This window comes from Xiphophorus hellerii, chromosome 1, assembly GCF_003331165.1.
Source record: "Xiphophorus hellerii strain 12219 chromosome 1, Xiphophorus_hellerii-4.1, whole genome shotgun sequence".
NCBI classification, from domain to species: domain Eukaryota; kingdom Metazoa; phylum Chordata; class Actinopteri; order Cyprinodontiformes; family Poeciliidae; genus Xiphophorus; species Xiphophorus hellerii.
Genome location: NC_045672.1, coordinates 19,946,323 through 20,090,501, shown reverse-complemented (window position 1 = coordinate 20,090,501; position 144,179 = coordinate 19,946,323). Strand labels below are relative to the sequence as shown.

General features: G+C 38.3%; 6 protein-coding genes and 1 long non-coding RNA gene across 11 annotated transcripts; 3 read left to right on the top strand and 4 right to left on the bottom strand.

Annotated features, from left to right (window-relative positions):
• Positions 1 to 36,303: 36,303 nt before the first annotated feature.
• On the bottom strand, positions 36,304 to 53,834 carry LOC116717151 (uncharacterized). The gene is made up of 3 exons (XR_004338700.1): positions 53,672 to 53,834; positions 52,844 to 52,848; positions 36,304 to 36,314 (listed from the first exon to the last, which is right to left on the bottom strand). It is a non-coding gene; the product is annotated as an uncharacterized LOC116717151 (long non-coding RNA).
• On the top strand, positions 41,684 to 46,406 carry LOC116717145 (amphoterin-induced protein 3). Its single transcript, XM_032558289.1, has 2 exons — positions 41,684 to 41,962; positions 44,857 to 46,406. The coding sequence occupies exon 2, from the start codon at positions 44,910 to 44,912 to the stop codon at positions 46,272 to 46,274; it is 1,365 nt and encodes a 454-aa protein (XP_032414180.1). The 5' UTR covers positions 41,684 to 41,962; positions 44,857 to 44,909; the 3' UTR covers positions 46,275 to 46,406.
• Positions 53,835 to 55,149: 1,315 nt separating the features above from the next.
• On the bottom strand, positions 55,150 to 72,827 carry tasorb (transcription activation suppressor b). Of its 2 annotated transcripts, none has more exons than XM_032576542.1 (23): positions 72,402 to 72,827; positions 70,864 to 71,009; positions 70,654 to 70,746; positions 69,715 to 69,787; positions 69,433 to 69,524; positions 69,211 to 69,345; positions 69,008 to 69,132; positions 68,865 to 68,896; positions 68,496 to 68,601; positions 68,182 to 68,285; positions 67,949 to 68,058; positions 66,959 to 67,031; positions 66,764 to 66,838; positions 65,666 to 66,511; positions 63,591 to 63,901; positions 63,401 to 63,503; positions 61,975 to 62,804; positions 60,342 to 60,464; positions 59,974 to 60,133; positions 58,899 to 59,007; positions 58,178 to 58,356; positions 57,040 to 57,174; positions 55,150 to 56,917 (listed from the first exon to the last, which is right to left on the bottom strand). In XM_032576542.1, exons 1-23 carry the CDS (start codon positions 72,703 to 72,705, stop codon positions 55,674 to 55,676), a joined length of 5,508 nt encoding a protein of 1,835 aa, XP_032432433.1. In that variant the 5' UTR covers positions 72,706 to 72,827; the 3' UTR covers positions 55,150 to 55,673. The 2 variants fall into 2 exon arrangements, with proteins under 2 accessions (XP_032432433.1, XP_032432440.1); XM_032576549.1 differs by having other exon boundaries at positions 55,150 to 56,914.
• Positions 72,828 to 73,251: 424 nt separating this feature from the next.
• On the bottom strand, positions 73,252 to 78,834 carry asb14b (ankyrin repeat and SOCS box containing 14b). Of its 4 annotated transcripts, none has more exons than XM_032576498.1 (11): positions 77,933 to 77,970; positions 77,571 to 77,645; positions 77,295 to 77,456; positions 76,331 to 76,383; positions 76,118 to 76,249; positions 75,880 to 76,038; positions 75,547 to 75,792; positions 75,112 to 75,280; positions 74,489 to 75,023; positions 74,243 to 74,396; positions 73,252 to 74,126 (listed from the first exon to the last, which is right to left on the bottom strand). In XM_032576498.1, exons 3-11 carry the CDS (start codon positions 77,417 to 77,419, stop codon positions 73,951 to 73,953), a joined length of 1,749 nt encoding a protein of 582 aa, XP_032432389.1. In that variant the 5' UTR covers positions 77,420 to 77,456; positions 77,571 to 77,645; positions 77,933 to 77,970; the 3' UTR covers positions 73,252 to 73,950. The 4 variants fall into 4 exon arrangements, with proteins under 4 accessions (XP_032432389.1, XP_032432398.1, XP_032432380.1 ...); XM_032576507.1 differs by having other exon boundaries at positions 77,295 to 77,419; XM_032576489.1 differs by lacking the exon at positions 77,571 to 77,645 and having other exon boundaries at positions 77,933 to 78,834.
• Positions 77,710 to 108,882, bottom strand: dnah12 (dynein, axonemal, heavy chain 12). Its single transcript, XM_032576529.1, has 72 exons — positions 108,665 to 108,882; positions 108,456 to 108,546; positions 107,370 to 107,559; positions 106,948 to 107,017; positions 106,708 to 106,857; positions 106,431 to 106,626; positions 105,993 to 106,181; positions 105,754 to 105,907; positions 104,807 to 104,898; positions 104,528 to 104,706; positions 104,293 to 104,428; positions 104,076 to 104,201; positions 103,855 to 103,989; positions 101,660 to 101,853; positions 101,337 to 101,580; positions 101,058 to 101,243; positions 100,758 to 100,958; positions 100,434 to 100,628; positions 100,234 to 100,355; positions 100,003 to 100,138; positions 99,772 to 99,918; positions 99,200 to 99,319; positions 98,865 to 99,021; positions 98,611 to 98,783; positions 98,357 to 98,509; positions 98,035 to 98,274; positions 97,674 to 97,919; positions 97,436 to 97,555; positions 97,237 to 97,346; positions 96,977 to 97,160; positions 96,060 to 96,200; positions 95,892 to 95,975; positions 95,571 to 95,759; positions 95,337 to 95,456; positions 95,011 to 95,199; positions 94,785 to 94,936; positions 94,103 to 94,241; positions 93,783 to 93,949; positions 93,424 to 93,679; positions 92,642 to 92,938; positions 92,280 to 92,458; positions 91,901 to 92,093; positions 91,441 to 91,602; positions 91,150 to 91,344; positions 90,797 to 90,930; positions 90,548 to 90,710; positions 90,360 to 90,440; positions 89,315 to 89,491; positions 89,082 to 89,213; positions 88,909 to 88,998; positions 88,672 to 88,812; positions 88,336 to 88,577; positions 88,108 to 88,255; positions 87,861 to 88,006; positions 87,525 to 87,739; positions 87,239 to 87,431; positions 86,195 to 86,387; positions 85,930 to 86,102; positions 85,353 to 85,493; positions 85,068 to 85,226; positions 84,661 to 84,956; positions 84,327 to 84,580; positions 83,049 to 83,189; positions 82,831 to 82,968; positions 82,522 to 82,755; positions 82,252 to 82,440; positions 81,328 to 81,431; positions 81,045 to 81,249; positions 80,796 to 80,933; positions 80,621 to 80,712; positions 79,743 to 79,810; positions 77,710 to 79,060 (listed from the first exon to the last, which is right to left on the bottom strand). Exons 1-72 carry the CDS (start codon positions 108,874 to 108,876, stop codon positions 78,867 to 78,869), a joined length of 11,892 nt encoding a protein of 3,963 aa, XP_032432420.1. The 5' UTR covers positions 108,877 to 108,882; the 3' UTR covers positions 77,710 to 78,866.
• A 1,011-nt stretch (positions 108,883 to 109,893) lies between these two features.
• LOC116728391 (glucose-induced degradation protein 8-A homolog) lies at positions 109,894 to 112,672 on the top strand. The gene is made up of 5 exons (XM_032576476.1): positions 109,894 to 109,993; positions 110,322 to 110,451; positions 110,544 to 110,740; positions 110,863 to 111,060; positions 111,653 to 112,672. Exons 2-5 carry the CDS (start codon positions 110,334 to 110,336, stop codon positions 111,824 to 111,826), a joined length of 687 nt encoding a protein of 228 aa, XP_032432367.1. The 5' UTR covers positions 109,894 to 109,993; positions 110,322 to 110,333; the 3' UTR covers positions 111,827 to 112,672.
• A 928-nt stretch (positions 112,673 to 113,600) lies between these two features.
• slc17a9b (solute carrier family 17 member 9b) lies at positions 113,601 to 124,827 on the top strand. Its single transcript, XM_032576462.1, has 13 exons — positions 113,601 to 114,119; positions 115,320 to 115,517; positions 117,540 to 117,679; positions 118,537 to 118,636; positions 118,896 to 119,026; positions 119,146 to 119,242; positions 120,468 to 120,564; positions 120,773 to 120,860; positions 120,931 to 120,965; positions 121,495 to 121,610; positions 122,475 to 122,530; positions 122,630 to 122,659; positions 123,166 to 124,827. Exons 1-13 carry the CDS (start codon positions 113,986 to 113,988, stop codon positions 123,342 to 123,344), a joined length of 1,401 nt encoding a protein of 466 aa, XP_032432353.1. The 5' UTR covers positions 113,601 to 113,985; the 3' UTR covers positions 123,345 to 124,827.
• The last annotated feature ends 19,352 nt before the right edge of the window (positions 124,828 to 144,179 follow it).

Here is a 144,179-nt window from a genome sequence, read left to right as displayed (position 1 = left end):
CATAACGGCAGTGCACAGCAGGGTAATCGGGGAAATATTTTTCCTCTTACCTTTGAAAGTCATGAGTTAAAGGCCACGCGGCCTGCATAGATAATAGTTTATACAAATATGACACCTTACGAACATGCAGGGGCTTAAAATGGGAAATTCAAAGAAAAATGTTGGCTCCGAGACAGCCATAACTGCTTCTTTATCACAGATATCACAAGTGCCAGCTTCAGGCTGGGAGCCAGGGTGGCAGTAATAATGATCAGAGGTATGAGATGTGACAGCAAAGGAACCAAAGGTGCTGAACTCCCACCCACACAGTCTTGGAATGTTCCAGATACCCTTTCTAGGTGGCTGGCTGTTTGGACTGATGACTAACTTCATGCTTCACAGGACACACATAATAAGTAGGTGCAGCCGTGTTGGTTAGCCAGAAGGACTCTAACCACAAATTTAACTGTGAAAGCAAACACCTTTCCCCATGTGGCTGCTAATTAGGGGTGGTTTCTGCTGCTGGGATTTTTTTTTCTTGCATCTTTTGTATTTTCCCGATTCGGTGTGATAGAGACTTTATCCCAAGTCTTGGTGAATGACTCACTGCAGCCCCCCCTTAGGCTTGTTTCTGTGTAGGTGGGGATTATATGATGGTCCTGGGTGAAGGGAGAAAAGAAGAAGGTAATCTATAAAAAGCGTGCAGGCTTGAATAAATAAATATATTTCCATCGGAAATAGCCATTCTGTAATAAAATGAATGATTGCCACCAACACACCTTTTGGCAGGTGGAGTAGCACATTTTCAAGTCAGCTATGAATCTTTTAGTTCTTATAAAGGGTTCTGGTTCTGTGAAAATCTCTGCTGTACTGCTACCTTGCTTCTATTAGTTGGTCATTAGGTTACTTGCATTCACCATTGTTATGTCATGAAACAAATCATTTTATGTTCATCATTTCTCCAAATGGAGTTTTGTTTCTTCTAGAAGTAAATTTTAGTGTTCAATCAAGTTACTTACTGTCTTGTTAGTGAAATGTGAACAACATAAGCAGTAGAGCCATGTAGTGAAGATTAAAAACTCAATTTTATTGATCATCAAGATGTAAATTGATTTAACTTGTCAGTAAAATTTATTTGATTAATGAACGGATCTATTTTTATTGAATCAACTTGAAAAATCTAACAGTCTACTAAAATTTTAGAAGAAAAAAAATCCCATTAATCAACTGAAATCTACTTGTTACAGATAAGAAAAAATGACTGAATTTCTATTGCAACTTTCCAGTCATACCGATCATCAAAGTGCTTTTCCTCACATTCACCCTCACAAACACACATTGGTACACCAATACCCAGATTGGTTGGCATCTTGGGGTTAAGTGTCTTGCCCAGAGGCATATAGAAATGTGACAGGAAAGCTGGATAACCTTCCAATCTTTCAATAACCTTCCAATTGATTTTCACCTGACACTGCTTGGCAATTATTTTTTTTCTACAACATCCCTTAGTGGGGAAATTGAGACTTACTTGCCGCAAAGTGACAGACAAGTCAAAGCAAATAGATTAACACCAAGGTAAAAATATAAACACAAACACAGAAAGTAAGAAAGACTGTACATTAAGGATAAATTAAATGTGTGAGAAAATGCAGTGTAGTTACTAAAAAATAAAATACAGATTCAAGGAAATGTGCCACTGAGTCGTATAATTTTAAAAAATTACTACATATGCCTGTTTATTTCTACGTAAGAAAACTACTTATAAGTATTGAACAAAACTGTTCAAAGAGCAAATATATAATTGTGCTCAACAAGAACATCAAATGATCTTGTTGAGCACAATCATGGCTATAAAGTGCCGCAGCTCCTTACAGGAAGGATCTGCAATATCACTCCTATGTGCACTTAGGATGTAGCAGTCAGTCACTTAAGGAGCTCTAAAGGAATGCAGCAGTTTCATGTCCCACGACAGAGTTGACCTTCATCATGAGTTTATCTGTTTCCTCTCAGTTGTTGATAAGCTGCTGCTCTAAAAGAAAACACAAGAAATTGACTGATATCACCACACAGTTAAAGAAGGTCTGCAACAGCGCCCCCTGCACTCCAAGAGCATGCTATTTGCAGGTGTCAAAATCTGACTCCAGTAGATTTGCATTACGACATTCTGCAATGCTTTTTTTTAAAAATGCTCTACTTTCACATTTATCAAAATGACACATTATTTCAAAGGTCATGTGGGGATTTTGTTACGCTTTTCCTGCAACCCTCCAAGTCCAACTTGTTTGAAAAGCCCTACTCCCCTCAGGCAAAATGTTACTGAGAAGACATAAAGAAGACTTTGAACTTTGCCTTACATAGAAAGAGCACGTAAACACGGCTGAGAAGTGAAAGGTAAAAGAATCATGACATAAAGATGTTTATTGATGCCTAAATTTCTTTGAAAAGTTGTTATGGCTGTAAGGGAAGATTTCTGATCACATCAAAAGATGTGATCAGATCAGTTAAACCTAACTTTTCAACACTTCTTTAGAGTAAATATGGGTAAAAATGTCCAATATTCCAAATACACTTCTCGACTAAATAATGTCAAGGGCCATAACAGCTGGACATGTGGTGTTTGGAGCGTTGATCTGTGGAATAGGTGAAGCAGAAAAGCCTGATGCAGGAGTTACAATCCCTCCCCCAATTAGCACAGTTAAAGACTGATGCAAGTCTTTCAGGCTTTGGGTCTTGTTTTTTCCTACTCAGTGTTTTTGCAGTGGAGTGCTGAGCAAACATCTCTTAAAAAATTTTTTATGTGTCCTTTTTAATGATCCAAGACACTAAGACATTTGTTCTGAGACTATAGGTGCTCAGGCCCTCAGGCTAGGTTCTCTCATTCAGATGTCTTTGTCTTATAGTTAGGTTCTGCTTATAGGAGGTTTCACCTTTAGTAATTCTCTATAATGGGATTATTGCGTCTATTCTCACTTTTTCCTCCACAGCACTGCATACAGTACTAAGCTTTGAAGCATAGTTTAAAAGAGTTGTTGCCTAAAAATTGAAAAAGTTTGAGTGTCAGCTTTCCCCCCCTCACATATCACAAGCAATATTGGGCAATATAAGGAATGAAAAGTTGCATACAACTTCAGGTATGAATGAATAGGTGTAGATCAATAGTGATTTGAGTAGTTCATAAGAGTAGAAAGGTGTTATTTACTCTAATCCATGCAGTACATTCAGACCTCTGAGCATTTTAGCACCTGGCACAGTTCAGAGAAGAAAAAAAAAACAGAATTAATAATTCAGACTAATTATTGACCATCATTAACAAAGTGTAAAGACAGCGAGCTATAGGTATTTTGGGTTCAGGGCAATGTCTTTCTGTGTGAAGAAGCTTTCTAGAGACCTAATAAGGCAAGGTTGCCAGGCAACCATATCCTATAAAAACATCTTTACATTAGCTTATTACCAGAATAAGAGAATGGTGTTTCTGGGTAGGTGGCGATTCACTACAGAAAGACCCAATTTGATAGCGTACAAAGGTATATAAATAATAATGAGAATATTTTTTTTTTTGTCAAAACATTTTTTTTTATTATTTGTTGCAGCAAAATTAACAAGGAAACAGTTCCTCTGAGTGGTATAGTGAAACCTGAGGATTTTTATATTTCTAGTAATTATGTAAGCCACCTCAGCCAAGGAGTTAATAAACATGCAGCGACAAACCGGCTTCTGCCAGCTGAAGGACACATTTATTGGATTTTCCTGAAGGATAACTGCTTCGGTTGGGGCCATTTCTCTGCAAATACATGAACAAACCCCATTCCTGTGTGTTAATTACACAGTCTGAGATGTGTTAAACATTTTTTCAGACGGAATAATTTGGAATGTTTGATAAATCATCACAGGAGGAAAGGGTTAAAGCTAAACCGTCTAAGCCTGACATTGATTGGTGTCTGTATTCTCTGCTGAAGCTTTACTGGAGGGGATCAAATAAGAAAAGTGGAAGGTTCTGAGAAAAAGCTTTAATTTAGCTTTCAGTGTCAAGCATGAATATTTGACATTGATCTTCTCATCAAACTTTCAACAAGGAAGCCAATAACTGTGAGAGGATGACCCATTTGTTACTAAAACTCCATGAAACAACTTCTGAGTGACAGAAAACTAATAACTACTAATAAATCCTTGTGTTGTGGTCACATGTTTTTTCCTCAAATCGAGACAATCTTGTTTTTCGTTTCTGCTATTGAAATATGGCAGGGATCCTTCCATCCTTTATCCTCGGACGTCACAGTTGTTCCTTCCAAACAAATCAGAAACATAACAAAAGATAAAACCTTCACTTTCATAACAAATCAAGATGCTTTCTCAGGAAAAACGTGTCCAGCTCAACTGTTTTGATCTATGATTTCCATTTCTATTCAACAATGGGATTGTGGGAAGCTGTTCCCACAGTAAACATTGTCCAGTAATAAAAGGCTTTATTTATTTTTTTGAGTACACACTGTGACTTCAAATGAAATGTAACTTTTTCTTTGCGCTTAACCCCCCCCACCCCCACCACACACACACAAACCTTTCCTCTTCCCCTCTGTCAGTTCAGGCTTCCTTTATTTACAAACCATGACAAGTTTTAAATGTCAGCATGTCAGAATGAGCCAATTTCACTGGATTAAAACATTCTAGTTAATGAACACAATATTCTCTGCAGATAGACATAACCTCATAAATCCTTTCTCTGTGGTTGGCAAGCCTGCTAATTTGTTGCTCATTTTGATTTATGCTTTTGTTGCCTGGTCACTCCACAACCACTTTGTGTTCAACGCATTTGTTCTGCTCAAGCCCCTCATGAAATTATTCTACTTTTCTTAAAAGCCAGCCGTAAATATTGGACAATCAAGACCATTGTTCCATATTTCATGTGAGCTCTGAGCATTTGAAAAAGCGCTGCTGTTGTCGTCATTAAAACTGTATGAGTAGATTACGCCCTTGCTTGTCAAATAAGCTGGGGGAAAACATATTTTTTTCATCTTGCACAGCTCATTACCATATGGAGTTGCGGTGCGGTGGAGGACAGGGCTGCTTATTTCAGACAAGTGCCCCTGCAGTTTTCCTCCAGAGTTAAGAAATTGAGCACAAAGGTATACGCGCCTGCATTTTGAAAAAGAATGTGTTTAGTGCGAGCACTTGTCGCCTCGCAATTCATCAGGAACATGAATTAATTTCCCTCACTCATTAGGCGGAAATTAACGGCACAGCAATTACTGCACATGGATATCACAGAAGGTGGAACGATAAATCACTGCCTTTCTGGAAAAGCTATAAGCTTGATTAGAGACTGCCTCCTGAGCCTTATGTCACCTACTTTAGCTGGAGGCAGGACACAATTAAAAGCGGTTCAAGTTAAACTGTTCCCCCATTCTGACCGAAGCGAAGAGTGCAGTCTGACGGTAATCCCTCGGGTTTAAGTGCTCAGGAAGATACGTGCCATCAAGGATCCCTCCTGTCACTTTGCCCCAGCCTTTTCCCCCTTAACGTCCCAGTAGGCCAGAGGTCCCACAAGACCACTGTGGCTGGAGCTGTTAGTCACAAAAGCAGCTGTGTCCCCAGGCCTGCTCCCCCGTCAGTCCACTGGAAACCTTCTGCAACCATCCCAGCTGATCTCAGAACAGTGCGTTCCACATTCATCGGCATCTCTGGTAAAGATGGCTACTAGGATTTAAAAGAGTGGCTTCTTATTGACCCATGGTGACCCAAAGATGCCACTCTTTGTTGCAGTTCTATATCAAGAGGCTCTGGATATTGCTTTCACTGGATTTTCTCATTCTGCATGATGCCATGAACAACTTTGGTTTGTTAAGTAACAAAGTCATTATTAATTAAAGTACCTAGTCGTTGGGATAACTTGAAAAAGAAAGATTTTAAAGAAACTGTTAAGGGTGCCTCTTTTGTGGGGTTAATGATTATGTTGACTCATGTCAGAGCTAGGTTTTTCTTTTTAGTGAGAGTATAATGCAGTAAATGATGAATTTATTTCAAATATATGGATTAATATGTATATAAATATATGTGAGTGTGTGTGTGTGTTCACACACAGCTACCCACTGATGTACATTAGTCATGGCTCGTTTTAGATACAGCCTGAAGATGAGAAGAGTCACCGCCAAGTCAGGCTGCTCACACCGCAGTGTCATCTATGGCTGAGGAATCACATTTCCTGAAAGAAAGTAACAGCGAGCACACCGTGTTTACAGAGTTTGCGGGGAGGGGTGATTGTGTTTTGTAGCATTTAATGGGCGCCCAACAGTGTCAAGTGAAAGTGAGTGCTGTCAGCACAGGGCACACCACAATACAGACAAAGCAGAATGGGACTTCTTATGGCTGCTCTGGGATAGAATAGAGCCCAGTTCATTTGCCGCATATCACGTTTTGTTTCATGCTTTGCAACATTTCCTCATATTTCTTTCCAGGAGCCAGCAATGGGTTGTTTTATATCATTCCTATTTCCCCACCTCTCTGCTCACTTTAAGCTCCTCCATGTCACAATGGTGTTTTTTTTTTTTTCCTCTTCTTTTGGAATTTCTCCCCCCCTGCTTTCAAGCTGAAAATCAAATCTATAAATCAAAGGCAATGGAAGAAAGACGTGGAGACTGAAGGGCATTTAAATCCTATCAGGGTTCCCAAAGCTTCAGAGGGCGAAATAAACAGGAAATTAAAATGGAGCAGGGAATGGCAGCAATCCTTCTTTTTGGGGGGACTGAAAGCAGGTGCATTTCTCAATGCTTCCTGCTTTAGATTCTGATCTAATGGGAATGAATCATCCTCTCGCTTATTAATTTGTCTGAGAAAGAAATACCCTGTGCTAGAAAAGCTGAAAAATTTATCGCTTTGTTGTTGTGTTATGAGTCATGGCTGTTGTGCAAAAAACTATTCATTTTCCAATTTCAAGTGTTTTAAATTATTTCTTCTTGTAGTTATTTCAAACAGTCTACAGCCATCGCTGCTCACCTTGCTGGGAATTCAACAAAGATACTGGCAGGTTTTCAGAACTCTCTTCAGTGGCATAGAGCTACATAATTGTAGGAACATTAACAAAGACAAAAACTCCACCAACTCGCTAGGCTATTCATACTGAAACGCTAAAATTAAAATTGTGATATTCAGTTTTTCATGCAATGTTTTTCAGTGCTAAGCAGAGCGTCACAGAATTCAGCATGCATATGATCAGGAACCATAGGGACAAAGGTTTGATAGGATAAAGTTTTATAATATATGCATGCAACAATTTCATAATTTACACAATTGCATGACTAATAAATTGGAAGATCTCAATCAAATATAAATCTGTAAAGTGAAAAATACCTCACACTTTTTTGTTGCAAAGAAATAAGCAAAAAAAAAAATTAAAATCAAGGCAGGTAGATTTCATCAAAAGAGATGTGCTGCCCTGTGCACAGAACATTGCTGTACAAGGTTATACCTGGAGGCTGAGGTGAGGAAAATGTAACAGTGCTTGCTGCGGCAGGGGTAAAAAAAAATAAAAAATCTTACATTGTATGTGAATTGTAGGTTTATTTTTATATTCTGAAGATCATCTGTTAGGTGGTGTTGTTCATCCTGCTGAGCAGCTTGTTCAACACAGTTTTTTTTTTTATTGTCAGCACCAAAGCATCCCCCAGCAAACAATCTGACTTCTTCTATTATTTTGTCCAGCTTCTTTGAGTCACAGGTCGGATACTGTTGCCTGGTTGCAAAGCCTTTGTAAGTGGTCACAGCCTGTAAATATTCGATCTACAGACTTCATCTGAGCAATCTGCTGGTAAATTAAAACGCTTTTGTATCTTCATGCGACGCAATCCTGTCAAATTGTCTGGTGTTTCTGTTGTAGAAGGGTTTTTTTGTATTTTAAATTTACTGTGACATTTATTGTAGAATTCAACTGAAAAAAAAAAACATTGACGAGGAGGAAATGTACAAAAAGAGAATTTTACAATCACATGGTTGCATAACAGCGAACAATCATAGATGAAGACTTTGTTATCTACCTTTTGATTCAATTTCAACATTTAATCCCTGGAGTGCCTACCTAACATCAAGAAGAGTGAATCTGATTTGCTTAAAATAAAGTTGAGCTATGTTGCTAGTATTTCCAGAGATTTGAGAGGATCTGATTGTACAAGGCATATCAGCAGGAGAAGGGTGTAAATGGCCTTCCTACCTCGAAGATGCTAGTCCCCAGAAATACATTATGAAAACATCATCCCTGTTCTAATCAGGGTTGTAAAGAACAGTTTGGTTGCTGAAATGTGAAAAATGTATCAAAGAGAAACATAAATATATTTCAGCATGCAATGTTAAAAACAGTTTTTTTTTTCCCCAAAAAAATAAATAGAATTGTATGGGAATGATTTTAAATGTAAAACTACTAGGCCTTTGAATAATTTTGGTCTTAACCACTGTACAGTGTTTCAATGGGAGTTAGCTGCTACTCTGGAATCCCTGTAGATGATTCTTCATTAAATGAAGAACATTATGAACAACCGAGAGCATCCTCTATATCAGTGTTACACAACAGTCTTCAAGTCAAGTTTCTTAGTAAAGAACATTCAACAACAATTAAATTAAAAGTGCTATACATGAAAAAACATAACACAATTAAACAAAACTAAAAAGAAACATATTACAGTGGCAGAATAATAAGTACTGAAAAGTCGTAATCCAGACGATCTATTTTCCAGTTATTAATAAAAGGCAACTCTAAATTGGGTTGTCAGCCTTTATGTATTAAGTATTGAAGAAATCATCATTTCAGCAGTTTTGTAGTTTTCTGGAAGTCTGTTCCAGCTCAGAGGATTATAGCCAGACGCTTCTTCAGAACCACTTTAATACAGTCGGCTACAGGAACTCCTTCCTGCCATCACCATTTAAAACAACTGTTTGGAAAAGCTTGGATAATATGAGTTGCAACATGTTCTTTTTTCTTTGGAATTATTGAAGTACTTTTTTAAGAATTTGAATTGAATTTAAAGTAAACTAAAAAAATCTGAGGTGAAAGCATCCTAAATCAGGGATGGTACTGAGCTTTCTAAGTCTCAAGAGATGACGTTAACATCTAAAAAAAGTCCATTATTCTAGAGATAGTTGTTAGTGTTCTTGGGCCTCTAGCCACATAGTGACCTTTTGCTGCATATTTTAACTTTCTCCTTGACAATCCTTTATGGTGGATGAAAAAATAAGCTCAGCTGTTCGTCAGTCATCTGTCAATTTTGTCAAAGGTAAATCCTTTTCTTCAAAACTGTCAAAATGTCATTTAGATTATTGCAATGCTTTGCACTGTCAGTCATTCCTTCAAATGGTGCAAAATGCAGCAGCTCACCTGGTAGGAGACTATCACTCCAACACTGGCCTTTCTACACTGGCCATCTGTTGTTCAGGATTCAACTGAAGTTAAAAAACATTAAAAGAAGTTCAAAATACCCAAGTGATTTATTGAAACATTACGGCCTAATTAGACATCTCAACTGCTACTGGAAGTCTCTCCCTCTAAATAAAGATCTAGAGATGATGATCACCATCCCTTCTAATCAGAAGTGACCTCAGACATTTAACATTTTTAATTAAGACATACGTGTTAACCAGCTTTTAACTTATGAGTATGTATATATCTGTTTGATTATTTATTTACATTTCATTTTTCAATTTTAGCTATGCAACTTTCACTCATATTTGAGCTTTGCTTTCTTTCATATGTTTCTCTTTATCATACGGTACATCAACTTGCAATAGTAAGAAGTTGTTTGTAGACGAGATATATAATGTCAATAAATTTAAACACTGACATTTTTTTTCAATTAAATAAATTTTAGCAATTATTTTGTTGATAAATCTAAGAACTTTAACCAACTCCTCATCTTGCATTTACAAAGGCATTAAACGTTTGATGAATTGCCTCAATCTTTTGAGCTCATTACTTCTTCAAAACATCCAGTTTCTTCCATTCCAGAGGCACAAAAACAAACCCCGTAAACTGCTAAAATTTCCTACAGGTTTTATTGATTATGGTGGAGGACCAAAATGCAAGCCTAATGTAGGTAGAAATAACAGGAACAAAACTGTCAAAAAATACAGTAGCTGAGGATAGATCATGAAACGCAACACATAACTTTTCTGGACGCAATAAGTGGCTAAAAAATGAGCACAAAACGAAAAACTCAAGTGGAAAACTCAAAGCCCATGGTATTATAACATGCAGAGTAATCATTAAGCCTCAACATTCTCTGTAAAACATTTCCTCAGAAATACAGATGCTTGTATTCTGTTAAAATATTTTACACAAAGTAGTAGCCTTTCTTTCAGCAAAGGTGTCCTCCCCGGTTTACATCCACTGAGTCTTGTCGGGTTCAGAGTGCATCAAGTGGAACAGGTGGAAAACTACCACTCACATTGCTTCAGGTCAGCCTGACGGGCTTCATGTCTCTTTCATTGTGTGTGTGGGTGTGTGTGTGTGTGTGTTTTTCCCACAGTCCACACAAACTGCACTGACTTCTGTTATTGAATGGCATGTTCTGGAATAATCTCCGTTTAAATATGGCTTTGAAACTTTTTCATGATGTTGCAAACTGCTGAAACAAGATAATTATTGATTGTTTCGCAGCCTCTGAATTGCCATATGTTTTCTTAATATCATTTCAGATGCTCTGGGACACCTTTCTTTTCTTTGGAATTGCGTGTGAAAAATGTAAAGTCTTCTTTTGCAACACTAAAAGAGAAAATTTATTTATTTTAATTTAGGTTGAGTTAAGAGCAACGAAGTCTCATTTGCTTTTTTTGTTTAAGAATCTTAGAAATGCATAAGAAAAAAAAAGAGTAAATAAAACCTTTGGCACATTCTATGACTGCATTATGTTTTTGTGCTTTTGTGATGTAAATCACTTTGAAGTGACTTGTTGCTGAAATGTGCTATACAAGTAAACTTGAGTGATTGATTCTTATTCAGTGGCGTTCAAAGTTTCATCAGAATATTTAAAATATTCATCACACTGATAGCTCTTTTTATCTATGCAACATCTATCCAACAGACTAACACTGATGTTCTGTCAAAGACAAACTCCCACTGTTGCTAAAATAGTACAGCTGCCTTGAATTTTTATCTAAGCAGGCCTTTACAGTCAAATTAGAAAGAACTAATCACAGAGACATTAAAGGGAACATTGAGGCACTGTGTTGACTCATTTACAGGAAAAACATAACTCTCAATTCTATACGGTGCAGACGAAGGGCTATCACAGGCAAACATTATGAGTCATGTAATTCCTGACAGCCTCTTTGCTGAATTTTAATTAAAGCTAAGCCTAATGCCTGTGCATACATAACAGCCTGTGATCACCCAAAGCAATACTATTGATTAACATCATATAGATCTTTGCACACAACATCAAACAGGCTGCTAATATTATTCATCAATTTAAAGCGGTGTCTCCTTATCAAAAGAAGGCTGAGCATTTTGTACAAACACAAATAAATTATCAGCTCATTAAGCATACATCGGTGATTCTTATTCATTATCTTGAGCTGAGTTGTGAATGGGAAATCCAAAACTGGAACATAATTCAAATGATTGTTGCGTGAAAAACGACACTTCTGCCTTCTTTTCTTCATTGAACACTCCTGTTCGATAAATTGCGTACCGTGAGTCTAAAGTTATAAATCTTGGCACTCTAAGGCAGAGGCAGGACCGAGAGGCATGCTTTGCTTTTAAGTGGAAGCTTACAATTGAACCTCAGGCACTAGAGTCCATAAATTGCAGCATCAATTATTAACCCAAATCTGTTTTAATGTGCCAAAAGAAACCCCTGTGGGCATGCTAATGCAACTAACAGGAAACAAGAAGAACAGATAAAATGACCAGTGTTGGCCCTTTTTACCTTAGAGCTGACTGAAAGTGCAAGAAAGTGTCCAGCAGAAAAAAGAAAAAAATCCCATCAGACATTAGCGGCTATGAGGAGTTATATTAGCAGCTGAATAATACAGAGTCCCATTCATTGGAAAATGGAAATGTGCTGCTATAATTGAGTCGCATGGATGTAATTGATCATCTTAAGAGGCGTCCGTGACGGAGGAAAGAAGTAGCACGTCAACATTTTGACAGCCGGGTTACTTTGATGATACATGCATGAGTGTTGAAACTGAAAGTGCACTGAAAGCAAACAATTCACCAACTAAGAGAGAACCTGAGCCATCAGCACATAAATGTGCAGGTGGCATTGTTTCAATCCTTGGCTGAAAGTGAAAAGTAATTTTGCCATCTTCCAAGTATCAGTCCTCCTAATGTTTTGCAGTGTTACATGCACTTCGTTTGTTTTAAAAACCTGTATACAACTCCTAACAAATACTGCAAATCTATCAGGATATGGCTGTCCATATTAACTGGTAAGCCAAGCAAGGAGAGAATCAATGAGATAAGCAGCCAAGAAAGCCATAGAAACTCTAGAGGAGCTACAGCGATCCACAGCTCGGGTGGAAGAATCTGCTGACAGTTTAGCTACAAATTTGGTTTAGAGTGGTGAGAAGGAAGACATAATGGAAGTTGTTTTTAGAATTTCTTCAAGCCAAGTAAGCATCCATCCATTCACCTATTATCTCACTCGCTTATCCTTGCAGTGCAGGGACATGAGGGGAGCTGGTGCCTATCTCCAGCAGTCATCATACGAGAGACAGGGTACACCCTAGAAAGGTAGCTAGTCCACTGCAGGGCAACATAGAGGCAGGCAGGACAAGCAACTGTGCACATGCACACTACAAGTTTAGAGAAGCCAATTAACCCAACAGTCAGGTTTTTGAACTGCGGAAGGAAGGCGGTGTACCCAGAGAGAACTCACGCATGCACAGGGAGAACATTCAAACTCCATGCAGAAAGACCACAAGCCAGGATCTGAACTGGGCGCTACCAACTGTGCCACTGTGCAATCCTGCAGTAGGCAACAAAGTAAAACAAAATTACATATGTAATTTTTTTGGTGTGCAGATGAACACACCATCTGCACAGTTGATTCTACAAAGTATTTATTGAGGCAAGCTGATAAGGAATGTCTTAGTTCTTGGATTTGTTTTATTTGCAGAAGAAAATCACAAGTATAATTTAACTTCACAATTATGTTTTACTTTGTGTTAGTTTATTGCAAAAATCAAAAGAAATGGATCTTTCTGAGTCTCATTTTTCAGCAGGTTGTGTCAAATTTTATACATTTTGTTGCTTGGAGTATAAATAAATAAAATGAAGAGAATGAAGATCAAGCTTTAAAAATAAAAAACAACAACAAAACACTGCAGGAGAAATTTCTCTTTTCTCACATCTGAAAATTTGTTCAAATTGAGTCAAGACACAAATGACATTTTCTCTCCTTTGACTGTTTAATATTTAATAATTCACCATGTTTCTGGAAGGGGAAAGAAAAAGGCATCCTGATATGAGAGCAAGCCCCAATTTTGAAAATGAGTGCTCGCCAGTATAAAGCAGCAACCCAATTCCCTCTGCTGGGCATACATGATGCAAAACCTGTAAATGTTTTTGATTCTCACGCATTAAAATATTGCTCGGGGCACACTACAACACTGCTGCACATCTAGCCAGTCGGCGGGTGGAGGTTGTTTTTACTTATTTAAGCGATTGGCTTTAATTTCCACCCAGCGATCACTGCAGAGGCTCTTCAGGACAACCTCACATCTCTGCCTTCATCTGACAGAGGAGGAGCTCGGAGTGTGCGAGGCAAGCGCCAAGGATGTCTTATTAGTGCTTAACTCTCCCACTTAGGCTTCCGGATTGACAGAAAAAGTAAGAAAAAGTGCTCACGCAGGCTGTGCCATAAACAGTGGCAGTGATAAATATCTGCTGTCACTTCCAACATGACTCACTTGTCTGAGTTTTAGCTTTACTGCACACAAAGGAGGCTGGGCCAGAGCAGCCCTATATGCCGCTGTAAAATCTTTATCAGATAACACATAATAGATGCACTCCATGAAAAAGCTTATATTACCAGAGAGTGCATTGAAGTGGAACATAGCTCAGCTCCAAATAGAGAATAATGACAGCAGTTTTAGAAAGGCACAAACCGACACTCATCCAGGTAAAGAGGAATTCAAGTCCTCATTAATCTCACAAAGGAGGGCCCATTCATGGACTTTTGTGAGAAGTTCACTTCCATTTCTGCTGGACCAGACTTCAGAAAGGAAAACAACTATTCACCACATTTTGTTCTCATTTGTAGCCTGCTTTTAGGTGGTTAATTTCAGCAAGCGAATGGGTTGAATACAAAAGTCTCTGGAAAATGATATCGAGTGTGACAATATGCCATTCAGCTTATAGAAAGCGATTCAATAACTGCACTGCTAATGGAAATATAGAAAAATAAAGGTTCAGAGGTTTGCTAAAGTGAAGCTTATGTTAATGCAGAGAAATATTCTACATTCTCTAAATATTCTATATTCTATTGATCTACAATATGTGGTCAACTTTTGAAACATTTCTCATGCAGTTATGATGTGATGTTCCGATGTGAAACTTTGGTCTGTTCATTTCAATGAATGCTACTTTCCACAGCAACGTTGTTGCAGCTTAAGACCCTCCAATGACAATGACACCCAACAACAGGAGTCCACAATCAAAAAGAAAACCAGAAAATACTTTTGAAGAACATTTCAAAGAGCTTGTACGAACGCAACATATCACCAGTATTCAAACTCCACAGGCTGATGATTTAGATAACAAATCTTACATTTGACATTTTTCTTCTAACTGAAACTTTTATACAGTCTCTTCAATTTATTTTTATGTTATCATATTACAAGCACAGACTCAAAGTATTGCCTCATTGTGAAAAAGTTTTATTATCCTTAGATCTAACCAGAGCACCAACCTCCACAAGTTTGCTGTGTTTCCTACATAGCAAATTCTGACAAAACTGAAAATGATACTTTTTATGGCTTGCTTCTTGCAAGAAGACCAGATTTCTGGTTGAACAATCAGTAGTAGTCCTTTCAACAGATTCACCCATGTGAACTTTGAATCTCTGCAGCTCCATCAGTTATCATGGCTGGTCCATTTCTCAGTTACTGCCGTTAATGTTTTTGGTTTATTTTACATATTCATAACAGTATCTAAACACAAATTTTGAAGGAATACCTGCTTTTTCGCCTGCACCAAAGGATGCTATGCAGACGGACAAAAGAGAAAAAAAAAAAGCAAAGGTTGTTGTACATGCTTCATGTAGTTTATCCTTGTTATTTAGGGGAGTTCAAGTTATGTCACAAAGCACACCATATAATGTGCATCGTCATTCAGTCAGCCTCATTAGCAATAATACAAGTTGTTTGCAATCATCCACACATTATTGAAGGCTAAACTCATTCAGAAGAGCATACTGTTATATAGATTTTTTTACATTGGTTTGTTTGAATCAGTTTACAACATGTTTTATTATAATTTTGATTAATGACAGTTCATTTTGAAAATAATAAAAGTTGGATAAAAAACGTCATACTACAAAAATAAATTCTTCAATTTACATGAGAATTGGTAGCTCCATTAAAAAAAGTGAGTTCTTCTCCTGGTAAACTTTGAGCAAAAACATTGTCAAAGTGTTTTACAAATATCTAATGACCCAGTCTGACGTGAAAGCAGAACGTACTGGGCTCACGTCAGTCCTGAGCATGTTTTATTAAATTGTCCTCCTAGAGTCTAAACACATGCTAATCAGGTGATTTAATGACTCCAGTTCAGGTGTTACAGCGACTTATTACTTGAATCATTGAAGGCACGGTGACAAATCTGTCCCGGTTGTTTTTTGTCTGAGATGCTGAGAACTTTTCCTCAGGGTTCTGAATAATACTGGGAAATTAGAGAAAATGAATGAATTTTATGCACTTATTTTCACTCTGATGCAGCAGAGATATGCAGACTCAAAACTGAAATCAATCTGTGCTGCTGAAAGCTTCTTCCAAGTTAAAATGAGTCTAAACAGAGTAGTGACAATTTACAGAATGCATTATTTGTAATAATGCCATTTATAATATAATAACAAATAAATTAAAAATAACAAGTATTTGTACTTTATATGGTTGCAAATTACAATGCCGGGCAAAAATATTTATACCAACTTAATTTGGTATGAATCTGTTGTGTTGTGTGGTGTTGTCCAATTTCATATTGGCTTATTTTGGGACATCTGGCTAAATGGAGCAAATTACAAATGCACACCACACCTTTTGGAGTTTTATTTGTAATATGTATCATTCTGGTTCCATTTGCAATTACACACTACTTTATGTTAGTCTATCACTGTTGAAAAGATGAAGTGGTCTATGGGGTATGACTCTGGATGGCAATATACCATATTAAGCTATGAGGAATGACAGAAGCAGATAATTGAAGGTTAAAAGCAACTGTATAATCAGTAAATTAGTCTCAATTAAGGTTGCTGACCACTTGCCTCCCAGAAAGAAATCGTCCAAAATGTATTACCATTTGTGCCCTGCCTGCCACATGATGAGTTATGAAGTGAAACTCATGATAATATGAATTGGTAATAATTTGTTTTCCCTCAAAAGCCATCAAAGTCATCCTGCTGGTGTTCTGTTTGATGAAAATACATGTGGAGATTTACACACAGCTGCTGGAAGTGCAGTCATGTGTGTCTCTTTCTTGGAATATCGCCCATGTAGAGAATTAGCCAAATTAGGTTATAGAAATATAATCGATGTGACTTAATTAAATCTTGTTTCCTTAAAGCATAAACACAATTAATCTATATTTTTTTCCTGAGGAAAGGGGCCGTTTTTTTTGTTCCAGTTAAAGTTTACCTCTGAGGAATTTAGATTGACTACCTCTCCACTAAATGCCAGACACAGTGGGATTGAAGCAGGATTGGCAGCCCTTTACAACTCCTCCAGTTTTGTTTTGCAGAACACCGACAACATGCAGGGCACATATGCTACAAAACAGCTTTTGAAACAACAACACTCCAAAGACACTTCTAACCTGGATTGAAACATTTCGGCTGTTTGAATTGATTGAGCAACAGAGGAAAAGCCATTACTGAGATGGTACAGGTCTTAAAAAGCTCATGTGTGCATGCTCTCCCATGTGCAATGAGCTAGTTTGTTTGTTGAAAACCTTCCAAGTGGCAAAAAAAGCAGCTGCTATCTCAGCAGTCTCAGGGGGCTAGTTAAATTTAGAAAGATAATCTCCTGCAATATGCTGAGGGATTAGGACGTTAAAAAGCACCGGCATGGGAAGACGATAACGCCGTATAGTTGTGGACAACAAGAGGCCTCCAGTGCATTGTGGGGAACAGAGAAGTATGTTTAATATCAGGCTAATCAGTATGCAGATCAGGAAAAACAAACAGCAGTTGTGCAATGACACGTCTTTGTAATTTGCCACCGCGCCCTCTGTCTTTGAGCTACAAATGACGATGATGACAACGACAGTTCATCTTTGGGCTATTAGCATTGTCTCCCAAGGCTTCATTGCGGTACTTTAAGAGAACATTACCTGCAGGAATGCTACACTAAAGCAGGGGATGTGCTATCTGTGGCTTAATCAATGCCATTTGCATATGCAGGATAAAACTAATCCTCATCAAGGGGAAGGTTCCACACCTGAGGCCATTTCTTGTCCTTCCCAAACCATCCCAGTCCTAATAAACGATCTCTTGGCACCATTCACCTTGCCAGGAAGAGAACAAAACACACTGTGTGCAGAGGGAGGGGGGCACTACAGGGATGTTAGGGCTATGAATGAAAGTGTGATGTGATGCAGAGAAGAAAGACTTCTGTCAGGCCTGGCTGAGTGTTTTGGGGGGTGATGAGCAGACCGGGGATAATGCTGTTCTCTCTGGAAGTCGACCCAACAGCAAGCTCCAGGTGAATAACAAAATGTGGATCTGCAGGAATCAGGTTCAAAGTGAAACAGACCACAGTGAGCTTGGCCACCAGCTTGCTTTCTGGGACAGGACCAAGGTTGTTGAAAACTTAGCCGGGGGTAACAGCTCTCCTGCTGATTCTTGGTTGTGCTACAGTGCTACACATATTTTAAAGGGTCAAAAAATGCAGGTACCATAACTGAAGGCAACCTGAGAAAGGAGGTGGTATTCCTCGGTCAGGGGGATTTGTGTCACATTAAAGGAATGCTGAGCAGAAAAAGACTAAATTTCTAAACATCCCTTAAGGCCCTGCATTGTGAAGGTAACCCTTTCCATCTTGAGCACTTCATTCTTTATATGATAAGCAAATTTACCCTGGCAGACAAACGTGACATTTTCCTTGAGCAGGAAAAGCTTAACAGCCAGCTTCATAGGTGGGCAAGGTTGATAAGACGACAGCTGGGGACTGAAGAGAGTGGAACAGCACCGTAAAAAGAAGATGACAGAAATCAGTAGGAGAGGGATTTTTTTCTTCCTTTTCATTTCCAGACATCTATTTTGTAAAGGGTGAGGTGAGAGCAGAAGTGACCTGCCTTCACTACCCAGGTGTTCCTCTTTATGCCTGCCTCTTTATGGTAATGCCTACCTAAGGGTTGCTTTTGGTCGGCTATTATAACCAAGGCTCATGTACTGTAGTTCTCAGCAAACTTAGTGTTGCTTATCACTTGTGTGAGGCAGAGCACCAAATTCTATGACAAATATGTACAATGCCTGGCAAAAAAATTTATAACGCTCAGATACTTCACTTTTATTTTTGTTCAGATTACATTACTACCACAAAAACTGAATTTTAAATCTGTATTTTATGTCATAGGTCAGCATCAATTCTGCTATTTTTCTTTATCACACAAGGTTTTTAATTAAAAATACCAAAATGGGGGCATCTATTTGTATTTACTGCAGTTTAACCTGCGACCCCTCAATAAATTAAAAGAGAATCAGTTGGCAGGCACACGGTACTTCTAAAAGAGTAGCAAAGAGTCCCAGCTATGTAATTTGTATTCAGGCTGACTATTTCCCATGTACTCAACACATCTGGTTATTTATGCAATATAACCAGATGTTATTTCACGTCATTTCCTAATTCACACACATATTTCAATATGCCACTTTCTAATACATAACAGAAAATAGTATGACAACAGGTTGTTTTGCATTTAAGCTGTAGGTTGCAACAAGACAACATTTTTTAAAATTCAAGGGGTGTGGACCTGAAATAAGTTTTTTTTTCTTTTTTGTATCTATTTGCCGCCCCTAAAAGTTGATAATCACAGCAAGAAATTATCTCCTATTTTATTGCCATGATATGTTCCCTAATAGATGAAAAGGAAAGTGTGTTTTTATTTTCTCTTATTTTTCTCTTCACTGCTCTGCCTGTGGAGTTGCACAAAACCTAGAACTCTGTCTCCTGCTGCGTGCTGCTGTGAGGCATGCTGGTGTGATGTAATGCAACGTGAAGTTCTCCAGGGCTCAGCAACGCCATACGTGAGATGCTTTAACATCACCAGCCATCATGAATTTACCTGCAATAGGTAGAAGAAACCTGTGTAGTTCAGCTTAGAAATGACAGCATTGGCCAAAGTCTCTCTAAATCAGATTGATGATCCATTTTCTCTGCCCCACGGCTGGAGTAATGTAAGGGCCCGGGATCCACCGAGGCTGCAAAGAGACAGATGGGACCTTGTCTGCCGTGACCTTGCTGAGCTAATATTTCTCCCAAGCCTTGTCTGTTGCTTCGTCATTAAAGGTACCACGACTATTAACATTGGGAGAATACTTCAAAGATGTTGTTTATGTGAACAAAACACAAGCGAATGCTTAATATGTTTCGGAGATTCATTTGGAAATGATATATTTCAATCCACATACAGCAAGGGCAATCTGTGTGTTCATAACCCAGCCCTGGGATATTTATTTACAGTGTAACACTTGGCTGAACAACAAAAATGTACGTTTTGATGATAGTGCTAGCACATGATTCACTCAAATAGATGGTAAAAACACCAACGAGGGGATATCATATGGTAATAATAATTTAAAAGTAATAAAGCAACAATATTTAGCTCATCTCTTGTCTTTAAAACAGATTAAGGTTGTGCTCCAACTTTACTTCTTCCTTTATTTCTATTTGTGCAGATGCTTTAGAGACAGGTTGATGAGGATCTTGTGAGACTTTAGTTCCTCTGTGGGTTTAATCTCATGGTTTCTTCTGTCTTTTCTGTGTTTTGATGTCGGGTAAACAATCTGTTGCAGAACGTCTTGCGCTTCTTGTCACTCGAGACACCTTCTTCTCAACTGCAGATGGTTTACAGTCAGAGCTGAGTGAATTTGGGTCAGATCAGATGGCTTCCTTGCAGTTTAAACAGGCGCTATGTCCAAATGCCTAAAAGTTTTGCAAAGTTAATATGATTTAAGAATATTTGAAACTTGTGAAACTTTTGTTTTAGACTTAGTTTTTTTTATATATAAAATATTCATTTATTTTTAAGTTACTTGAGCAAAAGATGTTTTATGCAAGAAGAAGAAATCCACAAATGATTAACTTTTGGCAAAAAATTATGCAGATTTAATTTAAACCCTAATTTCAGCTGCCTCTATTTGTTGTGATTAAAACGTTCAGGTTGTTCATACACTGTAAATATGTAGTTGGAACTAGAAGAAGCCAAGATATTTACATACAGTGTATAAAATCAGGGCAGCACAGTGGCACAATTGGTAGCCCTGTTGCCCTGCAGCAAGAAGGTCCTGGGTTTGAGTCCAGGAGTCATTCTGCATGAAGTTTGCATTTTCTCTCTGTGTATTCTCTCTCAACCCCAGCTTTCTCTCACAGTACAAATACATAACTGTCAGATTAATTGGTCTATCTAAATTCTTCTTAGATAAAGTATGTGCACGAATGGATGTTTATCCTGTATATCTTTGTGTTGCCCTGAGATGGACTGACGACATGTTGAAGGTGTATCCTGTCTCTCATGTAGTAATCACTGCAAATGGGCATCAGCCCCCTTGCTGCCCTGTAAGGATAGGTGTGCTAGACTAATATATATATATATATATATATATATATATATATTCCATTGTTTATCATTAAATCAGACTACACTTTACCTAGTAATGTCAAATCATTTCCACTTGCTTCTCATAATTGTTGGCTACACTTTTGCTCCATTCCTCTCAATAGAACTTATGTAACAGGGACCATTACAGCAAATGATAGCTACGTCTATGAGATTTATTTTAATTTAATTAATTATTATTTTTCTAATTTAATCTAAGAGCTACATTTTAAACATTTTCCTGGTGGATGCCATAGAAAATGCAATGGGGAGGGTATACCATTAATTGACATGTCCTGTTCAAAATTCAGGCAAGTTTTAACTTTTGAATCAAAGGATTGTGAGGCACATACATTGGACAGGATGAGGTGTGAACACTCCTATTTAAACATATACTATGTTTAAGTATTTGTCTTAAAATGTAGTGCTTGTAAATATCTGCTTTCAAGTGTACAACATACAACAAGATTTTGTCTTCAGATGGAGACTCTCAGTGAGATTACCTGCATATTTAAAGACAATGCCATAACTTGGTATGCAAAAGATCTTATATTCTTTAAGCCTGTAACTCCTTTGAAATTAACTTCAAGGCAATTACAAGAGAAATATGGAAGTTTAACTATTGCAAATACTTAAAAAGGACTAGAATAACTGCTGTTTGCTAATGAACAAAACTGCATAATTTCTGTTGGGCAAGCATCATTCATGGTGCACACAACATTAAGGTCTTCTCCAGTGTTAAACCAACACAGTTAGCTCACCTCACAAACAAATTCTATTTAATGATATAATATACAAATTAGAGTCTGTAACGCTCTGTAGAACAAGGGCCTTCAACTCCAGACCTCGAGGGTCAGTGTTCTGGAACATTTAGATGTGTCCCTGGTCCAACACACCTGAATCAAATGGCTGCATTACCTCCTCAGCATGCAGTCAAGTTCTCCAGAGTCCTGCTAATGACCTAAATAATTGATTCAGGTGTGTTGAAGCAGAGACACATCTAAAAGTTGCAGGACACCAACCCCCAAGGCCTGGAGTTGAAAAGCCCCTGTTATAGATTACAGGAAGAGAAAATACTGTCAGCTGTTTTCCTTATTTTTACGATGTCATTTAAAGTTCAGAGGCCTTTTTCTTTTAAGGCTTTTTTTAAGGTTAAAGGAAGCTATGCTGTAGTTCACCATTTTCTCAAAGCAGACATTTGTCTGCTAATCTTCATACAAATATTTTGGCTTCCCTACAATAACACACAGACTAAGCTACAGCGTTGGTCGTCCAAACGAGTGACAAGTAAAACAGACAAATCACTCCATTCTTATGACTGTAAACAACTGACATCATCTTCTAGACAGCGAGTGGTTATGGGAGGCAACACAAGTCTTAAATGCAACTTGTCTTAAATGCCTTTGCTTGTGTCTGTGTGGAGGCATCAAAAAAGTGCTTTTTAAAGCACATTCATTGAATATGGCTTTATTTTTGTGAGTCACAGATTTTATGAATTATGTATGTCTGTGCCAAATAACGTATTGCCAGCAGAATTTTGATTTTGCTCTCTAAGCCTCAACCACACTGTTACTTGTCTTGTCATGAATGTCGGTGCATATAAAAATGTGTCTTTTTACCCTTTTCCGGTAGCACCTACTTAGTGTGGCTCGACTTGGTTGTAAGGGTTTTTCTACTTACAATGATATTATGGTAGAAGCCCCTTATTAAGAATCTACTTCACTTACATATGAAGTGTGTGTAACCTTAAATTTGTATCCACACGTGCAACAATTTGTTTACCTTCACTTTCTTATATTTTTCAAAAGTTTTAAGGCTCTCCATTAATGCAGCAGCAGTGTTATTTTGATAACTAGAGGGAAAACAAGCGTACACCATGGACTTATGATATCACACTGCAACGGATCCCTTGCCACCAAAGTCGGATATGATTGTGTTTATAAAAAAAATACAGAATGAACATGAAGGTGTTTGGGCCAAATCCCCAACTAACACTGCAACAGTTTTTAAATTATGCTCTGGAATTGAGGGCCTTACAGAATAAAATCTTCTGACACAAATCTGTTTTCACTTATCTATTTTATATTGATACAGTACATAATAAAATGTAGAAGTCAGTCTTTTTCTGCTTTTTGTAAGACTTTAAGCCTCAGAATAAATCTTTCAATTAAGAAAGAATTGCAGAATTTTACTCAGACAGGAAATGTGGGTTAAGAAGCAGTACTGCAGGTCACTGTTACCATCAGCCAGGAACACAGAGATAAGAAAATAATCAAAAGGAATAGGCAGAGGGTAACTTCAGCTACACTGCACTGGCAGATGAGTATCCAATTTAATTATTTTGGTACGTATTCTCTCATACTTTATCTAAACCAACCAACACTCTGTGTTGGTGTGTTTTGGTTTGTGGAGACCTTTTAATCTTTTATAACCTTTCTGCTGCTGCAGTGCTAAACATGCAATAAAGTAAAAGAAGAGCATAAAAGCCCAAACTCTTTTTATCTGCAGTTTCTTATCTCTCATTAGCCATGGTCTGTGATGAGAGCCAGGGCTTTGCAAGGAGGGGATTATCTATTGAAATATGGCTTCATTTTGGAAAGACTTTATCAGCAAAGCTATTTAAATTTTGATAATGAAGAACACTGTAAATCCCCCAAGTGCATTTATACCACAGCGTACACACAGAACAACAGAGAGCAGTGGGTCGCAATCATTGTGTAATCATTCAGACAACAGCACACATACAAGTCCCTGAGCCTCCAGCAGCCCCACCGCCCCAAGGCAGCCCAGCCCCCAATATTTGCTGGGCTTATGATTTGTTCTGGGATCCAAGCAATAAGTAAAGGCTTCCTCATGGCCTTGTAGCCAGATTGAATTGCAAAAAAACACATTGCACCTGGTGCAGCAAGAATGGGAAGCAGAAGGCAGCAACACTGTCTGTACACACTACCTGATGGCTGAAACCTTATTGAAAATCTGATAATGATATTTGGAGAACCTAATGGTTTTCCTCTGCAGGCGACAATCAGTCTCACTCAATTCCATTTTCATCCCACTGTCCCCCCCATCTCCCGTTCTCTTTTTCATCTTCTGCCTCTCCCTTCACAGCATGCGGCCGACAGAAATGTATGATATACAGATGCATGGCACAGTTTTAGTACCAGCGGCACCATGTCGCGTTGCCTTTGCATTTTGTTTTCAAGCAGAATTAGTCTCGGCGTTACTGAATAATCAATGAGTGTCACTGCAGGTGAAAAACACAAGTTTGCTGGCTTGTTATGTTTATTCCATTACGTTAAAATTCATCAAATGGAAAACATTTGATGAGGGATTAGAATATAGATACTTTGTCATGCTTGAAAGGGGAATTATTATTTTAAAAACTATTTCACCTTATTAAACTCATTACTCTGTTGCATTAAATTTCAATACAAGCCATGTGTTCAGAGCCTCTGCTGAAAACAAAGGTGTAATGACCCATTTTTCCCATGGAGAACATTAGATTTTCCTCTAATGAGCTCTAATCGTGCCATATAGACTTTATCTTAGAGATGGGAATCCACATATAAAGCCTTGTCTATAAGCTGCTTCAACAGTAGACACAAACAACACATCACCTCATTGAATGAGCTCAAGGCTCTCAACTCACACTGACGTTTTCATTGTAACACATTCACAATAATTAACAGAGCTAAGTTTTTCATTGCGATTAATAATGGAGTAGACGATAGCGTTATTGAGCCTCACATTAAATTGCACTCATTAAATTGACTTTCCTCAACACACCAACTTGGAGTTCCATAAAGCAGGCCTGCTGAAAGGTCAGCGTGATCGTTATATAATTTAGCCGAAGAACAATTATGAAATGGTGTAATAGGAGTGTTTTCTAATGAGCGACATGAGAGTGACATCTCCCTCTCTGTGGAGCTAATCTATCTAATTGTTAAAAGATGAAGATCCACTTCAGAGATCTAGCTCAACCCAGATATGTAACTTAACCCACTTCTCAAAATTGCTGCAGCTACATAGTAATGCACTTTTCTTGTATTTGTCATTTTCATGCTGTTGTAGATTTGCATACCTCTCAAACCTACACTCTTTACTTTGATAGTTGTTTTGTGTGTTTTAAAGGGTGCCAATTAAGGTGCATCAATATAAAAATGGCAATTTAAGAAGCTGGTTGTTCCTGTTAGATAATTTTTTCTGAAAGTGACAATAATCTGACAAATAGTCAAAGCAAACCTACACGCACACCCAAGGTTTCAAGCAACCCAAACTTGGTATGAATCACAAACTTTATACAAATACATATCAGATTAAATTCAAAAGTTTGTTTGCAGAAACTAAATCTGTTCAAACCAGACTGTGTCCTTCTTCTCACCTCCTGAACATACAAATGAAGATTTGATTCTAAAATACCAACACTGAGCAAACAGTATCTGTCTGGGCTAGTAAAATTTGGCAACATTTAAAGGACAAATTATGTATGCATTAGAAGCAACTGCCCATTTATGTAATTTGCAGCCACAATAAACAGTGCTGCACTCTTAAAAACCAGAGCTTTTTGATTCAAGCAGCAAACATGACAAAACTGTTTATCTTTTTTCTCTTTTTCTAGACAAAAAAAAATTCCAATGTATTAGGTACATCTTTAAAGCATCACTGATGGAGTGAACTGTATTTAAAGGTGCAATGCAAATAGAATTTACTAGCATATTCAATGTAATCACATTTTTCATTTTTATTGTTTTTATTGGGACAAGATACTAGAAGTATATCTTGTACTTTTTTTTAATCTAGGAATGAATCGAATAAAGGAATCATCCAAGTATCCATTGCAATCAGAAGCTCTACAATAAAAACATCTGAATCACACATTGATTTTGAACCACAATTCTGAATGTTGGTCCTTCCTGCTGCAGTCAGAGGTTGTGCTTAAAATTTTAAGGACTTGATCTCGTCAGCACCTGGAGCTCCATGTGGGGAATATGTTTCTCTATCTCTTTGATCACTTCTACACCTGCTGTGTTTGTGACTGAAGGGAGAAAAACTGTGTTGTGATGCATAAGCAGGTGCAAACTGCTTGCATCTGCTGGACCTGATGAATTTGTGAGTCAGGCACAGAAATAAAGCATAAATAAATAATAAATGTAAAATGTGCAAAAACAGAAGTAATTTGCATCGCTTTGTGAATTTGCCGCAGAATTCTAAGCAAACTTATGTAAATCATGCATGCATAATTGAGCTATAAACTCAGCTTCTTCTTTTGCATTTTAGAATTGTAAAAGGTAATATTTACATTTAAGTTTTCTTAAATAATAATGTACAGAGGGTGGGTATGTTGCTTTTGAAATTGAGTGTGAAATATTTGCAAAATTAAGGATTATTTCAGTTGCCATTATACTAGACAAAGAAGTAAAAACTACTAATGAAGCTAAAATACTATACAAAATAATGGGGATATATGAGTATTTTTGCTGCAAACTGTTGTAGGATACATTAGTGCATTTTGAGTTATACTCTACTTGTGCATAATTATTCAATTAATTTGTCTTATGTATTCAGATATATCATTCAAAGAGTTTACTTACCAATCAAACAGAAACGTGTATGTATATATATATATATATATATATATATATATATATATATATATATATATATATATATATATATATATATATACACAGTATATATATATAGAGAGAGAGCGTGAATATAATGCATTTTATTCTATTCTCTCTAAGTGTGTTTCAATAAACAGCTGTTGTCTGAACACTTCATTTGAAAAACAAATCACCTCTGTCTGATTTTATCATTTAAGCCTTCTAATTAAAGTGGAGCCTTTTTTAAACTGTTGTGATCTAAAGAAAGTTGTTCATGTTTTTAACAACCAACTACTGAAATGCTTTCTATGTCGGTGCCGCCCCAGTCATTTCTGAGTCCCCTCCAACTCGTTAAGAATGCAGCAGCTCACCTTTTAACTCACACTCCCAGAGGGGGGAATACATTTCAAACTATTAATATTTGCTTTAAAACCTCTTAACAGCAGCTACTGATCCGCATTAAGCCCCCGAGGTCAGACAGTCAACATTTACTTTTAGTTATACAGACAAAGTACATATGTTAGGATATAGTTCTGTGGCAGCAGCTTGATTCTAGAATTAGCTTCCACAAGATTTTTGATCTAAAGCTGCACGTTTCAGAACTCAAGACTTGTTTTTATGCAGGCTCGCTTTTAATACTTAAAAATGTGGTGGCAATTCTGGTTTTATCTAGGTTATTCAATTTTTGTTTTATCAATCTTGCATTTTTTCTAGATTTCTTCACATACAGTACAGACCAAAAGTTTGGACACACCTTTTAATCCAATGAGTTTCCTTTATTTTCATGACTATTGACATTGTAGATTCACACTGAAGGCATCAAAACTATGAATAAAACATGGAAATATGCACTAAACAAAAGTGTAAAACAACTGAAAATACCCCTTATATTCTAGTTTCTTCAAAGTAGCAACCTTTTGCTGTGATTACTGCTTTGCACACACTCTGCATTTTCTTGATGAGCTTCGAGAGGTAGTCACCTGAAATGGTTTTCATTTCATAGGTGTGCCCTGTCAGGTTAATAAGTGGGATTTCATAGTTTTAAATAGTCATGAAAATAAAGAAAACCCATAGAATTAGAAGATGTGTCCAAACTTTTGTTCTGTACTGTATGTATTTTATTAAACACTTTAGTCATTAACATTGCGAATGTGTAAAAGAAAATATCACCACATAAATAAATGATGATCCATGGTGAAATCACATTATTGCAACAGTGACTGTAAAAAAGCTTACCTGGCTAGGAAACGTTTTGCTCTCCAAGGTTTCACCACTGCCCGTTTCCATTTCCTGTGGGTGAAAAAAATCCCCAGTAAAATAAAACTTTTTCTCCTTCTCCCTCTTTGTCAAAGCCTAAAGTCTCCAACCCAAGCAAGGACAGAGTCTCCTAAGAGGAAAATCCGTGAAACAACATCTCAGGTAAACATTTTCTTTATGTCTGAAGAAAACATGAAGAAAGATGGTTGTCTTGTCTACCATTCATTATCCTGTCTCTTGTGCAGAGTTTGACCAGAAGTTGCCCCCAAAAAACACCTCTGTTCTTGCTTGTGCATTTTCCTTATTATCATTGTGAATAAAGAGTGTTTTACCTTTTCATGGTTTCTGTTTTGGATCCAGAACGTAATAAGAACATTACACAAATTTCCATGAAAGCATCACTTGCTTTAAAATCTTAGGCTCTCACCCAGATACCAGGACTGTAGTCCAGTTCTGTCCCCGTCTCCTACTTTCCAATGAAGGAGTCTCAGCCTATTTCCTTGATAAACTGTCTCAGTTGCTCTAAGGAATTAAAGAAGGCAACAGGGGTTTCTCTCCAGCTGACTCGGATGAAACAATTCTTTCGAGTCTCAGCCAGGATCACATCACAATATAATAGCTGATGTATTAAAACGTTGAGTCAAGTCGAGGGACATTAACAAGTTGATCATAAGAAAATTGTCTTTTTGTAATGAAAAATCTTGTCTTTCTCAGAAAAACTTGCAGATAAAACGGTTTAAGAAGTAAATCAAGGAACAGGCTTTAGGAATAGTGTTGGTAGGTGATGTTAACAAGAAATCAAATTAGACTGCAGTGTGGAGCAGCCCATCTTGATGAAAGCAGAATTTCACATATCTCACCTGTTCTTATGGTTCTTGTTCCTCTTCTTATAGGACTTTGGGGGGTTTGGTGGGTTTCTTTTTTGACTTCTGTCTTCTCGAATTGTCTGCCAGGTTGCCCTAAAGAAAATAAGACATGAGCACACAATGACATACATATCACAAGGCAATTTGCATAATATGTTGACGCAGTGGTCAAACATTTGAGTCATAATCTTCAACTAATTTTAATTAAGCTTGGATATTTCCACACAAAATCCTAAACTACAATCTCAGCTCATCAAACTCATCAAAAATAATACTTTATACCTTACAAATGATAGAATAGAATAGAATTCAACTTTATTGTCATTGCACTGTCAGAAGTACAAGCAACGAGATGTAGTTTGCATCTATCCAGAAGTGCTCTACAAGATATAAATACTTATTTACAGATGTACAAGACTATGTATGTATGGACTATAAGGGGTTATAGCAAAGAGATATAGATATTGTGCATAAATATAAATATAAATATGGGAGCTATATGCACAGATTATACAGAATATACAAGAATGTTAGGGAATGGATTATATATGTATATAATATAATACAAGATAATGATTGTGTTACCATTGTGTTACCATTGTAACACAATCATTGTTAAAATGACTTTATACATTAATTTCATAATCATTGAAGGACAGTGTATTAGTTCAACTGCACAACAAAGTAATCAATGCTACAATAGCTCTAAAATAATATAAAATGCCCAGCTTTCTCTGTTTGCACATGTACTCTTTGTGAATTACTGCCAGCCACAATCAATCTCAAGGCCTTAGCTGTACGTCTCCTAATGAAAACAATAAACTCCCTGCAAGGTGCAATTAGAAAGAACATTGTGATTAACCTAAAGGAGGAATCGAAAGCTTCACAACTGAAGGCAGCCTAATGCTACACTGCCTGATTGATTGGATACATTTTGGTCCCAGACAACATCAGAAACCTAAAAGAAAACTTGTGCTGATTTATTTTCTAAATGCCAGACTGAATATGAAGTCGATTCCCCCCACCGTTTGATGGAACATTCAGTGGACATCCTTGTTTATTTCAGGGGAATTATGCAGAAGTAAATTTTCCAGAAACGATTTCAGACCGAGTAGGGTGAACGTTAGCAAATAAAATTGTTTTTGCACAGTGAGTCTCTGTTGGGAATCATTGGACAGTCCTTTTCTGAAAATAAATGAAAAGCTGATACAAAATTTCATCTTACACCGGCAGCAGCCTTTGCAGTCAAGCTGCTCTTTGCAAATGTAATGGGTACAGTTTAGAAATGCAAAAAACCTGAATTACGGTTTTAAAAAAAAAGCTGCTTGCAATTCTATGCTCTGGCTTTATACACTCACCAGCAAACTGTTGTCAGCTCATCTTCCTTAAGTCTTCTTCTTCAGAAACAACTTGAGTAATGTTGTTTGAGACCAATAAAATGTGACAATTTTATTCAATCAAGCATATGCGTCTCATAGGAATGGATCATGCTGATTGCAGATATTTCAGTGGTTCCTGGTAATGGCGTCTGTGGTTAAAGTAGGTCAGCTTGTAAACATTAATCTACCTACAGTATCATTCAGTACTGCACACACACAAAAAAAATGGGACTACAACTAGGTACAACACATATACAGATCCAGGTATATATATATATATATATATTTTTTTTTTCCCCCTTTCCTCGACAACCTCTCATAGTATAAAATACACGGTTTCTAAAAGTGGGACACAAAGAGAAACAGAAACATGATGAAAGTTCAAAGACATCTGAGCCCACATGAGCGGTTCTTTGAAGTATAGCACAAAGTTGGGAATAGTTCCAGATGACCAACTATCTCCTTTACAAGCTCCAGTACTCAATAGCTCCATGATTAAAGCCAGTCGAGTCTATTGATTGAAAAGGCAGGAGAAAACGTCCTGAACCTCTCTCCTCCCCAGTCTCCGCTCCTCCGTCTATGAAAGTGGCGGAAAACCCTGACCATGTCCAGGCAATTTGGGTGAAGTGGGCCTGTCCTGTTGCACTCACTGACTCTGGCCATGCTCTGTTACCTCATCTCATCAGGTCCGAAAGTATTTGTGCTCGTAGCTCCTGAGAAAGTGGCCACGAGTTAAATTGAGTTACCTGCTCGGAGATGGTTTCATTTTCCACGGATGGCCCCGGAGATCCTTGATGGAACCGCAAACTGCTCATCACCCAACATGTCCCCGAGTGTCTGTCTGAGCAGAGAGCAGTGACATAGTGGCAGCGGCGGCGTGGCTCAGGTGGCGCAGAAAGGTTCGCTGACGGATCCATCACAGTTTCCCAAAGTTGGAGTGCAGACATATAAGAAACACATTGATATTCCCATCTTTCATCTGTGTGAAACAAACGCTTTTTTCCCCTTTATGCCATGTTTAATTTTTTCTTCTTACAAACTTTGACTAAAGTCTTCTTTTCAGCTTAAATTGGAATTAAAATTAAACATTTTCAATTGCATGTTGGATGAGTCCAATTAAAAAATTCCCTAAATAATGAATAATTTTATACTTATAATTTACATATGACACTCATTTTATGTGTGTGATTTTTATTGACAGCACCGGTCACAAAGCTACGTGCACTTATCTTCAATGTCACTAAACTTAATATATACAGCTTTTTATATACAGTTTATTTTTATATTTTTATTTTTTACTCATATATATTTGCATTTGGTCTAACTGGACTCTGAGTACATAATTTAATTTCACCTCATGTACTACATGTGCTATGAATGACAAAAAAGTCTCCTTGAACCCTGAACCTTACATGCCCATAATATTTGGAATAATGTAATTTAGCAAGTTTTAAAAAAAAGAAACATACACTTCTTATAACCATCAACAGTCTTCTGGTTTAATTCTTGCATCAAGCTTCTTATCAGTACTAGTAGAGCTCATTTAAACTGGTTAGTTAGCATATGTTTACGGCAAGTTTCAGGTGATACTTGTTGAAGAAGCTCATTATTAGCACACACTTTACATTACAAAACAAATTACTGATGTGTATTAGAGATCACTGTATTTTTGGAACAAAGTTATAACCATCTAGCTGTTGATACGGGATGTAGTAAAACAAATGAAGGTTAAAGTCCTTTTTAATTATTATATGTATTTTGTGCAGTTCACCAGCACCAAAAACAGTCCTTTCATCACCACTAAGCTTAACTGTTGATAAGATGTTGTTTGGTATTATTATCTTTTTCCCTCCTCCAAACATGCTTCATGTCATTGTGACCCAAGGAGCTCATTCTACGTCTTGTCTGATCATAAAAGAAGATACTTGGCAGGTCCATGTTGGCAGCAGCAAATTTCAGTCGAGCTTGAAGGTGTTGCTTTTGGAACAGATGCGTCTTTCTTGGTCTGCAGGTGACAGTTTGCCCCGAAAAACTAAACATTTGATACAGCTGGGTGCTTCAGCGGGACAATGATCTCAAATAAAACAGTAAATCTGGCTTTGGAATGGATAAAGTCGAATAAGGTTCTATAGGGGCCCTGATCTATAAAAAAATGTTATATGAGCAATGCTTAAAAATTGGGGACAGGGCAAGAAGCCAGGCAGTTTAAACAAGCTCTACTATTTTCTATCAAATATCCGGCTGGAGTTATGCCAGATGTGCATTAATGGCAATAAAAAGTGTGTAGTTTCTTTACAATTTACTAAGGGGTAAAATTCCAAAAAAATTGTTGGGATTGTAAGTATATATTTGACCCTATGTCATTGTTATTCTATGTAAATTAGAGAAAATTCATTATAATCTAACGTGTGCATCCGATTGTTTTTTTTAGTTAAAAAAATGTATTGTTTTAAAACCATTTCAACTTGAAAATAGAACGATTCAAATGCTTCATTTAGCACCCCAAATTGATATGCCATTCATAGGCGAAGTATGTAAACTTTAGACTAGAACTACACGTTTTCTAACATATGTGAATACACTTTAAGTTTTATGAACAGGAAACAGAAACTTGGTTAATGTTTTGACTGTGACCACAAGGCAGAAGATTACAAGCAGGGAAGAGAGGTGTAAACAACCGACACGAGGAGATGAAGAATCTACAGGATAAATGTAAAAAGGAAAGCAAATGATTAGAGGAGAAGAAGACGGGCACAAAAGATGAAAACGGAGAAAAGATTTCGTAGATGAGCAGGGAGGAGGGAAAGGAGACTAGACTAGCCATGTGAATGGACAGAAGAGCAGGAGATAAAAAAAATAAGAGGAATGTAAGAATGAAGGAGATGAGAGGATAACAGATAAAAGAGCAGGGAAAGAGTTGACAGCCTTCCACCCCACAGTCACATCACGCAATTTACTATTTTCTGGTCCATAATGTTTTATGGGACGAGCACTGATAGCACAGTAGTCAGTAGCGATCTCATTTCACAAGCCATATCCTTCAGTAATGTGAACACAAAGAGAGAGGCAGGGCCATTAGCAGCGTCCAGCGCTCATCTACTGCCGCTAATGCATAATTGGCTTCCATGGAAGGAAGCAAGAAAGGATAAACAGCAAGCAATCATATTAACTCCTGTGAATCCTAATTGAAATCCGTTAACAATCAACAGAGATAATAGAGGCTAAAGAGATGTGGGGCAGCCCCTACCCCGAGCCCTCAGCTCTGCATGCCTCTATAGATGAGCTGATAAATGTGGAAACATGAGCTCGGATTCTAATCAAGAGTTATGCTTGTGGCTCGTGGGTCATGTAAAAGCCAGAAAGCAAACATTTGAACATCTATATCAGATTTGACTCATGTCTGAGATTTCAATCATTCTTTTATTATTTCTGGCTGGAGAGCAGAGACTGATAACTCGGATCTGCAAGCAAGATGAGTTTGTACATACTGAATACAGTAGCACTTCCAATAAAAATGTAATAATTGCTAAGATCATAGAACTAAGATTATTATCATGTAAAATGCCCGAGAGTAACAGCTAGTAATAACATTGTTATAATGGCGTACTTGTTTGATATCTAAAGCTATTTGGTAATGAAATATAACACTATAGAGCATAAGCTTTTACAAATTTATCATAAACATGTCATCTAAGTTACAGCACAGAGCAAACATGTTAAACCACCTCTAATTTCTTTATAAAGATTTTTATCTCCATTTCTATAGCTCTATCACTTCGACCTTGTATCTGGCAAGAAACAAGTAGTGGAATGTGGATGGAAAACAAAAGAAGCATGAGTGGGTCTAGAAAAGCAATCTGCAGCAGATGAACAGTGTATAATTATGTTATGAACATTATGTTCCAGCCGTCACCTTTGGTCTTTTTCAGAAAATTCACCCAAATTATTTTGTAATAAATCATCTTTGCAACATGCTTCCATCAACAACTTAATAACCGTCAATACTTTGGTAATAACACAGAACTACAGCAATAACTAATTGATTAATAGTTTGAGGGCTGAGGTAGTTTGATGGTAAAATCTGAAACTCTGCTAACATTTACCTGACAGAGAATTGTTGCATGATACATCAATACATTTCCCAATTGTGTCAATATATGGTTATAAATTGCTCTGAGTCACAAAGATGAAGAATGTTGGCTTCAAATTTGAAGAAAAGAAAAAAAAATATCAAGAACTGCATCTTTATCATTTGGTTCTTGCTACTTTCATGTTAAATTTTTCTAAAATGTACATTGTAATGTTTATTATAAAAAACATTAGCAACCGAATAGCTGCTGTAATATCAGTAAGCTTAGTCCCCCATTATCCATGTGTGACACAAATTTTACTTTTGGAACATTGATGTCATACATCCTGTTACTAAGTGTCGATTACACAAAAATAATTTGTGTTACTTACACAATATTAAGAAATTATCTAAACAAGTACCTACAACTACCTATAACAGCTGATCTGGTGACATTATAAGGATTTAAAATATATTTCTATTTGAAAATGTAATTAAGTTTTACATCTCAGACTGATTTTAATGCTAACATGGTAAGGTTATTTATGGCTAGAGTGCTCATTCATCTCGTGGCTCCTCTTGAACCTACAGAATCAGTGACTTGTGATGTATCTAAGGAGAATTGTAAGATGGCTTTGAGTCAAATCTCTCAGTGATAAAAAGCTCTCTCTGTACGAGGGGTCACATGTTGACCTAAAACTGATATCTGATTGACCTCACTTCAGATTTAAAGTGAAGCAGGTCCTTAAAAAGCACCAGTTCTGGAGTCGTGTAATTGGTATCTTTAAGTTATCTGATAGTGTTTGGTATAGTTTTATATTTTGTTAACTTCTGAGTGTATGTATTTTTTTCTTTATTGTTTGCTGTTAATGCCAGTTGCTATTTTGGTATTTAGATGTTACAAGATTTTCAGACTTTCTGCTAACAAGCTATAACTTCATTGTACTACCATATTTTTAAAAGCTGTTACTCAGTAGCTAACATAACATTACAACCCATTTCTGCCAGTTCATTACATTCCCAGTATTGTATTACTTAAAAAATATTAGTACATTGTTATCTTTCTATTACCAAGTTATTAATCAGTTGTTACTAAGCTGTTACAAACCTTTACTGTGAGGTAATTATTACTTCCACCATTTAAACCCACAGATTAATATTAAGTTTACTAGCCTCTGCAATACTAACTTTATGTGTGAATAAGTGCTTGGATGGCTTTGTCTTTGCTTTCTGTTGTGTGTATCACTTTAATTCCCTGTGATTGGCAACTTGTTCAGGATGTACTGTTCCTCTCAGTCATTAAGGGCTGCAGATAGTCGCTATTCATCCCTAAGTAACTCCCTAAGATTACCAAAGTGTGAGAAATGGATGGCAGAAAGAAAACTTGACTCCTTTGGAAACCAAGTACAAAGAATTAAGACATGATGTAAAATGTAAGAAGATGATCATGTAAGACTTTTACACAGTATTGTAGCTATTGCAGAGGGGAAAAAAGACTCCACTAGTCACAGGGCTATTTCATATTCATACTGCCATTGGGTCTAAACTTTGATTTTGAATCCATGTGTTTGATATTGTTTTGCAAGCTCTTTCAGTTATTAAATCTTGCTGCTATGTATTAATTTAGTGTGTCGGTTAGCTCTGCTCTTTACACCTAGTGTTTAATTGTTGCAATATTTGGAATAAAAGAGCTCACTAAATCATAATGATTCAAATGGAGCCTTAAACCACTAGATGGTGTGGTTGTCTCTTCTCATTTACTGTACTAAGCAGCACATTCATGAGCTGGGCTTGAGTAGAGAACCTGGAGATGGAATCATATTGTGTGTCAGTCTAGAGTGCATTGTGTGCCACAAATATTATGCAACATATACAGACCAAAATCCATCCAGGATTTGGGGGTTTGAGGGTTGGATTTTCTCAGATAGTGCAATGCAATCAACATGAATGCAGAGCATGTGGTGCTACTGAGCAGTGATTTGTGACAAGCAAACATTCACATTCTGCTTGAAACTCTCTTTTTTTTTTTTTTAGAACAAAAGCTCATCCAGACTGAAAATTGACTGAGGGAAGGAAGAGAAAAACAACTAAGCTGAGTGAATCTTTATCCAGACACTGACTCATTCATATTTTAAACTCTGGCTGCAAGCCCTGCTGACAAAACACTGTAGAAAGAGAAAAAGAATAAGAGCTTAACAAATGTGCACATGATCAGGTTCAAAGGTTCACAATGGGCAGAGAACGGTTGTGGTGATGTCACACCTCCAGGGGCTGCAAAGCTGCTGTGAAGTTACAAAAATTGTATCAGAAATGACCAAAGATGTTTATTTTCCACATATTTCTCAGCTAACATTTCTGAAGTTAGTTCCTAAAATAATATTGCTTTGATATATTTGCACATTTTTTTCCTCCTAAAGATATGTTTTCTCAGTTTTTTGTGTTTTATCTCATAGTGTTTGCCAATTTTTTTTTTCTGACACCTCCCCGTCATGTCATTTGCCAGTAAAAATAAAAGGTGAAAGGAAAAGCTTGTCTTCTAAATTGTAAACAGTACTTTCAAACAAATAAACATAACATAGTAAATCTCTGCATGATTTTGTTCTACAAAAGTACTCTGTGTGTCTAAGAGCGTAAAAGTTTATAGAATTGACTGTGTGCTTTGCCATTTCTCAAGGGCAAGATAAGAGCAAGCATTTCCCTGTGCTACAGACTATATTTTCTTTCCAACCTCTCTCCCTCTTCTGCAGCAGATGGTTAAAAGAAAATCGCTTTCTGCTGGAGGCGGGATGCAGCGAGGTCAGGATTTAAGCTTGGAAGTCCACTCTGAACCTGACTGACTAGGACTGTTCTGCATACACTGAGTCTAATCAAATATATGAGGAAGGCCGGATTTGCGAAGCTGCTTGATGCAAAGATACTGATTAGATTAGGGATTTTTCACAACAGCAGGCTGGAGTTACACCACAGAGCCCATCAACACACACATAGGCAGGAAGACGCAGAAGCAAACAGGGCCTTGCAAAAGATCTGCAGAACAATCCACGAATGAAAGAGGAGGAAGGATCTGTTGATGCTACAATCCAAGCAAACCTTATTCAGACAGAATACACAATGCCTTGCAAAATCCTTTAAGCTCTTTGAACTGTTCCATATTGTGTTCCTCTGCAACCACAGACTTCAATACATCTTATTAGGATTTGTTGTGATAAACCAAAACAAAGTAGTGGATAATTGTGAGGAGATAGGGAAATGAGCCATAATTTACATTTTTTTATATAATAACAGCCGATGAGGAAAAAATATTGACCATTTTAAGCGCAATAAAGCCAATTAAAGCTGCAAGCGGCGTCGTACGGCGCTCGCAGCTCAGCGCCGCTCCGGCCTCATGGCGACCACAAGGGTTCCAGCACCGCCGCCCGCCACTGCAGATGCTCTCACCCAGTTCCCGCACCTGTCCGCTAGGCGATACACACTGATGTGATCAGCAGTGCTCTTGATGATGCACCAAAACTCTGGTGCAGATCGGCTGTTGTGGTGAGGAGAGATAGGTGATGGAATAACCTACGGGGCGCAATGGAGTCAAATTACAATTCAATGATATTGGGATCTTTAGAGGTGAACAAAGGTCATACATATCCAGTTTGGTGCAAATCGGATGATGCCTGTGTGATTTAGAGATGACCATAGGCATGTGGCGAGGGATTGAAATTCGCCATTCTGCCACGCCCACATGGTTCAGGCAGCAGCCAGCATCGACAGAGTTCATCATCATGCCATGTCAGTTAGCACAGGATTAAACTCATATGAATCACAGAGTAAAAGTAAGACATCCAGTAGGAAAAAAACAGGTGACTTCCTGTTGGAGGGGGGCAGGCCTAAGGTGATGTCATCAATTGACCATGTAAATGTGATGAAGGCTGGTTTGTAATGAGACATAGAAAGTCTGATGCAGCTGTAACTGTATAAGGCAGTTATTGCACAATGATGTTTTATGGCGAACAGTCGGACTTTGACACTAATCCACGCTTACATGCTTTGATGTACGAAAAATCCTATGATAACTTTTGACCTTCAATGTCTCAAGAGTATGCTGAGTGATTCTGAAGTCTGTATCTCAAAAGCTGTAGGACGAGTTCAATCAGATGTGGCGTCTACAAAAAAGAGGAAATGGCAGCTTTGATCAAAAATGGCCGACTTCCTGTTGGGTTTGGACCATGGCTCCACGATACTTTTTTGTAAGTCCTGACAAGACACATATGTGTACCAAGTTTCATAATTGTGGGTTGAAGCATTGCTTGGGGCTGATCATTTAAAATATTCTCGGGGGCACTGTAGAGAAATTAGGCCACGCCCACCAACGATTGTTATGGATTCCTGTCCGTGAGTGGATAAGGGTCCATCCCAGTGAGTTTGGTGCAGCTCAGTTTGAAACTGTGGAATTTAGATCCAAACATATGGCAATGGCGTTACAGGTCACTTCGCCACGCCTACCTGCTCCATCGAAACTGGTCAGTGTTGGAATCTACATCACACTAACATGTCATCTGGCTCTGGACACAGAGACAGATGACCTAATCAAAAAGGTCTAAGACCTCTTTGATTAGGTCAAGGAGGTCAGATAGCGACAGTTCACAGTAAAACACGACACTTCCTGTTCTCAGGGGGCATGGCTTAAGTGATGTCATTATTTGACCATTGGGTATTGTAGGACACCCGATGATGATCAAGCACTAAAAGTTTGGTGCTTCTGAGTTTTTGTGTAGGAGATATAACAATTCTGTGTTTTATGGTGAGTAGGCGAACTTTGACCCCTGGTAATGCCCCTTCAGCATGCACAAAAACTCACCACTTGATAACTTTTAATCGGCCACCCTTTATGAACAATCTGACCAAGTTTGAAGCTGATCGATCAAAATCCCTAGGAGGAGTTCGATAAAATGCGAAGGCTGCAAACGGCCAAAATGGGGTCAAAATGGGAATTTCAATCCAAAATGGCCGACTTCCTGTTTGACTTGCACTATGACATTAATTGTACATCTTGGGGAGCTCTACAAGTGTACCAAATTTCATGCCTCTACGGTGAAGTAAAGTCATAGCAGAGGGTATTTTGAAAATTTCCAAGTGGTGCTGTTGAGCCGTTTCTTTTGCGACCTTAAAACACGTAAATTACATACAGGCTTGACACATCCGCAAAGTTTAGTGAGTTTTTGAATATGATAAACCCCCTAAAAAGCCAATTAATTTGTGCCGAGAAAAAAAAGAAAAAGAAACAGTACAATTACAATAGGCCTTTGCAGCTGTAAATAGAGCTATAGAAATTGGCACCTCCTCTATATAATGTTATCAGTGAACACAAAAGCCGGTTCAGCAACAAGTTGTTTTTCCCCACATCAGGACTAACAGACTTGAAAACTCATTTGTCTCCCATGCTGTCAAACGTTTCAACTCCTCATAAACAAGAGGAGGGGCAACAAACGCATTAGAGGGATAGAGGATACAGCAGAGAGCATTAGAGCAATATGCACTTAGTCTATTAAAACCAGAACATATCTGTGCCATAGCAGATTACTGTGCAATAAATTATTACTGTTTTTGTCTGTTTATTTGTTTTAATGTATTTGTACATGTGTATACAATACATACTATGTATGTCTGTATGTATGCATATTTATCATGGTACTTTATTTCAGCTACAATCTTAATATCTCAGCAGTAACCTCATCGAGAGATTATCCATCTGATTTTTACTTAAAGGGGCTGAATATGAACACACTGCACATGTTTTACCTTTGTTATTGGCAAAAAAGCTGAAAATCACAAATCATTATCTTTCCACCTCACAATTATGTGAACTTTTTTGTTGGACTATGACGTAAAATTCCAATCAAACACACTTTGCAAGATTACTACAGGCGATTAACAAAAATAAGAGCTACAACTGACTAAAGAACACACAAAAACATAAATACTTCTTCATAAAGTTGTGATTAGATTGATCTTTGAACACATTGAGTCACAATTAAATGCAAAAAGAACGTCCTTTCAGCCAATACCGAAAACAATAAGGTGGAGAAGCATTGTGTCAACATTAGCACTCCAAGCTGTGTGAGAACAGAAGATGTTTCCCTTTGAAAGCTGCATACAAATACAATTATTGATGTTTCCCTGGCATGATTATAGACCCGTTCTAAAAGCATAATATGCAGAAGCATGAATCATTACAAGCTTCTACAGATAAACATTCTGCTTTAAAGGGTTTATGTGACCCAGTTGCATACAGAGAAACACACTCACAGCTTACTGGAGCAATCTATTCAACAAACACCACAGTTACGTAATGGTTGCAAACAATAAATGAAACATAAATATTTTAAGAGATATCCAGAAAAAGGTTTGGTAAAAAGAAACAGAAACTAATTTGGAAAAAAGTCAAAACCACATTATACTCCCACGTAACCACAACACCCACCAGTAATGCCTGTTTTTAAAAAAAAAAAGCCTTTTTAACATGTCTCGAATGCACTTGTGTGGGTGAATATCTTACATGTTGTTGCAAAGCTGATGACTAGCCTGGGGACAAGATTGTGTGTAATGCCACAATGCCAAAACATGTGCATTGCTTTAAACACAAATGCATCCAAATGTTGCTTTTTTTTTTAAAAAACTGTTAATCCTTTCTCCAACACTAAACAGGGACTTTTTTTTTCTCTCCAAACAGAAATCTGACTGAAGGCTTAGATCTAGCATTTTCGTGGTTCCTGCATTTGCCTCCATAACCCGGGTCCACCTCCAGAGAAGTGAACCCCATCCAGGAGATCCCAATTCTCCTTCTGAATGAGTGAGTGGGAGTCAGTGGGAGTCAGTTGGAGCCGCGGGCACTCATGAAGAAGGGAGGTGGAGGGCTAGCGCTGGTGGTGAGGAGGTGGATGCTGGGAGGCAAAGCTAATTTGCTGTGACAGAAATCAGAGCTGTCAGGACCACCATGACCAAGCAGCACAGACAGCATAGATCCAGTGAAAATCCACAGCTATGGAAAAAGAGGAATGTTGGCGACCCAGAAAGGGGGGATAGAAACAGGGATGTGGTGCAGAAGATACTGGGGAGCATGTCTGGGTGTGCGTGGAAAGAGGGAAGGAAGGATTTACGCTTTCAGGACCACAAAAACAGGGAAAAATGCACTAGAGTTTACTCTGCAGTCATAGAGCTGTCCCGTAACTCAGACATTTAGGAGAAAACCAACAGAGTGAGAGTCACACACTAAATTTCTGCCCCCTAGAGAGCACTGGTGAAAGGTTACCAGGATAACTCATCTAAAATTCATGAGAAAAACTCCTGGGCTCTATTAAGCTACTGTAAGCAAAACACTGAAAAATCTAATGGAAAATAATATAATAGAAAGGAAAAAAAGAGCCTCAGAGAAGGGCAACCACTGGCATCATTACTTAATGATGAGAGGGGAAGACTCTAAATGACAGAGAGGAAAAGAGGAGGGATTGTGGGAGATTAAGTGAGCGTGGTGCTGTTTGTAAAACACTGCAAAGCACCACAGGATGTTTGTCGACTGGCACTCCTATTCAGGATGAAGAGAAAGTCGGGAGGGAGACCCTAAACTTGGTTGCAGAGAAAGCGAGAGGGAAGAACATTATCCCCTGAGCGGCGCGAAGTCTGAGCAGAGGATCCAAGAAGGAGATAGGGATTAAGCTGCAGTGTTGTGCGTCTTCATTAATGGGATACAAGTTTGAAAAAGGAGACTGAGAAGAAGAAAAAAGAAAAAAACTTGAAAGTTGGAGGTTAGTGCTGTTAGGCGATTTATTTTGGGATTTGGGATTCTGGTTTCCTTCTTTCATGTTTTGGAGAAAAGAATTGAATCAAACGAGTGAGTCAAAATACTCACTCATTTGGAACTTTTTACCCTTTGACCTCTGCATCCAAACATACTGTTTGCATAGGGAAAGTTGTCTGAGCTTCAATTTATTTGCTTGCAAATGAGAAGAAAGGACTGCAGAAGGTAACTGTTAGGTAAATTGTATTAGTAATTATCAAATATTTGTTGTATCATGTAGCCTTGTAGTTACATTTAGATAATGTTTCTGTGTGTTAAATAACTTTGATTCTATCCTGAGACTTCCCTGGGAAATAGGGGTGACAGCTACTCTCAGCAGCTGTTGCCCTGCAGGACTTCCTACAAGACAGAGGTGTTAATTGCTCCCAGCAGAGTTTTACATGCCTGACAATAAACTCTGCTCTGTGCTTCTTTGTGATACAAAGCCGTTCCTTTGAAGCTATGCAACGTGTCTTATTCGACGCCGTGCCTGGAGAAAGAAAGATTTAGAGTATAGATAACATGTGTCTAGATTAGTGAATGTCATTAGCGCTGCAACCATGCTTTGACCCCACCCCATAGAGTTGCAGCGCCCCGTGTGGCAGGGTTCCTAAAATCAATAAAATAGGGGAGCGGGAGATGTGTTTCCAGAGTAGTTGGAGATTTGTAACTGGAAGCATCTCTCTGTCTGCTCTCCTCGCGAGAAACAAAGAATCTAACTCTCTTGTCTTTCCTGTATTTGTTTAAATTGTCTCTAATAGGTATTTAGACCTGACAGTAACGCCAGTCAATATTCTTTTACATATGTTAACGTCAAACCTTCCTTTACAGTTACAGACAAATGTATTTGCCACCCTAGTAAAACCCTTTCATAGCTCTTACTCTTACACTATTGGAACAACCTAGCCTGTAATTTGAGTACATTTGGTCAGTGGGAAAAATCCCACAAAAACCCATTGCTAATAAAAAATCACTAAGTGTTCTCCTATAATGTTGCACAAGGTTTCAGAATACAGAGAGAGGAATTATTTACCGTATCAAATTTCAGTCTGCGATGGCTAATGTCCTGCAACATGTTTACATGTTTCAGAGCTCTAGCAAACTCAAATAAAATGGTTGAATTAACTCCTCAAGTTGTACTTATTATAACCTAATTATTTGCTTCATAAGTGCAGAAACAGAGAGACATCTAAAAGCTGCAGGACACAGCTGGAGTTTAACAGCAGGGGTCTAGACTCTCCAAAGTCTGGGGGCATCTCTGTTCTCTGTGTCTCATTTTATGGGAGAAGCTTGATTTAGTGTCTGGACATTGTCACATGTTTTGGATCATTCTTATCTTAAAGACCCAATTTTTAGTTTTCTGGTTGAGTTCATAATGCTATGTACCATGACAAAACACCAAAGTCCTTCAGAAAAGATCCAGTTCCAACAAATCAGAGATTCTCCAACTTACTTAATGCATAAGATCCTTTGAAACATATTCATCCTTTGTTTCACACAAGACAAATTATGAATGCTTGTTGCAGAAAAGTCTAATCGTAGCCTCATCTGAACAACAAACATTTACTTTCAGCTAAACACAAAGAGACTTTTTTTCTTGGGATGCTGCCTGAACAAATGGTCAGCATGTAGATTATGTCTAAAGGATGTTTGAGACCTGATGAACACAAGACGGAATTTGTTGGTTCAGTTCTCAAAAAGCAAACTTTTTTTTATCTCCCTTTCCATTCAAAGTGGCAACATAAATACTTTACTTAGTATGCATTGATACACAAAGTGGATAATGTCTTTGCACTACCAAAGAAGCTAATATGTACAGTCTTCCTTATTTCTGCCATAGGGAGTAGAGTCAATCACTATGGCAATCCATACATAGAGCACATGGATTGCCTGGTTTGCAAACAGCCAGAAACGTCATGTAGAATTGCACCTTGGTATTTCAGCTTGCCAAGCTGATTTTTCCCCAAAAAATATTTTAGATATGCTCTACTAAGACATCTGTGAATAGGTGAGTTTTCCATTAATAATTTTGAGTCACATTCCACAGATAAATCTGCGAATAAGTAAATCGGCAAACATTGAACCATGAAGAGGTGGGGATGCGATGTAAAAGGCTCCTTGTCCAACACTGCGGCCAGTGGCTGCAGAAATGAATACTACTGGACAGAAAAGAGTCATGACTTACTGGAAGACTAAATAGAGTCTAAACAATAGGTAATCAGGAATAGTTGAATATCAGACTAAAGGCTGGGTTTTCCTAAAGTATTCAGGGTGAGAATTATGCTACTGCAATATCATGTAGATTTTTTGTAAGGCTTTTTACAAAATTAACAAGGAGTTCCACAAATATGTATATTTCTGTAGTTTAATTTTATTGAGAAAAAAAATCATATGGATTTATTCAGTGAAAAGTAATGAATAAAGGGGTGGTTTGATGATTAATCATTTGAGTCACTTATCAAAGACAAAAAAGGGCAAATTTCTCCTCAAAGCTAGCCAGGTGTATTTTTAACTTCAAAGAAAATAATCCTACTGAAATTCCCTAAAGCTTTGGATAAAATGTGAGCTTCATTTTTATGACCAAGTATTGAAAACCTAAATAAAGTACTTATTAACAGATAAATTTATATATACTCGGAGTCTGTGATTGCTTAAAAAATGCCTTCATAAAAAAATAGCCTAAGGCGATCCTACTGTCATGCAAAGTACTTTTTTAGGGAGAAATTGTCTCTTTTCCTCACCTGTCATTTGAGTTAGTAGAAGAGGTAGTTTTCCCATATCTCTGCTAAAATGTCATAGCTTTCAAATGAAATAGCAAATGTCTAATATTCTTGCCTTTTTTTTCACCTGATTATCATCTAGCCAGACGGAGCCAGAGGGGATTCAAGAATTTAAAGGATCTGACTCCCTGAATCATGACCTCTGAACACTTTCAAGTCCTTCTCCTCCTGCTGTTCTGCGTCCTCCACAGCTCTGAGCAGACCTGTCCTTCTAAATGCCTCTGCATGTCTGACACAGTGAGATGTAGCTCTGTTGGTCTGCACAAACTCCCTCAATCCCTGCCCTCCTTTCCCGCCAACCTTGACTTCAGCCACAACCACATCACCTGGCTGGATCCGGACACCTTAACCAAGACGCCCAGACTAGAAAAGCTCTGGATGGCCCACAATGAAATCCGTACATTGAGTCATAACTTGTTTCGTAATGTGTCTGGCCTCAGACTGCTGGACTTGTCCTCCAACAGGCTTCAGATGGTGGAGCAACACTACTTCCATGGGCTATGGAGGCTGGAGGAGCTCCGTCTCTTTAACAATAGGATCACACTAGTGGAGGGCAGCTCACTGAGCGGTCTGAGCAGCTTGAAAAAGGTTTACTTCAGCTTCAACCAGATCACACACTTCCCCTTTTTCTCCATCCAGGATCACACTCACCCTTTTCTGGCTATGCTGGACCTGTCATCCAACCGGATGTCGAGTCTGCCGTGGGAGGATGTGAAAGCTTTGCCACAGTTGGTGCAGCAGGGGCTGTACACTCACAACAACTCGCTTATCTGTGACTGCTCCATGTATGCCATGTTTTGGCACTGGAACCTGAGTGAATATAACTCGATCAAAGACTTTACGGATGAGCACACCTGCAACGTTAATGGGGACCCTCGTAGATCCATCCGGTTCTTTCGTGACAAGCGTTTCTTCCGGAACTGCACTGTAGAAAAATCCATCATGCAGCCTGTGACGGTTCTCCTCTCCGACGTGGTGGTCTTCGAGGGCAACAGGGTGAGTCTGGACTGCCAAACATCCCTTAGCAGCACAAACCTCTCATTTACATGGCTTTCCCCAAATAAGGGCTTCATCACCCAAAGCAGCATGAATGACACACTTATTAGCATGCTTCCCGATGGCACCTTGGAGATACACGCAACCACGATCAATGACTCGGGTGTGTATCTTTGCACCGCTGTGGACATCAAACAGGCATTGAATGCAACACGTGAGGTGAATGTGACCGTGCTGTTGCCAACAGCAGAGCCGTTCAACACTGGTTACACAACCCTGCTAGGCTGCATGGTGACTTTGGCCCTCATCCTCACGTACCTCTTCCTGACTCCATGTCGCTGCAGCTTCTGCAAACAGCCTCCAGCGCACTCCAACCAAGGCACCTTGTCGTGCATTTTCTCATCTTTTACAAGAGAACAACCCAACACTGACACCTTGAAGCATGTGGCCTTCCTGGAGCATCCAATGGGCGAAGAAAGGATAGAATGGATACCTCAAAGCTGAGGAGAGGCCATGTTCTTTGGTTAGTTTGTCAGTAGAAACAGAGATTTGGTTGATCGTATTGTTTGGAAGAGTTGAGATGTCATCTGAGTGTAAATGCAGTAAGGAAAAACAAGCTCTAATGTCTCTTTTTCATCTTCATCTCTTTTTTGTCTCATGACCAGGTAGTTGAATAAAAGTTTCAGCAATGGTTTATTGCCCTCACTGTAGATCTTTTATCAGTCCTACAATTCAGCTAATAACTTATTTTTTTCACCCAGCCACAGCTGTATGAGGGGTATTTCTTGTAGGATCAGACTAAATCTGACTCACTTCTCACATAAAGTATTTAGTGTGAATTAAAACTCCCTCAATATGTTCTAGCTGAGTGATTGTGTGAACTGCATGAGTGTAGGTTTGGAAAGAAAAACAAAATGTTGATTTGTTGATCAGCTGCAGCTTTGATTGATTATTGTACAATGCCTGGGAAAAGTACTTACACTCTTGATTTTTGTTCACATTTTGTCACATTACAGCTACAAACTTCAATGTATTTTCCTGGAATTTTACATGCTAGACCAACACAAAGAGGTGAGGTGTAGTGGAAGGAAAAAGGTATTTGGCACTCAGCTGACTCCTGAGTGCCAAATACACTAACATTCTCTAATAAACGCTTAATGCCTTCAAAGAACCACTGCAATTACTCCTTTTTAATGTAGCTTTAAGTTTTATTTTCTAATTGGGGCCTTTCAAAGATAGCTGCTTGCAATGAATTGTATTTAGGAGTCTGAGAGTCAAGGGGGCTTATCTGACAAGACATTTTATAGATTACCTTCCACTTGACATCTGCGGACTGCTTAGTGTTGGTTTACCACATAAAATTAAAAAATAAAAACAAAGTTTATGGTTGCAATGCCAAAAAAAAAAAAAAACATAAAAGTTTGAGAAATGTAAATAGCTGCATGTAGGTCTATGAATCAGTCTGTCCTGAAAACTTTCCCATTTCCCTAATAAAGGATTTAGCACCTAATTAAGGTCTAAATATCATCTTCACTTCCATGGCTTATCTATTAGAAAACAGAGGTTCCCCCCGGAATAATCCATCATGCATATACATATCACATTCAAACCTGTTGCATTAATCTGCCAGAAAACAACCCTAAAAATCTCCATCTGCACTCTGCTTATCTGACAAATGGTGAAACAGAGAAATAAGGAGTCTCGACAAACAAAAACCAAGCAGCGTCTAGGCTGCTCTTCAAAGACGGCAAGTCTTTGATCATGCACAGCCGAGCACTTTGAGCTCAGAGGAACAAACATGAGCACTAAATTTGAACTGAAGTGACAAATTCTTCAAGTAGCTCTGACGCATAGCCAGCGGGAGGCATTACTTTGTATGGCTTTTTTTGTTATTTGTATGTATGGGGTCTTTTTGTATGTAATTGATCTCAACACGCTTGAAATGACAAAATTAGGCACTACAACGACAGAGATTAAAGCAGCAGAGGATGGGCTTGTATATACTTTCATGAAGGCACACGAGCATGTGGGATAAGGAAAAAATATTGTGTTATTCTTGTAAAAGACTGAAGAGAGTAAGGCTGATTGAGCATGAAAGACTATAGAAAACAACAACCCTTAAATAAAAGTAATCAATTTGTCCACACCCATGCTGCCATATTTCATTGAGTTTGTATTTTAATCTTGATGCAAACACAGAGTGGGCTGCAGAAGGTTGAAGGGAATTAGATGTAATCCTTCATGTAAAGTCTAAGAGGTGCTGTCTGTATCTGTGCATCTCACAAAGAAAAACATGCTCTTTGAGCAGGCACGTTGAACACAAACTCAAGCACAAAAATGGTAATCTATAATGAAACAGTGGATGAAACTGGAACAGAGTGGCTCTCACTGAGTCTCAGAAACTCTTAGGGATTAAGTCAAAATCTGTCAGATGAGGAGAGCACTGCATTGTACTTTCTTGTTTCCATTTTTTTTTTTTCAGAATGGGAAGCAACATTTAAATCCCTCAACAATGATTACACAACATACTGCTTTGTGCTAGCGTGATGCAACATCATGACCGCCTTTTTTGGTTTTCATAGCCAGTGCAATAGAGACACAAACTGATGTGATGACTCGGGGTTTGGCTTTAGCAGAATAACATGAGAACACACAATCAGAAGCTTTAATTCCTGTATTTTAAAAATCCCTCTAATCTGGTTCTGTTCTCTGACATGCACACAGCTGGAGGTTGGATTTATGGTTTCTGATGTGATTTGATGAAAAGCAAAAACACAGATGACTCGATGTGAACATTTCAAAGGTCAAAGGATTATCAGCGGACCACGTTTATGTAAGACAACGGGAATATAAGATTTCAGGAAGCAGATACAGAAAAGAATGTCATGCAAGTGCAAGAATGTTTGTGCAGCTTGTACTGTTACTACATGTGATCGCATTCCAACCACATACTTTAATGTACTTTTTTTGCATTTCATGTGATACATAAAATGTTGCATAATTGTATTATAAAATGAAAACTGGAACAATCCATGCTTTGCAAAATTAAAAACAAAAAAGTTGAAAGGAATCGCACGCTTTGGTTTTCTGCCTGCCCTTGGCGATATTTTGTAGAGCCAACTACGCAATTTCAGTTGCAGGTCATTTGCACATGTCCTTATCTGGGATTGCAATTTGTCTATTTTTCTTTGCAAAAAATATCAGTGTCAGTCATGGCAAGCATTGCTTTAAATCCACTTTCAAATGTTCAAATGGCTCTGAGTGACTTGAGATCTACACTTTGTCAGTTTTGGTGAGGTTGTGGTTGTTCTTTTTTTAAATGATGGGTCAATTATGTTTCTTTATAAACCCTATTTTAAACCTTCCTTATGCTCCTCGTTCACTTACGTTCTTTAGCAAACCTGAGACCTTCTCAGAACAGATGTACTACAAATTGTCATAGATTGACTCTATTTACTAATTACCTGAATTTTGTAAGCAACTGGTTTTCTTTGGGGTTTAAAGGCAAGTGCATGCCACAGTTTTAGATATTTTTTGCAATTCATTTATCGCTTCACTCCTACTCCAGAATTATATCCTGTTTTATGTGTGTCAATAACATTTAACATGACAAAATGTGAAACAGGTCATAGGGTATGAAAACCCTGCACACAACATGCATGTTAAGATAGATTTGATTTATTTCCATGGTATGATAAAACATAATGCCTTCATTTAGGAGCTGTGCATGTTCAAATTTAGTTCAGAGGAAGACGGACATATTTAGTTGGCTATAATTAAGACCGTTCCCTTAAGTCCTGTTTCATGCTAACAATTGCACAACATGCCTTCCCAATAATCACGCCATTAAACTGAGAACTAATTTCCAGCCTACACACAAAGCCTACATGGCTCAGTCTGCCTGCCTTCTGCAAATTATCCAGAGTCACTCTAACAAATTACCCAGATGTAAATGAAACAGCCCTTGATGTTTGAAAAGATGCCCTTCTCCTAAGCAAAACACTCCATCAGGCTTCAATTAAGGTATACACTTCCCTTCCCAGATTAATTGTTTTTTCCTAGTTCGGCTGGGTTCCCAGGGATTCAAAATCATCTTAGTCAAGAATCTAATTACTGTGAAAGGGGAGTTTTATCCTGAATAGCACAAGTTGAATTGCCTTCACTTGTGGAGGGATGCTTTGACTGTCAGCGTAGGCTATTACTGAGCTGTCAAAACAGTCATCAGGCAAGAGTGGAGGCACCCGGCTGTGTCAGATACATACGCGTCTCTCAGACTAAGTGACATCCTCATACACAAGCCAATGGGAGGCCTGGTGTCACAAAAAGCCCTTATTCTGTTCTAACTGAAAACACAGAATGGAGCATAAGCCTGAGCAATACGGCAGGCGTTCGTTTTGTTGAGCAGCCACAAGCCTGGGTAGTCTGCTCCCTGGATCTTTTTTAAGAGCTAGGTCAGTTGCTTCCAAAAAAAGATCAAAACAAATGCACACTGTTATAGCAGACAACAGGCTGTTTATCATACCTCTGAATCCACAGGCCATGTTCCGTGTTTACAAAGTGGCATTAAAGCTGCGAGACGTCACACGAGCCAAACAGGAATCTGGTCTCGGAGTGCTGTGGGGAATGAAACACGCATCAACGCCACAGGCCAATAGGTAAATCATATTTCACTTCAGACAAACAAATGAGTTACACACACACAGATCTAAGCCTGTCAGCACGTTAGGCGCAGTCTTCTGGGGCTGTTATATTTTTACAGTGCTGCGGTAAGTGGAATTTAGTTAGGCATTATAGGATTTGACAAGCACAATGGCTTCGAGTATTTTAAATTTTATATACTGGCTCTAGTGACATTTTTTACAGCATCTTTTCATCTTTTATTCTTCCTCTGTGCAGTTTCTGACATAAATCTGTACTGATGCATCTGGTTAGATAGATGGCTACATAAAAGTATAGATATGGGTAGTATATCCATTTCTTTTGTCTCTCTAAGTAACAGAAGTAGTGTGAATCAGGTTTTGAATAACAGAAAACCTAACAGTAATTACAAACATGTTATCACATAAAGGAAACAACAACAGATTTATTGTTTCATTGATGCTTTCTAATTCTCTAACACAGACAGTAGAAAGATGCAAAAAATCCATAGTGTGCATTTTAAAAAGCAACTAAACCTTGTGAGACTTCTGAAATACTTACCCTTCACCAAGATGAACAACAAGGTCCTTTCATAGGTTGATGCAAAAAAATATATATATATATACCAGTGTTGTCATGGTCTGCTCTTACCTCACGGACTCAAGTGATGACTCATGTGGACGACCTTCCATCTGACCTTACAACACAGCCAGGGAGAACGGACAGTCACGCAGGCGGTGGTGAGGGAACAAGAGCAGGCCGGGATGAAGGTAAAGGCTGTTATTGAGCCCCCAGGCTGCTGCCAACAGGGGCCAGAACCTCTCACCTTTAACCATGCCAGATAGATACGGTGGAGTGAAAAAGGTTTGCTCCCTAACAGATTTCTTCTCTTTCTGCTTTTTTGTGTTTGTAATTGTTTCAGACCATCAAACAAATGTTAACTTCATGGTGGCGGTAGTGTAATGGTCAGGGGCTGCGTTGTTGCTTTTACAATTGTTTTCTACCAGAGTATGTTGCCCCATCATCAGTTTGGGATCTTAATCTCCAAAAGCCTGATAAAACAGGACAATCATCCGTTCTACACCAGCTCTGAACAGTTCCAAAATAAAAATAAAAATCATAGCAATTCCAAAGTTTTTGGACTGGCCTGTTTAGAGTGAGCACTAAAATTTAGCTGGATGCTGTAGCTTTACCTAAAGCAGACCGTTCATGATAGAAACTATCAAATGTCACTGACTTAGGGGAATCCGACAAATATGGCATGGGGCCATCTATGTAAAAAACTCGATTTGGTTTCAGACAATTACATTTTCTCATCAGGTTAGTTTTCTAAATATATCCTGAGCTCATTCCAGCTTTTTGTATTTAGTCATCGTGTCTTCTTATCTTTTTTTTTTTACCTTAATATTAGTTTGATAACCTGAAACAGAACACAAAAATAGAAGAAATTATCCTTCACACTTTATACAGCACTTTATGTTTACATAGAGAGTCAATGACAACTAATGATGGATCAGCTTCATATAGGATTGTCACATTACTCTGTAGAATATTTTAATCATTGTATTAATCATATTGGATGCTTTATAGCGACATTGTTGTAGTTATATATGCTCTTTGTCACTATGGTTTTTCTGTTCACTATTTTTTCTCTCCCTCTCTCTAGGTGTAAAAGCAGATTCCAATTATGTTTTCTTGTATTCTCTCTGTCCTTCTTCCTCTCCTCTATTCTTATTTCCCAAGTTCTTTTTTAACTCTTAATAACACCTCTCTTCCTTTATGTTCCGTCTCAGTGTCCATTGCATTTAAAATAAACCTAAAGCTACATGCATACAATGGGATAATGGGAGAGGTATGGCTCTCCCAGAAAATGAGATTCAGTATTTGTGTTTATCACAAATGAAGCAGGAGCTATTCAAATGTAACTCCAACATATCTTATGTAAAAGAATAAAGGAGTTTCATTAAAGCACTTTAGATCTATACATACCAGAGAAAATGTACATCTGAACTTTCCAGCATTTCTGTTAATGATTAATTATAATGAAGTGTTAGCTCTACATAGTAAATTAGCATCTGAGTTTCTGCTTTTTCACTCCCACTGACTCATTTCTATATATATTAAAAAAAATACACAAGCTTCTCCGAAACTAAAATATCTACCTTGATTAGATCGTTAGCTTGACATTTCAACAAAGCTCTTTCAAATTTGATGCTTTCTCCAGGAAATCAAAGGAACTGAACAAGAACAAAATAATGATGTTATTAGACTTAAATATGTAAAAAAGTCACAAACTAAATCAGCATGAAAACACAAATCTGTGCCAATGGTATCCGAATTAATCATTTTAACAATATATTCTTAATTTGTTGTTTTGTAATCATGTTGTTTGTAACGATTTTTTACTTTTAGTCTTTAAATAACAGAATTTTCACATTAACTTTAGATTTTTCACTGTCAAATGTGTAATGGCCAGTTAATACTTGAGTAGGCTTACCAAATACTTCTTTACTCAAGTAACTTCTTTGATGGATACTTTTTAGTTTTACTTTAGCAAAAAATATTTTGAAGTAGTGCGACTCTTACTATTTCATGTAAACTTTTGGCTACCGTAGGCACCATAGTAAACAACAAACTAATTAATAGATCAACTAATATATCCTACCAATTAAAGAATTTGTTTAACTTGAGTTTAAATAATAAATATTAAAGGGAAAGGATTATGTAGCATCTTCCAGGCACATAGTGCAATTGTATAGCACAATCAACTTTGTGTTACCTTCAGTTGTTAAAAAAATGCTGTACATCGAACATGACTGAAAAGAAATTTGACTTCGCAATTTACCGCTTTGAAATTGATCCTCTGACTCTTAAGAAACTCCTACTCTTTCCGACACTGCCGTCAGAACGTCATCACATTTCTCTATTTAATAACGTTTTCACTATAATTTCACCGAGAAGTAGTTGATATGATGAGCACTCACCAGATGTTTGCATCTTTCTTCCTCTTTTCTATTTTATTGGCGGATGGCAACCCAACTTAAGGTGCATTTACAGCCACCTACCGGACTGGAGTGTGAACGCCACGTGTTTGCTAATTGATGCTGTCGCTTGTCTGCAGGAGCTGATTGGGGGAGTAGCGCGGGAAGCGTGCTCTGTGAGGCGGAAGCTCGGCTTGGAAACTGCAGCTGTGAGGAGGCGCTTCGTGAAAAAGGCAGCAACTAGTGAGATCATGTCATTCTGCAAATAGAATGACTGTCAACACTAGGAGTACTAGGTTTTCGATTTCTCCCCAGACTTACTGAAACAGTGCCAAAAGACCCTGAATCCAAACTGACGACTCTGATGGCTCAAATTAGCATTCTTCTTCAATTGTAAATGTGGCCGTTGACCGTCAGGCCAGAAGGTAGGAGTGTGAATAGTCCATGTTGGGGGTGGGTGCCAGAAGGTAGGAGTGTGAATAGTCCATGTTGGGGGTGGGTATCTATGATACCAACAGGAGATCAGATCTCCTGTAGGTAATGCTCTTCAGTCTAGTTTTGAAGCATACATGAAGTGTTTTTGGAGAGATGTGACCTTTTGCAGCTGATGTTGTGCTGCATTATCCAGTCTAAGTCGAAGTCTAAGGAACAATTGTGCAACTGTGAGATGCGTTGAGGCCATTACCAGGGTACTTAAGGGTACTTACAATCCTTCAGGTCATTTGGACTATCTCTAGACTGCATAGGAGTGGCGTCAACGTGGACTAACTCCAGCACTTCTAGTGTCAAGGGAGTCAATCTTTCATCAAACATGCATGAAAGAATCAAACCAACACTCCTGGTATGCATAATGAGGAAATAACATAATATAACGTAAATTATGTTATAAAAAACTTTTTTTAATACTTTTTTTTAAAGTAAAATAAAGTTGACTTTACATAATACTGCTATTTAAAAAGTGTGCACAATGCAAAAAAAACATACGCGTTTTTTTATTAGGTTGAACTGAAATTATTTTTCTTAAAAATATAGTGCAAGTGGTTAATTTAGTTTTTTAGTACATTTGTTTTTCTCCAAGAACAATCTGTGGTGAGTTCTTTTAGGGGACTAATGCATGGCATAGTCACCTAAATTGCATTACTTGTGGGTTTTCCAGGGCCAACAAAGCATTTCCAAAGTGTAGAGGGGGATGCAGCAAACATGGATATTTGTGTGTGTGTGTGTGTGTGTGTGTGTGATGGGTGGATTTACCAGCAGCTGCCTTAATGGTTTAAATAGAATTTTTCTGGTTATAGTTATTCTGGTACTGACAACACACTGCCAGAAATGGGCGGAGGTTTCTTACATTTAGGGGGAAATGGCTCCCTCTGGTGTTTATTTCTATAAAACACGAGATCGAGTGAGGCGATCAAAGGCCCGCCCCACTCCTCCCGTCCTTACTGGACAAACGTCAACCATCGTAATTACTCTTTCAGTGGTGATGGGGTTGAGCCAGGAGCACTCAGCATGGAGTCTCAAAGCGTTTAAGTGCTGCACTTCTAACAAACTGCTCAACACACAGCTCACACTGCAGGAGAATATGTATCTGGTAAGGTGCCTTTATATGTTAAGAAATGTTCACCTCACCATTCAAAGGTTTTTGTATCAGAAAAATCATTTTCTAAATCCCATTTAAGCCTAGTTTTTACAGTTTGCTTCAATTTTAAGTTAATTTCTAAATAAAACCCACATTTTTGAGTGAAATGACAATGAGACGGGAGGTGTTTTTCTTTTTTTTAATGGTTTGATTGACACCGTCAAACCCATCACACAAACAGGATTTGAAATGTTTTGTTTTTAATAGAATTTTGGACAAACAAATGTCAAATAAAAAAACAAACAAAACAAAAACCGCAAAAGTGAGATTCAATTCACTTCATTTTGTTTTTCTTTAAAAAAATACCAGCTGTTTCCCCCTTTGTTCAGAAACCGTTTCAAAAACCAGAATTAACAGAAATAGTGTGGTCAATTCTGAGAAGCTAGAAGGCCATAAACATTTGTTGGCAAATATAAATATAGTGGTTTGAACGGGGTCTCAAATAGATCACACGGAAAGAGTGTACAGACAGTTTTCACAACAGTAGGACACCTGGCACTGCCTGTATCAACTTTTATCAATGTAGAAAACCAGAATTAATATTTATTGATTTAAATCAATGCTTTTATGACAAGGAAATATATACATTCAGCCAGTTCTGTCTCTGGTTTATGCTGTTTGCATTGCCCCTTTCATCCAGATGATTGTCTATTCAGGGGCGTAGTTGTGAGTGTATGTGTAGTCTGTGTAGTAATTCTGTGGCCCACCCCTACCTGATGGGTAACCCCAAGGGCAGGGCCCAGTTCCACTCCCATCCCCTAGTTCCTGTCCTCGTCCTGCCCGAGGCCAGATTCCTACCGGAGGGACCCCTCTGCCTCTGAAGCCCCCTAAATGACCAGGAACCAAGGCCCCCCGCATAGGTCCGTGCTCCATATGTCCAGGAATGCCACCTATACTGCCATAACCCAAACCCCCCACTGGATGTTGAGGAAGCTTAGGTCTGGGTACAGAGCCCCCTCTGGTGGCCACTGGGAGAATGCCCACTGGAGTTCCAAGGCTTTCGGCGCCGTTCCCCTGAGTCCTACACCCCTGGGCGCCAGGTGTGCTTCCCACAGGGATCTCACCTGTTTTTGGGACACCGCTTGGGTCCGCTGACCTGGATGTTACAGCACCCTGGCTGCAAGCAGTCTCACAGGCACTCATCCCCGTCGAACCCCAAATGCTTTCCCCAGATCCACTGAGTATCCTGTCGTGCTGCGTGGGGGTCCCACTAGCATTTTTAGGAATGGCCCCCATGAACCCGGGCTGGGCCGTGTCACTGTGGTCTTTATAAGGTAGGGCGCTGACGAGCAGAGAGGCGCCGGCAGAGACCGCTCCGCAGGCATCTGACCCATATGGCTGCCCCTGCCTCATGAAGGGAGGAGGAGGCGGAGGTTTGACTTCTAAGGGCAGGGAAGCCAGGTTTGCGAGAGGTCCTGCCATGGCCATGACGGGCGGAGTCGGAAGTGCGGGAGCGGTGGTGGTTGGGGGGCGGTACTCTTGCTCCTGGGTGCCGCTACAGGGCGAGGCGGGATAAGCTGGAGATGCAACATAGCTGGAGGAACCGCTGTAGGATGACCAGGAAGCAGAGGGGCACAGGAAACTCTGGTGGGTGTTGACAGGAAAACCTCCTGGTGACAAGCTGCCGATGTCTGAGCAGGCCAAGCCGATCTGGTTGGTAGCTTTGAACTGGGAGATGGCCGTTTTGAGAGAGTTGGATTCGAGTGCCGACGTTCTGTCAGGGGTTGTCGGCAGGTCTGGGAGTGGAGGGCGAAAGTCTTCCTTCTCCAACTGAGGCAGCAGCTCAGGCTTATTAGCCTCAACCTGTTCTAGGGGATCAGACATGGTTGGTGGCTCGCCATCATCGGAGTCTAATGACATGTCCTCCGCCTCCACACACTCATCATTCACTACTGGGAGAACAGGGGAGGGCAGAGAGAGAGGGAGAAACATAAAGCCGTGAAGGAATGAAAATAAATTAGGAAAACTGGGATCTGTTTTTTTTGTGCTTAATGTTCCTGTTGATGATACTCACCAGTGGAAGGTGGTGTAGGAAGCTCATTCTGATTAATGGATCCAATCAGACTGTGGAAACCGCTCATAACATCGTCGATGCTCGCAATCACTATTCCGTTTCTAGAGTACTGCAGGAACATTTCGAATGGCCTCTCTGTTCAAACACGAAATTAAAAGAATCCACATTTGTTTTGAGTGAATCTTCTGACACTAGAAAAAAGATCAAAACTAGAGATGCACCAAACAGGCCCTTTCTGTCCTGTTTTCATGAAGGTCTGACCTTCTGACTCCAATTATTTTCCTAAGAACTAAAACACACAAAAGAAAAATTGCTACAGGTTTTAGGATAGAGGTAGAAATATTACATACCACAGAAATGGAGAAATATAATATACATATATGTCGCAAAGATAATCTGAATTTAAATAAACTAAAAATAAAGAGCACAAAATTACATACAGTTGGCTGACGTCTTGCAAACAATTTAACCTAACAACTATCAAACAGCTTTTTGCATGTTTGCTCTGGTATTTTGACGTTCATCTTTATTAATGAGACCTTGATGAGTCTGAGGTTGGAAGGCCTCCCCCACCCACTTCCTAATCTCTAGCTCCCTCTACTGGGACTCTTGCTGGATCACTCCACAAATGTTAGCATTACTTTAAATGAGAGGAAACATGTTGGTGATTTTAAAAGATTACATTAAACCTGACAAAGTATGATTAATTTTGTTGTTGTACAAAGAATGTAACTTTTGGACATACTTAACTAAAGCAGGAATCTTGTCATTATACTTCAAATACGTTTGAAGATTAGTATACTTAACCAAATACTTTATGAACTCGATAAAACTATTGTCAGTCAGATACATTGAACAGTACATTGTGCTGCATGTCTGAAAAGTACCTAAATCAAATAAATTATCTTCATGCTGTCAATAACTTATTTATTAAGTGCTGATGGATAAATGGGGGGGAAGGAACTTCATGTGACTCAGTCTTAGCTTTGATGAATTTAAGGAATAAAGGGAGAAATTAAAAAAATCTTTATTTGACTTTTGATCAGACCACTGATGACCATCGATCAGTTGGTTGATTTCCAAACTCTGGCTGGGGAGTTGGAAACAAAATGATGAGAGCAGAAAAAGGTTGTGATACCTGTGAGGAAGATCAGGTGCCGCTGTTGTGTGTGCTGAGCTTGGAGCTTGATGAGGCATTCCAGATCCGGAGCCTGACGGGACTGAGTGTCACACTCATGATACGGGAGGAACTCCACCAGGTGCTTCTTCTGGTAAGTTGTTAAAAGGTTCAAGAGGCCCATGGCATTGGTGTTTAGCCTTAAAGAGACAGAACAGTCCATAAGAAACCACAGGGATGGACAATCCTTTCAAAGATCAACAGTTAACAAGAGTCGGTACCAAAGCACAATATCCTGTTTTTCTATCAACTCGTTTATCAAGACATTACACTGAAACTTAAGAATTGGAACATTTTCATGAAGCTCAATTAATGTTCAAGGTTGAAAACATTATGGTTACAAAAGGTGTCTAAAAGTTGTTATGAATAAGTATGAACCGGAGGAAAAGTGTTTCTTTGTATCTCTGCAAAGATCCAAATTGCTACTGAAGAAAATTCTTAGTTCCTGAAACAGGTGGGTGTAAATTATAGAGCTTGATGTTTTGTTGTGAATATGAGAATTACTTTGCTAAATGGAGAAAATGCAAGCAAAAAAAATGGCAAGGATAATTGTTATCTTTGTTCTGTCACTCTGGGTTAGTATTGAGTCGTTTCCCTTCAGTGACAAATAGACCAAAGGGGGGAGGAATCGAAAAAGGCAGAGTTGTGTGATCTGATTGCCACTGCTGTGGTTCATACTGACCTGCCCAGCTCTTTAAGCTTCTTCTGGGACTTGCAGTGAACCTTCCACTGCCAGGGATGTTCAGGAGTGCTCTGTTCCTCCAAGAACTTGAGCAGCCCTTGCAAACGATCTACACAGAGCAAGTAAAGACATCAGCATTCATTAGTGTCATTGCTATAAACTTTTCTTTAGCTTTAATTTCCCATCTGAACAGCTTTTCACTGAACAGACAATCCCTGCAGACTGAAACACAACAAACCCAGCAGGTAGTACAGATCTAAAGCTACCCATGGCAACTATTGCCTTGGAAACTTATATAGCAGTAACAGCACATTTTCTGATGCATGGCATCCTGCATGTTTGTTCTGAATCATGAAAATGAATAATATTGACACTTGTCTAGACATAAATGAGTGGCAGCAGAGACGCGACATATTGCTAAGAAGAATTTAGTTTTAGCTACAGATGAGGTAAGAGATCGTTGACTCACTTTGAATAATGTCAGCAGTATTTTGTTAATAATAGGCAAAGGACATGAAATTTTAATTATGTCCAAAATATTTATTGAGAGTGTATCATTTGTGCATGGGTGTCGTGAAAATTTATTTATATTCCCATTGTGGCCGTGGAAGCTGTAATCGAATCATGAACTAAAAATTCTCAGCCCAAATGCAAACTGATCACTTCCAGCCTAATAAGAAGTTTGCTTTACAGAAAATATCTACACATAAAATCTTACATTTCAAACTTGATCAAAAGCAATTACTTTACTGTGTCATTTACAAAATGGGTGCCAATAAACAACATCTAAGGAGTCCCGGGATGTAATGCTTGGTTACAAACATTTGTGGCGCCCAAAACCAGCTGCCTTCATTTCTTCTAAATTGATTTCAAAAAGTCCATGCTGGCTGCAGCTGAAGCTCTGATGAAGTAATTACACACTGTTTTATTTGATACAGCCTTTCATACAAACATGGACAAATGAGAGTGGTGTACTTGGTCAAGTAAATGTCATAACAGAGTCCAAACATTAACAAATCCAGCCTCAATGTTCTGATTCTGCTTCTTTTTTCCTGTTATTAAAAGTCAGACCCACCCTGCGTGATGAGATCAGGGTTCAGGACGAACTCGTCAGACACCATGAAGCCCCCCGACACAAACAGTTCGTTGTACGTGTGGTTCTTCACGTCGTCCAGAGAGTCCACTCCAGCAAAGCTCACTGAGGGCAGCTTCTTTAGGGACACCAGAGCTGGAATCTGCAGTGGGATGAGTCATGTTCATTTTCAGAATAATGCGAAAATAAATATCACGCAGCTTTCACCGCTTTAGACTGTAATGTCATCGTCATGGATGTTTGCTCCAGGAGCTTTACTGTGTGTTTACGTTTAGGCGCAAGTATTGCAGTGAACACAGAGATAAAGACTGGAAGTGGAAGACAAGCAGCATGAGGAGAAGCTACTGAACCTTGTGCACATGTGCAGCGATGTCCTCGTTCCTGATGATGATGAGGAGCTTGTCCAAACTTCCACTGTTCTCTAGAAACGTCTGCGGGCTGCACTCGCTATTGCCGAGACTTTTCAAGTACTCCTTTGTGGCAGACAGGAGAGACGTCTTGTTAGAGGCAGAAAGACAAAATGACTGTTCTTCTCTGTTACACCTTCAACAAGGAGTGACAGATACACAAAGTACAGCACTGAGACAGGAAAACGGGAAGAATCCTGCCTGTGCTTCAGACATTTGCACATCATTTGTAAACATCTGCGTGTGCAGACTGCAGCAGAGGCTCAGGATTTAATTAAAATATGTATATTTATGCAAACATTGCAGCAATTAAATCAGGAATGCAACTAAAATCATCTGGAGATTTTTTTCTTAGGAAATAAAAAAAAGGTGTATAGTTAGAAATTGTAATTTAAAAACTCTTGAGATCAGCTTTTTTCTTTTTTTTTTTTAAGTCTAACCAGTGAAATGCAACAAATTATCACAGAATCTGAGTCTAATTAGAAAAATAACAGTTAAGTCTATCTGGAAAAAACTCCTAAAGAAAGTACAAAGCTGATTGATCCTGTAGAAAACTCATTAACTAGTCAACTGTATCTATGATGTCATTAAACGCAACGTTTTGCATTTTGATAGGAGCAACCGGAAGATGTCCCACTATTTCAGTCTACAAACACACCAATCAATGGTATACGTTACTAAAAATCTGATTAAAGTTAAGGACATATAGTGTGCTGCATAAATGGTGATAATCTTCATAAAATAAATACAGGGCTGAAATGATTAACCAAATTTATAGTGATGTATGAATTAAAATAATCTAATATAGTATTTGATTGTCAACTGGCAGACTCAATAAAACCAATTCACTGAAAGAACACCAAACTCAGAACAGTAATTAAAGCAAAAATCTAAAAAAAAAAAAAAAGTATAGAAAAACATTTTGCATTTAAGATAAAAAAAACCTTTTCTATGAACAAGTTCTACCCAGAACTCCACACGTTGTACAGTCAATCAGGGAGGGCTGTGCTCTTCACATGTTGCTCTTTAGAAATACATATTTTTAGCTCCAAATGAATACTTTGCTAAAAAGGCATATGTGGGTGTGCTGTGGTGGCGCAGGGGATAGCGCGACCCACGTTTGGAGGCTTTGAGTCCTCGACGCGGCCGTCGTGGGTTTGATTCCCGTACCCGGCGACATTTGCCGCATGTCTTCCCCCTTTCCTGTCAGCCTACTTTCATATAAGGGACACTAGAGCCCACAAAAGACCCCCTGGAGGGGAGGACAAAAAAAAAATGGGGGCATATGTGACTAAATGTAAAATCTGCAGCAGTTTCCATTTTTTAAATCTGATTATTCATCAGAATAAGAGATTGAATAATTGATAAAATAGTCATTAGTTGCAGCCCTAATCAATATACTTCTATATTTATGTTTTACCGGTAGAGGGAAAAATATAAATGATAACAATCAGCAGCTCAGCACTAACAGAAAATCTGTATCAGGCAAAGACAGCCTGATTGGTGCATCTCCAACTGTAATAATAATGTAAAATGCAGAATCCCCTCATCAGTGAAAAGTTCCTCCAGCTTGTACCTTAATCTCCTTGCAGATGGTGCCGTCCTCGCCTTCTTCCCCAGAGTAGATGTAAAATTTAACCGTGTTTTTCGTCACGTCCTTGAAGATCTCCACCAGGCTGGTGAAAACCTCGGGTTTGAGCTGCCCGATGAGGCTCCCGCTGAGCAGGGTTGACCCGCCGTCCAGAGCAGCGCTGGCGGACTGGGCATTTGATTCAGGAGAGTCTGCTGTGGCATGAGAGGGGGAGTAAAGCCCTCCGCCCAGGTCTGGAGAGGAGGCCTCCGTTTTGGCCTTGACGGATGTCGTCTCGTTGCTGACGCAGCTCGTCTTACCGCTGTCGGCCTTTGAAGCGGAGAGCTCCGCTTTCACTTTGGAAGCCTGGACAGCCGTAGGGGGCGGGGTTGTAAGACTAGAAGTCATCACAGGGGGGGCTGGAGCTGTGACCTTGGGGGAAGCAGGTGGAGCGGGGATCAACTTGTCCATCTTTTCGCAGAGCACTTCGACGTGTCCCTCGACAGACACGGGGAGAACGTGGGGGACAACATAGTCCGAGAAGCAGCTGCTGGGCTGCCAACAGTGGCGCAGACACAGGCGCGAGGGAAGCTGTGAGGCATAGCTGATGTGCCGAGTCTGCATGAGGTCTCTGATGTCGGAGGCCAGGCTGTGGATCTCCTGGTTCAGTATGGTGTCAAGGCTGATGGAGGGAAGGAAGGGGACTTCATCTCCAACCAACGCAGCTGCAGAATGTTTCACTTCCAGGGCAGCAGGCGTCTTGGGCTCCTGGCTGGTTTCTGCAGGCAGCGCGGCCTCGGGCTCCGGCTTGGACTCGGCGAGAGGCAGAGGTTTGTCTGCATGAGAGCAGAGAGGAGACTCGTCACGGTAATGCCAGTTTACTTTGACAGCTTCCTAAAGTTTTAATTGGTTACATTTTTCTAGCTTGAGTGATATATATAATTATTTTTCTGAAATTTAGCACCATAAAGGCTTGTTATCCTTAAAATAAAAAACGGGTATATTTTGCCAACAATTGGCTTCAGCATTGATTCTGGTTGCCTTTTTTTGTAAAAGAGTTTGTAAATAAATTGAAGCTGTTATCTGTGGTGTTTCACTATTAAAAAAAATATTCTAAGTGACTTGGGGGAAAAAAACTCAACAGCATTCAAATATGAACCACTGCCTCCTTTGAGATTAACCTATGGCTCTGTTCATTACACCACAAGTTCAACTGAAAGGTCCTGACAGAATAGAAGATTGCATTCAACCTGACAACATTAAGCCCCTGATTCACCTCAATTGGTGTTTAAAAACTTAATGGAAGCCACAGAAGTACACATTTAAGAGGAAACTAAACTGAAGAGCTACAATGGGAAATCTGAACATCTTTATGACTTCTACGATCTGAGAAGGTTAAACGTGAGACTTTTTAGGACCCTCTTTCAATTACCTTCACTGACAGGAATATCACCAGGTATGATGTCTGTGGGCGGAGCTGATTGTATCGGCGAGTCTGAGCTGAATGGAGTTCCAGGACTACAGTCCATGTCCTCCTGAACAGAAAACACAACATGTTCCAGATCCAAAACAAAAACCTTTTAACACTGAAATTCCACTTCAATCAGCTGACTGAAGCTCACCTCGGTGTAGTTTGTCTGTGGAACCGCCTCTATTTGCACCGCAGGGGCCGAGTCGGACAAAATGGACTCCATCATTCCTGAACTGCTGGACGATTCGCCGTGGTTCGCCAGGACAGTCATGGAGCTCTGAGCCATGGCTTTGTTGAGCGTTGCCAAGAGGATTTTGAGGAGGCGCTGCGTCTCATTGGCCGTTGCGGCGTCCGTGTTGCTGCGGTTCCTCAGGTCTGTGTCATAGATGCCCATGCTTTCCATCACCGCCGTCAGGTTGTCTCTCTGTCCGGCCTCATCTCCGATGTCGTCCATCTGGCCAGCTAAACGAAAAAAACAATCAGACTGAATCTGGTTCTGATATTGTGAGCTCAGTAATTATATCATTCAATGCAAACGTGAAGGACAGATGTATAATTATTTTCTTCTGTTGAGAATCTAAACTACACTGCTTGAAAAAGAAAAGAAGAAACACACTGACATCCAAACCCAGCAATAAATAAAATCTGCATACGTAACATAGTAGAATGCATTAAGAACAAAATAGCAAAAAGGATCAATGTATCCCACGGAGATCTGGATTTAGAACTGGACTCAAAATAAAAGTGGGAAATCAGGTCAGAGGCTGAACCAGCTTCAGCAGAAATTCATTAAGCCCAGTCAAAATGAGGCTCAGTAGTGTGTGTGGCCTCCATGTGCCTGTAGGACCTCACTAAAAACACCTGGATGAGCTCCTGATGCGGCGGCCAATGTTCTCCTGAGGGATGTCCTTCCAGACCTGGAGTATAGCATCGGAACGAGACACGATGTACCACATGTGTTCTATTGCACATGTGTAAAACTCATGGCCCCGGGACCAGGTCTGGCCCGCCGTAAGTATTTATCCGTCCCTTAAGACGACGACATAAATACAACTTTCAAGAAAGTGTGCTTAAATATTTGATCAAATCAAAGCCGTTTTATCTGTATGCTGTCAAATTACATTAATATGAAAACATATTCAGTATCTCATATCAAGAGCTACTCATCGAATGAAGAGATAGCTATTAATAAATATTTTAGCAGTTTGTTAAAGGGTAGTTTTATCAATACATGCCGCCATAACCGGCCCTTTGAGGACATTCGTGATTTCGACGTGTCCTCCTGAAATGAAAATGAGTTCGACACTCCTGCTCTGTCGGGATCAGGTGTGGGAAACGAATAAGCCAGTCCATAGCAGCAACGCCTTCATCGTGCAGGAAATGCTGACACACTTCAGCCGCATGAGGCCTGGGAACCCAGGGCCCACCGCACCAGCACATGGGCAGTCTGGCTACTTCTAGCTAGCACACTGGGGGCGGTGAGTCCCTCCAAAGAAATACCCTCTAACACTACCGGTGAAGCTGGAGGATGTTGCAGCCAGCAAAGTGTTCTCCACGCCGTCTCCAGACAGTACTTCTCGTGAACCTTGCACTCATCTGTTTTTGATGTGCCATCTAAGATGAGCTGAGCTACCTGAGCGACTCCGTCTCATGCTGCCTCTAGCTGTGAGCGCGCTGACAACACATAAACACGAGCGAGATGACAGCTGGAAAGGATGAGAAAAGGTCTGTGGTCACCATCTGACAACCACTCCTTGCTAATTGGCTCTTGTTTCCACCTGTGGCCTCTTCCATTTGCACAACAGCAGGTGAAATTAATTCACACAGAGTGTCACTTCCTAACTGGACAAGTTGGTTTCACAGATGTGTAATTGACTTAGAGCTACCTCCACTGAGAAAGCTGTGGAACATTTTGTTTCCTCTTATGTAATTCAGTCCTTTGAATGAAAAAAATAAATAAACTAAATGAACCCAAATCAGTCTCAGCCAGGAAACCCATCTAGGGAGTTCTGCATCTCTAGAAATCATGAATTTTTCAAAAGAATCTGCTAAAAATGCACATCAAGCTTTCAAATTGCTCAGAACTAATCAGGCTGTGCAAACATGCAAATAAAATCTTCAGACCTTCAGAAGATCTGACTTTGAAAGCAGTATGCATAACTACTTGTCAAACAAACTATTAACCCATTAAATTGAAATGAAGCACTTGATTGCCACTTGTCTCACCTCTGCTGGGTTCGCCGTTGCTAAGGTGACCCGTGCGTTGGTGTTTGTTCATCCCTCCACCAGCGTCGCCTTCGAACTTCCTTTTCAGGTTGTTGGCGTCCCAGCTCCCGTCCTTTTCCTGATCCTTGCCCGGTTCCTGCACCAGGTTCTTCTTGTGTAACTGGATCAGCTTCAGCAGCTGTTTCATCTTGTCCTGATCGTATTCGCTCTGAGACAGTCGCGCCTTCTGAGGCTCCATGTGGGGCTTGGGCTGCAGCTGGGCGCCGTTTGAATGCGTCACGTCTTGCCTCCGTTTGGCGCTTTCAGGAGGTACTTTCTCCTGAGGGAGCCTCTCGAGGGAGACCCTCTCTGCCCGGTCCGAGCCTCGGTCTGAGCCTCCCCAGTCTGAAACAGGGCTGTACTCCACTGGGACTGGAAGAGGAGCACAAACAGGAACCGGCACAGGAACAGGTGGGGGTACAGGTGGAGGAACGGAGGCAGGGTTCCTTATTCGTTCAATCGTGTCCCGTGCCTTGCCCAGAGGTAAAAAGTAGTTAGCCGAGTTGTGGACGTACGACCGTAGCACGCCGTCCATGTTGAATTTGGGTCTAGGCACCGAGAGAGGGCTCGCCCTTTCGTCAAAACTGTTTTTGTAGTCGGGCAGAATGAAAGGCCGCACCATTCCCGACTCGATGCGCGTCAGGTAATCTGTGGCTTGCCGTTCCACCCCGAGACTGAGCTCCTTGCCCGGGTTTGGACGCAGCTTAAACAAGGCATAATGTAGTGCAGGTATAAAAGGCTCCACAGTGGACAGGAAGGCCGGCTGGGGCTCCACCGTCAGCGGCTCTGGCTCCAACAGCCTCGAAGCTGCAACAGAGGAGCGGATGTCAGGGTCAGTGGCCGACTCAGCTTTACCAGCTGCACCTTAGAAAAGCTGAAAAGGTTAAGCCATTAAAGTCTCTACATCTTCTTCATAAACGGAAAGAAAAGTTTCCCAGAAAAATGTCACAATTACATAAAGAACATTAATACATAAATGTTATGCTATGAGCTACATAAAAGCTCATCGCACAACACCCTGGTTGTTCACAGGCCACGTTAACAGAGAATTTGACTTACAATACTTCACAACCATCCTGGACTCCTGAAAGATGAATAATGCTTGTAGCTTCTTCTCCATCCGCCCCCGCCGCTCTGGGAAGCAAACAGCAGCTTTTTAAAAGCCGATCCCTCACCGACGGCAACAAGTAGGTGGTTCGACTGACAGAGATTTATCAGAGAAAAGGAGGAAAGTACAGAAAATCTTTCCGGTACCTTTTGACTCAACCATCTGAGCAGAGGACAACAGGAAGAGGAAGCCCCTGTCAAGCAAGGACTTCACCAGCACCTGGACACAATGAGCAGATCATTATGTTAGACATGCCTGTTTTCATATAAAATAATGAACACAGTAATGCCATCATTTATTTTATTAATTCAAACCCAAGAGGAACAAATGCATTTTTCTATCTGAACATTGGTTATAATAAAGTCATGTTTAAAAATGCACCAATCAGATTTTTAAAAGCTAGTTCTGATTTTGACTTTTCTTGGAAAACTGACGAAACAATCCCGGATTGGTTGACTCCTTTCCAAGGACAACCCAGAAACCCACTCTGTTCTTAACAAATGCAAAAAACTAACATTCAGCATGAAGAAAAATAATATTCCCAGGTACCGCATGGATGTGCTACTTTTATATGAAGCAACAAAAAATTAAAAGGCTACAAGATTCTCCCCATTCATGCATGAAAGCAGAAATATCTTATATCAAAATATTTTTTCAACATTAATCTTCAGGAAAAAAAAAAACACTTTTGTAAAATAAAGTCTTAATTTTCTCAACAGAAAACCAGTCATCTCTTGTCAGTGAAAATCTACAGAGATATTTGTAAGTATTGAAAAGAATTACAACACATCCTTATATGACAGAAAACAAGCCCCTAATTTTTTTTAGCAAGCCTCAAAGAATTAAATGATTGGACTTTAGTGTTTCAGATTGGCATCACAAATGTTCTGTTTTGGTCACAACACCAAATTCTCAGTGTATCCATAGTGATTGGTTTGTTTTTAAATTAATGAGAATATGTTTCTTTATGCATTAACAGACTGGGAAAGGTGTATTTTCAGTTTTCATCCATTTTTTAATGAATATTTGAGCAAGTCTGCCTATATCACAGATGACTTGGTGCATTAATAGTTGGTTTATATATTCTGTTGATTGTGTCTCAAATAAAAAGCCTGGGTAACAGATAAACATCTCACCATCCGGTCCCTCTCCAGTTTGTTGATCAGTGCTGCCAGACTGCCGCTGGTTGTTTTACCTTTTCCTTCCACCACCTCAAACAGGCTGCAGGACATCCCACACTTCATCACTGCAGACAAAACGACACACAGCTCATCTATAGTTATTTTTAATTATACAAACCAGATACTGCATTTAAACTAAAGCTCATCTAGTTTTATAACAGATGTAAACGTGTGTGCGCGCTGCTGACCTTCCCGTGATATACTATAGGTGTCCCAGGAAAACAAAAAAGGAGGGATCTTCCTCTTCACCTGATCCAGCTGCATGCCTTGATTCATCTCTAACTTCTCACGCCTGCAGAGAACAGTAACCGCTCAGCGATGCATAACTGATTCCTCATGTTGCACAGACATCTGTGCAACATGTCTGTGCACAGATTTTTTAACTTTAAAAAATGTTAAAGTTTTTTAACATTTCTTTTTTTCCTCACATCTATTAATATGTGCAGTGTTAAAGTTCAGCTGAAAGAGGCTTTAATGATTAACAGAGAAAAGGAATACTTGCAGCTTGAAAGGAAGGTAGGGACGTGAAAAGGACCGTAAGCAAACTGGGAATAACTCCTGGCCCTTGTTCACCAGCGGGCCATTCCACACAGTGTAGCAGCTCTTCCCTGCAACACCAGCAGGTCAAACAGTCAGAAATGAAACAAAAACCACATGACCATAAAGCTGTGGGTAAGTATACCGCTAAAAACCACACTAATCATTTTTTTGTTTGTTTTTTTTTTTTTGCACTAGATGTTGAACCCAACTTCACAATCATTAAACATGTTTTTCTTTTAAGATTCATTGGGAGATTTAGATGTAAAACTGCTGTACAGCTGAACAGGAAAAATGGGAAATATGGAGTAAATAAAAAAAATTTAAAAAATACCTCTACTTGCTTCAGGAGAAATAGTGTTGAACCTGTTCAAAAGAGAATCTGGATGTTTATATATAGAAACAGATATTAAACAAGCCAAGCAAGCTTCCTAGACATGTTTGCGGGGCGTCACCATTTCCTGCAGGATAACGTACCTGTGTGCAGTCATAGGAGACGCTGCAACCTCCTTGCCTTTGTACTGAAAGGAAACCACGGCATAGGGGCACACGTGCCTGGGCCGTGGTTTGATCTCATCGAATGCAAACTCGAAAAAATATTGCTGCAAAACACGCAGTTTTAGAGAAGCTAAAATGATTACAGAAAATAAAAGCGTATAAAAACATGAGCTGGCATTTACCTGCGTGAGCTCAAAAGCTCTATATGACAGCAAAGACGTGACCCTGTTGGCACTTTTGGACAAGTGACAGTCGAACTTGGGTGAAAGTTCGATGGCGTTCTTAGGCATGTTCTCATGGATGTGCTTTATTCGTCCCTGAGAATTAAAACAGAACGACAGGCTAGAAGTTTCTCATGTTAAATGAAGAACGAGAAAAACAACACAAAATGACGACGGGCTTACCCTCATGACTTTAAAGATGATCATATCTCCAAACGAACCCACTTCCAAAGGATTTATTTGTAATAAATCAGAGTATTTAGAGAGATAAATGCCTATATTGGAAGTAAAAAACAAACAAACTACATTACCACAAAACATTGGAAAAATAACAGACGTCATGTATTTCTTTTTGTTTCTACTGACACAGATCTGTGATGTTGCATTTCGAAAACAGCTACTGAAACATTTCAAGTACTCAAGCACATTTTATCTTAAACGATAACGTAAAACAGAAGAGCTTACCCACGGATGAATTTCCTAATGTTGTAATCCTGCAGTGTCCTACTGACAATCCTTTCTCACAGATCCACTGAAGCTGGGTGGAAAAACAAGACAACACTTAGAAAGTTTTTATTTAACTGACGAATATCTGTTTAATTGGACCGATTTTATTTTAGATTTCTAGATAAAACGGATCTGTTCGTAAGTGGACATTTATTTTTAAATCTGACTACAAATTCACATGATTTTTTTGGGACCATCTCCAAATTTAAGACCTTTATAAATTATGCTTAAAAAACCCTGAATAGGTTAAATTAATAATGTCGTAACTCAATAACTTACACTGGCTTACACGCTCATTGTTTTTGGCTTTGGTATGCAACTATATTATTTCTGGCCTCATGTTACCAAACAGGACAATTTACACAGCAACCTACATTGTAACCATCATAACGGTTATCAACACATTTTTGCCAACACTGATATCTGTAAAATATGAACTGTTCAGAAGAAGATGGCAGTGGATAAGGCAACAAGAATGTTATGATTTTTCCATTTTCAATTCCCTAAAAAAACAACAAGCCAGTTTTATGTACAGATTATTTGCAGGTGTGTGGGACAGAGGCGTTTGGTAAACGACATCATGAGTCTTATAGTTTTTAATCACAGCAGAACGGTGGCATAATATCTTAGTCAGAAGTACACCTCTGAGAATGAATGATCCCTGTCTGCACACCTCAGGTTATCAGGTTATCACAGCAAATCAATCAATTGAAGAAGCAAAGGAAACACAAATTTAAGATGTAAATGAATGAAAATTAAGATTTAAGATGATAAATCTGGACATATGGGATGATTTTTAAGGCCCAAAACTGATATGTAAGACTTTGCATTTCCAGAAGAAATCAAACACCTCAAACTTTTCAAACCACTGGATTGTAGCTTTCAAAGCAAACTAACCTTGGATTTGTCTGGAAAAAGGAAGCAGTACGACTCAGCAAGCTCTTGATCGGTTCGCCCCTCCTGCTTCATTTCTCTCCGCTTCTCAATGAACTGACAGCAAAAATGAGGCAAAAAGTTCAATAACACCCAGCAAACTGAATCTCTTAAAAACGATGCACCTGCAAGCAGCGATTTCCAGTTTTTAGGCGAATGAGGACTTGGACCAACCTCCTTCTCCAGCAGCTCGTTGTGAATCAGCCTGGCCTTACAGTAGGAGAAGCTCCCGCGTGACGATGCGTCCAAGTAAAAGGAGGAGATGATCTTCACAAGGTCCTCGAACTCCCGACTGTCGGGCGGCAAAAACTGGTACAGACCTGCATACAGATGTTCACAAGTGAATCAGTGCAATAGTAAGCTGTACCGGCAAGCATGTTAGAATACACAAAACAAACAGAACATGAGCTGAAAATCGATACAAGCCGTGGACATTTAAAGTAGCAAAATTCTATTCAACTGGCCAAATTTGTTTTTGCAGTGTGACTGTATTACATTTTTGACATAAAATAACATCAACTATTAAATCCAAGGACTCCTTTATGGTTTTAATTCAAAATATTGTGCAGATCTGACAAACCGGGCAGCAAAACAAATAGTATAAATCTGTTCTTTATGGTAAATTGTAAAATCTATTATTCTGCATGGTTTACACCGCAAGTCAAATATTAATTTGTGTTCAGCAAACTAATCTCATCAAGAGGAGTAGAGTTAGAGATTAAAAAAAAATTAAAAATCTCCAACTCACCCTCCAACTGTTTCATACTAACATGCAACAGTTACTATGAAACAACTGCATTTATAACCTTACACCAGCCTGAATAGGCACACTATATCAATTCAAGTGCAAGCAAACACTTTTAGCCCCAATGCCTCTATCTGTGGGGTAACAGGTCATACAAAACCCTCATTACATGGAAAAAAAAGATGAAGACAAGCTCACACTGTACACCAGCTTTGCATTTAAGCTCTAGGATGTACATGGTTTTATTTTAAAGGGGGAGATATTACAAGAGCAGAATCTAAAGTGACTTAACGCTAACGAATTCTTCTAAACTTCTGTATTTATAAACATTTGTTGGCGTTTAAAGAAAGTTCACACTTTTCTGTGTGGACTTCCACATTTCAAAAGGATGAGGGCCATCACTGGAAGCTGCATGTACAGGCTAATGAACAGAGGGATGCTGTGATGAAGTGCTTAGAAAGAGGGATGCTCTGTTATCAGAGTTGGGGTGAATTAAGGGGAGTCTGGCTTTGAAATGGGTTTGGGTTGACTCGTGGGATGGATTAAGCCATGCCCTTCAGTGAGGTCAAAGAGACACCCTCATGTCGTCAGGTGATTGCTGCAACACATTCGCGCTGAAGCACACATTCAGGCGGACCATGGTCCCCGGAAAAGCTGCAGAACCCAAACAACGTTTGCTTTCAGATGGTCAGTCCTCAGATGCTCAGCTTCCAGGCGCAACACTGCTGCCCGCTGGTAATCTGAGCCTTACCCACCAATGCTAGCGTTATGTCTGCAAACAGTGCTACACCAACCACTGCTACCCGTGTGTAATCTAATGTGAACTGAGTAAATTGGACGAATCCTTTCAGTACAATTCAATAAACATGGGGAACCCGGCAGCTAGCTAGCAGGCTAACAGCATGCAGGAGTTAGAATTATGAAAGCAGGACAGGCTCCGTTCAAAACAGCAGCGATATGGCAACACCTTTCCGTTCTCTCGTCTTCCTCGGAATCTGGAAATTTTTCCGTGGCAGCTCTTCGCTCGATCTCTGAGCCGGCAAGGGAGACCTGCTGGAGCTCCGGGCGTCCGCCAGCACGCTCCTCCGCCGTTCTGGGGCTTCTTGTATAGGCATTACACCGTCTCTGCATCCAGGCTGATCGCCATTTTGGTTGGCTGTGGCCGAAGTGGCGGCTGAATTCTTGTCGGCTTCGCCGCCCTCCGGGAGTGGCTCGCCAGTCTCCGCGCATTCTGAGTCCGCCTTTCCCGCAGCCTTGGGGTTCAGGGCCATTTTGGGGCAGCGTGCGCTCGGTAAAGGCTTTGTAGCTCTGACGATTGCGACGCCGCTTTCCACACACTTGCCTCTTCACCCAGCCTCCGCCATTGTAAAAATGACGTTCACGTTCTTCTCCACCACTGCAAAACGTTGCCGTCACTGTTTACATGCCAGAAAATCCACACCCCCTACCGGCCAGAGGGGGCAGTGCAATAAATGATGTTTTGAGAAGCACGAGTAAACGGATGTGAAAGTGAAAATAGTTTTCACACTTTGCGAAACTCAGTGCTAACGTTGGATGCTACAAATGCTCCATAGTCAATATATTTATAAATTCCTGTTTCCAAGCAATTATTATACATTATAATAATGTTTTCCAGTTATCTGGGTCTTTAAGATCAATATTTCTCATGTTCCACACTTATGATGAGTCCCATACTATTTCCTTTCCGTCGGGCTTTAATTCAGTCAACGATTAAAATGGACATAACCACTTCTCATTATACATTCCCTGTAAGCAGTTGTCATTTTAAAATCATTGTTGAAGACCAAAAAATGATATGCTGGTTTTTACATGTAATTTAATTTTGCAAACTTGATAAGAACTAAAAACAAAACAAAATACACTGACATGCATCAAACTACACATTCCAATGGGTGTTCTTGAAATGTAATTAAAGTTAAATACGTTATTTGTGTTAACTTAAATGGAAAAAAAAACAATATCATGAACAGGGAGCACATCAAGCTAGTGATTGGCTTGGGTTGTTGTGCCATTAAAAATATGCCTGTTTTAAATGAGTAAACACAGCTATTGCCCTTTTTTCAGGGCAGTTCTAATTAGACCGCTGCATACTAAAATACAAACAAAAATAAAACAACAGAAGCACCTTATGACACAAAAAAGTTTTTTTTTTCATAAAAAATAGAGGGAATATGGGAAATGTGAATTACCCTTAAAGCGTACCTGTAAATGCCAACGTAGGAAGTGCACAAAACCTTTAAATTCATTCCACAAATGCAGTTCTTCCTTCCACCACAGAGTAGTGCTATAAAAGCAGATGTATTCAATGCATGCACATATTATTGTGCCTGCATTGATCTTTTTGTCCTTAGGAAACCCCAAAACAACGCTGATGAAAAGGAATGAATCACTCTACAAGATATTAGTCATAAGATCTAATTATGGTAAAATAGCAGAAATGTAACAAGAACTTATCAGACATCCTGATATCAGTAACATCTTAGACTTTGTCTTCTTCAGAGGTTAACCATGCTCCCCCTACTGTAAACATCAAACTCCTTAAAACGTAGATAGTCTTTCAGTCTGGGAGGAAGAGGAAGGAAGTTGACAAAAACTGGGGCTCTCAAGCGCAGACGGCTGAGGTGCTCCCTTATCCTCAACCGACACAGGTGCTTCAGGCTCCGTGTGTTTCCTGTCAGTCAAAAAGAAAATAAACAAAAGCAGTGAGTGCACTTTAGGGTACATCATTTCTGGCAAGTAAAAAACAAAGAAAGGTAATCCATCCATCACAGATAGAAAAGTTCTCACTTTGAATATGACATATTTCTGGCCACTGCTTCTGCTGCTGCAATGTCTCTTTCAGTTTTGGGCAGAATGAGACATGGTCAGTGTAGTCCAGCATGATGCGTACAACCTGACCAGATAAGGGCTTCAACCATGACACTGTTATAACCTCGCAGAACTGTGAAGGGTCAAAAAGGCATTGGATACTTAAATATAAATCTGAAAAAGAAGTCTCTTTTTTCCAATCTTACTTTCATGCAAATGTCTCACCACCATGTCTTTGATGACTGAGGTTGTCCAAGGAGCGTAGTCATGAGAACTGTCACCATATGGACAGTCAAAGCAGCGCATAACATCATAACCATGGTTCAGAATCATCCTCAGCATGACTTCATCCTTCAAGGCATATTGCAGGGCTGAGGGGAAGTGAGTGGTGTTGACCCGGGAGTAGTAGTTGACATTTGCTCCGTATTTTAGCAAGGTGTTGATAAGTTCATAGTTGCCCTGTCTGAGGGCCACCTGCAGGCACTTGACAGGATCCTGGTTCACCATTGCTCCGGCCTCTAGCAGTAAGCGGGCGCAATGAAGGTCGTTGTTGGACACTGCAAAAAAGAGGGCAGACCTGCGCTCATCGTCATAGCTGCGGCGCACCCTTGGGTGCAACATAAAGTTTGGGTCAAAGCCAGATTTGAGCAGAATTTCTAAACACTGGACATGTCCTCCAGCAGCAGCAGAATGAAGTGGACTCATTCCACTTTCTTTGATAGCCTGTAGGTTGGTGACTGGGATGAGGATTTCCAGTGCCCTGTTAAGAGTCAATATTTAGTGTTAAAATTGAATATTAGTTGGAAACTTGTCTGGAAAATGAGAAAGTGAATTTTGATGTTCCTTACAGTCTGTGTCCATGGTATGCCACACGATGAATTGGCAGGTGCCCACTGTAAAGAGGAAGGTTGGGATCTGCTCCGTGGTCCAGGAGCAAGGAGATGATATCAGGGTTTCCTGAAGCTGCTGCATCAAATAACACAGTACCAGACTCCGACTCTGACCTAACATGGGCTCCTGAAATATAATGTAGGCACCATAAAGACACATATTGAAAAGGTATTTTGTGGTTTTAGGGCTTTTATTATCTGCAGTCAAGAGAGGCAGAATGAGATTTTCTGGTATTTGCAGGATAAAGGTAATATAAGCATTTGTCACACATCTTGTCTGTGCAATTGAATGATATATAGTTTGACTTATGCATTTTTCGTTTGCATTATCCAACCATTACCTTTCACAAGCTACGCAGGAAGCCAAAAAGGAATATTCATCGCCTTATTTACCTTTTTCCAACAGAGTCTCCACCACATTCAGATGTCCGTTCTGTGCAGCCAACGCAAGTGGAGTTTTCATTTTAACATCAAGTGCATTCAGATTGGCACCCGACTCCAACAGCAAGTACACAAAGTTCTCCAAACCCAAAAATGCAGACTCATGTAGAGCGGTCCTGTTTAGTGGTCCTGTTTGGTCTACATTGGCATTGTACCGAAGCAAAAGGGTGGCTAAGTCATACTGGTCATTTAGAATAGCTGTGAGTCAAAGAGAAGGGGAGGAAAAACAATAGTCAGAATATTAGGCCAATGCTAAGCATGGCAAAATGAGCTGATGTTTGATACCTGCCACCAATGGAGAGTCCTGCTCATCATTTTGAACATCTGGGCTGCAACCATTCTGTAACAGGAATGTGGCGTTCTGTCTCAGCCCATGAACCACAGAAAGAAACAGCGGTGTCTCACCCTTCAGAGTGCGACACTGAGCTGCTCCTGGGGGTGATGCTGGAAGAAAAAACCCAGAAGTGAATCAACAAGTAAGACACACTGGAAAATGTGGGTTTCTACAATCAAATGTTCTCACCTGAAAATATAATCTCAAGTATTCTTTTGTTATCCTGCACTGCAGCCTCATGCAGTGGGATCCATCCCCTCTCATCAACTCTAGACAGAGTCTCAGGTTGCTCTGCTAGTCTATCCAGTGCAATCTCATCCCCTAAATATGAAAATTCAGAACTTCTGATGGTTCACATTTCTCTGAATAAGAGATTAAAAAGTTAAAAAAAGATTAGCTTACCCTCCTTGATAGCTTTGAAAATCTCATCAGGGTCTGCGCTGGGCTTCAGATCACTAGTGAATAAGTAATTGCAAACATACAAATGAGCATTTAAATTTAGCTTCAGCAAGTACAATAAATATTGTACATGTCAACAATTTCTCAGTAAATGTTTCAAATAAAATCCCCAATTAAAATCTGTGTTAAAAAGAGAATTGCTATGACAAGCAAGTCCTAGATAACGTTGCTAAATGTAATCAATAATAAGTAAAAAAAAAAAAACAACACATTTTGACAGCTTCATGATGTTTCCTGTACCATATTTTATTTGGTTGTAATTTTGATCCATTCTTCAACACAAGCTGCCCTCAAACCTTGAAAGTCCCAGGGGGCCTCTTCCCTACCTTATTTTCACAAGTTTTCAATTGGATTTATGTTGTATGACTGACAGAACTGTTTTGCCAACATTTGCTCTCTTTCTCTAAATACAGCCAACAATTTCCTCAGCTGTATTTTTTTATTATTGTGTCAATTATTTATGTATTATTTATTTAGGTAATTTGTACTTGAGTGTCTTTGTTACTCTTTTTATTAAAAATAGTAAAGAGAAGCACTCAGTGCTTCAGTGCTTTCTGAATTTTTCATTATTTTTCTGATTTTTTTTTCTTCTCTCTTCCAGATCCCCCATCAGGGCTTACCGTAACAAGGTCAAGAGGGTGTTGAGAGAGCTATTTTCTTTAATCCATCACATGTTTCCAGTGTTAATTAGAAACCTATTTGAGGGCCATTTATCAGGAATAAAGCCATCCATCCATTGTCTATACCCGCTCATGTTTGAAGGCTCACAGGGAGGAATAATTCAGCTATTTGGAGGTGAATTTCATGTCATTATATATTAAAAATATCTATTTACTGAGAAGAAAATTGGTATGTACAGTATTTATTTTTCTTAATGTAGCCTAATCAAAACTTAAGAGATTCTAACCTCGGATTCAACCCTTTGAGTTTTCTATATTGACTCAGACTCTGTTCAATTATGTATTGCGTCGCCTCATCCTCATCCAGGTCATCTTCTGACTGATAAAAGTCATCTCCTGTTTCAGAGCTCATCTGATTGTCAGGGAAAAACAGTGGAGATAAAGGTGCTCTGAAGGAAACATCCAATAAGCAAACAATAACTTATATATACATGTGACATTAACATTTGCAGTCCTGAGGAAACAATACATTTTAGTCAAGATAGAAATAGAAGTAGCCATACTTTTAGCTCCACCAAGTAGATTCAGGATATTTATAATCAATATTCCTTTGCAAGTTGTTGCACCAAACCCAATAACTGTTAAAGCAGATGTTCAGAGAACAAACATTATCTATGTTTCATAAAGCTCAGAGCAAAAGCATGAAGATTTACAACATATATTTGACTTGAGATAGCATTTGTTACATAGTAATCTCAATGTAACAGAAAAAGTGTTGAAAAGACACCAAAAGTGAAATCAAATTCCTACATCAGAGCACAGAAATGTAAAATGACAAAAGTACATCTCACAAGGTTAGAGACCCATAACATTGACAAATTAATTTAACCAGCTAAAATGTTCCTGTTCAGTGTTCAGTGTTTACCTCAAGCAAAATGGCTGTTCTCCCCTGGCAGTTTTCACACTAGTAGCCAGTGGGGTCCTGAGTGCACACATATACTGCAGCTATTTATAGCTCCCTCCCACCATAAATATCAGATCACAGGGTTTTTACAAACAGCACCCCACGCTGACCCACATAACACTGTAAACAGCTGACCAGTTTAAAGATATCTTCAAATGTTGCTTACTTGATATCTTCATCAGTAACAATAATGAAGTCCTTGATAACAGAAACAAAAAGATATTGACCTTTCAAACTCTATATAGATTGATTTGAAATCATAGTTTTTTTAGTTTGTGTACATCACTGACATTTGAGCTGACATACCTATGGTGTGTGTAAGCTAACAGATCTAATCATCAGACAATAAGCAATTATTTTTTTTTCTGGAAGAGCGCAGGCTTTACAATCTTGTGTTTCTAGCAAAACTTGTTTTGCAACATCAAAACTCTATGACTGATTTTCATCCAGTACATGTCTACAACTATACAAAGCTATTTATAGCTTCTCATTGCAAAACTGAATGAAAATATTGAAAAATTTGCCACTTTTGAGTGTCTCATCATGTAAGTACTTATGACATACTGTAATTCCTAATACTATCATGCACGGCAGAACTTTGGAGAAAAAAATACAGTCTGTGCAAAGATCAAATTGAAACATTCAAGATGTTTCCATTAATTGATAAATAATATTGTAGACTATTTTTTCTTTCTTTTTTTTTTTAAAACATCATTCCAACTTTCTGGTTTGATATATCATAGTAACTACCCGGAAAAAAAAGTACTACCAAACAGTGTCTCATGCTCCATAACAGACATACTTGACAATTTGTCAAATGCAGGAATTGTATTTATTTTCATACACCAAAAACTATTATGCAGTAGTTAAATCTCCAGCAAAATATAATCTGCCCTCAGTCATCAAGCTGGCACAGCATGGCCACACCACGCTTAATCCAGTGCTGCGGGCGCTTGCTTGTGGGCAACATCATTGAAATGACAAAATTGGTGGAGTGTCCTGTGGTAGAGAGAGTCCCCTTCCTCTCACTGGTCTTATAAAGAGGGCAAACATACAGTTGGTCAGGTGGAGTAGTGCTGCCCTTTTCAGCTGTGTCAGAGAGAAGTACACAAAGTAATGAACAAGCAAATAAAAAAAGGTAAGGACAAAGATAATGAAACAATTAAAATTATAAATAGAATGACAACACAAAATTGGAGTTGTAAAAATAACTTAAAAAGGTATCCACACCCCTTGAATATTTTCATGTTTTAACTTGTTACAACCGTAATTCATTTTACGTAATAGACAAACAAAAGCTCATACGTGGTTTTTAAAGTTATTTTACAACTGAAAATTTGTAAGTGTTTTAAAAGTTTTGAAATATGTGTCTGTTTTGCAAATACTGGTCCAAAATAACACTATAGACATGTGAAGCTTGTTCCAAAAATTACAGCTTCAAATAAAATTGGAGTTATAGTTACAAAGAAAAGTTTAATAACAAAGCATTAGCTCAGTGGGGTGTCATCACATTTATCAGGTGTAAATAAAATTACATCTTTTAATTTAAAATTCCATATCACCATAACACATTACTTAAAATATCAAATATTTGTCTATCACATAAAATCTCAATAAAATACAGTCAAATTTTGGGTTTCAACATTACAAAATCTGAGGAAGATCAAGGGCTATAAATACATTTGCAAAGACATAATTTAAAACATAAATTACATTTAACACAAGTTTTGAATACTGGGACTTGTGATGAGTACAGAAAGGCCAGACTTACTGGGTTGTATCCAAATGATGGGCATAGAGTCAAACAGTATTTTGGGGTACTGCTCAGCCAGGACTCCACTGATGACAGAAAGATGAACAAAAGTATGATGCAAAGATGTTTTTCTGCATAAACTAAACGTGCCACATTACTCCAAGTTCCCAGATACGGCATTTATAAGTTTGATGCAGTGAAAAATGTCACTCTGTAGTCCAAGCAAGGCCTTGGTTTTAAGCTACCCATTGATGTGGTTCGTTAATCATGTTGTACAAAGACACCAAGTGTACTTGAGACGTCACAGGAAAAGATGTAAAAGGTTCCCTTCAGTCTGCTCATCAGCCTCATGCAGAGATGGATAATGAGGTCATCTACTTGCGCTCATTTAAGTGATGGTGGTGGCTTTTATAGTTACTTTCAGTAACTATAAAACTGCTAAACTATTTTTACTGAGAGAAAAAACATGATGCGTGTCTCCTGCTCACTGGATCATTAATAATCTGAAAACAGTTCCTCTTGTAATTTTGGAAAGCTCCCATTATAATGTGGTGATTTTTAACACGAGACTTGAAATAGCTTTCTCTGTGTCTACTTTTATGTTCACTCTGCATGTTTAAATATTCCGTGAAGCCAATCCTTACATCGTGTAGATATTTTCTGAAGAGTTTGAGTTCAGAGAAGCGCAAGGCCATTTGTCAAAGTTATGTTGTTGAAGACATTGTGCTTGTGATTGATGTCTTGGCAAAAACTACAAAAAACGCCACAGGTGACAAAACTCACATTGTTTTAAATTCATTCCATATTTTGCACTTTGCACTGCAGAGCTGTGCATTTGTTCAGAAATGTTTTGGTACACATCTTGTCCTACTTTAAAACCAGCTAATTACATCTACCTGTCTCTGTCCCATCGAGCTCCATCGACAAACAATCCATGAACGTAGACACCATCGGCGGGTGCCGTCTCTGAAGTATCGAAAGAGAGAACCTGGAGTATAAAAACCAAACAACTGATTTTAGAAAAATCAGACTGAATATTTGACACGTGAAGTCACAGCGGGTGTTTTATACCTCAAAATCAAACCCTAAAAGATCAATGGGGATATGGTATTTCCTGGCGTAGTTTTGCATTGCCCCAGTTAGGAAGGCCTGGGTAAAGAAGAAGCCAGATATCCAGAACACACAGGGCTTTTCGGTTTCATACCAAGCCTACAGGCAAACAAAGTAAAAGTGACAATAGAATAAAATTTTAAAAAACCTCATAGTTCACCTTTTGCTTAAATAAAATTTGCTATATGCAATTCTTGTAGGATTTTTTACCTGTAAAAACTTAAGCCTAGAAAGAAAGTCATTGATGTAACTGCCCAGGGGCTTCAGGCTTGGGTAAGAGCGATTTGCCCATTTCTCTGGGACCTTCCCGACAATCAAACTGCCTGCAACAGCCTCCAGATCGGCATCCATCACCACTAAGCCCTTAATAGCTTTCAAAAGGTTCTGTAGACTCACACGGATGGTACTGTACAACCTGAGAAACCAAATCAGGAGTTTTAAATTACGTAGACTGATTGGAGATTTTAGCTGAACAATCGTTCATTGTTCGTACGTGTTATAGCGCTCCATTTCTTGGACAAGGACTGTGTTCATACTCTCTTCATAGCGGACAGGGAACTTTAGGAGAGCTGCTTCTGTGTCAAAATTATTCGGAAGCTGGAAAAAAGACCAAATGTATAGACTGAATTATAGATCGTCTTTGTAATAAAAAAAAAACTGAATAATCAAATTAAAAATACTTTTAATAAGCTGCCAGCTATTTTTTTAAAGTGATTGAAGTCTGTACTAGGCTAAACAAGAATGTCCTCATATGTTTCAGTTCGGTGAAAAAAATGTTCATCTTTTATTTACAAACGTCACTGGTTAGCAGTAAAATAAACCAAAATTAGAAAAATCTACGAGGCAGAGAGAAATGCTGGCACTTTGTGCAATGATCCTAAATCCAACTATAAATATGACAACATGGATTCAATAAAAAAAACACATCTTATGTATTTGCTAAAAATGTTGTCTTTTACATTTGATTAGACTTATTTTTAAGAGCAAACATATATAAACATGTCTACTACTAGTCAATCTGTGTTTCCATAATTCAGATACAGAAATGAAAAAAAAAATATATAACTGCGGATGGTCGCTGTTATCCTCTATACCCTTAAAACAAGAAAATCCCATCTGATCATTGTTTTGAGGTATGCAATAAATGTTAGGAGAAACTAAACAGTTCATTCATTGCTTTAGTAACAACTAACAGAACATTTTATAACATTTTATAATGCCAAGTTATGGCATTGGCATCAAGGTCTGTCTTCCTTCCACTAAATGACATTAATATTAATTACATTGAATAATAAATTAATTGGTTTCATTTATTTTTGCAGTTGTTGACATTTATATGTCAACAACTGCATTGACATTGCATACCGATGTTAATAACACAGTGATGAATGAAAGACAAGTTTGAGTTGGTTTATACCTGGGTGAGGATGTTATTGGCTATATCAAACAGGGTGTGATCACCCCCAGAGCTGCTCCCTCCATTCTCCCCACCACCCTGAGTGAGTAGCAGTGAATCAAACAACAGCTTTGTCTGCTGCAAATCTTTGGAAATGTCTACATTTTCATGCATCCCAAACACCTCTGGATTTTGGCTGAATGGAAGATTCTGAAATACAAAGTTAATGTTACTCATACAGTTTAGGGGAAACAGGGGGAAAACATTTACCCAGATGAAGAATATGTATACCTTGATAAAGAGAACATAATCATCATAGCTAGATTTGGGTGGAGCAAAGTAATCACCACTGGGTGAGAAAGGGTAGCGAAATGTCTCAATGATGTCTTTGTTGTAGAAATCAGCCAAGGTTGTCAGCAAGAGCCGCCGGTCCCAGTCATCTGTCACACGGCCACCGTAGTTACACTCTCCAGTCAGATATGTTATGGCCTCTAAGGGCACCTCCTCATACTCATTTATAAATAGCTACAGAGATAGGAGGTGAGAGTTGTTTTGAATTTGTGAAGATAAAATCTCCACAACCATTCTTGAGTAAAATACCTGGAGTTGTCTGATGCTTATCCGGAGGTCAGACTCATTGAAGCCATAGGGAATATTCCAACCCAGTGGGCCAAACTTTTTCCTCTCCTGAACAAGTGCATGGAAGAAGCACAATCCAAACAGAAGCTTTTCCCAAATCTAATGAAGGAATCCACAAGTTATAAAAGGCCCTCAGTGCAACAGATGAATTTTAATTAATAGATCCCAGACTAACTCACCAACTCCTTCTTGGGGCAGTTATTGAAGAAGTTTGGGTCAGACACAGGGTCAGATAAGTAAGACTGCAGGAGGTTGAGACGGAGTCCAGTAGGGGGCTCATTGGTCATTTTCACCCCATTCTGAAGGATAGTCACTGGAAACTGATTTCAAATATACACATTTGGTAATTTTGGCTTGATCTTTTTCCACTATAATATGTAATCAGATAAAACAGTTTACCCTAACTGTTTGAAATTGAGTATTTATGTATCAAGCCTTGCAAGAGTATTCACACCCCCCAACTGCTTTCAGATTTTGTCAGATTATACCAACCACAAACTTTATTGTACTTTATTAAATGTTTTTGTGACAAGTCAACAAAACAAGTGCATAACTGTGAAATGGAGGAGTTTGCCTGATTTGACCTGGACTTTGACTGGGCCATTGTAACACATTGACATCCTTTGATGTAAACCATTCTATTGTAGCTCTAGCTGTATGTTTAGGGTTTCTGTCTTGCTGGTAAACCTCTGACTCAGTGTCAAGTCTTTAGAAGTGTCTTTCAGGTTTTCAAAGATAATCTGCCTTCATTCCGCTCCTTAGTATTTGAGTTCATCTTCCACATTTTTACAGACCCTTAATGGTCTGTGGCAAACTGTTAACATAGTAATATGTGTCTTTCTTTTAATAATGACTTATAATGACTGTAGTCGAGTAAACAGATTTTTCCACCCTTGCCACAGGTCCTCCAGATTTGCCATAAAGCTCTCGGCTGCTTTGCTGATTTTGCTCTGATTGCCCTGCCTGTCAGCTTAGACAGACAGCCATGTCTTGGTTAGTTTGCGGTTGTTCCATACTTTCTCTGTTTTTGACAATGGATTAAAAACTATTTAATCCATACAACAATATTGTTGTATGATCTGTCCACGCTTTTAACTTTTCCGCTTTAAACCCAAGGACCTCTCCAGTTCCTTGGGTGTTATTCAAATGTAAAACAACCAAGTTTAGAACAAACATCTGAGGCCTTCACAGAAAAATGTGTTTATAATGAGATTAAATTACACACAGGTGGACTTTTTGTACTAACTAGGTGACTTCAAATACAATGGAATTTATTATGTCATTTTACAATAAATGGGCTGAATAAACACCACACTGAAAACCATGCTTCCTTTTCAGTTCTACTTCACATCAATCCACCACTTTCTAAATCCTCGAAAACGTATTGAAGTGTGCAATACTTCGAGGGTTATAAATACATGCACAAAATATTGTGCATGTATTGAGTGAGCCTGTACCTTAGGTGATGGGTAGCTTGTGAGCCAAAGGCGGAAGTCTAGGTGGCATGTCGCAGGGCTGAAGTTCTCGCAGATTTTTTCTAAGCTTGTCATCCAAGAAACGGCCAAGTGACAGTTCTGCAAGCACACCCATGATCCCTCCTCCATGGCTGTTGATATCATTTTAGAAGCAATAGGACCCTGGCCTTGACCCAGAGAGATAGCCTGGAACTTGTTGCCGCTCATTTTCTTGTCATTGGCAAACTTTAACAAGCCTACAGGAGGACATTGTTATTTTTAATGAGATGTGCTTAAAAGCTTTTTGAAAATCTATCTTTTGTACTGACAAACTCACTAGCCATGGGGTCGGCTCCTGGAGAAAGCACAAAAACAAGTGGGATGGTGGAGTTGGAGTCCAGATAGCTCTTACCCAAGTCAAAGGGAGGAGGCTGGACAAATTTCTTCCCCAGATTGGAAGATACATATTTAATCATACCTGGCACCATCTTATCAGGCCTAAGACATCGAATAACGATCATTTTCTGCAGGGTACTGAGTTGGTCACACCAAGGTGCAGGCAGAGGAACATTGAAGGGCTCCTTACTGTCATGAATAGGTTTAAAGTCATCTGGATTATTGATGAAAGCCTCTCTGTGCAGTTAACAACAAACAAATTCATTATTTACAAGAGAGACCATAAAAAATGGGTATGTGGAAAGAACAGCTACCAATGTATTTGGTTGAATAATTACTGCTTTTTACTTTATGCCTTGTAACCCATGCAGTTCATTGGCTCTGCAGATTTCATCCCAGCATTTTTCCTGCAGCCAGCTGGAATCTGGGTTAGGAACAGTGTTCTGCAGACCTACTCCTCCGGTCAACAAGAACATGAATTCTGAATGTTCAAGTTCCCCCTTTGCTCTGAGAAAGTATTATAATAGGAGTACAAAGACACAAATATACAATACATAAATTTGATAATTCTACATAGTCTCTTACAAAAACAAAACAAAAAGTGAATAAAAGAAACATTGCTTTGTTACTTACAGGAGCAAATTGCAGCAGAGGAGAAAGGAGAAGAGGAGTTTGTCCTTCTCAAAGAGAGATCGGCAGATGTTGCAGTACAGGTTGAAGGTGAAGTGATCAATTAAATACTGAAGTCTTCTCTCCAGAATCTTGGACTTGTTACTAATCAGTAAAAACAAAATATATCTAATTTCAGATGGAGAACAGTCCTCATCTTTCTCAAAGAATATTAAAGCACAGCTATTTTTTTTCTAAATGTAGAAACCAAGTCTTTAAAGGCCAGTAACTAGCTTTAGTTTTTAATGAAATACATTTATTTTTTCTAATGGTGTTAAAATGGTACAAAATCAAATTATTTATATGTAATTTATGTGTGGTTAACTGATAATGCACAATGTGTGTGACTTTTCAGTTAAACTGTTAAAAATATTTAAAATAATGACAAAATCAAAGCACTTTGGATGAAGAAAAAACGCGGTTCACAATCTTATTCTAGTTAACCAAGCTTGTGTATTTATTTTCTTTTGTCAAATGAGTATTCTCAGATTGTGTCATGTGCAATGAGCAACTGTTAATCATTTGCCCGTATATAACTCACCTGTCTTGTATGGAGTTGACGTAGAGATTCACAAACCAGCTTAGAGAATATTGATACATAGGGTCTATGTTGGTCAAATCAGCGATACTGAAGAACAGGATAGATGAGTGCTTGGCAATAGGTCTGTAACCTTCTCTAGATTCTGCGATCTTGATTTCAGTTTTCTCTGCAATCTTGGAAATGAATACAACGAAGGGGACATAAGTTACCTTATAGACTCATTAAACTATCCTTCCTAATTTGATTTGTTTTGTATAATTTATACCAGTTGTTTCTTTGTAATCTCATTGGACATGATCTTTGCAGAGTCAAGAATCTGAATAGCACTCTCATCCTCCAGGATATTCCCCTCAGAAGACTGTAACGTTTCAAGGATTTTGTCTTCAATTTCCTTTAATTGTCTCTTATTATCAGCTGACTGCAGAATCAGTGCGTTTCTCTCCTCTTCCAGCTCTGGCCTGTAGCACACAAGAGAAATTTGTGTTTCTACAAGCTGGCTGCTTGCACAGACATAGCTCGAGATTTTTCAAATAAGGTTTTGTTAATAAGGTGTAAGCAAGTAATATCTTACCCAAAGCATGTAGCTCTGAGACTTCATTTAGTATAACAATTACGAATGTGGGCCGAGACCAAAACTGACTTTCACCATCTTAAATGACTGCATCTCCAAACACATGATCAAATCAATGAACAGCAGTTTGTGACTTTAAATCATTGTCGTAACTGTTACGCAAAAGCTAATTATTATTTAGGGTGGAAGCAGTACTCCATAAATGACCTTTCTTTGTGAAATACAAAACATAAAAAATAATTCTGGTGAGATTATGACTGTTAATAGAAGCAAAACGAAGTAAAAATCCAAATTATACCAGCAGTTTAAGGCGAGGATATTTTATTGATATTTTCACTGTCTTTCTCTTTTTATTAGGTAGTTACTCTGACTAGAAATAAATACATCACATTTTTTGTTCTCTGTATGTGTTTAACACAGATTATCACAGGTGCCAACCAGACTCCTTCCTCAATTTTCTAAGAAAATAATAAGAATCAGCTTCTGTGTGAAGAATCACACAATGTAAACAAAATGATGGGTTAAAGAGTCATTAAAGGTTGTTTTCATAAACCAATTAGACAGTCTTAACACAATAAAAGTCTGCTTTGGTCTCTGGCTCTCTTGGATTAGCTGTTAGCTCCAGCTTCTGGTACCAACCTATCTGGATTTAGACTACGATTAAGAAAACCTCAAAAATCCAGCATTTTCCTTTTGACTTAATCCAGTGGTGTAAAAATAGTAAGCATTTAATGCTACCTCTCCTTAGCAACTACAATCCCCAGCAACTGGTCCTCCAATCCCTCTGGTGTGATCATGAAATTGAGTAGAGACACTTTGGTAGACAGTTCTGGCAGGTAGTGTGGGTTCCTCAGCTTTGTGGTGATGTAGAAACGGAAATCTTCTGAATACTCGATCACAGTCTCACCAAGCCTGATGCAATTTACGCCAGCTATGTAAAATCAAGAAGTTTGTAAACAGAGAAAATTATTTTGTAATTTTAAATCACAGATGGTCCTGTGGTTGCCATTAAGACTCACACCACCTTGTTTGAAGATTTGTTTAAGCAGCAGTGGTTCCAGAGAAGGGTCTAGCTCTTCTCCTACATTTTCCAGCAGTAAGGGTGTTCCAAATTGGATGCAGTTTTCTAAGGTTCTTATGTAGTCTGCATCTGTTAACTTGATTGCACTCAAGTTATTTTCCTTCTCTGAATTCTTCACCCACCTGTTGGCTTGACCCTGAGGGTCAATCATTAAAGGCCTACAAGAAAATCAGATGAACACTATCTTTACATTTAATCAGAAGTAATATTTCTTTTCACACTACTTTTAAGTAAAAATAAAAAATCTTTCAGCAGTAGATTAGAGAAACAATGACATACCATCTGCGTGAATTACTGACAATGACACCATTATCAATAGAGAAAGAGTCACTGGGAAGGCCTGCAATGTTCCAAGCTCTGATTTTTATGGGATCTCCCAGAGTTTTACTGAGAGAAAAGTCATCTGATGATGGAATATTCTTAGACTGGACACATGTATTTAGGACAAAAAAAAAAGAAATAATAAGCAGTTAAAATATATCAGTTATGAAAGTGCAATAATAAAGGAATAAAGGGAGGTGATTACTTGACAGAGAGAGGTCCATGTCTTGGTGCAGTTATGTCTAAATCCAGAAGTAAAAGCCCCCAAGTAGGCAATGACACCAGCGGAAATAAGAACATCTCCAGTCAGGTTGTCATATGTGTTCTGTAGGTCATCTGCAGCTTTTGACCATCTAAGGGATCAACAGATCACAAAATAAATCAACCGCATGCATTCATGACAACTGGAGAAAACTTGCAACATCACAGTGACCTGGTCTTCTCTCCACCAAGACCTCCAATTAGTTTTTCAGCCCTTTCCAGCTTCTTGGCACACAAATCCACTTGGTATTCAAGCTGAGCTTTCTCCTCTGTTTTCTCTTCGAAGGTTTTTTGAAGTGATGCTAGGCGGTCCTCGACCTCCTTCAACTCAGATCTCTTCTGGTCTAGAAGAGCGATAGTGATAGCCAGGGACTCCTGAGCCTCAGCAAGACTCTGCTTCTTTGGAGCAACAACCTAAAATCAAAAAAGGATTTGTTGACTTATATAAGAGATAGAAACTTGCATGCAAGCATTTAGAAAAGGCAATGAAGGACCAAAATCTCTACACCTTTGCCACTCTGTCATAAACCTCTATTGCTTTGATCCACTTGCAGAGGCCTTCTGCAGCAGATGAGGCTTTAGCCACTTTGCTGGGGTCAAAGTCAGGATTCGTCATGTACTCACTTCGAATTTTTTGCATCACAGCAATCTGTAATTCAGCAGTCAGGGGGCTAGTTAAAAAACATTCATTTTTGAGACATTATTTTTTAAAAATATTTAATTGCTGTAATTTTATGACACTTACTGGAATGTTATCCTTATCATACTCTTTGAGATCTCGTAAAAAGTTCATGTCACCCAGTAGTTTCTTGCTTGGACCCCAGAAATCAAAAACCTAGGTCATAAAAACCATAAGATTGTACAATGAGTAATTGATAATCAGAACATTTTGAAAGTTCTTCTTATACTTTGTGTCACCTTTTTTCCAGTCCCAGCTGGATCAGCTATCTTATCTGGTTTTATGTCCTTCATCACGCATACAGCTGACATCACCAGCTTCACTCCTGATGGGGGATTTTTCATTGACTTCACAATAGTAACATCAGCGGGCTGGAATAAGATAGACAACTTCAAGTATTCTGCTTTCTGAATCGCAAAGATTTAAATGTGAAAATTAGGTTTAAAAATAAATGCAAGTGAAGAGCACCAACCTTTAATGTGTCCAGAGCAGCGACAGCAGCTTCCAGAGCAGGGACGGCTTCTGCCAGTTCACTTTCACACTCATTTTTCAAAGCCTGAGCCTCATTAGCTTTTATAGTTGCTGCCTCTTCATCAACTCGCACAACTTTACTTATGGCTTCTACTTCAACCGATTCTTCTTCTATCACCTGTTAAATCCCATATAAGATGCATATTTACATCCACACACAGAACCTTTCAAAGTTTTCAAACCACATTTCAAGGCAAGTGTCAGGATCCTGCGTTGTTAGGTTGTTTTGTAGTTTGATTTGATTCTAGTTTAATTATTTTGGGTTCTTATTTTTGTTGGAACTGTCTTGTTCCTGTTTTCCTTTAGTTCAGTTCTTTTTAGTGATTCTAGTTATGTTTGTTTCTTGTTTCTACTTATTCTTGTTGCTTTATTTTAATTGTATTTCTTCAGTCTATGTATTCTTTAGTGTTAGATTTATTTCCTGCTCCCTAGTGTGTCTCCTTCTCTCTCCCTCACACCTGCAATTTTTTAAAATCTTTTCTTTAATTAGTAAAACAAGGTTAATTCTTTGGCATTTATTGGTAATTAAATCACTTTAAAATGGACAACAGCAAATTCTTCTTCACAGACCTGAATATCTAATAGGTTGTCATTATTTTTCTCATGAATGTATAATACTCTAAACTATATCCTCCTGAGACCCAGCAATACATTTTTGTCCTCTGTGGAGGACATAGGTTTTTTTGTTCATAACTCTGAAACCATACATGCCACTGTGTTAAATCCTGTTGGTCCTTAGAGAGGACATCCTGGGCCTCAAAATGTGTTCATATTTGCCACAAGAGAGTCCCGATGTCCTCTCCAAAGGACATACTGTAATAAATAAATAATAACATGTTTTGAAACTTTTTCAATTGTAGTGATGTTTTTTCACTCCAAAGAGTCATGTAGTGAAAAAAAAAAAAAATTCAAAAACTTTTTTTTTTCTGGGTCTCAGGAGGATAATGTTGATGCCGAGATGTAATAAAGGTATGACTGGTGGTTACCTTCATCATTTTGTTGTTCTCTATCTTTGCGACTTCAAGCTTGGGTTGTAGCTCTACTAACTCCTTTTTCATTTCAGCAACCTGCAAAAAGAAAGCTAACCTGTCACCTTCACCCATTATAGACATTTCAAAAAATGTCAGAAATGAAAGAGCAAAACAAACCTGATGAAACGTATTTCTGCACATACCTGAGATTCAGCAAAGGCAAGTTTATCCAGGCCATTTGTATACCTCTGTTTTGCCTTCATGACAGTGTCTCTCCGCCGAGTCAGGAGTTGATAGAAAGTTGCGATCAGCTCCAGGTAGGACGTGGGAGTCACATAATTAGTGCGCCCTAGTTCATCTAGGAATCTAAAATGAAAAAAATAGTGTGACTACATTTTACATTTTAATTTAGTTCACTGATAAATACTACATTTCATTTAACTGCGCATTACTGCTGTGAGAGTTGTTTAGCAGTGGTGTGAAATGTTTTGCAGATGGGGATGACCTCGATCCTCTCATTGTCCGTCATCTCCAGAGAACCCAGGAAGCAATTGGCTACTTTCTCAAGAGCTTCTTCTGGCCATGGCTGTAAGAGTGCAACAAAGAACAGGAAACAGGACCCGTCACACAGACATGAAGAAGTGTAAAGATAAAGTTCTTCTGTCCCTTTTTATTAACCTCTTATCCAATTTTTACTTGCCTTTTTTCATGTCATACACATATTTATTTTTACAGTAAAGTAAGATTTTATATATTTTATGTATAATATACTGTAAATAGTTGCCTCATTATAATTCCACAGTACCTGAAACCAGTCAATAGTGCAGCAGTTTATTAGAGATGGAAATTGCCGCAGACGATTTCGAAAGGCGATTCCAATGGGACTAAAGGCAACAACCACATGCAGGTTCTCTCTGCAGCGTGAGATGAAAAAGGCAAATAGAGCCAAGGGGTTCAGCTCCAGAGTTTTGTTACCAGCCTGGGCAACCGGACGTATTGCCTGCAAAATCAAGAGAAAAGCGTTTTAAACATACCCTAAAAAGACTAAATTATTTTAGGATCAATATTTTTCTTTTAAAGGTGTAAAGCAGCTTACCTCCATGATTTCTTGTTTCTCATCTACAGCAAACAGATTGGGCACTTCTCCTGTGTTCAGGACACTGTCTACATCTTCCAGAAAACCCTCATCCTTGATCTGGGCATCAGTTAACAAGAACACCATCTTCTGCCCTTTAACCCCAGCATTTTTCAGCAGCATCTACAATTTTTGGCATAGTATGTTTAAGCAAATGTTAAAACAACCATCTAAGTGACACATACAGCTCCTTGGACTGTATCGGAACTTTATTCATTTTGTGTTGTTGCAACCACAGACTTTGTATTTGTCTTTTGGATTATTCATATTTTGGTTGTATGTCACATTAGATCTCGGTACATTAAAACTTGTAGTTGTACAATGTCAAAATGAAAAAGGTATCCAAGTACAATATATGGTTTAACAAGGCACAGAATACGATAGTGTGAGGTGGAAGTGTCTTCAAATCTAATAGTCAAACCTTGAGGTCGTCTCTCCACTCTGTCATGCCGTAACTCTTAGAGATCTCAGGCTGGAACAAGGTCATGTGTGCCATTGATGTGGCCAGGCGGGTAATAGACTGGCGGCCGCTGCCTCCGACTCCAGCAAGCAGAGCATTGCCTCCAGGCTGCTTTAGCACACGGCTTACGCGGGACAAGTGCTCCAATACATAGCTACACAAGGCGAAGTCTTTTATCAGGTAATCAATCACGTTACTTTAATAACATAAAAAAGCTTAATTTCTGATTTTACAGCATAGAGGTCAAGTCTGCTGGTTTTGGATGTATTCTCATCCAAAATAAACTATTCATATAAAACTACTTCACATTTTAAACGCTGGGAGGAAAAAGGCAATGTACCGGAAGATGACGAGGTTCATCCGATTCTTGTGCATCTGGTTGTATTCTTCGAGACACGCTTCCACCACCACAGCAAACGCTTCTGTTGATGGCACCTCAGCGTATAAGCGCTCGTCATCCTCCAGCTCAGGCTCCATGTAATCACCAAAAAGAAGATTCCGCATGTCATCCTCTTCCAGCTGTAAAGACAAACAACACAAATTTAGAGTTTTCCAAATACAGTGTAATCTGTCACTGATTACTATGCTTTTACATTTGAAATTGTAAGAAAAAAGCCAGAACACCTCTTTTGTTTCATACGCTGAATGTCTAACAAACTGAAATCTACAAAATAGACAAAAGAAAACTGAAGTTTGGCTTACTTCGCTGCCTTGCTTTAGGTGATCAAAGACCTGTTCAAAGGACTCTTTGAAGTGATCTTTGACAATTCTGTTCATCAGTTTGTAGAGCCATGCTCTGTCTGTGTCGTCCACTAGACGATCATAGTAGACACGCAAGACTTCATGGACAAACAGGCGTGTCATGGTATGTCTGTTTTCCAGAGACTCTTTCTTCAGCAACAGGCAGCCTTGAATGACGCGGGAGAAATCTCGTAGGTTGAAAGTGTAGTGAGACTTGGCTGGTGTCGGTAGAAGGTTTTCCATGGCTTGTTTATACACCTTTAAAATATAAAAGAGAAGAGCATAAAAATGACCAAGAAAAAATCAGAGGAAAAGATAAACATGAAGTTTAATCCCCTTAAACAGTTCCACCATTTTTAAGTAACAATTACAAACTTTGGTTTATTTCATTGAGCTGTGACAGATCAAAAGAACGTGGCGTATAATAGTGCAACAGCACTTGTTTTCAGCCCAAATAAGTCCATCCTTTGTATTGTCTCTTTTTCTCAATGTTGAAAATTTGTGGAATAAATTGAAAAAGTGTTTTCAACATTATCTTTTTTGCCTTACATTCATGTGCTACTTTGTGTTAGTCTGTCATAAAAATATTATACATGTTTTATACAATCAAGAGGCTGTCATATGTATCAAAAAATACACTCAAGTTAGTGTTGTAATGAGACCAAACCTAAAAAAGGTTTAAGAATGTTTTACAAGGCACTAGTCTAAAGTGAAAGTTATAATATCTCTGAAAGGTAACTCACTTCCATTGTAGCTGCCACTATTTGGTTGCCAATGGTAAAACATTCAGGGGCGAATGCATTGTTTTTGAGGTAGAAAGCCACAATGCTGGAGAAAATGCGAACCATGGTGTCGTCACTGAAGGGATTTATGCTGACAATGTTGAAATGCCGAAGAAAGCGAGGTGTTACTGCATTTCTTCCACCACCAGGGGGACCCATTGCACATAGGAACTGGATGTCAATTAAGGTGATCCTTGTTGTATCCTTTAAGTCGTACCTGCCAGAGCATAAGAAGTGACATCTAAAGTTTTGAAAAAAAAATATTTAGTGCATTTTTCTTTGTTGACTGTCTACAGTGGCTTCTAAGGGTAGGTTGATACCAGTTTCTATGGTCCATGTACTGTCGTAGAAGCTCCACAGGAGGTTGAGCACCAAACTGCTCCAGGGCAGGCATGTTCATGTCATCTACAAAGATGACACACTTTTTTCCCACTGGAGGGCCAAACACTCCTTTCCTTCTCTTATCTAACCTGGACATGATTATATTCTAAGAGATACAGCAAATACAAAATATAATTTAGAATACTGAGAACAGCTAGACGTTACTGTAAGAATACCATTGTATTCAATTAATCAATCAACTCTTTTAACAACTAATTATACGATGGGTTTCAACAACTCTCACATTACCAGAACTAACCTGGGTTTGATTGGCACTTGTCCGGGCTGAAAAGTTGATGAAAAAGGGCAGAAAACTGTCTTTGTCCAGATTGTTCATCATTTTCTCCTTCACATAAACAGACTTCCCAGTGCCAGTAGGGCCAACAAACAGGGGAGGACTGGCGAGATTATTTGTTAAATGATAAAAGCATGTTAAATACAGTGACTTAAAACAATATACACAGCCAGTCAGCAGTTTACCTAAACTCATCATTCACAAGAATTTCATATACATTTTCAACATTAATGATGCATTTGGCCCATATTAACATTAAGAAATACAACTGCATTGAGTAATTAAAACAAGAATTGGGTGCAAAAGTATATTCTTACTTTTGCACCCAATTCTTGTTTTAATTACTTGATCTTGATTATTTGATCTGTCTCTAATTAAACCATGGTCCAACATTGTATAATATTAGTGAAATTATAAGTCACATTAAGACATTGTATGGATTAGAGAAATTAATAGTAAATTCAAACTAGTTCACCTAATTCTTGTTTTTAAGCATAATTAAAAGTGTTCATTTAATCATCATCAGACATCCATGGCCATAACGGGTTTATGTAAACTTCTAACAGGTACTGTAGATGAACTTCATATCTGTGGCATACATGCCATTTTGAAATCTGAGTCGACTGTAATATCTAAGAATACTCACACTCCATGGTTGATGCAGAGGTCCATTAGATAAGTGTAGCGTACGGTGTCTATGGTGGGAACAATGATGTCCTGCACCTTTGTGTTTTTGTCTCCCAGGTAGATGCTCTTAATTGTTTCATTCCAGTGAAACCATTTTCCTCTTCCTTTAAACTGCAAAGACGTTTACAATACTATTTATTAACTCAACACTAATAAAAAACCTTCAGAATATAAGAGCAGATTACCTCGTAAAAGTAGTCATACACCAGCCCTTTTTCCTCCATGTGACACTCCCATTTCCCAACTGTTTCAGGGACTGGACATTCCTGTGTTTCTCCAGAAAGTGTGGCCCTTACGAACTGACTGAACTTCTCTCTGCTGTCTGCATCACAAGCACCTCCCACAGACCACACCAGGGAGAATGAAAAGGCTGCCTGAAAGCAAAAAAGAAAAGAAACAAAGGAAGAGAACAGCAAAACTTTCACTTAACTGATTTAAACCAAAAAGGACGTGCCTTGTTTTTGTAAAGTTGTAAGTTGAAAAATAAATTGACATAATAGAGTGATAGTACCATGATCCAGATGCGAATGTTCTTATCCTCTGGATGTGCCGTCAGTGGTTCAACAATCAACATCTCAAACAGTCGACACAGGGCCACCGCAGTGTTACTGTTGCTAGTGGAAACAACCTCCTGTGAGCAGAACCACATGATCAATTGTGCACATTTTTTATACGATCAAGAGAAACATTTTGCTGTAAGAGAAGCTTTTGCATCTATGAATTTGTGGCACAGGGCCCAGTTTACCTTGCACTGCTTGCGTAACTTAACGATGGAAGGTGGAAAGAGCCACAGGAAGAGATCCATCAGCAGGTCATGATGGTCCTGAGACTTCAGAGGATCAGGAAGAGTGTTCATCCAAGAGATCACCAAAGGCTTCCAGCCTAGCTGAGAGGGTTCCATGTAGACCATACCACATCGACTGACTGTGGCAGGCTGCAGTTGCAAAATAATTTATTTTAAAAGATGCTAAAAAATACTTAACTAGATAACTTAAACATGTGAAAATGTATGTTGGCTGCACCAGAAGCTGCATAGCACTATATAAACTGCACACTTTTAACTTACTGAAGCTTGTGACAGATCCATTGCTTCAAAAATAAGACTCATCTGATTGGACATCTGAATTATCTCACCGCTCATCAAGCACAACTGCAGATGAGAATTATAGAAAAAAAAACATGTTAATATATTGAAAACATAAGCATGCATATCAGTTTTACTTTAACTATGCACCTTTTTGTTGTCATCCAGTACAGTGTTCATGCTTTCAATCCACAGTGTATCTATGGGACCGTCAAACACCACCCACTTGCGCTCTGGTGTGTCTCCCAAGGCAAAGTCACGAAAAGTGTTGGCCACAATACCGTCTGTCCACTGAAAGAAAGAGAAAGTCAGTAAGTGAAAAGAAACATCAAAGAATGGGCAACACATTATTCTAGGTGCAGTGACTAATAAAAATATTTATATGTGTTTTTGCATGTTACAAACACAAATGTCAATACATTCACTGGAGTTAACTATGGTTTTCAGACTAACACAAAGTAATGTTAGAAAATTTGATGCCAGAGGTTTATTTATATAGTATGTGTCAGCAGCAAAGCAATTCAAAGTGTCTTATGTGATAAGGTGTGGCATGGCATTTTGCATTTAGCAGTCTTGCATCAATAGCTTGAAAAAAACCCAATAGCTTTTCACATCTAAACACTGACACGTCATCATTTCAATATAGATAAAATTAGATAAATATCAGTTTGATACATGTTGTGGGTGGTTCCCCAGCTTTATGGTGAACCTGTGGCCCAGGGTGACGTTTTTTTTATCATTGTGCAAACAGTTTATCATTTCCATGTTGACCCTGTGTGTAAGTTCATACATCTTCAAAGTATCCCTGTCCATGCTGAGGAACAGCAACCCCACAGCTTGATGCTGCCACCATCATTAGGATGGTATGTTCCTTCACACATATAGTTTTTAATATAGGTTGAAATGTTTACCCTGGTCTCATCTGACTAGCGAACCTCCTTCCTTTGTGGTTATAATGTGACAAAATGTGAAAAAGATCAATCTGTATGAGTGCATTTGCAAAGCACTGTACAAATGAACACAATACTTTTGTGATATCAAGCAGATTATAAAAGGAACATAATTACCTCATGTGAAACTAGGTCAAACTGTCCAAAGAGCTGTCCCATAGTAATGGACTTTGGATTTAATGTCCTGAAGATGACCTTGTCTTCTCCTTCATGTCCTTTCTCATTCATCAGAGTTAGCGTGTCAGCTAAAACATGCAACACCTTTGTTTTCCCAGCAAAGGGCTCTCCCACCAGCATAAACCTGTAAAAAAACCTGCTTTGTGTATAATTGTCTTTTATGGTAAACATAACCATATGAAAATCTAAGCATGACCTACCCATGTCTAACTATCATCATCTCATATGTCTGTATGATCTTTTGCAAGAAGACTTCAGTTGGCTGCACATTATGCTTTTCACAGCACTCTCTAGCAGACTCTAAGAACAGCTGGCAAAAATAAAGGAAAACAGATAAAAACAAAGATACATTTAGAATAGCAAGACAGTAGTTTGAGTAAACGTATTAACACATCAGACCTTATAGTCGGCCTCAGGAAGAGAGATGCCCGGGAAAAGATCGCTGGTGATTCCGTTGAACAAAGGAATATCATGGGACAGAAACTTGGGCTCATTGACATCCTTTATGGATCTCAGTAGCTGAATGTTACAACATAAAAAATTCACGAATAACTTAAGATGATCTGATAACTGAAACTGAAATGAAAGGCATAAACTGAAGTTTATCAAACTAATTACATAACTTCTACACAATTACCAGAATGTCTTCATTCTCATTGGGATACTTAAGCTTGAGGTTTCCTGCAGCAACTAGCACTGCTTTGACAGCCCTCATGCCGTAATCGTAGTGAAACTGGGAGGAGAGCTGCTCTGAACAAAGCCTGTAGGTCATCACAATCTTTACTGACAGTGGTTTGGCATTGAGGAAGCCGTATGAATACAGCGAGATCTCTGCGATCAGAGCATAGTTTGGGACCATCATGGCCACAGTTCGAAACAACACCTACAGAAAGGCAAAATGTACAGAAACACTGAAGCATTCTTACGTGTCATTACATTAATTAGGTACATTAAATAATAAAAATAAGACATATCATGCATTATTTCTGACAAAACACCTTGAGGTTGTCCGGAAGCTCTGAGCGTCCCGCGTAACCGGGGTTCATTGTTATGGAAACAAAGCAGTTGGGATTGAGCTTGAGCGTAGTTCCTTCAAAATCAAAGTACTCCAGTTTCAGTTCAATGGCTCTCTGGATGCACAGAACCTGCTGAGCCACTACAGACAGCACCTCCAGCTCAATACGGTTAAATTCATCAAAGCACGCCCAAGCTCCAGACGAGGCTAGACCTTTAAAAAACTATGCAATGGATTAAAATATATATTAAAATAAGATTGTTAGCATATACGATAATTCACATTGAATTTCAAGAGAATAGTACTTTTCCCATTGCAATATAATCCAGTCCATCTGAACAGTTGAAGACCACACACTGCACAGCAAGAGCTTTGGCTAAATCCTTGGTGGTTTCAGTCTTTCCTGTCCCAGCTGGACCCTCAGGTGCCCCACCCAAATTAAGGTAGAAAGCTCCAATCTATAACAAAAGGGAACGAAATCAGATTTCAGCATTTATCAACAAGACAAGATGCATTATTCATATTTAAGATAATTTAAACAAATGTTTTTTTTAATTACCAGAGTTCTGTAGCATCTGTCAGTCAGAGGAGTGATGACCAGACGTGGTGAGTTCCCCAGGTACTCATAGGCGTAACAAACATCACAATTGATAATGCGAACGCGAACGTTTTCATTGGTCCAATAGTAACGAAGCTGAGCTAGCCACTGAAAGTCAGTTTCATGTGATACCCCTAAAAACAACAACACTAAAGCTCTTGGATCTGTACAAGAGAACTCCTTAAATATTTAAATGATTTTAGGGATGGTGTTACCTTTCTCTATAAGATCCACAACAACATCCCGGGCATGGACGTCAATTGTGACGAGCGCTCCCAAAGTAATCCGGGTTTGCTTGGAAAGTTTTCCTCTCACCAACTTTATGATGTCATTCAGCTGATCCTTCAGTTTTTCATAATAGGCTTTTATACCCTACAGAGAGAACAGCATACTGTTATGATTATTTGAAGAAATAATGTGTTCACTATAAAGTTAATAACATTACCGTTTATACAGCCACCTAATTAATCTACTTAGTCCAATTTAGAAAATCTCATAAAAAGTATGTCAAGATCTCAAATCAAGCAGAATAAAACACAGAAAGACTCACTTTCACCCCTTTTCTGATGGCCTCATGAACCTCCACAGTCCAAAAAATCTGAGAGGTGCAAATAACTACCTGTCCAGGCCACTCTGTGACCCACTGGTCCCGTGGAGTCGCAGGATAGGCCTGCCATTTAAAAACATGGAAACATTTTATGGACCAGAAAATTTATGATATGTAAACAGAGGTTTACCCACACTCATCATCAACATTGATATCAGTTACATTTCAGGTATTTATTGGTGCACTAGATAAAATTCTCTACACCCAAGGGACATTTCTTCAAAGGTCAGTGAGGACATATATATATATTCGACCATGCATAGTTTGGCATTAAGCGTTCCTCTTCTATAATATTGAACCTGGGTTATAGTAGTTTTCTATAGAGGACTATGAGAATATATTGAATATATTTCTGTATGAACCAGAAAAGATCTGCATTCAATTCAAAATAGTTACCAAACACTTCAAATGCAAAATTCCAAGCCCAAAATCCATACATTAATGTAAAACACTCATGGTAATTATGACTGTAGGTAAACTTCTGCCACTAACATTATGTGTAACCATGATCTTACCAATCTTGAGCGGGCTATCACGTCTCTGATACTGCGAAGCATCACATCTTCCACCTGAATCAGCCACTTCTCCACAGCTCCTTTGGCTTCAGATGTAGAAATACGCTGGATTAAACCAACACGTTCGCCTTCGCTGCTGTACATGGCCTGAGCAAAAACAGTACACAGCCAATTAAAACCTAATCATGCACAATGTTACATTACGCATTTTGAATGATATGTGTGTCTTGCCTGAATATCCAGATTGGGTAAGAAGTCTAGTTTGGAAATACCCTCAAAACACTTTTTCAGATGAGGCTGAACTAGGAGTGGATCTTTGGTTTCAGAGAGAATCTCAAGCATTTCATCATTTGACAGAAAGAAGAACCTGCAAAATAGATCACGATAAAAATGTGAATATTGCCACATATAATAAAACCAATTGGTCGAAAATTGCAGAAAGTTTTTTGTTTGTTTGTTTACCGTGGAAAAAAGAGCCGTTTCTTCTCCAAATAAGCATTCAAACCTTTCATAATTTTATCAAGGAGCTCGTTGGAATTTACCAGCTTCTCCAACAAACTAGGAAGCGCGGTTGCTGGCAGAATCTAAGATGAAGTAATGCGGTATAGCTAAAAGATCTGTTGTCAAAAATGAAAACAGTTTTGCTTTATTTTATTTTTTACCATAGGATCTTTGACACAATGCCTCATGATCTCTTTCCAGTTTCTGTCTACAGCTTGAAAAAGCCTTCCTTCTTCTGGTATCTGCTGCATGATGTCCTGAGATGAAAAGATAGGCTCCAGGTAAAGCCACTGGGCCTGCACCTTCAGCCACTCATCTATGATTGTCTGAATGTTAAGCAGGCGCTCCTCCCATTGCTAAAAACAGAAAAGAAACTCTTTTATGATTTTATAGTACAGAACTATGACTAATATTTTTTTTACAATGAAAACTTCAGAAAATTGTTGTACTCATTCATAACGGAAACCGTCTCCAGAACAGTTTACCTTAATTTCTTTCTCAAATGGTTTGATGAAAGGTGAGCCCCTCATTGTTTGGGTCTTTACAATTTGGTCATCTAACATTGTCTGAACATCATCCAAAGAAGTCAAAATGGAAACACCGGTCTCCCTGTAAGGTTGATGGTTGAAGGCAACACCGTCCCAAGTTTGCACCATGGTTTGCATGGCTTTCTCCAGGGAAAACTCCTACAATGAAAGATGGTTTACAAGACTAGCCTACAATCAGATCATAGACCTTTTGTGGCAACCTGTAGAACAAAACAAAACATCCTAAGGGAGTCTCACCTTACTAGCAGCAGCACTGATAGACTCAAACTCAGTCAGATAAGGTGTTAAGTTTTGCTTTAAAACTTTGCGTAATGTTGTTCCAGAATTAGGGGTTAGGTCATGATCGACTATTTTAGACATGCTGTCCCAGTGACGTTGCCTGATACCCGGGTTACACAAAACAGACACGACAGGAACATGCTCCTGTTGATGCAAAGATACATAAATTAAAAGCTACACCCTAGCAAAAAAAAGTTATGTTATGTTACAATTCAATCATCAGCAGTTTTTAAATACCTTAAACGTTTTGATCTGTGTCATAGCACCAGAACACAGAATTACTGCTGGGTCATCTGGCCTTTTGACATCTTCCTCAGATACCTTTTGCTTTTTCATTCCAGAAATCTTTTCCTTCTCTTGTGCAGCCTTAACCTGCTTCTGCTGGAAAAACTTCAGCAATTTAAAAACTTCCCTATAAAACTCATCCACTTGAATTTCCATAGTCTCCCCATTTAGTTCCAAGAAAGAGCCATCCATCCATCTGTTCATAAATAGAGAACACGTTTATCACAGGGTGTTATTAAAATTGAAACGTTGCACTTTAGGGACTGATTTCAGACCTGCTTTCTGTGTTTTGCCATTTAAGGACGAATGCAAACAGCTTATGGTATGGTTCAATGTGTTCCTTGATGGCTTCAACTTCAGGGTAAGACGTCAGGTCCCATTGGTAGAAGACTTCTTCCTTATTAACAATGTCTACTGCCTCCTCAGCATCCCGGAGAAGTTGCTGTATCATTCTTACCTTTGAAATATACTGTTCAAAATGTATGTTTAATAAGATTATGGCTTTGGGGCAACCGTAGATAATGAAAGTTGCAGAAACAGCTGACAAAGTATGTTACCCTCCATTTCATTGAGATACCTTGTAAAAATATATTTTTTTCTTATTAGAACCACAAGCTTCAATTAACTTTACATAGATTTTATGAGACAGACTAGCACAAAATGAAACAAAGTTCTGTGGTTTTCTATTTTAAAAATGAAAATCCAAAAAGTGTGGCAGATACATTCAACCCCCTTTACTCTGATACTCCTAAATAAAATTTGGTACAACTACTGGCCTTCAGAAGTCACCTAATTAGTAAATAAGAGTTCCCCCTGTGAATAATTAAATGTTATTATACAACCAGCTGTTCTATGAAGGTTAGAGAACATTGTTGATAACAAACGGAATAACGAAGATCAAGCAGAGAACCAGACAAGTCAGGGATGAAGTCATAGCTAAGTTTTTAGAATGTTTATGTTATTAAATATTATCTAAATTTTTATATATAAAGCTAGACCTTGCAGGTTGCCTACAGTGATTGACTGAGAAAGGAGGGCATTAATCAAAAATGCAGCCAAGACGCCCATGGTAACTCTGGAGGTGCGCCTCAGCTGAGAATATCTGTGAAATAAAAAATTATGTAATGTGCACTTAACAAATCCTGTCTTCATTGAAGAGCAGTAAGAAGAAAACTGTTGGTGTCATGAGAACATTAATTTAAAAGTTTGCCACAAGCCATGCTGGGCATACAGCAAAGATGTTGAAGAAGGTGCTCTGTTCAGATGAAACCAAACTTAAGCATTATACATGCAACAAGCTATGAGTGGTGGAAAACCCTTACAGCACATTGACCTGTTGGGAACTTTAACAACCCCAACAGTAAAACATGGTGGTGGCAATATTGTGCAGCACACAACGATAATAAAGCTGGTCAGAAATGACAGAAAGATGAATGGAGCTTAATGGGGCAACTGTGGTAAAATGGATAGAATCATGATCTTGCAGTCAGAAAGTTGTGAGTTCTGTTCCTCGTGCTGTCAATGTGCCAATGTAATCTACCATCTGTGTATAAGTGTATGAATGTGTGCATGTTAGTGCAACACGGTGTATGTGTATATAATTTACAAATTTAAAGTTGCACTGCAGGAAAAACCCAGTTAGAGGCTGCAAAAATAAACAAAAAACTGAAGACTCGGGCAGAAGTTGGAATTTCACCAGAATATTGACCTTAAACATACAGTCAGAGAAACAATGATATGATTTATGTCAAAGCATATGTTGGAATGGACCAGTTAAAGTCAAGTTGTCAAATTATAAATTTGTGGAAAGACTGATTTGCTGTAGGGTTGACCCAAAACAACACTGTGTGCCATAATACACATATATGCAACACTTTTAAAATGTTTACTTTTTAAAAATTTTGTAAAACCATGCATTATTTGCCTTCTTCTCTATAAAATCATAAAATCTACAACAAGCTTCCAGAAAAAGCAAAACTGCCAAAACACTGTTTCTTTAAATCAAGTCTAACAACCCACATGGTTATTGTTGCCTTTGACTAACAACTGGAGACATTGATCAGTTTATTTCATGTATACTTGATAATGAATATTCTTGATAATTTTGATATTGGCATCTGTCAAAATGTAATGTTTATTGCTCGTTTCATAAACGGTAACTGTATTATCTTGTTATCATGTAAAGCACTTTGAACTGCCTTATTGCTGAAATGTACTATACAAATAAACTTGACTTAAAATACATTGAAGTTTGTGGTTATAATATGAGAAAATGTGGAAAAAGTTCAGTGGGTATAAATACTTTTGAAATGCATTATATACAGTATGTGTTGTCGTTTTAGCAAGAATAAATGTTGTTAAAACATACCCTGCATGACAGGTGAAATCAAAACTGGTCAATAATCTCATTAAAAAAAAACATACAAAAAAACTAGCCAAGGTTTATGTGATAGCCGAAATGACACTGTACCTGCTGCAACATATCCAGGCGAGAGCATTCCACTATCTGCTCTGACAAGTGTCCCAATCTTTCAAGGTCAATCATTAATTTTTCCCTTTTCTCTACCAGCTCTTTCTCTCCTTTCTGCTTGGCAGTCTGCAAGACCTGGAAAATAACAACCGTGTGCAGCGTCAAATCTAAAAAATAAATCTATTAGAAATTTAAAGAATGATATAGTTCAGAAGACGCACCGCATCATTGAGCACAAAAGCATCGAGTATATTTTTTGGCCAAAGGAAAACAGTCGAGTTAAGTTCCAAATCCTCTGGTTCCATTATGTGGACATCCAACATATACATAAGTCTGGTGCTTGCTTCCTGCAAGTGCATGTTGGGATGTATATGAGATTTAAGAAATGTTGTTTTTCTGCAAGACACAACAGCTAGGACAAAATGTCCAATTAGTCACCTGTAGTTTTTCATTTAGGTCTTCAAGAGTCTTTGTCTTGGTCAAAATCATGTAGTCTACCATCTGAGCCATAGCATCTATGTTTTCTGGAACTTCCTGAGATTTCTCTTGAATGATTTCAAATTCAGAGCAGATCCTTTCCACACACAAAAAAGAAATCATGCATAATGAGACCATGAGAATGTCTAGAAATGAGAGACAGGCTTGACTGAAAATGCCACAAGAGGGGACCTACTCTAGATTTTGCTCCCGATGTTTGGTGACCAGTGTTGTCAGAAGAATGTCAGCAAACATTTTGGCTTTATCACATAAGCTTTGTTTGAGCTCCTCACATTCCAGATGAATCATTGGGAAGTAGACTTTTGATGGGAGGTTGGTAATCTCCCTTGAGAGTGCATGAAACTCCTCCACTTGCTTTACCAGACAAGGTTAAATACATTCAGACATAAACCAAGACATGGTGAAGTCATAATGTGTCATAAAATGAATTAAGTTCAGCTTTAAGATTCTTTACTTCAGTAAACTCTTCAAAAGTGTGCTCCTCTTTCAGAAAAGTGTCCACTTGAGTCTGCGCAGTTCCATTCACAAGCCAGTCATAGCTTTTAACTTCAAAATAAACCACAAAAGCAAGTTATGAATTGATACAGTTTCTAATGTGAAGTTTAAATATAATTACAATAGTTTTTGTTTTTTAATTATGCATTTTTGCTGTTCTTTTCCCAGCGTGGAATGATCATACAAAACAGAACGTTCTTAAGTTTTAAAAACAAGATTCTTGTTGATAAATTTGAATTTAATGTGGATTTTCTCTATCACAGGTTAAAAAAATATTCATATGGGTTTAAATTTCTATGAAAACACAAATTAGTATACAAGTAAATGTCATTTATCAGCACCACTCCAGAAGGTAAATATTAACTACTGAATAAAGCAAACTAACCATTTCAAAACCAGTTTTAAAATTTGCTCAAGATCCTTGTCAGGCTAGAACATCTGATTGTGAAGGTTGAACTAGATAATGCTGGAATACCAGTGTCAGTGTCCACAGTAAGGTGAGACTATCGGAAAGGCAGGTCCATGTCAGAAGACTGCTAAGAATCCTAAGAAGACTGGTCAGACATCCAGCCACAATCATGGCGGAAGCATGCTGATGGCTAGAAAATGAGTTTGGTCTCTCTGCAACGTACCTCATTGCATTCATTCAAAAATTAGTGGGTGTGGCTGCATACATTTGATAATATAAACACAAAATTCAAACATGTTTACCAAAAACATGCCTTCAAAAATCCTTAACTTAGTTTTTTTTTATAAAAACATTTTACCACAAGAAAAGAATGGATGAACTCCATTCAATTAATGGTTCAGTGAGTACGATCACTGATTACTGGTTATTTTAATTTTTTGCGGACCAAACTCAAAATAATATTCATGACAATGATAAGTGCATGAGTGCTATATCACCGTAGGTCTTCAAATGTTTGTCAGGTTCCTCCAAATGTTTGCGCACAGCATTTGTCACAGTGACCAGAGCCCAAGTAAGGATCTCATCGGGAACGCAGGCATCCACACATGGAGATGAAGTTTGGGCCAACCAAGACTGCACAGTCTGTACTCTCTATAAATAAATAATAAGAAGGCAATTTCTTCTCAACACACACACATACACAAACACTAATTAAGCTTAAAATGAGAAATCTTACCTGCAGTGAGCTTGCTATGGAATTGATTATCTCTAAAACAGAATCTTCTAAATCTTTGAGAGTTGGGTAAATGTCCATTTTTCCATCATCAAATGTCAAACTCATGAGAAACACTGGCAAGCAGTGCTGATTGCTTGGATCGAAAAAGCTGACAAACCTTTTTACACTTTCCTGAAGTAGGAACTTCAACTATAAATTTGGAAAAAAATATGTCACTTTAAGTCATAATATGCCTGAGAAATTGTTTGTAATATGAAATAAACCTTATAAATGATCTGTCTGCCATATTTCTCAATGAAACAATTTCAAGTGTAGGAACCTTTAAACATTAGTCAGTTGCAGGTTGTAGCTGTGTCCTGAATCATATTTTTTCTAATTACATCATTAAAACATATTCTTAAAAGTAAAGACAATAAATAAATGAAAAAACTTAAATACCTGATTGGACATGAGGGTAGATGCACAGTTGTAAAAAGAATCCAGCTGCTCCTCTTTCAGTTCACCTACGGTTTCCTCATTTGTTAATAACTGAATGATTTGAGGAAACCAGGTATTCATAATTTCAGATTCTTTCTTCTCACACTCTACAGCTGCACTTCTCTCTACACTTTTACAACTCACAGGTTCGAAGCCTCTGTGCGGAAAAAATATCCTTACAGGAAACTTAAGACTTACAACTTAGAGGAGGTTATTTACCTTGATAATGTAGTCCTACCTGCATCTACATGACTCAAGTAGGACCATACCAGTAAAAGATGTATAGCCAATATCCAATATAGCTTGCATCACTGGGTGCAGAATATGGAGTTTTCGTCTCACAAGTTTTGCTCTTTTTGTAAAGGTGCAATGGCAAAAGGTATCAATCCTTGAGAGAAATAAAAAAGACAATCTTTAAAAATAGTCAAACAAAACAAATTAATTATTGTATAATTATGAAGCTTATTCTAGAACTCACGTTGGTTGGCCAGATCTCTGTACTTCTGAATCTTCTTCTACTCTGTGGGGATCCTTTAACACTGTGTCCACTGAAAGAAGAAAAAATGCAATACAAAGACATGATTTACTTGAACTCCATTTGCACAAACCAAATCTCTGTAAAGATACTCAGACTCCTTAAACTCATTTGCATTGTGTCATGCTTGAATCAACAAATTTCATCGTATTTTACTAAAATTACATATAAAAGAACACAAAGTAAAATAACTTTAGAAAGAAAAATATGGATGGTTTCAAAATATTTTTTATAACATGTATCTATGTGTATTCATCCTCTTTACTCTGATACCCCTAAATAAAATCCCCTGTACAATTCTGAACTACTTTGTGTTGAGTTTAAGGGGTGCAAATACTTTTGCACACCCATGTAACTAGCCTTACCTATGTGCTCTACAATCACGTTGTGGAACTCCTCGGTGACCTCCGTACAAAGCTCCTGCAGAAGTTTATCTGACTTCGGGTACTCTCTCAGTTCAGGTGCGATTCGGGCAACCACTGAGTCTAGCCACTCTTTCTGGATTGGAGCGAACGGTCGACTCTCTACACAATGCTTCATGAATCTGTATTTCATCTTCAAGCAATGCAGAACAAAATAAAAGCAATCAATATTTTTTAAAAATCTTGAAATAATTTTTTTCTGGAAAACGTAACAATTTGTTTACGTTCATCACACAGAATCTGTAAAAAACAGTTTGAAGTTAGTTTTGCAATATTTCTTCTTCTTTGTACCAGGGTTTGTATTCAAGATGTGCACATACAGTTGAGAAAACAAAATGCAATCCTGTGCTGATTTTCCTTTTTTCTCACAAATGCAGCTTCTCTAATTCTCTACTCTTTCAGAGAAAGAGTATTAACTAATAAAAAAAAATACATTACAGAAAAGTAAAAGTACTGTTTGGTTTGTTTCTTTATATAATATTTTTTGTTCTTTCTGCTCCCTTCTCACTTGTGTATAGTAAGAATTGTAAGAGAATGCCTTTGTAAATTAATGATGAAGTTTGTTAAAACGAGTGATTGATATTTCTTCCATTTCTCAATAAATGCACAAACACCTGTGACATTCTCACCAAGCTTACAAATTATGTTCTTAATGTTCATTCCTTGTCCAGATCAACAATATTGTCCCTGACATTATTATTGTTATTTGATAACTGCTCATGGAGGTGGGGAGGGTTCAGGGTGGAACTGAAAAAAATTATTGTGTTGATTGATCACAGCATGGTCACATAACTAATCTGTGAGAACCAGGATTTTAGTTGCACTATTGGGAATAAAATACAAATTTTACTTAATGTCATGCGAACCAGATTATATCATTTACGTAATGTATTTTTGTGTAGATATTCAGTCTCCACACATTAGAAAAATTTCATCAACTGTAGAGACTTTCCTTTTATTTGTAAGTGAGCAGACTTTGAAAATCAACAGGAGACATTCCACCCCAACAGTAAATAAAAATATTCATACTCGGCTTGGAATCACTGGTTCTGGAGAAGGAGGTTTCCGCCCAGCTTCCCTCTCCTTGGTCTTTGTGCGAGCCTCCACTGCTCTGGAGAGCCTGCAGTAAATCATATTGTACCGCAAACAGGCAAAACCGATGATCAATTTCAATAGCATTATTTGCCGCAACTGCCACAATCGCAATAAATGATTTGTAAATTTAAAAAAACACCTACAATGTCATTTGAAAATGTTTTTCTTGCATTGTTCTCCTATGTCTCAGTAGCTTCTTGTGAGCCTCTTCTCTCTTCTTCATTTCTTTCGCCATCTCATTTTGTGCGATAATGGAGCTCTCCAAAGCTCCCTTGAGTTTCTCTATTGGGGGCAGAACTTGTAGCTTTGGCAGGCCCTCCAGGGTTGCTTTATTAATCCCTGAAGAGGTAGCCATTTCTGACAATAGCCACCTGGGGGGAAAGAAAATTTGAAGGTCGTTTTAAGTTTGTTGCTGGTTTGCTAACCTTTAATTTTTGTTTAAGCTCTCTCCGACTTACAACACTAATAATAGACGCTGAACATTCGAACAGTATTTATAAAAACAAAGCAAACAAAAAAACACATCTGCACAGAATAACAAAATGCACCAAATACGTTTACCTTTGGGCTTATGATGAAGTATCAATACGTTTAAGGACGTGAGTTTATAGTTTAATATCGCCGTCTTCAAATGTTGCCTCTGCATGAATGTCGGAATCTAAAAGTTGTTGGTGCCGTTACCAGGACAACAGTAAACGGGAGGGGGCAGTGGGCGGGGTATGCACTCGGCAACTGCCGACCAAAATGCTCAAGAAAAGTTATAAAGACATCTAAAAGTATAATTACAATATTGGCAAACAGACTTTAAAAGATTTATAAATAAATAAATATCAATAAGTAAATTAATAAATTTCAATATAACACTTCCACTGTATGTCTATTTTTTTCAACACGAAATTATGGTATAGGTTACATAACATGTTGCTTCTGTTATTGTAGGCTACATGTCAATATATATATATATATATATATATATATATATATATATATATATATATATATATATATATATATATATATATATATATATATATATATATATATATATATATATATTGCATACCAGCATATATATATATTGGAACAAACCTATATATCCAAGGTTTACCTGTATTTTGTTTCATTTACCTGAATTAATACAGTTAAATGAGTACTATGGTGTAGGTGATCAACATATTCTGAATATCAAAAATTTAGAAATGAAAGAGTTCAGCTGATTAACAATATTGCTTCTAAAATGAAAATAGAATAGTTTTATTGAAGTATTAAAGAGAAGTTATCACAGATTGACAAAACTGTTTGAAGGTATATCTTAGCGTCGTTTCAGTCCACACTCTATACCAGTTGGTGGCAGTAATGCACACCTAATGTTTTTCTCAACCGCCAAAAAAAAAAAACTCTAAGAGAAGAAGAAGCGGCTCATCCTTCGTTAGCTAGCTAGCTACTGTTGGGAAGTAGCAACAACATTTCAGGTATTGTGAAGAATAACTTGTACGTTATTTTGGAAGTATGTGGTAAGATAAGGAAAATAGATCAAATTAAGCACGATACGACTTGTTTAGGTCTTACATAGAGAAAAATATCTGCATGTGGAGACCGACATGTTCTGTGTTTTGATCCGTGTTGATGGAAGCCAGGCTTCAGTGTTGTGTTTTTCACCGAAGGCCGTAACAGTTGTTATTTTCAATTTCCGGTTTCATATTTCTGCTAGAGTAGATAGCTAGCTGTCAGTTATCCTAAGTGATTAATATATGAGATCATCCTGTTTGCTGTTAACACGGCCTTCTTACCCTCTTGTAGGATCTTATCATAATGAGTTATGCAGAGAAGCCGGAGGACATAACAAAGGAAGAGTGGATGGATAAACTCAACAATGTCCACATTCAGAGAGCTGATATGAATAGACTGATAATGAACTACCTGGTTACGGGTAACGTACCGTCATTATCAGACGCACGTAAACAGTTGTTTTGCAAATGCTGTTTGCTTTAGAATAAAATCATCTCATTTTATGTTTTACAGAGGGATTCAAAGAGGCAGCAGAAAAGTTCAGGATGGAGTCTGGAATAGAACCCAGTGTGGACCTGGACTCCTTAGATGAACGGATTAAGATCAGGGAGTTGATATTAAAAGGACAGATTCAGGATGCCATTGCGCTTATCAATAGTCTGCACCCAGAACTGCTCGATACAAACCGTTACCTGTACTTTCACTTACAGGTACTGTAAAACACAAAGTGGTCAGCTTGACTTTATTTTCTGGTTGTTATTTCAACTGCTTGACTTACTGTGCTGTGTTTTGTATTCAATCATTTGCACCTGTCGTGTTTTGCAACATGCAGCAGCAGCATCTTATTGAGCTGATTCGTCTGAGGGAGACAGAGGCTGCCCTTGAATTTGCCCAGTCGCAGTTAGCAGAGCAAGGAGAGGAGAGCCGAGAGTGTCTAACTGAAATGGAGAGGACACTGGCTCTGTTGGCGTTTGACAACCCTGAAGAGTCTCCCTTTGGAGATCTGCTCAATATAATGCAACGACAAAAGGTAGAGTCAACAGACATTTAGAATAACATTTTCTGTGATTAAGTTGGCATCTTTAGTTTAGTAAGTTGGTTTATTCTATTATTTTGGGACTCATTTACCCTGTAATTTTCCTGCTAAAATCAGTAAGTAAAAAAAAATTGGACAACAGTTCAGTAAAGTTAAATACATAAAAGTTATGATGACATGGCACGAAAATAACAAAAAAGATCTCTAAAGTCCCTTTTGTATTCTTGTATAAATAATTATTATTTTTATTATCAGGTTATATTAAGGCCAAGACAGCAAAATTGTCTTGTGTGAAATTATTGTATAGGAATGCACATTATAAAACATTAAAGATTATTTGCAATATAACCATTAAAACTAGAGTCAAATAATATGTGGTCTGTTCAACTATTAACAAAATCTCCAATCAGAACAGTTTATGTAATGTTTCTATATGTTTAATATTAGAAATTATTTTTGTCCTCATGTTTTCTTTATATGAGAATAATATTCACTGTTTAGTGAAGCTTTTATTTTGAGTGGAGCCTTCACCAGTTTAAGACTATTTTTATAAAAGCATTAATATGTGTCTTACTTTCTCTCCCAGGTCTGGAGTGAGGTTAATCAGTGTGTACTAGACTACGAAAACAGAGAATCTACTCCAAAGCTGGCCAAGCTACTGAAGCTACTGCTCTGGGCTCAGAACGAACTCGACCAAAAGAAAATTAAGTATCCCAAAATGACCGACCTGAGCAAGGGAACGATCGAAGACCCCAAATAAAGACTCAGATTAAATAAATAACATGTTGTTACAGAACGGACACAATTCCTTATCTATTTATAACCCAGGAAGCTGAATCAGTTAGAGTACAACCTTTTCTTTTTTGTAAGGGTTGCCTTTTGATACTTTGTTAATTCTGAACTGGACTGATTGCAATTTTAGGTTACTTCTTACTCTATAACAACCAAACCAGTTACTTTATTTGGTATTATAATTTACATGTCTGTCTATGTAAAGCTAAAATGTTTTATTTACTCTAGTTTTTCTGTCTGCTGGCAGGGAATGTTGTTGGCAGAGGAGGTTGTAAATAAAGCCTAAATTAGGCTGATGGTCTGTGTGTGTCTGTGCCCACTCAAAGGATGCAGGGTTTCATCAGGAAAAACTGCTGGCTCAATGTGCAATTCTTAAAATAAAAACCTTCTTTCAGGAAATACATTTCAACCGGTGGAATTTCATCTGATACTTACATGTGGTGAAAATAGTCAATATGCATTATTTGGGGTGTTTAAGGTTACTGTGACTGAAAGTTAAATTTAAGAATCAGAATGCTTTATTTACATACATTAAAAATTGTGATAGACACACAATCATAAATAAAACCCTCAAGGTTTAAGTTATGGTAATAATTTGATAAGATTACTAGAGTATTGGAATCTACAGGATACTGTGACTATAAGCTTGAGTAACATGATGTTTAAAGATGTGAATGGGTAAATACACTTGCAAACATGGAGACACTATTAGACTATTACGTATGAGTGATTTACATTTGTAGCGACTTGGCTAAATTCTGATGTGCTTTTTTCCCCTGGTATATTATTTTGCAATAAAAGTTGATTTATCCTACACGTCAAGTCACGTGTTTCTGTTCGTGGAAATTTCAAATCTTGATTATTTTTTATGGATCACTTTAGAAAAGAAAAAATATTTCAGGTCAAATAATTGAATCTAATCTGAATATGATCAGTTTCACATTAAGTAGTTTGGTGTTAATATTTTTGTTCAGCTGTAAAACTATGATTTTTGGGATTTTTTCGAACTTAGTTTTTAATTCCTAGTCATTAAGTAGAACAAGTACTGTACCTCTCATGAGTTGTAATTTGTCCATAAGATCCTGAACGAGACGAGCCAAATTGAGCTGTTAAAGTCTCTGGTCTGTTTTAAAGAAAGCAGAATGGAGTGTTTACGCCTCAAGGTAGGACGTTTTTTTTTACTCATTGTTCTTACATTCCAAAAGTTCAGTTATACTTAATACCGTCTTGTAAATAATTAAGTGCATTCGGTGACTCGTGACTTTTGTGATGTTTCCACAACCATATTTGTTGAATTTTCTTACGTGACAATACAACACAAAATGGTGCAGCGGGAAGAAAAATATTTGAGAAAAGACTAAAAGCTATTTTAATGTTTTCCTCCGATTTCACAATTGTGTTTTTCATTGTGTTGGTCTACATGAAATCCTCAAAAGACATCTAATTTTGTAATTAAACTAAATTATCTATTCATATTGAGACCTCTTACAATATTATTTTTTTAGTCCAACTAAAAAAATCGAGATTTTCTAAACAATCTCCATGTATTTCCGAGAGGGGTAAAAGAACGTATTACGCTGCGCATCTTGGAGCCCAGCAGCCCGAAAACGCCTCATCAGCTGCCCCGTTGCTGCGATGTGGACGGGACAACACAGCGCGGGGAGGGGAGTGTTTTTGTTTTACTGCAACGTCACGTTTAGAGAGGCCACCGAAGGCTGAAACATCTATGCACGGTATCACATGAAACTGTAGCGGAAGAAGAAAGGACTGGCTGTGCAGAAAAAAGCCTAACATCTGAATCACTTCCTGATTAACCCCATCGACCGCGCGGAGAGCTGCGAGCCTCACAGGCTGGAGCAGCAGGAGGAGGAGGCTGAAGAGAAAAAGTGACACGTGGATTATTCCTCCCAGGGCATCAGGAGCAACACACTCCCTCCTCTGGCTTTAGTTCCGCGACTTGGTGATAGACTCAAACATCGAAACCTTGTGAATGTGACCGCGTCAATACTACCACCCCCTCCTTCCACCTCTACACGTTGTTGGTTTTTTCCTCACTGACAGATCGAAAATAGGGTGAAAGTGAACAGCAGGAGCCTTTGACAAGAGTCTGCCGTCACCTCGCGTTGAATGGCAGTTATTCAAAAACATGGCAAGAGCTCTAGTCCAGATTTGGTCTGTCACAAGGAGAACGTCCCGCCTGACAAGATCGGAGCACCTGGATGCCACAAGAAGCGGCCTGAAGCGCACTCCAACTGGCCGAGGTAACGTTTCAAAGACTTACAGAGACATTTATTCAACTGTGATGAGGGTTTGACGTCACCACGTAGCAACTCAGCAGGGTGCTGGGGTTCCCATGAGGGAGCAGTCACTTCTAATCCGAGTCAGTATCGATACTTTAAAGACAACATAGTCCATTTTTTTTTCTTTGCCCGTCTCTGTAAGCTGTTAGTATTTTTATATTTAGATAAAAATAAAAAAGATATATATTTTTTCAGCTGTCAAATCACATTAAGTGAAACTTAGATATTATAAAAATCCATTATTCACGATGTTTCATTTCAAGTGTTTATTTCTCATTTATTTTCAGCAGACAATGTGATCCTTCAAAAGGAGGGTAAAGCATAAAAGGTTATTGCTGAATAAGAGAATGCTATATGGAGTCATATAATGAGAAAGTTGAGTGGAAGGAAAAAGTATGTTAGGAACAGATGGCACCAAAACAGGAATGGCAGAATTAAGAAACAGATCTGATTCAATGGTTTTTGGATGATTTACAAGGGGTAGAGTGCAACCGGAATCAGTTGTTCAACAGGCATCACACCCAAACTTGTTCAGGACGTGGGTTGCAGCTGTTGCATTCATCGTGCCAGGCCACTCCTCAACCAAATGTGACGTCAGAAGCATCCTACCTGTGCTTAGGAGAGCAAAAAAGTACGGAACTGTTGCTCAATCCTCTTCTCAGAGGAAAGCAAATTTGGCAGCTCACAAATTAAAGTCCCAGAGGAAGAAACGAGAGGCATAAAATCAAAGTTGTTTGGATCCAGTGTGAAATTTCCACAGTCAGCTATAATTTAGGGAGCCATTTCATCTGCTAGTGTTGGTAAACTGTTTTATCAGGACGGAAGTCAGCAAAACTGTCTGAAAAGACATTTTAGAGCATTTCGTGCTTCCCTCTGCTGACAAGCTTTATGGAAATGCTGGTTTCATTTTCCAGCAGTGCTTGCTTAACATCTCAATGATATAATGATTTACTGAAATGAAAGTTTGTTTCATCTCTACTTTTAGGATGTGTGATCAAGTTCTCTTTAAATCACTTCAACTCCTATTGGTTCTCTAGAGGGGCCTTCACAAACTCCCTGTCTCTGATAACACATCTCCTACTAATTCTTTTTAAGTTCAGTATTTCCCTGCGAGTCTTTGAGACTCCATTCAATTTAGTCTGCGTCCTCCATTTTCCACAGGCCAGTGGCGAGGATATGGACAGTGGTGCTGCTGTTGGGAACATGCCTCCTTTACTGCGCCCGTGTGGCAATGCCCATCTGTGCCGTTAGCATGGCGGAGAAGTTCAATTGGACCAAGAGAGAGTCCGGCATGGTGCTAGGCAGCTTCTTCTGGGGATACTGCTTCACCCAGGTATTCGGCGGTTACGTCAGTGACCGGTAAGCGCATGTCCTTCAATTTATTTTGGTTTATTTCATGTAGCACGGATTTCTGCTGGGCTTTTCTTTCTTACGAAATAGTTTTAACCTATTTGAATAATAAACATGACTTTACTATATTGTTTAATAAATACTGTCAGCTGAAATGCATGTATTATAGGATGGAGTCTACTTTTTTTTAAAAAGTGCTTTGAGATAATGTGCTGTGAAGTAAATAAACTGAGTAGAATTGAATTAACAGTGGGGAAATACCACTTCGTTTTTGAAATTAAGAAACCTCTGGCAGAGCAAATATGAGCCTACATTTGCCGCTACTTGCAACGAGTTTAGAGTACAGGAAAGAAATAAATAAGACGCATAATCCCTGGGCAAGAACTACTTCCTGGAGGACAGTAAATGAGAGACAGTAAACATAGTTAATGGAAGCGCTCCATGTCTTCTTCCTGGGAAAAGCCACTGCAAAAGAAAGAATCATTAAGCAAGAAGTACGCCAAAGAAAAACAAAGTCAGAAAAAATAGCTAATGTCAGCAATGGCTGTCTAGAGATTAGATAAAACTAAACACAGAAGCATGGTAACAGAGGCAGTTAGAATAATTCTGAAAGACAGTTGTTTTTTTGTCAGCAATGGCTCTGTCTAGGAAGAATACACGGCTAAACAATAAAGGATTGAGCCAGGTTTCCTTTCTGTGCAGAGAAAGCAATATTTATCCTTACAGTATTGAAAAATGGCTAACATAAACAGTCATAGGAGAAAATAGCAGAGTGAAGAAGAGTGGTGAGGATTTCCTTTCCAGCAACCAGTGAGCCTGTGGCAGCATAAATATAGTCATTGCTCAGGATAAACTAGAGGGCCGACTTCTAATCTTCTTTAGAAATATTTAAATTATTCTACTTATGTATATACATTTTTAGAGGTAAAACGTTTGACTCTTTTCAGCTTTCTGCTGGTCTTTGGAGTATTGTGAAACATTGCAGACTGTGGCCAACCACTCTGTAACAGTGATGAAAACAAGTGCAGCAGTGTTTACTTAGCCTGGGAGATAATGCACTGAATTACTTAGATTCTTTGTCTACATTATCACATTAGGGAATTGCAAACAGGGTTATTATGAAACAGGAGCACCCAAAGATGGCATGTGTAAGGTGTAAGAATCCAAAAATTACAGTGTATATTTTAATGATTGATCCACTGTTGCAACAGTCTTGTATTATGTCATTTCGTCATATTTTGCTTCCAAGTCCAATCCCTTTTTTTGTACAATTTTTATTCGTAAGGCTATTGGAGAATTTTGTTTTTCTATGTATTTTGCCTGCTTCTTTACTGTAGAATGTGAACGCTTACCTAAATTTAAAGATTTCAAAAGGGCTGACAACAGTTTCACTTTGAACATTTTCCTTGACAAACAGCTTAAAAGCTCAATTTTACTGTACTCTGTTCAACTTCTCATTAGGTGTTTTCAAATTTTACTCTCTCTTTCTCTGGCACAGCTTGAAGGAAATACAGACATACTGTATCTCAATTTGTGGTAGAAAACATTTATCTGCTAAATAGCCATTTATATTTCTGCTCTTCCTCTGACTTCAATTTTTACACTCAAAGCAGCATCCACACTGAAGGGTGTTATCATCATGAACTGATTTGAAATAACATATTTAAAGTGTTAGAGTCTAGTTTAGCAATGTTTAGTTTTACTCTTGAACCATAAAACCCTTCTGTCCTAATTACTTGTTACCTAAATGTATTAAGAGGTCAGTAAACTAATATTTTTAGTATGATCTTTTTGTTGAAACATAACACTTGTATTACAAGATAGAACAAGCCAGGTTTGGAGACATGTACAATTCTGGGTCAGTCACAGATATTTTTAAAGACCAGTCCCTAAAGAACATGCCATCTCAGGGACATTCACTAACAAAAAATGTAGTGTTACAGGTTATGCCAGTTACAAGTGTTTGAAATCACAAATAAACAACTGTTTCTATATATATGTCTTTATCTCATTCTCTCTGTGTCTCTCTAGTGTTGGAGGTGAGAAGGTCCTCCTGCTGTCAGCAGCAGCCTGGGGGTCCATGACAGCTTTCACTCCGATCCTCGCCCACCTTTGCTCCCAGCCAATCTTCTCCATGACGCTGGCCCGCTTCCTCATGGGCCTGTTACAAGGTGAGACTGAAACAGCGCAAGATGACTCATCGCTCCAGAATTAGTCAGCGTGGTTAAAGATCCAGACCATAAGAGGACTTGTCTCTGTCATAATAACACAGACATGACTTGATGAGTTTGAAACCCTTTGACAATTTTAAGTGGAATCACAGCAGAAAAATACAGATCTTCGTGAGAAGTGCTTTATCCACATCCTATTGCTTTGTATTTGTATTTTTTACTACAGTTAAACCAGATATTTTCCCATGCTGTATAGGAAGGCAGATAACCTTTTTTCCTGCTGTCTGATGTTAAATCAAAGTAAATGTTTACTGTTTTATGTACTTAGTATTGATTATTATTGCTTAAAAAGAAACTTTTAGATTATTAGCAGGATCAGTAGTATCTTGACAAGATTTTTTCTAGTCTAGTCTAATACTAGACTAGAATTACTACTAGACTTAGTAATTCTAAATATCCTAAAACAGGAAAAATGTAGTTTAATTTAATGTTACACCGTGAAGAAAAATGGATGTGTTATTTTATGTAGTGTATGCAAATATCTGATTTCAGCTAAAGGGAAGTGACTGTTATGTTTATTGAATACTCATAAAGCAACATACTTGATTGTGGAAGTAATAAACTGCAACATGTTTACTCTGCAGTGAAAAGAGAAAGAGAAAAGAGAGAAAATTAGGAGTTTATTTAGTTATTTGACAGCACTACACTGCTATAATATGTTATAGAAATCAAATGTAGTAATAGACACCTTAAGCAGTTTTAAGCTCAAGCTTTTTGTCTCAGCTAAGTTGTTTTTTGTGGTTTTTCTAAAAGTGAATCCTCCTTCCCATTTCGTTTTGCCTGTGTATTGACTTTAGGAGTTCATTACCCTTCTCTGGCAAGCCTGTGTTCACAGAAGGTGGTTGAGAGTGAGCGAGGCTTCCTCATGAGCACTGTGGGGAGTGGCTCCTACCTGGGGTGAGTCAAATATTTGGCACTGAATGAAAATTGGCTGGAAAGCCATCAGTATTTCCTTGGAAAAACACCTTCCTGAAAAGAGTAAACTAAGTTGTTATGTGTCAAGAGCCATTTGGTGTTTGAGGAAACTTATCTGATAGATTCACACCCAGATGTATACACCCTGTGACTGTGTCAGCTCTGGTCATGCTGTGCATGGACAGCAAGTTACAAGGATGTTTTTGTTTGACTTGGTCCCCTTTCTGTCTCTTTTTTTAAGCACTCTTGTGATTGGAGGTGTTGGTTCTCTCATGCTGGACCTGTATGGTTGGGAGAGTGTTTTTTATGTGTCTGGTCTCCTGTCAGTCCTCTGGGCTTACTGCATGTGGAAATACCTGCTTAAAGGAGAAGGTAAGAGAAGCTTTAGTTGCATCAGAAGCATCACTGCTGTAGTTTTATACTTTTATCATGTACCTTTTTTATGTGTAATTGAAATGTATGAAATTTTGTCTGTTCGTGTGTGTGTGCAGGCCCTATAATTACACTTGAGTCCCTGGGTAATGGTGGGACCCAGCCGAAACTTAATAAAAGGCATTGGGCACGACTCCTCAAGCAACCTGCAGTCTGGTAAGACAAAAGTACAGTCTGTGTGTCTGCGAAGAACAGAAATGTATTTGTCTTCCGTATTCTGTAGCTATGCTAACTTCCAAAGCTTGCATCAAGAAGTCATGCAGCTGATTATAAATCAAGCTTGAAAGTAACAACAAAGTCCAGCCTCCATTCCAAAACCACAAAAAGTTAAAACTACAATTTGTTTTGAGTTTTATGTAATTGCAAAGGATATAAACCCAAGTTGTAACATTTTGTCAAATTAAGTTAATCATATTCAGGCTTCCATGTCAACAGAAAAAGTTGAGACATTAAAGCTTTGAAATGTCCTTCCTCCCAGAGCGCCTAATTCGGGGGCAATAGCGTTGTTTCCAAGAAACTCTGACGCTGAATGCTGGAGATAGTCAGTCATGGTTCATAGCTTCCTGCAGACACATTTTCAACTGTTTGTGTTTGTCTAGTTTTCCACACGGACATTTCTACACTGAGATAGCACATAATGCAGAATGTTTTCTGGGCAGTATCTGGTGCTTAATTTTTCAGGAAGGTGCATTCCAGATTTTAGGAGCATAACACTGAAACACAGCCTTGCTGTGTATCGTTCTGACTCTGGGCACAAGCAGGAGGCAATTACCTGATGTTCTCAGAGTCTGAACTGCTTCATGTGGTACTAACATGTCAGAAATGAATTTTGGCACTAGACCACACAGGCACTTATGAGCTATTAGAGAAATATCTAACATTTCCCAAGAGGATAAAAATAACTATCAAAGACTAAAGTCTTAGGTTGTTGGTGATAATGGACTGCATGTTTCTTTTGACATGGATTTTAAAATATAAAGATGTTTTTTTAATAGTGTCGATGTTTTTATTCTTAAATTAAATTAATTTATTTCTTACAGTATGTCCTGCCAGTCAGCACATAAATGCAAAATCTTATCCAACTGATATCCTTTTTTACTGATAGATGACTGTTTGGTTTTATTTGCATGTACACTCATTATTATCTGAAAAGGAGCATGTGAGAATTCACTGGGTGTGATCCTGAAACAATGATCTACTGTTGGTTGACTTTAACCTACTTTTCTGTGTTGATACACTGTGTAGCAAGGAATAGCTTAAAACAAGACCACCTTCATCAGCTTCTGTTAAGTTAGTTGTCCCTGTAAAGATTGCTGAACAGTATTTGGAAAAAACTAGAACTAATGCTCCTATATTTCTGTCTTTTTTTCCCCCTAATTAGTGCTGTGATAGTAACACACCTTTGCACAGCAAGCACTTTCTTCACCCTTCTATCCTGGCTGCCAACCTTCTTCAAGGACACCTTCCCTGATGCCAAGGTGACGGCATCATCCTTTCATTCTTCTTCCAGTCCGACCCCTGACCTTTATTTCAGTGCAAGATGAATTTGAGTAAAACAGATGCAACAGCTGCAAATATCAAGCAGCTGAATCTAAAGATTGCTGTTTTCTTTTAGCTATATTTGAAGACAAAATTCTGGCGGATTCTGTCATGCACTTGCTAAGCTTGAATGTGTAATGTCTACAGGGTTGGGTGTTCAATGTCATTCCTTGGTTGGTAGCCATACCCTCATCTCTGTTTAGTGGCTGCCTATCTGACCATCTTATTTGTCAAGGTACGCATATCATAAGGGTATTATTTGTTTTTGAAATAGCAGGTACTTATTCCTGTCTTTATTTCTTCAGGTTTCGACACCGCCTCAGTAAGGAAGTTAATGCAGGTACAATATCTGGAATTGCCTTCTTAATCTTCTTCTGCAGGCAAAGGCTCTCTATCCTTCCTGCAGTGGATCGCTGGATTATATAAAATATATATAATACTATATATATGAAACTGAATTTTTAGCAGGTTCCTTCTCTGCTCGTTGGCTGAAGTGTCTTGAATTTCTGCGCCAGGATGGAACTAGGAACTAATATTAGTAGTTATCAGCAAATGTGGGAAAAACAGAAACAGGCCTTTGTGGTTTATTGTTTAATTTCTATCTAGTAGGGATTTTAATAGAAGGTATTTTTTCTATTCTTTTTGGAAATATTTCAGACATGTCTGTTACTCTAACATACCAAAATAGCTCTGAACAATTTCTATGAGTTATAAGCAAATTGGCTGTTTAGATTAAATGGGTTGCAGACTCTTAGTCTACCTGTGTGTTAAATGAGAGTTTTATTAGTCGGTTTCCTTTTTCTTCTTAATAGTGTCTCTCTTGCATGTAGCAAACTGTGTCTGTTTTTTTTGTCTCTTCCTCTTGTTAGTTTTTCTCTATGGGTGTGTCCAGTGTGTTCACGGTCCTGCTGTGTGGTAATACCACGTTCTCCTGGGCTGTAGCTTTTGTGTCGGCCACCATGGGTCTCACTACGTTCAGTCACAGGTACTGGCTCACATGTTATCCCACAATACCTGTCATTTTGCCTTGTCAGTCTTGTGTTTTTCTACTTTGAACATTTAATTTATTTCCTCTTATACTGCCACAAAACATGTAATATCGCGTATCTCTCAATGCAAGTTTTTTTTTAACTTATGTTTTCAGTTTAAAGTACAGAATGATGTAGTTGGTGCACAGCTTAGCAGAGGTAGTTTTGTCAGTTCTTGGCTCCTGTTTGGCATGCAGTTTTAAATTTAATTTCAAGCTCTTTTGTTCATCGGTTATAATTTTATGTCAGTTTTTAAAACTAACTATCTAAACATAATTTTTGATTTTGCATCCAAAAGTGCAAAATCTACCTACCTGCTGAAACAGGCAATGAGCATTTCTAACCTTATCTAATCAGGCTGTTGTTTTAGTTCACAATATCAAAAATTACATGAATAATTCATGTTGAGCTTATTATTACATGCAGATTAAAACACCTTTGAGTGACTAGTGTGAGTTCTCTGACATGACGTGTGAGCAGCAGGGTACGTTGTAGAACTCTAAAGCCTGTATGTGAAAAAATCTGTTTTTCCTGAAGCAAATTGGATAGCACTATATAATTTTACTGCTGATTCGGATAAAAGCAAGGAAATATAGCAAGTTTCAAAGCTGTTTACCTGAAATTGAAAAATGTTGTCATTTAACATTAATTCTCTGAATACACATTAATAATACTAAAATATTTTACCGCTTCATCCCTTTTTTGACTGTGTATTTGGAAGATTGAATAGCAATATAATTATCTCCTCTCATTGGCAAAATCAAAGCATTTCTTTTTACGTTTCTTGCACTGATGTTAAAAACAAAACATTTCTGTTACAGCGGGGTTTCCTTAAATGTTCAAGATCTCGCTCCTTCTTGTGCCGGAGCTCTATTTGGTGAGTAAAACATTCAGAGTTTTAATAAAAAGAGCTTTGAGACTAAATATTAATGTTGTTTTTTAGTATAAATGTTAATAGTCGTGTCCACCTCTACAGGAATTATGAATACATGTGGGGCATTCTCAGGTGAGTTTCTCTTTAGTTAAGAAATCTCTTTATGATAAATATTTAAACAGTAGAAGCTGAAACACCATAAATGATAACTGGTTCCCTTTTACTAAATTCAAAGTTTGCGATGATGTGTGGCTGTCAGGTTTGCTGGCTCCCATGATGCATGCATATTTCATCAAGAGAGCATATTAAAGCCAGTGAATAAAACAGTCAGCAGAGAATGACAGCCCGCGGTCTGTAAAGACAAATAGTCCTGTGACATTTTTCTTCATGTACAGAGCCTCGAAAAGTATGTGTATCCCTTGGATCTTCCCACATTTTGTCATGTAACAAACATTCATTCAGTGTATTCTGTTGAGATTTTACAATTTTGCACACAAAGTAGTGCATAATTGTAAAGTAGAAGGAGATGAGTGTAGTTTTCAAAATTTACAAATAGAAACATGAAAAGTCTGATTTGAATTTGGATTCAAGCCAGACTTTTTAGCTGACATAATGGTAACTGTTCTCATTCTGTGCAGGAGTCCTGATGGTGTACTTCTCGGGGTATCTCATTGAGGCCACAGGCTCGTGGGCGTCAATGTTTGCCCTCATCACCACAGTCAACCTGATGGGCCTCTTCACCTTCCTGGCATTTGCCGAGGCTCGCAGAGTCGATATCGACTCCAGCAGGGTTCGCCACCATAGCATCCACATCTAAATCGTTGATGGAGCGAGTGTGTCTATGAAAATGTTACGGTGGTTAACCTATAGGCAGATTATCCACATTGGATTATTATCCAATAGATGATGAGCGGCATCTTGCACAGTTGAGATGGGAGAAATGGTTGTTTAGCTCTGCGTTTACTAGAGGACTGTAAGGCTACTGAAAAGCACACAGCAGAGCATTGTTACTGAGAAACTCTAGTTGGGATTCAGAAGGAGGGGAGCTCTGTCCGTTCAGAGAAAATGTAGGAGAGTATACTAGCACTACATCCAGGTTACAGCTGGTGAAGTGGTTAAACATTTGAGAGGAAACTGTTTACATTTGTAATGGATTACAGCCCACATCGGAAGTGGAAAAGGTGCAGAGATTGTTTTTTGAAAGCTGTTGCTAAGTGTTGGGTACAACAGAGGTAACTCAGTGGTGGCAGTATTGGCTTGAGGTGCTCTCTAGCTGTGACAGACAAAGCTAGACTTCTTCTTACCTTGTAGGTGACCCAAGGAGAGTCCAAACTCTTCTACCTGGAGCATTTTACTCGTAAGCCCCATAAACTTATCACTGAGATAAATGTCCGAGTGACATCTCATTAAGCGCCCGCTAATGACTCTGGCGGACACCCTTAATGTTGTGTACAATTTACCTTCAGCGGACCTTGTGTTTGCAGTTACAGACTCGTCCTATCAGTTTTCAATGGGGGTCAGAAAGCTTTAGGGCTTAGCTTTAGCTAAGTGCTTTCTCTCTGATAGATGTATTAAATACAATAATGCAATTTGTAAGACCAAAGGTTAATAGTAAATTATTATTTTTTTCTATGTTATAGCATCTAATAAAATGTCTCATTAAATTATTTTTGAGTAATTTCATATTTATATGGATTTGAAATATTTTTTTTCTTGAAGAGAAATTAATGTGGAAGAGAGAAAAAATATGAAAGGATAAATGGAAAAGATGAGACCTGATTGTGTGTGTGTTAATCCTATCTTGTTCTTCCTCTAAAAAATAAATGTTTTTATGTTTGGCACACGTGTTTATCAGGAAGATATCCAGATTTTAATTTCCCATTTTGTTACTGAAGTCTTACTGTAAATGATCACAGTGGGACTGGGAAAACTTGATTGTCTCTTCATTGTCTTATTGGACCAGTGTTTGTTTTCAACACTTGACATAATGAAATTTACTGCAGATAAAAGGGTTGAAGAGATTTATTAAGGCTACAGATGTAAAAAAAAAAGACAATTTTACTACAGAGGATATATCAACAAATACCAGCCGACTGATTCTGAGTGTTAAAGCAGTGGCCTTCAGAACACAGTTTTCATTTGAAATGCATTATGCTCATTTACTTTACTTATGCATTTATTATTTTGTGCCTCATTTAAGCAACAAAGGATTTGCAGTTCTGGTTATTAATAAAGTTGTAGGAATTTTGTTGTTATGTTTTTGTGTGAGTTGTTTATGTGAATACAAAGCAATGGCAGGTGTTTTTTGTTTCTTTTTTTTTTTTGCATCTTGTGGTGCAAATTTAGCTTTGCACCACCACTGCATTTCATTAAATTATGTTTTGGTATTTCGATAAAAAAATACAAAATTGCAGAAAGTGTTCTTTTTTCTGTTTATTTTCAGAATTAAATTAGTTTCCTGTTGACACAATAAAACATAAACTGATAAACCACAAGTTTAAAACTGTCCTCTCTGTGTGTCAGCTCAGTTCAGAGTTTCAGTAAATAAAAATGTTGATGCTCCATAGATTTTGTATATTGCTTGCCAAAAGCCATTGTAATTTTAATGCAGTCTTAAACAATAGTTCAGGCCTTCTGAAGAGATGTATTTATTTTTCTAAGCCTTTTGGCTCTAATCCATTTGTAAGCTGCGAAAATTATTCTTTTTATCCATTGTTTAGGTCAGGCCACATGCAGCTTTTCTTTTGACTCATGATTTGTGAGCAATTCAAACAAAATCTTTTAAGTTTTATAATATTTTCTCAAAGTAAAAAAAAAGTTCTTATTTCATCATTGGCCCTCTTTCTGTTCTACATTTGTCTACTAATTACAGAGGCATAAAAACATTGATGATACATGTAGATACATATTGCAAAAAGTATACTTACTCTCAATGTCTGCTCTACCATGCCTCCTCTTATGATTTCCATTTAAAAGGTTAATTTACTTAAATGACAGTACCGTACAGAATAATTTGATTTTTTTTCCAGCCTTTAGCCAGGTGGAGCAAATATTTCCTCCTGCCTGTTTAAATGGGGATTATGTAAAGCTACCTTTATCTTTTATGACTTTGTCAGTTGACAGCTTTCAAGAAATTAACTTTGGCGGTTTTTTTAGCGACATATTCACATGCTGTAGTAAAAAAAAGTCATATTTAAGATAAGAAATATGTTAAAACAAAATATGCTGTTTAAAAAGTTTTTAGTTTTGAATAAGAATGCAGTTTGTTGGCATACATGGGATTTTCCAGTATTCTTAGTTGTATCATTCTTGCTTTACCTGTGTGTATTTTCTGTGTCGCTCCACAGAGAGGCAGCATAGTACAAGCAATGACAGAGTCCATGTTACCCATCTCCAAATTCCTAGAATGAAGCCCTTAAGTGATGCATCATAAGTTTTAAGAACACCCTATACTTTGCAGAAATTATTAAAATATCTCCTGCATCAAGAAACATGTCCTGCAACTACTTCTGTGACAAAAGCCCGTACTATTTTATGCGTCAAGTACCTGAAAGTTGCTTCAGTCCTGTATTGAATCCGGATCAGCTGCTGAACAGGTTCTGGTGCCGGGCCGTCATGTTCACACTAGCAGCTCACTACACGCCCAAATCCCGAGTGCGGGCCAGCGGGACGTATGCGGTGGCACCATATGGCAGGATGCTGTGTGCCATGTTGGCTAGCTGGCACTACCCACGTGTGAATGGCCAGACGCTAGTCAACCGAACCTACTCCTCCTCATGGGACCCAACGGCTTGGGTAACCATGACGACGGGTGGCTTGTGCGGCTGCCGCGTGGCAATGAAAAGGAAAGAAGAAGGGAATGGCAGGGCGGGGGGGTCACAAGTGAATGAAAGTAACAAGTCATTTAGAAGTCAGTGGAGTGGTGAAGTAAATTTAGGGTTTGATGTACAGTTTGTAAAAAAAAAGGTGGGGATGGTCAGTCACTCAGACAGAAAATGGCGTTGTAAAAGAAGACATAATCATGATGAGTGGCCCACTATTTAATTAGCAGAAATTAAACACGAAGAGGGAGACTAGAAGAGCGAGGCAATTAAACCCTCCCCGAACTTGTTGGCTAGTTAGAGTAACCTAGTAAATGCTGTGCTGTCAGAGAGCTAGAGATACATGTAAATGAAATAGCCCCATTAATTAGTAATTAACATCAAGTTAATGACATTTCACTGTGTTGCCATTTCATTCTATGTCCTTCCTCTGAGGTGGAGGGGCTGTCTCTCCAGTCCCTGATCGGAAAGCTAATTAGAGCAAAGCTAAACTGCTGTATAGGACTACCTTATAATATAGAGGCTGGTCATTGTGTGAGCAGTATTAATTGCTTTGTAGTAATAGATAAGCAGGCTTTATAAGTCTGACATAAAGGTTTTACATGTTAATTGCATGGTGTAAGCTAACGTTTCTCCAACTGACTTTGAAACACATTAAACATTTCACCTCCTTCTTAGACATCATATATAATCTGTTCTAGGGTTGGAAAAACTCAAACAATGTGGAAAGTATATAAAACAGAAATAAAACACAATTGGCCTATTAAGTAGATAGCACTTTTTTTCTTTGGTGATGGTGGTTGAGGGAGGTATATGAAACAAAGAGAAATTTTTTAGACACGGCTACTAAAACCGGAAGGCAACACAATACTGTTACCATCTTGAAGCTGTTACTTTGTATGACCGCAGACAGAAAATCTTTTTGTTCTTGAGAAAAAACAACATTGAAACATCTTGCATTTAAGAGAAGCAACACCCCAAAGCTGAGGTAAGAGCATGCAACAGAGTTCATAGCCAGACCACCAACAAAGGCAACTACACGTGCTGTTTATAAGGATAGAGTTTAACAGGCAAGAACATGCTTTTTTAAAATTAGCTGCAGCAGCAGTTTTGTTTCTGTATTAAGTCCACATAATATGTGCATCGTTAGCTAAAACTGACATTTAAGGACCAAACAACATCTTTTGAAAAACTAGCTGCAGACAAAAAAAAATCCATATAGTGTTTAACTGACTGAATAGATGGTGCCCTATGAACAGCGTTTTGACAGTTTAATTGGTGTAAGGACAGCCTCACAAGTAAACCACAGACTGATTATGTGGAGAAAAGTGAGACATGCAGAGCTACTGCAGGGCTCCTTAATTTAAAGTATTTTGTCACAGGAGAAATGGCAGGGCTGACGCCTGTGGCTATCAGTCATAATGTAGGGTTTAGTGCGCCAAATTAGTTTTTGTCATGTGATAATTTTTTCCTGTGGTGAATTACAGTCAGAATGGACACAGAGGACTGTTTGAATTTCTGTAAGATGCCAGTTGCTGATAAATTAATATGTAAGTCTTTCCTTTCTGATCAAAAATTCAAGATAGAGAGTAAGTCTACATTTTCTTGTGTGGACATTGGACTGCAATGTTGGTGTTCCTATCATAACACCATCATTTCTTTCAGCAAGTTCTTGCTTTTTTTCTGTTTCAGTCATTTTTAACATTTTCTGAACTCCAATGATTAAATACAATTATTGTGAGCTACAAGGGAAAAGTTGTCAAAAAAATATTCATGCCCTTTAAACCATTTTGTTACATGAACATGAGGGAGTTGACCTGTGTTGAATGTAATTCAGCCTTTTTTACGGTCTGACTGAGGTGAAATCAAGAGATGGGAATGTGCTTTTGTTTCTGGTCTTCCCCCCCTGAGCTGGAATCAGCCTGCTGACATGGCTAATATTGCGTGATTTGTCTGTGGTCATGAGTATTATTGCTGCAAAGAAAAATAAAACATGAAGTTAATATTCAGCACACAGCAGTGTTTTTGTCATGAACAAAACAGTTTGGAATATTATTCGGAGGGTAATTTTGAGCAATGTCTGTTTCAAGCTTCCACTCTTCACTACGGCTTTCAGGTGTTTTTTTTTTAGCCACTATCACTGCCTCTGTTGACCATCTTTTCTTTGTTTTCCTCTTTTGTTCTTGTCTTCATCTCTTCCTGTAAACCAACTTCTGATAGATAATTGACCCCTAAAGCGATCTCCCGATGCCTGAGCACACTCACCATTTTAACTCGCCACCACAAACACACTCACAACCAAATATGTTGATTTTTGTCAATTAAAGCCCCTTCAGCTGTTTGCCTCTTGCCAGACATATGGCCCATGTTAAATCTAAAGAGCAAGTGGGGCCACCATTGAAAGGGGCATCATTTTAATGGAACCCTAAGGGACAAGACCCACACCTGTGTAATAATAGAGTTAACCATGAGCAACGCATTGGCCAGATGAGGACAGTGTTGGTGGGGGGCATCCCAATTCAGTTAAAGTATTTATTGCATACAACAAACTCTAAAACTGCTTTTTTATATTACCCTAACCATTTGCAAACTTTTTTTTTCAGCCAGGTTTTCAGCTTTATATCTGCTAAGCCAGAAAAAAACAAAGGCACAAGCTAGATCTGAAACTCTCCCCCGCAGCACAGACATGATATTTTTTCCCATTTTTCTTAAAAATAAAAAGAGTTGTGCAGTTTACAGGTGCAATAACAAATGTTTAGAAACATAATTTTAGAAAACAACATGGTGAATTATCTCTTGGCAATGAATGGCAGAAGCTTAACACAAGGAGAAGGCATAGAAAACATCACTGGAAAATTAAACAAACATTTTTAAGTTGAATTTTTATTTTAGACTGCTTCCTTTTCTCTTTTAATTTGCTCGGCTTAAATATTTTTAATAGGCCTGCAACTAGACTGACTTATAATTCCTTTTAATTGTTTTATTAATCATTTGCTCTAATAAGAAAATCCAGTTCGCTGTTTTTCAGCCTGACCCAGAGTGGACAACCCAAAGATAGATGATTTAGTGGACTGAAAAGAGAATTATCAGGAATTTCGCACGAAGCAGAGGCCGGCACTCTGAGGAAGCTGCCAGTTTGGCGAAGAAATTTACAATTGGCTATTGAAAATAGTGCTGGCTGATTTGCTTATTGATGGTTTGCAATAGACTTAAATTACAAATGTAAATTTCAGTTAGATGCAAAATATGAATTAAGAAATGCATATCTATTTTAATGCATGATGAGAAACAAAAGCTCTTTGGATTGACTCAAAAGTCAGTCTAATTTATGTTTGGTCAATTAATGCAATGTATTTATTGTGCTATATATTCATCCTACATTGTTTAGTTTCTCTTCAGAATCAGATAATGATGATTAAATTGCCCATTAAAATAAATGTTGATTTTGGATTCCTGGTGCTGAATTTAGTACATTTACTATAAGTAGAATTTATAAAGACAACAGTTTGTAAAGTTATGGGAGAATATGGATTCTTCTTTGCATGAAATGAACTTAATAATATATTTACATATATTTTTTGTCTATAGTCTTTTTTAAAAAATCGTTTCAAAAATACAAAATAAGGTGTTTGTGGATTATAAAAATGCGTTATTATAATAAAGTTTTATTTATTGTGTCCGGCATGTCCCAACAACCGGCAGCATTCTGTTTGTGCATGCACATGAGGAGGTTAAATACCCCACCCGTGTCACTGCCTCAGCACCTCTCCATTCATCTGTTCCAGCTCTCCCCAGCCTCACACCGCTCACATCTCCAACACCGCCAGATCTTCCCCCTTTTTTTTCCCCTCACTCTCTCTTTACTAAAGTTTGGCCGTCAATCAGCAGTGGCCTCAGGCAACGGGCACTGATGAAAAGACCCCTGAGAGAAGGAGACCCAAATTAGATTTCAATAAGGATGTTGAATATTCATGTCAGGGAAACATCTAAAGGTAAATGCTTTTTGATCTCCTCACACAAATATCACTTGTGTGCATTCCCAGGTCCTGGTGCTCTGGTTCTGCAGCGCTTACTCCCTCCCCCCGCCCCATCAGCCTGGTCCGGTCCTGGCCCCGGCCTCGGCTCTGTCTTGGTCCTCGGGGGATGCGGTGGAATAATGATGATCGAGCTACAAAGGAGGAAAAAGAGCCATAATGAATGTTTATACCAAAGGGACCCAATAGAAAGGGCATCCGTACTAAGTATTCAGTAATTAGTATTTAGCTGAAGTTGATCATTGAGTGCATGCATGCAAACACACGCAGACTTTGTGAACAAGTATTGAGAGCAGAACTACTGAGGTGGAATCATTTATTGTGGGAATCTCCCCTGACAGCACCAGTCATAACATGGTTTCATTTCTCCTGTCAACATGTTTACTTTATTTGTATAATTGACTCACTTTGGGACTTTCTATCCCAAAATGTCAACAGCATTCAGAGTAACACGGATTCACCTGCGCTCCGTTTAGAATTACAATTATCACCTTAACACATTAGAGGTAAATACGTCTCTTAACATCAGTCCTTAAGTTGTCTTTTTGTTTTGCCGTTTGCTTGTAAGTTGTACTTGCATGGAGTGCTAAAAGGGGGCCAGCATCCTCCCAATACCCCGAAGAAATCGCCATCACTTCCATCAGTGCTTAGATAGAAATGTGCGACAGTGCTGGATGTGTGGGGACTGCCTGAGGCTCTTCTCCCCCATAGAGAGTCCACTCCACTCGGGAGCACGCCATGAAACGAGTTCTGAAATGAGACCAAAGGATAGAAACACCATCTCTTCTTGATGCAGGGTAGGACCGGCTATTAGCCCGTGTCAACCCTTATCATGAATAATGCGTCAAAAGTGTTGGTGATAGCTGCAAACGAGCCACTGCGGCACATGATGCGGAATGACAACCCATCTTCATTCATAGAGAACACTGAGGCATGTATTCTCATCTTCCATTATACTTTTCGCTTATTCTTACCCCCCCCCACCCCCGCTCTATGTTCTTCTCAACCCTCCCCCGCCCCTTCCTTACAACATGATGGTCAGTCTATTGCCAGGCAATCTGGTCTGTGATGTTGTTCACACCTCCGTTGAGCCAAAAGAAGAAGAAGAAAAAAAATCTATGACAAGATATGATGACTTACCCAGGTGGTGTATTTCACTGGTCTCTTGGTCTTATGGGTGAGGACAGCCAACCAAGGTGGGTGTGCTTGTGTGCATGTGTGTGTGTGTGTGTATGGCTACAGTATTTGATGGTGTGTTTACCCGGGGCCCTGTGCTGCGGTGCTGTGATGCTGAGTGTCACCGTGGTCCAGCCTGAGCCCTGCAGCCAGAGAAACCAGCTGTGAAGCTGACAGGTTTGTCTTCTGCACTCACCTACTACACTCTTTCCTCGCTTTCACACACACAAAAACACACACCGACGTTCATATAATGAAGCACATACACAAACACAAAAAAACGCTCACTCTTTCATGGCCTGAGGTTTAAGTACACATGCACCCACAACTTCCCCCCCTCCCCACATCCACACATATCCACAGACAATCACACAAGCTGCAGGCAGCCTCTCTCATGCCAGCTACAAACACACTGCAAAAGGAATACGCTCACAGAGCTCTGCTGTTTAGTGGCTATACTCACTCAACACATCCTCGCAATTTGATCAAAATGAGCAAGCATGAAACGGTTCTTAAACATAGCATCTTTCTTCAATATTTTTCATCACGTAGGCAGCGTACCTCACAATAGTTTATCTTTGTGGAACTTATTAAGCTGTTAACACGAAAACTCAGAAATTCAGCATCGCCAAATAGATTTTACTGAAGATGCAAAAGATTTTTTACTTAAGAAGACCAAAAGCAAATGAGATTTCATTAAGTAAATTACCAATAAATCTGATGCAAATAATAAACACAATATTGTTGAAATAGTTTAATATTTTTCTCAGTCCTCTGTCTCTTATCTATCATGATGATTCTTTTAACTCTGTGGTGAAAGAGCATCTTGAGTACAATTGGTGTCATCTTTTACTGCAGGGGAACTCAGTTTAACATGCTGAATATCTTAGTGACTTTTTGTCTGTACAGCAGTAAACTAATATTGCTTTTCAAACAGACCTTTGCTATATTATTATTGCCAACACTTATCCAGTGATGATGTTTGTGATATATTGTGCAGCTGTCTGATAAACCCTGTTTAAACTTAACGGGGACAACCCTGCTTCTTCAAGAGAACAGTGACATGTCAAAAATGTCATATTGTTTGTTTTTCTCTCTACACTGACATACCTCAAATATTTTATTAGGGTTTTATTTGATATCTCATGGTTTTTAAAGTTTTTAAAAGCAAAAGTCATAAAAGTGTGGTGTGCATTTGAATTCAACCCCCTTTTCTCTAGTAACCCTAAATAAAAAACAAAGAAATTAATTTCTTTAGAAGCCATCTGATTAGTAGTGGTTATCAGTTTTGTGTATTCCTAACTTTAGTATAAATTCAGAAGCTATTGCTTCTCAGAGGTTTGGTAGGGAACATAAATAAACAAACAGAATCATGAAGACAAAGGAACAGAGTTCCTCAAACATTACAGTTGAATATATTAAAGCAGAGTTAGGTTATTAAGCACATCATTATTTATTTTTTGATCTGAAAATAGAAGAATTATGGCAGAAATGCAAGAGAGCTTTTATTATAGAAGTGTTTAGAAGGCCCATTGTAACTTTGGAGAAGCTGCAGATATCCATAACTCAGTTGGGAAAATTTGTAAACAGAATTGCTTTTAATACTGCACTCCATGAACCTGGCTTTAATGGGAGAGTAAGTCAATGTTAAATGAAAGCCATCCAAGGTCCTCTTTTGCAGATTTCTACAAACCACACAGAGCACACAACGAACATATGAAAGAAAGGGTTTTGGTCAGATGAAACCCAGATGAAAGTTTTAGTGTTTGTTATAAAACTGACACCCCGAAGAAAGCACCCTTATTGTGTAATAAGGTGCAAATGTGATAGGGATGACTTTATTCAAAAATGAAAGCTGGTCACAGCTGATGGGAAGATGCGTAGAGCTAAGTAAAGGGAAATCCTGGAATAAAACCCATTAAAGGCTGGAGTGGCCTTGAGTGGGGGTGAGCAAAGGTTCATATTTAAGCAGGTCAACATAAAATATAAAGCCAGAGCTACAATGGAACAATTTAGATAAAATCATATTTATGTGCTCTGTCAATGTCCATGGATAAAACTAACTAAAAATCTGAGGGAGTACTATTTTGTTAAAAAAAATCAGTGCTTAGCTGGATGTGCGTATCTACAGGCAGGCACCAAAAAACTTGCAGCTGCAATTCCCACAGAAATTGTTCTATTAAGTAAATAAAACAAAGTTAATTTTTTTTAATGCCTGATTTGTTAAAACAAAAAACAAAAAACTTTACCCATACTTTGGAGTTCTTCTCACATAAAATCACACAGTACAAATTTGATTGTACCATTGTTACCACTGAAAGAAACATATTTCCATTAATCCTGAAATGCCCACGTTTCAATTAAATTTACATTTTTAAGATATTCCATTGACCAAGGAACCTTTAAGGGACCACACTCAAAAACTTTGTAGGATTTATTTCTCCAAGTGTTTTAGCTCCATAAGAATGAACTCTATTGTCTTTCACACATTGTATTTACATATATGTCGGATTTTGCTGATGGTTTACTTTACTTAAATTGAAAGTGGAACCTAAATAACCCATGCCTAATACTGACCAGAATTTCCACCATCAGATATCATGATGACTTCATTTTCCTGGGTGAATCCCTGGATCTGGCAGAACACACATGCTGGTGTGCAGCACATACCTGTCTATGTGCATTCGGCATCATGTGGGTCAATGAGGACATATAGCACAGCCATAAGCACCTGAACTTGTGGTCCATCCAGGAAAAGCTCATGAGTTTGCCTCAGGAGGTGCTGCGTTAACTTCCCCCCTCATCTATCCCTTTTTCTCTTTCTCACACACCCACACATGCCCACACACACACACCTTGACACACAGTAGTGAAGGATGCCATGTGTATCCAGGTGTCTGGCTGTGCTGTAGCGCCCTTCAGATGTCACAACGGCAGAAATCAGTAGTCTGACCAGAAAGTCTGCAGGCAGCATCTACGTGTGAGTGTGTCACATGTGTGTGCACGGCCATTGGGCGGGGGTGTGTATGCGAGTGTGTGTCTTTTGGTGCATCTGCACACACACATATTTGCATGTGTTTGCTTCTGCGTGAGATTGCGGTAACCTATTCCTAGAGGGTGGGGGTGAGAAAAACAAGTGAGAAAACAGCAAAACAAGTTAAGAGACAATGAAGAAAGCAACACTGGCACCTGTTTCCCCTGGTGTGGAAGGCAAAGACACTCCATAGACCAGTCCTTCTATGCTCTCTCTTGCTAAAAACACAAGCAGTAGCTTTATTTCTAGATATTGTGGCTAGATAGCATTTACCCTATTACATTTCCCTTGGTTTCTTGCTCTTTTTCCTAATGCACATGCACACCTTTTTTTTTTTTTTGGTTCAGTTATGTGGCCAGATGTCCAAGTTGACATAGCGCTTAAGGCGTTTGACTGGATGAAACAGCGCTTTGGCTGCGGGTAAAGAGGGATTAAAACAAGGCCCGAGGCACTTGTGTTATATTGAAAACATCCTGGGCTGCTTTGTATGGAGATTTGCATACATTGGGGGTCTGTGCAGCTACGGCCCATCTGCTGAAGTGCATCGTCCCCAAACAACAAAGTGTGTTTAAATATTTCACATCTCCATCTATTGGGACATAAGCAAATTTTTAAAAAAAGAAGAAAAAAAGAGTCCAGAGTGAGTGAGGGAAGTGGATGGTTGGTGGAGTGGTGGAGATGGGGTGGAGGGAAAAAAAAGGAGTAGATTGGCACGGCTTTAAATTTGAACTGCTCCCAAATGGGCCTCAGTCAGATCCACGGTAAATAACACTATTGTTGGCCAGAAACAAGGAAAATCTAATTATAATACTTTGTAAATCTAACATCTATCAAAGGCATGTTTTTTTTTTTTTTTTTATAAATTGCATTTAGATGAACTGTTTGTGGTTATAGAACTATGACAATTTCAATAATTTGGATTAAATATGGCTTTAAAAATTAGATAAATCTGTGAACATTTTAATAAATGTACTTTTGCAGTTTTGACAATAAGAATTGGTTGGTATGAGATTCCCAGTGTATGATAATTGATGGAAAGAAGGGGTTCACACACTGTTAAATAACTGAGCTAAAATAAACAATATTATCTCACAACTTCTATTTAATACAAAAATACAATAATTTTAATTATCCTCTTACTGGAAATACAAAATTGAGTTTCTAGAGTGAGAATAACGGCACAGATAACTTAAGATAGACTTAAGCAACACTCTCAAACAAATAGTCACTAAATGTACTATTTTTACAACTGTCATATATATATATAGATATATATATATCTATATATATATATACATATACAGTATATACAGTACAGACCAAAAGTTTGGACACACCTTTTAATTCAATGAGTTTCCTTTATTTTCATGACTATTGACATTGTAGATTCACACTGAAGGCATCAAAACTATGAATAAAACATGGAAATATGCACTAAACAAAAAAGTGTAAAACAACTGAAAATGCCCCTTATATTCTAGTTTCTTCAAAGTAGCAACCTTTTGCTGTGATTACTGCTTTGCACACACTCTGCATTTTCTTGATGAGCTTCAAGAGGTAGTCACCTGAAATGGTTTTCACTTCATAGGTGTGCCCTGTCAGGTTAATAAGTGGGATTTCTTGCCTTATAAATAGTCATGAAAATAAAAACCCATTGAATTAGAAGGTGTGTCCAAACTTTTGGTCTGTACTGTATATATATATATATATATATATATATATATATATATATATATATATATATATATATATATATATTTAAATACATATATATAATTTGTTCTGATTTTTAGAATGGTGGAGCATTCTTTGAATTCAATCCACTGTAAAGATAGTCTCTTTATCTTTTTTTTCCCTTTCTACTCCAAACAGTCTGACACTTGGAGTCTAAAGAGCTGATATATGTGGGCCAATTTGTCAGAGTAGCTACTCCCAACGCCATTTGCAGTTGGAAATCTAACAAAATGATTCTGGCTAATCTTCTTAAAAGTTCCAGCAAGCTTCGCCCCATTTCTCCTTCCAGCAGCTGCAAAGGAAATGAAATGCAACATTCGTAAAAATCACGTTTTGTTCCGTTAACAGATCAGTTCTGATTCCAAGTGTGAACCCCATCAAGACGTTCAGAGGAAAGTTTCAGGAGCGAGGCCGCTGGCCAGTCTGAGCAATGCACAAATATTCCCCGCAGGCAGCTTCTCAGATGGATGTGTGAACTGCACTTACTGGGGTCCACATTCGGTTGGTTCCCAGAGAGAGGTGACACCACAGCTTGATTCCAAACCAAAGTAAGGAGTCTTTTCTTTCGGTTTTAATGTGGCGGTGGCCAAGCTGAAAGAACAAAGCTGGTTCACTTGTATTTCATTTCACTTTCTGCTTCTCCATATCTTTAAAATATGTAAATAGAGTTTCATGTTCAGGAAAAAAAAATCCCTGCCTAATTATTGACAGAGTGAGACTGGTGAAATGAATGAAATATTTCAGGCTGACTGATAGACTGATAAGAAATGTCAGTACATCAGTATAATTAAGTAGCCTCATTACCTTTCTATGTGAGCTATATTTCAGCACAATAATGACTATAATATTAGAACCATAGAATTATGTCAACTTTGATTTTGATACATAGAAGTACGAAAATAAATTGTAGCAGTTTTGCCTTTTAATTGTTTTTAAGTTTTACAAGTCAAACAGCCTCATTTTAAGTGTTAATCAGTAGGGAGGTTCTCTGCTTGTGTAGCCAGCTTGACTAATATACCTGCTGCTTGTAGCTTGTATCTTTTTAATAATCTTTACAGCTATAAGAACTTTAAGCACATGATTTATGTATTAGTTTGATACTAATAGACAGACTTAAACAGACATTTAGAACACCTGCCTAAATTTAGCATCAGTTTGTATGTAAACATGTTTTTAAAGTAGAAAAATTATATTGTTAATTTTTAGTATTTTCTGACAAATTTAGAATGGTCTTATTATTTTTACTTAACTTAATTTATTTATTTATTTATTTTTATCATTCATCATCTCTTTGCTTTTCACATTAAAACATTCAAATTTGTTTTATGTTGTAAACAGGAAAAAGTGTAGCAGCCTTCTTTCAGTCAGCTGACCTAAGGTTCACAGTAATAAGTGGGGGAGGGTCAAGCACTGTTTCATTCTAAGCTATATACAGCTTGAAAAACCCTGGGCATTTTGTACTTTGTAATGAATCTCATTTAAAGGACTTTAAAATGTAGGAACAGTATGAGAGGAGCTTTTAGTGGTTTTGAAACTTTTTAAAACCTTGGTGTACCTTTATTCTGGTAACCAGCTTATGGCTAATTGATAATTATAAAAAAGACTGGTGGTGCTGCTTGATTAAAGCCGGCAAAAGTCCACAGCAGACAATTTGCTGAAGTCTCGTCTTGTAGTGAGTTATCATCCCCCTGGCCCAAAACCTCTTTATTGTATTAATGCTGTAACTCTGGACTTCTGTGACATTTAATGGCACTGTAAAATAAGATAATTACTGTAATATATCTGTGTACTCATGCCCGTTTCCGAGGTCAGAAACATAAAAATTAATGAGGAACAAGTGGGAGGAAGAGGACAGAGAAGACAGATTAAATGAAAGTAAGTGTGTGTCGGCGTGTGTGCGTGTGTGTAAGTTTAAAGCAGCAAAGACGGCAAAAGTTAGTTTTATTAATGCAAAGATAGCCGAGTCTAAAGCTACTCTGAGATTCAATGTTGATGCTTCCTTTTCCTGATAACCCTACATTCTTGTTTTCAGTCTCCTCTTCCCCTGTGTGAGTCCCATTTCGGAGAAAACACACATCAAATGAAAAACATGCTCAGGGCAGTGGATGGTGGATGGAACAGTGAGGTGATTTAACGACAGGATGGTTTGTGTGTAGGCTGGACAGCCTGGTGCAGCCTCCGTCTTCACAAGAAGCACACGCAAACAGTTGCATGTACACGCACATGCACACGCACCCCTACATGCACACACACTGACACCAAATATCTGAAAAAAAAAAGAAAAAACGAAAAAAAAAAAAAACAGCCAAGATGGACGTGAGGAACATGTTGCTTGCATGGGGGAGGATTCTGGAAAGAAGAGCGTGGTCAATCTGTTTGTTTCTCTGTCACATCCAAGAAGAGTGATAATTTCATTTTCTGATCATTATCTTCTCCCTTTTATTTTCCTCCTGATGTCAGTTTTTGAAACTTGCTAAAATGTAAGATCACAGGGTAATTGATTTAATTTGATCCAATGAAATGCCAGGTCATAAAAATAAAATAAAATAAAAGATACAAAAAATAAAACATGCAATGGGTGTTGTCAGATAGAAGACAAGATCTGACTATATTTGAAATCCTGATTGAAAAATATATTTATATATGTTCTCTTGGTGAAGAAAAGCATTCCCACAGCATGATACTCTCACCACTGGGTTTAATCATGGTTGTGATGTGTTTAGTGCAATTTGGAGTATTAGTTTATTTACAGACAAGCCCAAAAATATTCACATCCCACCAGTGATCGAGCCAGAGCTCTGGCTGGGCCAGACAAAACATTACTGTCAATGAATTTACTTGGAGATTACTAGAAACAATATTTCTGTAAAGAAAATAATGCATGCTTTTCCTGATAATTTTGTGAATAATTACAGCTTTCAAGTCTCTTTTCAGTAACATGATACATTTTTAAAACCATATTTTTATTTAGAGTCTTTATTTTTATTTTTTGCATGCCTCTGACTTCCTAATATGGATATGTGCAATGTTCCTTTAATTGTATGCTTCACAATTCTACCTGATTACAATTGTGCTCTGCGCCATTCAGTTTTTTTTATATCCTCCATCTGAGCAATCAGACATTTATTATCTTTTAAAGTGAATCTTTAGGCAAATTGTTGTTGGAAATCACAATGTTTTGTTAAAATTTGATCAGGAATTTTACTGCAGTACAGACAATTAAACCCTGGGGCGTGTGCAGGAGTAAAACGACTCCGGCAACACCTTTGAAAACAACAAAGCCACTGATGTTCTCTGAGCTTCAGTACTCTGCCTGCTCTTTCTACGGCTCCCTATATTTTATTGTAGCTCGTAAGCCTGTTCATCTCAACAAACTGTTTAGCCATGGAAGGTCATGGTTGTGGAATCAGTGAAAAAGTTGAACAGACACACATTAACCCCCATTTAATCAGGATTACAGAGAACAACCAAGCATTATTTAACACACATCTCAGTGTGTGGCAGCAAAAGGAAAAATATGGGACACACATACACTCACAAACACAAATCCAGCACAATCAATCTAATGGTGTGCATTAGTTAACTGCCAAATGTTGGGCTTTTTATGGCAGGATCACCCATCCCTTGAAAAGATAAATACGGTGCACAGATCCCAGTAATTACAGCAATCCCCTTACAGCGCGCAGAGAGACCATCCTCGCTCACCAGCCTCTCTGGAGTGCTGTCGCCCAATAGATTAAGTCATTAAGGACAGTTTTAGGACACCGGGCTGTCTGACAGAGGAGGTGCTGGATGGAAAAGAGACAAAAGGAAGATGGAGATTGGCCTGGTGATGTATTTAGTGAAGTGTTGTACAAGTATTTAGAGTGGGAGGGTGGTTTAGATGAGTCTGTTTCGTATTTACTCATTTGTAGTAGACATTATTTAATGAAGATTTAATACAAAATGGAAATTTCTTTTAATTTTACCACATATAAGCATTCTAATTAAGTTTTTTTTTCAAGGATTTGCTATGTGATTTTAATATGCATCATATAAGCCAGAGATAGCACAAGAACAGGAATTTCTGGAAGTTTGCCCTGTCTTTCTGGACCATACTAAATAGATTTGCATGCACTAACATGCGAATGGACAATTAACATGCCAAAACACATAACAGAGCTCAGATTACTGCACATACAGTGCGATAGTGGCTCCTGTTCCTGGTATCATCTGAATCAAATATATAAAGACGTTGCTTGGATAGAACAGCAGGATTTCCTTCAGCAAAGCTCTGGTGGTGATGAGTTACCTGACAGAAGGACTTTTAAATGGTTGATTATTGTGCAGTGCATATGGTAAAACCACAAACGTTAAAATTTGTTAACGTGATTTTATGTACTATGCATTCATATGAACTACTTTTTTTATTTGCAAGTTCAGATGGTTTTCAAATGTCCCCACAGCATGATGCTGCCAACACCGTTCCACAGTGAGAATGTTGTGTTCAGGCTGATGTCAAATTACACATGGGATGGATGTAGCTTAGTAATTAGATGACTTCCGAAGACAGTTGATTTCAATGGATTTTAAGAGAGCTGATTGCATATTGATACTATGCTTTTCAGAGTTTTATTTTTCAACAATTGAAAACCATGAATTATTTCATCTTCACATCTGTGCACTATTTTGTGTTGGTCTATCATATGAAGGCCTGATGCAACACACTATCATTTGTGTTCAGTGTTATGAAAACAATATTGCAAGGCATCAAAGTACTGGTTTGGGAAGTCTGGAGTCTGTTCAAATTATTTGGCACATAAAATCTAAAATGTATAAATCAGGGAATGCGGTCTTTACTGCATACATTTCTTTTTATTTCCTATGATAAAAATAATCTGTTTCTAGAGGCCAGTCTCTAAAACTTCCACTTTAAGAGGCTGTTCAGAATTGCAGTGGCTCCATGCAAATAAATCCCATGCAGAAGATCTGGTTTGTTTGTCATTCTACCATGTCTATTTTTAAATTCTTCAGTCACCTGGTTGACATTCCTTTTTAAAAATGACTACCTAGGAGTCATTATCAAATTGTAAGGGGTTGCTTCCCATCTACAAATGAAAAAAAAATTGCAGGCACTAAGGAAAATTGGTCTTCAAACCTTTGCTTGGAAAGTGAAAAGATAACTGGAATCAGGGTTTAATCTTAAGGATTAGCCCTAACATCAGCCCAATGTTAGGGCTAACCCTGAAATTGGCACATAATGGGAATTTTTTATTTTATTTGTGCAAAAAAGCAGGAAGTGTATACAAGCACACCAAAGCAAAATTAGAATTCTGGAAGGGAAGTATGCTTTGACTTGAAGGCTGCTATCAAAGTAAGTTGGTCTTTCATTACATCTCAGCAAAACTGTAGATTGACTGTCTGCACTGGTGCAGTAATTCATGCAAAAGGAGACCCAACCAGGTAGAGAATGCATAGAAATGAACTTTTCAGTAGAATGACATTTTGTTTAAAATATAAATTTTTATTTATCTTATTAATATAATATCTTTATCTTATCTTATTTATATTTTTTGAAAAGCAGCATTTTGAATTTTTATTATCACAATCATCAAAATTGCAATAATTAATGGCTTGAAATGTTTCATTCAATTTCCGTCTTAACCCCTGACCCTAGTTAATGGTGCACTTTTGTAGTAAAGATTTGAGGTGTAGCTTTCATTTCATTTTGTAGCATGAAATCAACATATCAGCAGAGGGCTAGAAACTATCCCTCACATGTATAACATGCTACAACTTGTCAGTTTTAATAAAGTTTGGACATTGTTGTTTTCTTCAACATAACAGAGGACTTTTGGTGCTCGGACCTAACCAAACACTGGAAAAAAACAAATGTAAAACGTGAAAGTAAAATAAAATCTAACAAAAGAGAAACCAGATAAATGAGTGTGTGATACCACTTTAACTAGACCAGGCCCAGAGAGAAAAATATGTATATGAATAATTGTATAAAAGAAAAATGTTAATCAAATTAAGATGTGGAATTATAATATTAAATGTCTGAGTACATGGTTAGTGGAGTTTCATAAAGGGAGCTGATTAAGGCCTTCAAGTTTCTAGGCTTGTGTGTGCAATTGATGTCCATTGAATGACTAAGAAACACTAATTCACAACACTTTGATACTGCAGCTAAAATTCTCATTAGCTTAAGTGTGTTGGAGTTGTGAGCTCCTGCTCCCTTCAGACCACACAAACAGGAGGTGGCCAAAGAAACGCATGGAGGAGATTTAATTGCATCATCTTACAGCATGCACAAAGTCATATAAAAAAATGTGATTTGCTTGCCCATATTAGTCTGCTTGGCAATATTGCACTTCTTTTGTCTTTTGTCCTCCCACCATGCATACACATAATCATGAGCATGCAGCTTAACATCAGGGCCTGATGGAGTCTGAAATTTGAGTGGCAAACAGTTGTACGAACAGATGTGGATTAATGTTCATCTTTTCTTCAAGCCAGAGATTAAACCTGGTTTACCACCTAATGGGTTTTAGTTTGGTTCTGTTTTATTTCAGAGAAGCGAAGAGGTGGTCTAAATTAGACCGGCGGAGAAACAAAGAAGAGAAAGCAAAGCTATTGTGTGATTGTGTCTCCTACTGATGGGGAAGTTGCCAGAAGAAACCAGACAGTGAAAGTGGAAAGAACAAAGGGAAGAGGAAAAAAAAAAAAATGGATTGGATAGAACGAGAGGCAGAGGGAATCGTCAGATGCTCCTCATTCCTGTTGTGGGGAGCTGAAATGAAGGAGAAGCATTTGAGTCATGGGGAATCAGAAATGTCAACAGATTGAGTCAGAGCAGAGCCGGGACCGTCTGGAAGGAGAGACTATCAACACTGACTGAGGGGCATGCGAGATTTTGGGACCGTTACTGAGCTAATGGCAAAATTATTGGACATTAGCTGCGCGTGTGAGCGGGTGTGTGTGTGTACGTGTTGCACGGGGGCGGATGTGGGATTGGCTTAGTCTGCTGTCTATAATGAATGGTTAATGTTAGTCTGGTAAAAAAAAAATGAATACGGTGACCATCTGCTCAATCTAAGTCTGCGTTCTGTTCATGTGTATGTGTGTGTGAAGGAGGGGACACATTTGTGTGTATGACAATCATGCGGATACACACAATGTTCTCTTGAAGAGAGATTTAGAAATATGGGATGAAAGAAAGAGAGAATACATGAAAAAAGAAAGAAAGAAGAATGGCATCAGAAGCACCAAAAATGAAAAAAAGTAGAAATCTGTAATTAAGTCATGTTCTTGTGTGTATTCAGATGTAGCAGCAGCGCAAACAGGTGAGCACACATTAGCAGAGGACTATAAAGAAATAAAGACTTTAAATATTGATACTCTGAGCAGAGTTAATTAAACTATGCAATCATCAATGGTTAGAAGAGAAACTTCTACTTGATAAGCTAAAATGATCATTAGAATAAATCAATTTAATAATCCTTTGAGAGAACAGACACGTTATGTGTGAGTGTCTTGAAATGTTATTGTCAATATATTAGATGTTTTCTGGTAGATTGTGATAATTTATGCTATTTTTCCAGTAAGTGGTTCATTAATCAACCACTTACCAAATTATAATGTAGCATAATTTGATGGTTTAATTAGGAGCTGTAGACTTAATCAGTTAAATATTTTGTGGATTTTATCACACATTATGTACAGACAGCACTATAAATATTTCTATTGAGTGATGTTAACTTTTTCATTAAGGGAAAACAACCTTTTATTTAATTTATTTGGTTCATGGATTTTGTTTTGTGATTCATAAAGGCCCAAAACATTTGAACCTACAGGAGCTTCTTGCTGTGAAG

Bases quoted from the DNA above. Each gene is read 5' to 3' on its own strand.
- asb14b (XM_032576489.1), bottom strand. From the start codon at position 78,003: ATGTGTGCACTCAGGACCCCACTGGCTACTAGTGTGAAAACTGCCAGG. The intron at 76,384-77,294 runs GTTAGAATCTCT...CTTATTCACTAG, and splicing joins CTCAAAGGGTTGAATCCGAG to TGATCTGAAGCCCAGCGCAG. The intron at 75,793-75,879 runs GTATCAAACATC...TTTGACTCACAG, and splicing joins GGACTCTCCATTGGTGGCAG to CTATTCTAAATGACCAGTAT.
- dnah12 (XM_032576529.1), bottom strand. From the start codon at position 108,876: ATGGCTACCTCTTCAGGGATTAATAAAGCAACCCTGGAGGGCCTGCCA. The intron at 105,908-105,992 runs GTAAGATTTCTC...ATTTATTTATAG, and splicing joins CCATAGCAAGCTCACTGCAG to AGAGTACAGACTGTGCAGTC. The intron at 94,242-94,784 runs GTGAGTATTCTT...TAATCTCGCCAG, and splicing joins CTCTGCATCAACCATGGAGT to TCCTCCCCTGTTTGTTGGCC.
- tasorb (XM_032576542.1), bottom strand. From the start codon at position 72,705: ATGGCCCTGAACCCCAAGGCTGCGGGAAAGGCGGACTCAGAATGCGCG. The intron at 71,010-72,401 runs GTGTTGCCATAT...ATCTGTATGCAG, and splicing joins GAAGACGAGAGAACGGAAAG to GTCTGTACCAGTTTTTGCCG. The intron at 58,357-58,898 runs GTCAGTATGAAC...TGTCTCTTTAAG, and splicing joins AAGCTTAAAGAGCTGGGCAG to GCTAAACACCAATGCCATGG.
- LOC116728391 (XM_032576476.1), top strand. From the start codon at position 110,334: ATGAGTTATGCAGAGAAGCCGGAGGACATAACAAAGGAAGAGTGGATG. The intron at 110,452-110,543 runs GTAACGTACCGT...TATGTTTTACAG, and splicing joins AATGAACTACCTGGTTACGG to AGGGATTCAAAGAGGCAGCA. The intron at 110,741-110,862 runs GTACTGTAAAAC...TGCAACATGCAG, and splicing joins ACCTGTACTTTCACTTACAG to CAGCAGCATCTTATTGAGCT.
- LOC116717145 (XM_032558289.1), top strand. From the start codon at position 44,910: ATGACCTCTGAACACTTTCAAGTCCTTCTCCTCCTGCTGTTCTGCGTC.
- slc17a9b (XM_032576462.1), top strand. From the start codon at position 113,986: ATGGCAGTTATTCAAAAACATGGCAAGAGCTCTAGTCCAGATTTGGTC. The intron at 120,565-120,772 runs GTGACGGCATCA...TAATGTCTACAG, and splicing joins ACACCTTCCCTGATGCCAAG to GGTTGGGTGTTCAATGTCAT. The intron at 122,531-122,629 runs GTGAGTAAAACA...CCACCTCTACAG, and splicing joins TTGTGCCGGAGCTCTATTTG to GAATTATGAATACATGTGGG.